At 42.4% G+C, this 144,179-nt stretch overlaps 8 protein-coding genes and 1 long non-coding RNA gene across 16 annotated transcripts in view; 4 read left to right on the forward strand and 5 right to left on the reverse strand.

Annotated features, from left to right (window-relative positions):
* The window catches only part of zc3h15 (zinc finger CCCH-type containing 15), a 5,126-nt gene extending 2,534 nt beyond the window's left edge, over nt 1–2,592 (forward strand). The window contains exons 7-11 of the mRNA XM_058061202.2: nt 70–150; nt 225–290; nt 354–467; nt 533–668; nt 2,028–2,592. Of these exons, the coding sequence (XP_057917185.2) occupies nt 70–150; nt 225–290; nt 354–467; nt 533–668; nt 2,028–2,218 (588 nt within the window). The 3' untranslated portion in view covers nt 2,219–2,592. The remainder of the gene's footprint in view (nt 1–69; nt 151–224; nt 291–353; nt 468–532; nt 669–2,027) is intronic.
* A 550-nt stretch (nt 2,593–3,142) lies between these two features.
* Nucleotides 3,143–10,623, reverse strand: rbm45 (RNA binding motif protein 45). Of its 2 annotated transcripts, none has more exons than XM_078793856.1 (11): nt 10,293–10,623; nt 9,028–9,150; nt 8,784–8,910; nt 8,598–8,717; nt 8,330–8,521; nt 8,114–8,243; nt 7,938–8,031; nt 7,697–7,854; nt 5,780–5,855; nt 5,543–5,693; nt 3,143–3,898 (listed from the first exon to the last, which is right to left on the reverse strand). In XM_078793856.1, exons 1-10 carry the CDS (start codon nt 10,572–10,574, stop codon nt 5,577–5,579), a joined length of 1,419 nt encoding a protein of 472 aa, XP_078649982.1. In that variant the 5' UTR covers nt 10,575–10,623; the 3' UTR covers nt 3,143–3,898; nt 5,543–5,576. The 2 variants fall into 2 exon arrangements, with proteins under 2 accessions (XP_078649982.1, XP_057917173.2); XM_058061190.2 differs by having other exon boundaries at nt 3,144–3,898; nt 5,559–5,693.
* Nucleotides 10,624–11,951: 1,328 nt separating this feature from the next.
* On the forward strand, nt 11,952–14,886 carry cycsb (cytochrome c, somatic b). The gene is made up of 3 exons (XM_058061225.2): nt 11,952–12,084; nt 12,875–13,049; nt 14,372–14,886. Exons 2-3 carry the CDS (start codon nt 12,881–12,883, stop codon nt 14,515–14,517), a joined length of 315 nt encoding a protein of 104 aa, XP_057917208.2. The 5' UTR covers nt 11,952–12,084; nt 12,875–12,880; the 3' UTR covers nt 14,518–14,886.
* Nucleotides 14,887–16,600: 1,714 nt separating this feature from the next.
* On the forward strand, nt 16,601–23,706 carry LOC131109331 (uncharacterized). Of its 3 annotated transcripts, none has more exons than XM_058061238.2 (7): nt 16,601–16,742; nt 18,986–19,187; nt 20,897–20,938; nt 21,010–21,137; nt 21,280–21,306; nt 23,230–23,283; nt 23,378–23,706. In XM_058061238.2, the coding sequence occupies exons 2-6, from the start codon at nt 19,067–19,069 to the stop codon at nt 23,281–23,283; spliced, it is 372 nt and encodes a 123-aa protein (XP_057917221.2). In that variant the 5' UTR covers nt 16,601–16,742; nt 18,986–19,066; the 3' UTR covers nt 23,378–23,706. The 3 variants fall into 3 exon arrangements, with proteins under 3 accessions (XP_057917221.2, XP_057917238.2, XP_057917230.2); XM_058061247.2 differs by having other exon boundaries at nt 16,724–16,742; nt 18,989–19,187; XM_058061255.2 differs by lacking the exon at nt 21,280–21,306 and having other exon boundaries at nt 16,613–16,742; nt 23,378–23,705.
* Nucleotides 23,707–27,171: 3,465 nt separating this feature from the next.
* On the reverse strand, nt 27,172–38,502 carry LOC131115877 (high-affinity choline transporter 1-like). Its single transcript, XM_058064431.2, has 8 exons — nt 38,148–38,502; nt 34,082–34,195; nt 31,428–31,583; nt 30,780–30,928; nt 30,550–30,693; nt 28,665–28,818; nt 28,381–28,598; nt 27,172–28,311 (listed from the first exon to the last, which is right to left on the reverse strand). Exons 1-8 carry the CDS (start codon nt 38,329–38,331, stop codon nt 27,760–27,762), a joined length of 1,671 nt encoding a protein of 556 aa, XP_057920414.2. The 5' UTR covers nt 38,332–38,502; the 3' UTR covers nt 27,172–27,759.
* A 7,043-nt stretch (nt 38,503–45,545) lies between these two features.
* LOC131104280 (solute carrier family 22 member 7-like) lies at nt 45,546–54,089 on the reverse strand. The gene is made up of 10 exons (XM_078793857.1): nt 53,709–54,089; nt 51,736–51,839; nt 51,513–51,667; nt 50,144–50,312; nt 49,935–50,055; nt 49,725–49,831; nt 47,909–48,123; nt 47,697–47,805; nt 45,725–45,931; nt 45,546–45,650 (listed from the first exon to the last, which is right to left on the reverse strand). Exons 1-10 carry the CDS (start codon nt 54,087–54,089, stop codon nt 45,596–45,598), a joined length of 1,623 nt encoding a protein of 540 aa, XP_078649983.1. The 3' UTR covers nt 45,546–45,595.
* Nucleotides 49,321–52,260, forward strand: LOC144901045 (uncharacterized). The gene is made up of 3 exons (XR_013629225.1): nt 49,321–49,341; nt 49,461–50,149; nt 51,494–52,260. It is a non-coding gene; the product is annotated as an uncharacterized LOC144901045 (long non-coding RNA).
* Nucleotides 54,090–62,254: 8,165 nt separating the features above from the next.
* Nucleotides 62,255–88,790, reverse strand: epas1b (endothelial PAS domain protein 1b). Of its 4 annotated transcripts, none has more exons than XM_058064568.2 (16): nt 88,566–88,790; nt 75,057–75,250; nt 72,240–72,376; nt 72,068–72,155; nt 68,759–68,877; nt 68,320–68,513; nt 67,694–67,800; nt 65,784–65,931; nt 65,511–65,713; nt 65,189–65,406; nt 64,954–65,064; nt 64,252–64,796; nt 64,078–64,174; nt 63,823–63,877; nt 63,649–63,744; nt 62,255–62,481 (listed from the first exon to the last, which is right to left on the reverse strand). In XM_058064568.2, exons 1-16 carry the CDS (start codon nt 88,589–88,591, stop codon nt 62,330–62,332), a joined length of 2,490 nt encoding a protein of 829 aa, XP_057920551.2. In that variant the 5' UTR covers nt 88,592–88,790; the 3' UTR covers nt 62,255–62,329. The 4 variants fall into 4 exon arrangements, with proteins under 4 accessions (XP_057920551.2, XP_057920549.2, XP_057920550.2 ...); XM_058064566.2 differs by having other exon boundaries at nt 64,252–64,823; XM_058064567.2 differs by having other exon boundaries at nt 75,051–75,250.
* Nucleotides 88,791–90,618: 1,828 nt separating this feature from the next.
* LOC131117625 (protein kinase C epsilon type-like) lies at nt 90,619–116,483 on the reverse strand. Of its 2 annotated transcripts, XM_058064572.2 has the most exons (16): nt 116,398–116,483; nt 115,594–116,016; nt 112,748–112,811; nt 110,750–110,915; nt 110,590–110,624; nt 110,425–110,513; nt 108,718–108,850; nt 108,496–108,653; nt 108,322–108,415; nt 108,006–108,244; nt 107,761–107,934; nt 99,777–99,931; nt 93,140–93,278; nt 92,891–93,079; nt 91,571–91,717; nt 90,619–91,475 (listed from the first exon to the last, which is right to left on the reverse strand). In XM_058064572.2, the coding sequence occupies exons 2-16, from the start codon at nt 115,942–115,944 to the stop codon at nt 91,329–91,331; spliced, it is 2,280 nt and encodes a 759-aa protein (XP_057920555.2). In that variant the 5' UTR covers nt 115,945–116,016; nt 116,398–116,483; the 3' UTR covers nt 90,619–91,328. The 2 variants fall into 2 exon arrangements, with proteins under 2 accessions (XP_057920555.2, XP_078649984.1); XM_078793858.1 differs by lacking the exon at nt 116,398–116,483 and having other exon boundaries at nt 108,322–108,370; nt 115,594–116,221.
* Nucleotides 116,484–144,179: the final 27,696 nt, after the last annotated feature.

The raw sequence follows: 144,179 nt of genomic DNA on the forward strand, positions 1-144,179 counted from the left end.
AGCTGTGAGCGTGTGTGGAAGTGACCTTGGTCATGACGCGAGGTCCTGATGTTGTCGTCTTCTCCTCAGCGTGCAGCACTCGGTCCCAGTGTGACGCGCATCACTCTGGAGACCTTCCTGGCGTGGAAGAAGAGGAAAAGGCAGGAGAAGGTGAGGTGAAGGTCCGGACCCGCTTTGGGATGTGTCCTCCGTCGTCATGACGATATGTGCCGTCTGCTCCTCAGATAGCCAGAGCGAGGGAGGAGATGGAGAAGAAGAAGGCCGACTTCAAGGCCGGGAAGTCGCTGGTGGTGAGTTTGTGATGCCGTCACGTGTCCCAAGTTGATGTGCTCATGCTTAACTCGGACCCGCAGGTCAGCGGTCGTGAGGTGTTCGAGTTCCGACCCGAACTGGTCGACGATGACGACGACGAGGCAGACGACACACAATACGCTAACGAGGATGATGAAGCCGACTATCAGGAGGAGGTGATTTAATCTATGCTCCTTTGTGGTCCGTGCTTGTTGCTCACGGTGTTCCCTCTCATCTCCAGACCGACACCACGCAGGTCCAGGACATAGACCTATCCCGTTTCATTCCTCAAGAAGTGGACGACACGGGAATAACAGTCGCAGCCGTGGATCGCTTCACCTCCAGGAGTAAAACTCAGCAGGGGACCGAGGACAACGGTAAGCAAGCACCACATTGTACCTAAATAGTAATACTGGCTACGACTAAGCAAAATGGACTGCTGCACATTGCACCAAACATACCAAAATAAGAGCATAAAGCAGGAAATGCGATCCGAGTGTATGACGAAATATATAGGTATATATAGATATGTTTTCTTGTCCATAAATGCTTCCAGCATCATGAGATCTGGCTAGCTTCATCATGGTTCTGTCGCCTGGCAGAGGACAGTGAAACTAGGAAGAGGGCACTGAAGATGCATGCCTGTGTAACTTGCACAGTGATCTCCAGAACAGGAAGTTTTCCTGATTTTTATTCCAAAATAAGTTTTTAATAGTAATTTTTTGGTTTCGAAAGGTGATCTGTGACTGTTGTTTACTGACCACAATACTCAATGGAACTTGTCTAATATTATGGTAATGGTTTTTATTTCATTTGAACATGCATCAGATTACAATTGAATGCATCCCATAATCAGTTCACAGTTCCAAAAGGAGTAGGAAGAAGCAAAGCTTATTAAATCCTACCCCTCCATCTGGTACTTTTACAATCAGTAACTGTCACATTTGTTCACTTCCTGCTTTCTAATATAATTTAAGGTTTTTATTTTTTCTTGATTTTTTTGATTGTTAATCTTAAGTTTTTTAAATGTTTTATTTTTTTTTATGTTTAATTTTTTTTGTCACGTACCAAAGTATGAGGTGATATGAGCATCCAATGCCATAATGGGTACCATAGTAAGTGTCAATATAGTGATATATATAGCACATCATGACTGGTTCAAGACTCTTCATCCTTGTATTTAGCAAACATCAACTGCTTGTATTGTTTCTTGAATTGGCTCATCATTGTGCATTGTTTGATTTCCTTACTCAATCCATTCCATAGTTTGATTCCACATACTGAAATGCTATGGCTTTTTAACGTAGTCCTAGCATAGAAGTGTTTCAAATGTACTTCTTCCCTGAGATCATATTTCTCCTCTCCTGTAGAGAAGTATTGGATGACATTTTTAGCTAATTGGTTATTTTTAGCCTTATGCATTATTTTAGCTGTTTGAAGATGAACTATATCAGCAAGTTGAAGTATTGGACTAGTACCAGGCCATAGTCAACCCCCAAACAGCCATCATTTTATTATTTCCTGTAGCAAGGGATGAATGTACGTATATATCACATGTATGCTTGCATATTGTAGTATAGTCTTTAGTTTATGAAATGTATCCAGTAGAAGCAGCGTCATCAGGTGATATCAGTACCGTTATGAAGTACTAGACGATACAGATCACCAAGCCAATATGTAAAGTATGATTTGCATTCACCTGAGTCTTCCGGTGATCTCCTGGTTTTTCTTCACAGGGCAGTTGAATGGCGCTTGTGGCGGCGCCGAAGCCAACGGATCGTCGGGGGCTGAGGGTGGCGGTGAGGCTGGAGGAGGCGAGGAGGACGACGACGACGACGACGAGGTGCCGGTGGATGAGAACTTATTCACCGGAGAAGATCTAGAGGATCTGGACGAGGAGCTGAATACACTGGCACTGAAGGACTGATGGATGCATGGACACTTCAAGAGACTCTGTAATAAAGCCCGCTCATATCGTGTCATGATTGCCCGACTCCGTGTTCCATGTATTCCTGCCGTGTTGACTGAGGAGCATGTCGTGCGGCTGGGTGGACTCGCCACCACCAACCCGGTAAAGAAGTTCTTCTGGACGCTTGGACCGCAAATGTACAGTGCTGATTCTGTTCTAAGAAACTCGGCCTGTTCTTAGCAAAAAATGAAAAAGTTCCCAAAATCTTGTATTTAACCTCAACTTTCCAAACCATGGAATTGTTGACTTGGATCACGTGTGCCTGTGGACAGGTCGTGTGATTGGAAATGTTGTTCATGTCATTCAACAGGAATAAAATACTGTGCATCCGACTCTCATTTTGATCCGCACACAAATTCCCTAGCATTTAGGGTGTGATTTGGGGGTTGTATATAAATCGTACCAATCCTATGTTTACGGCGCTTCTTTGGCCCAACTTGCACCTACACCCAGGGCTTTGTCATTGGCCTCAAAACAGGCCTATTCTAACAATAAGCCATACTCCACCTAAATAACAAGTACACCATGACAGTGGAAGCCTGGTGTTCAGTGTAGCATAGGGGTCTCAAACACGCGGCAGGACGCTAGCTTAGGCCCCCACCTTGATATCAATAGCGGCCCGCACAAGTTTGATATGCATGCTGTATGGTATGTACCCAGAAAAAATTATTACGTTTGATTAATGTTCATGTTAAAGGTTAAATAACTTATAAGTTATCCTCCCTATCCGTGTGGAAGTGGTAAGTTTTTGGCTATTTAAGTTAAAGGAAATAACTTGAAGGCTACCGTTTAGGTCGCTAGCTCTCTAGTTTGCGAGTTAGCATGTGTCTCAAGACCCTGCAGTTGCGCAATATGTTATAAAAATAAATAAATAAAAAGTATAAATGTGACTATAGTCGTGTTTTGTCATGTCTACAGGGCTCTAATAATGCTTTGTTCATTTTAATCTGAAAAAAATATTTGTCTACCCACCATCTATATGTTGTTTCTTGAGTTTTTATTATTTGCCGTTTTATTATTATATTTATTTATTGCTCTGATTGATTTTCTTTCTTCTTGATTTATTTATTTTCCATCTTATTTTGTGTAGAAAAATAACAACTAAGATAATTGAGAACAGTGGAATGTTTTATCAGAGCTTTTATTGTAGAAAATCGGAACCAAGGCAAAGTTTATTCATTTTTCTGTTTTTAATAAATGCGTTTTTTTTTTTTTTTTGTGGAAAACCTGATGCGGCCCATTCTCACCCAGACCCTAGCTCCAGTGCCCCCCAAGTAAATTGACTTTGAGACCCCTGGTGTAGCACAAAGACACACAAGATGAAAGAACATCGCTTCAACTTTTATTTCTACTTATATGCCTGTGTGCACACTTGGGTTAAAAAACAAAAACAAGCCTGAACTTCTGGAATTTCTTTTGAATGATGGGGGGGGGGGGGGGGGGGGGGTCATAAAAAATTAAATGTTGCTTCTGTTCTACAGAGACAGGAGCTGCACACGTTACAAGCAAGGTCAGACAGGTGTCAAGGTCATGTCAACAGGTGGGTCCGAGAGCGGGTCTCCGTGTTTGTCTGTCGGTCGGTAGGTCGGTTGGTTGGTTGGTCAGGTCAACGTGTCGTTTTGTCATGACAACAGTCGCCTGGGAAACGAGAAGCTGCAGTGTTACACACACACACACACACACGGGTCCATGTGCCAAGGGGGGGTCAGTCATTCAGTGGGGATGCCGCCTACAGTGATCATGCATGGGTGAGATGGGGTGGATGAAGTACGTGCATATTTCCATGGTGACTGTTATTGTATTTTTTTAAAGGAGAGTAAAAATATGTGAAATAGAAATGTGTGATGCTGAAGTTCAAAGAGGAAAAAAACGGTATTGTTGAATATTTATCACTGCGCGCCCATTGTGCGTGTGTTCCACGGTGTTGACATGCATGATGTTAGCATGGCGGCGGTCCATCTGCTGTGGAACACACACACACACGCCAATGTACACGCAGTGATGTCACGGGAAAGAAAGTCAAGCAGATTCATTCCTAAGGTTGGATTTTTTTCCAGCTCTTTTTATGGCGCAAATGTATTACTCTTTTGAACGCATATTGTTAGGGAAATGACTACTCACAGCTCACAAGATCTCAGCGTCATTTTACTTTCTATTAGTGCTACATATCCTTCTAAAAAAGCGCTTGGGGAAATACCGTACAGGAAGTGGTAAACTCCGCTAATGGAGCAGCAGATCTAATAGAGTGGTGATGATGCTGCTGCTGCTTTGTAGATGAGGAAGAGTGTATTGATGAGCCTATTGGGTATGGCGGATACTGGTCATGGCTGCTCATGACAAATGTACATGATAGCGCTTTCCTTCAAGCCACAGCCTTAGGAACAGTAAAATCCACCCAGCCTATCCCAGCCCGCCCCAGGTTCCCCGGGGGAAGACATTCAGAGTGACGCTGTTCCAGCAGGAGTTTTATAGAAGTCTTATTCATTCTTATTCTGTCTTCTATATAGCCTAATACGACAAAGAACTGCTAAAGCGTGACTATAGGGGTGTTATTTAATGTCTTGAGGGCTCTAATCATTCATTCAATTTCTACCGCGTTTCCTCACCAGGGTCGCGAGGGGTGCTGGAGCCTATCCCAGCTGTCTTCGGGCGAGAGGCGGGGTACACCCCGGACTGGTGGCTAGCCAGCCAATCACATGGCACATATGGACAAACAACCATTCACACTCGCATTCGTACATATGGACAATTTGGAGTCTCCAATTAAGCTAGCATGTTTTTGGAATGTGGGAGGAAAGCGGAGAAAAGCCACACGCAAACGGGGATGCTCAAGCCGAGATTCCAACATAGTGTGTAGCCTATATGCTAACCACTAATCCACCGTGCGGCCGATGAAAAATTAATTATTTTCATGAAAGCGCTTACAGGGTTAACATAGCATCACGCAGCGACAGCGTTACACCCCTACCCCCAACAAACCTCACTCAGGCCCAAAAACCGGGAGCACACATCCCACTAGAGCAGCGCTAGCCATTGAGCAAAAAGCTAAGCTGTCAAGCCACCGACCCGCATGCCTCATCTACTGTCATGGCTTCATGTCTTCTTGTTCAATGTCCAGCATGTTAGCTTCTATGCTATCTAGATGATACGCTGTATAAACACGCGGTGGCTGTACGGCAAGCATGTGCTGAGTCAACAATAGCAATGCTAAGTCATATTTTACTATAATAAAGGCTGAATGGAATGGCGGATGCTTTTGGCTCTACACATGACCTTTCTTACCGCGGCAAACACCTACCCATCGTGTCCTCACGTCCTAGTAGGTGCGAAGCCTTTTGTGCGACTCCTCTCTGGGAGGATCGGCGAGCATCACCTTCATCTTCACGCCGTTGATGAACTGACCGTGCAGCACCGCCATGGCGTGGTCCGCACACTGTCCAAGAGGAAGACACCCCCCCGATGTACCGAATCAAACCTTCAACACATACCTGGCTATGGTGCTGAAGGCCAGCTTCTCACCTGCTTCTCTGCATACTTGATGTATCCAACCTTCCTCCCCGGGACCAAGTGGATTTCAATCAGAGACCCAAAGCGGCTGAGAAGACAAAACAGCTTAGATGTCATCCATGTACGCCATTATCCCTTTTTACATCAGTCAGAATGTTAGCTAAAGCCGTTGTGTGCGGCAAACCCTCACCATTCACATGTTCACATCCCACCCTCATACGTCCACTCATAGATAGGATTTGGAAATCATAGGTAACCTGTTTACCAACTTCCAAATACATTTTAAAATGATTAGAGCCTGCTAGACTTGAAATAACACCCCTATAGTCACCTTTATACTCCTATTACCCACTGTCATTGAACCTGTAAGATAAAATACGACATAGGAAACCTGTTTACCACCTTCTAAATATGGTGGAACATTATTAGAGCCCTCTAGACTTGAAATAACACCCCTATAGTCACCTTTACACTCCTACTACCCACTGTAGTAGACATGGTAAGATAAAATAAGACATAGGAAACCCGTTTACCACCTTCTAAATACGGTGGAACATTATTAGAGCCTGCTAGACTTGAAATAACACCCCTATAGTCACCTTGATATTCCTATTCTCCACTGTCGTTGACATGGTAAGATAAAATAAGACATGGGAAACCTGTTTACCACCTTCTAAATACACTTGAACATGATTAGAGACCAATAGCCATTAAATAACACCCCTATAGTCACCTTTACACCCCTATTACCCACTGTCATAGACATGGTAAGATAAAATAAGACAAAGGAAACCTGTTTACCACCTAAATACGGTCGAACATTATTAGAGCCTGCTAGACTTGAAATAACACCCCTATAGTCACCTTTACACTCCTATTACCCACTGTCATTGAAACTGTAAGATAAAATAAGACATAGGAAACCTGTTTACCACCTTCTAAATACGGTGGAACATTAATAGAGCCTGCTAGACTTGAAATAACACCCCTATAGTCACCTTGATATTCCTATTCTCCACTGTCGTTGACATGGTAAGATAAAATAAGACATGGGAAACCTGTTTACCACCTTCTAAATACACTTGAACATGATTAGAGACCAATAGGCATTAAATAACACCCCTATAGTCACCTTTACACCCCTATCCCCCACTGTCGTAGACATGGTAAGATAAAATAAGACAAAGGAAACCTGTTTACCACCTTCTAAATACGGTCGAACATTATTAGAGCCTGCTAGACTTGAAATAACACCCCTATAGTCACATTTACACTCCTATTACCCACTGTCATGGAAACTGTAAGCTAAAATAAGACATAGGAAACCTGTTTACCACCTTCTAAATACGGTCGAACATTATTAGAGCCTGCTAGACTTGAAATAACACCCCTATAGTCACCTTTACACTCCTATTACCCACTGTCATTGAAACTGTAAGATAAAATAAGACATAGGAAACCTGTTTACCACCTTCTAAATACGGTGGAACATTATTAGAGCCCTCTAGACTTGAAATAACACCCCTATAGTCACCTTTACACTCCTATTACCCAATATAAATAGTAGCGTGTTGATGGAACAGGAAGTAAAAAAAATCAAAAAGGGACTCAAAATGCTCATGTGTGAGTCTATATATGTCTTATTTTCTCTAATATGTCTACTATATTGGGTAATAGCACTGTAAAGGCGACTATAGGGGTGTTATTTCATGTCTAGAGGGCTCTAACCATGTTTAAAAGCATATTAAAAGACGTAAAGAGGTTTTCTTAGCTCCAACTACAAATATATAGAATATAAATAAGGGATTCTATGTTGTGGAAATTCACTTATCACAGTCGGGTGTGGAACCAATGAATGGGGATTAAGGATGGATTAGGGTTAGGGTTAGTAATCTCTGTCTAAAACAAGAAATTAAGAAGAGAATGTACCAGAAAACGTCCTCCAGCACGTCCAGTGGCAAGGGGGAGGGGTTGAAGACGACAAACAAGCGCTCCTTGGATTTGCTGTCGGGCGGTGCGAGCTTCTTCGGGGCCGGCAGACTGACATCGGTCTGAATCCGGGACACCGCCGGGGGCGCAGGGAACCCCTGGTGGAAAAAAACATCATCAAAGTAAGGCTTTTGAAGATCGGAATCGGACGCACACAACAACAACAACAACAAGAACTCACAGGAGGTTTCATTGCTTGACTGCTGGAGGGTCCGTTCCACACTGCTGACATCACCTGGGTGGAGACAAACTGCATGGCCATGCGACCTACTGGGCTACACAGAAATACACACCAGTTTTACACTGTGTGTGTGTGTGTGTGTGTGTGTGTGTGTGTGTGTGTGTGTGTACGCCTACCTGCTTCGATCTTCTCCATCATCCACAAAAGTGACCAATAGTCTGTTGCCTGGTGGGTACTCAAATCCACTGAGTTTTTCTTTGGCGTACACGGCTGAGCCGAGGTTGCTGTAGCGAATCAGAGCCTGACCTGCAGTTTGGCCAACAAGACGGCGCCATTAAAAGCATGAAGTCCTCATCAAGCACGCCACACCCCCATGCCACGTCGCCACTGGCCTTTCGTCATCCCGTAAGCGTCACGCTGCAGCTCGCAGTATTCCATCCCGGGAATGATATCAAACAGTGCAAAAATCTGCTCCTGCGTCAGCGCGGCTCGTGTGGACATCATGAGGCAGTGGGAGATGTCGCCGATGCGGCCATGACCGGTAGATCGGTCCATCACCGCGTAGCTCGGTGGTTCTGCTGAGCCTGGATAACGAAGACAGCAGTGAAGGCAAAAAGCAGTCACCAGAGGTGATGACGTGGATCCAAATGAAATCCGCACCCATGGGGAAGGAGTAAGGATTAGTGGAGTCGGCACAGTAGTCGCTCCTGGCCATCATGCTGATGTTGTCTTCTGTGGCAGAGGCTTTGTTGCGAGGTTCCGCCAGGATGGCTCTGTAAGCTAAGAGGACCACGGTGAGGACATGAAGACAGGCCTGCTAAGAATCTAACCGTCTTCCAGCCTTACCTTTGTCACAGTTCTCTATGGCCAGGGCCGCTTGGGAGGGTTTGTGGTATCTCACATAGCCCAAACCTTTACTCTCTCCTGTCACCTTGTTCTTGATGATGACGCAATATTCAATGTCTCCATACTCCTGAAGAGTCGCAAGAAATAGAAACTTATTCTGTTTGGATTCTGCACATACTGGAAGGTTCCATTTTGTAGATTCAACACCGAGGACAAGCCAGTCAAAGGGGATGAACCGGTGTACCTTAAATGTCTTTTTCAGGTCTTCCTCGGAGAACGTTTTGGGGATCATGACAAAGATCCTGGTCAGCTCCTCATCCTCCACGTCCCTGTGGCTGGTGGACGACCGTGACTGGGCGATAAACACCTACAAGGAGCATCCGGGTGAGCAAATGTCACTTCACAATAGGTGAAAATATGAGCTGGAAATCACATATTACAATCAAACAACATAAAGTGGCCAGAAATATTTCAATATTGAACAATGCAAAATTTGTTCTCAATCATAAATCACTCCACACTCTTTATTGCTCTCTGGTTTTACCATATCTTACTTATTGTGTGGAAATATGGGCTAATAACTATAAAAGCAATCTTGACTCGCTAAATGCACTGCAAAAAAGGTCAGTAAGGATAATTCATAATGCCGCCTACAGAGAACATACTAACTCCTTATTTCTAAAATCACAAATACTTAAACTTGTTGATATAGTTAATCTTCAAGACTAAAAATAACCAATTACCTAAAAAATAGTTACAATGAAAAAAAAATATTAATAAAATAAATTAACAAATTAATAAATAAAATACATTTGCTAAATACAAGGATGAAGAGTCTTGAACCAGTCATGATGTGCTATATATATCACTATATTGACACTTACTATGGTACCCATTATGTCATTGGATGGTCATATCACCTTGTAGTCCGGTATGTGACAAAAATTAAAAAAAAAATTAAAAATTTAAAATAACTAAATAAAATTTATACAAATCAAATTAATAAAATAAATTAATAAATAAAATAAATTTGCTAAATACAATACTTGAACCAGTCATGATGTGCTATATATATCACTATATTGATTGTTACTATAGTACCCATTATGTCATCGTATGGTCATATGACCTTGTACTTCAGTTTGTGACAAAAAAAAAACCTTAAACCATATTAGGAAAGCAGGAAGTGAACAAATGTAACAGTTACTGATTGTAAAAGTACCATGCAATTGTAATCTGATTAATCTGATTAATTACCATAACCAAATACAGCTTATACAACACAATGATGCAGAGCCAACAGAAAATGACTGCAACAAGACAAGCTAATACAGCTAGCATACCAGCTAATCAATACTAAAAGCATCCTAACGTTATTATAGGTTGACTGCCACTCGTGTCTGCCTGGCTAGCATGTTAGCATAGTAGCTAACCGCCATGTAAGGTACACATTCATGTAAATAAGTCCAGCCAAAAACAACCGGTTCCGGTACATGCCCGGACCTTCACCTTGATAGGTTTGGTTCCGTCCACCAGGACTTTGCCGTGCATTTCTTCCATGGCCAGACAGGCCTGAGACGATTTGGCAAACTTCACATAGCAAATGCCTTTGGACTCTTTTGTCTGTTTATCTTTCACGACCCACACTCCCTGGATGTCCCCGAACACGCAGAAACTCTCCCTGAGCTCATCTTCGGTGACGGCGCGGCTGGTGACCAGAAACAGGCGGCTGTTGGGAGGGTCGTCGAGGTTTTCCGTGGCTTGTTTCGGTGTGGCGTTGGACTCCTCCATCTTGTCTCGCCCAACCACCCGTGGTGTTGCGTTCGTGAGCCCTGGGATTTCTCCCACTCTTCTTCCGCTCCTTTCCAGATGTGAGTGATCGCTCTGTCGACTACATATACAAAGATAGAACAAAAGTTGGGTTAATTTGTAAAGCTAAAATAATTGTACCATGCTTTAGAATTTTAATTTAATTTAATTTATTTTAAATTTAATTTGTTTGTTTGGTTTAAATATGGGTATTTCACACTTATTTCCATGGTTAATTTCTAGTTAAAATGAATTAAAATTAGTTTGAATTATTTGATGTTGATTGTTTGATTATGGTTTCTTGGATTATGTTTCTAAATTTATATTTTTGTGTTTAAAGGGGTTTTTTTTACCTGTTTGGCCTAAAAAAAAATCAAAATAAAAGACGTTAAGTGGATTCCTGGTCATTGAGTAAATCCCAAACTGCAGGGGGAAAAAAACTTCACAAAAGTGAGAAGCACTCGACACTTATATTACATTTCCACCACATTTATTATCAACTCCTATACTGACAAAATTTAAAAGTGAGCTTCGGCAGCTGTACGGAAGTCCTTGGGAGCGCTTAGGAGTGTGACCAATCACAGTGCAGCGACCTGAATTGGCCTGAATTGTCAGGCCTTCAAAATAATAGATGCACGCCAGTAAAGTGACACTATTGTATGTGACATGGAATGTCCTCTGTATTAAAAGCTGGTGGTACGGTCCAGTATAAAAGCAATGGTCTTCATGGATGTCATCTTGTATGATACATGCTTAAAATCACACTTAGAAACAAAGCACATACTGTAACAGATTATGCTGCACATGACCCTGGCCTGAGGACACAACCTTCAGGCAACCTTGCTGTCACCCACACTAGGTATTGCATCACAATTATAGCTGGCAAAAAATGGTTAGTTCTCATATTAATAAATAGTGCTGGTTTAAATGTGAAATCTGCTGAAAACAGTCTGTTTTTGAATGGCAATTTACTTCTAAAACATTACTGAAAAAGATGTTATATATTAAATCAAAACATAAGATCAGTCAAGCATCAGACAACAAATGATTTATATCTTTACTATTTGTGAAAAAATGTTTTTGTATACAAAAACGTTTAAGTAACGTATGAATGTGTTCAGACAATTCCAGGGAGAGGAGGGGGACATGGCATAGTCCAACACTTTCTTTCGCTTCCTCATATTAATCCTTGACGACAACCAAAGACTCCTACGATAATGTGTTTTGTAATAACATTATTATCACAAGTGAATGATTTTATGAGGTTTCTAAATCAATCATTTCCATTTTACAATAAGAGATTACAAACGGAAACACTTACATAAGGAAGCACGTATATCGAATTGAAACGTGGCCTGAGTGTGACGTCAAAAGCCGGCGCCTACAACTGCAGTGACCTTCTGTGCGACCGCCACTCACTCAACGTTGGTGTCCCGTAGCGGCGAGAGGCATTCACCTGGGCGATTTTATTCCCGAAGACTGAAAAGTACAGGTAACTGTATTGAGATTTTTCCAAATGACGGCTAGTTAGCGCAATACAGACACGACAATGCTCTTGAGAGATATCATGTATTTTATACCGTTTGATAAATGAAATGAAAGTGCCCTGTGTTAAAGATGTCTGCCAAACGACGCCGGCATCCTTCAAGCATCCTTCAACTCGTGTATTGGTAATAGCCGCCTATTTTGAGGAATAAAAAGCCTTTTTAGAACAGCCCCTTACTCGAAAGCTTTTTCGTGTTTATTCCAAAACAAACCAAACTGTCCATGCCGCTAATGAAATGCATTTGGGTTAGTAATTGCTCGGTTAAGGGGGCGACTCGGCCGCCATGTTGGATGTTAACGGTCACACCGAAGCTAGCTGGCGGGCTACATCCGCTAACACTTAGACCTTTACCGATTGTCAAAACGGCATTATTTGTACCACAATGGCTGCAACGTTCGTACATTAATTGTCACTTAAAGGTAGCCACCATTCACGGTGGAAAAACCTGGCGCCTAGCGGTTAATTCTAGCTAGGGTGAGTAGTAGCTGATGACGTAATGTGTACGGTAAGGGAAGTAACATGAGCCTCCACAGTACACACTTAAAATGACCTTCACCCAGAACACTACGGGGGACAGGCGGGGGGCTTGGGGGCCTTTTTTAATCCATTCACAAGAAGGATTTTACTCCCCCAAATATTATTTTTACCGTTTCAGTTTACGCCATTTGCACGATGAGTGTTTTTACTAGAATGATTTGTCAATTCATTTAAAAGCATGAACAATGTCTCGTTCCAGCTGACTATGGGAGACGTCGAAAAGGGAAAGAAGGTGTTTGTGCAGAAGTGTGCCCAGTGCCACACTGTGGAAAATGGGGGCAAGCACAAGGTGGGGCCCAACCTCTGGGGTCTGTTTGGACGCAAGACGGGCCAGGCTCCGGGCTACTCCTACACTGATGCCAACAAGAGTAAAGGTCAGTGGACATGATGGTAGTTGGGCAGCAGCTATGGAATATTTTAGTAACCAAGTATTCGATTTAAATTTTTGTCGATTTAATAAAGTAATCGGAAAAAACAGACTTTTGCATGCTTAAAGCGCAATAATAAATTTACATGAAAAGGGGTGACAAGTTGGACAAAATATATCTATTAAACAGCCAGTGAAAAAAAACAATCAATACATAAACTACAGTTTTTACTTAACATGATGGGTATGATCGATATTGCAAAAAAGGTCATTATATGATTCGTTCATATTTTTGTTCATTGATTCAATATTGTTTCAACCAGATGATGTAGCATCCATTATTATACACAGTACATGTTCTACTACTAGTTGGCATCAAGTTTAGCAACCATTAAAGTTACAATAAACAATTATGTAAAACTAATAACAACCGAAATCAGGGTAACACAATAAAAACTTAAGCCAATGACGCCACTAGTCATTTAGTCACATGTCAAATTAACAAACTAATTAAAGGCCCACCATCTCCCCTGGGTATGTGCCACACAAATATGAATGTATCATACATAGCCTGGCATACTACATCCCGTACACACATGTACTACACATACACTCGCATAACATGACCAACATGAGATTATAAGTGTGTCTCATACATTTTGCTAGTCTTGAGTTTGGGCTAAATGAACCCCTCTGTCTACACTTCTGTATTTTCTTTTTACTCAAAGCTTTTTTTTTTGGTTTATTTTTCCAGTTTTTAGATTCTATTTTCTATAATGTGCCACTCACGGGCCCATAAAACATGCGGTCTACAAATGGCCCACACGCCGCATTTTGGCCACCCCTGGTTTACATATTTCACGTGTGTATTAGTGAGTGTCCATGCTGTGTTGTGGTGGCACACTTGGGCAGAGGCTGGATGCAGGCTTCCACAGTGGTGCACACGCACCGGGTTTGTGGAGGTGCGCTCCACAAACCAAGCTGCTCGTGACCGCTTGTTGATGAGTAAAAGCGTGATGGGAGTTTTAATGCACGGCCAGTGGGAATTGGGAGCAAGGTTACAAAGAAGTAACCACTGTACACGGCGGCCATGTCTGCATGCTGCTGTTGCCATTCGTGCTGTTGGTGTGTGGCTCTTTTTTTGTTACAAACGTGATACGGCCGCCGATTGTGGAGAACAAGACAAGAACATATGAGGAGAAGCTGGGTTGGATCTGGTCCGGTTACAGTGGGTCAGCGTTGTCATCGATCAATTTGTCATTTCCTGTATGAAGAATTGCTTCTGGCAACAAAGTGCATGTGTCAAACTTTGTTTTGTTGTCTCGTCAGGTATCATGTGGGGTGAAGACACCCTGATGGTGTACCTGGAGAACCCCAAGAAGTATATTCCTGGAACCAAAATGATCTTTGCCGGCATCAAGAAGAAGGGAGAACGCCAGGACCTGATCGCTTATCTCAAATCAGCCACATCATGAAGTCCACGTGCACGTCCATGTCATTTGGAAAGATGCTTGATGAAGGAGATCCAAGTGTCTTAACTTATCATCTATGTTCATATTGATGGGTTTTCAACATGAAACTGTAAGGTTCCTCGTTTGTTTAGATAGATTTACCACTAAAGCAGCCCTTCTGACGTCCGCCATTGTTTAATATGATTGACAGTAAACACCAGACGGGTTTGATGGATGAAGCTTTTACTTACCTGGTTTCACAGGCTGGAAAGAGTCTTTTAACTTATTTTACTGTCGTGTAATATTATAATACAATGAATACTGTATACACTTTGGAAGTCAACTTCTACTGTATTGACTGAAGGATTATTAAACACAAGAATGTTTGCTCCAGTCGGGATTTCTCTGAATTATTAATTACTCAGGTGATCCTTAAAAACAGTCGTCTCAATGACCTAAGCTCATCATCCTCTTGGTCTATCTTTAGGCCTTTTCGTCCTCTTATCTGCTGCTTCTTGTGGACGTGTAGTGCCCTCTTGTGGTCGCTCTACCTCGTTGCAGCTTAAGCATGAAAACATCAACCTACTTCCTCTCGGATCAATGCCAATTTCATCACTCATCAAGGCAAGGCAATCACCAGGGGCCGCTGGTGGGCAAGAACTAGTTGCCCAGGGCCTTCATGAGGTGGGATGTTAGAGCCACCGGCCTATAGTAGTTAGGGTCCTTGGGCTGTGGGGTCTTTAGTACAGGTACCACACAGGCATCCCCCCCCCATGTTGAACAAAAGTCCAATGATCCCACTCAGCTAGTCTGAGCAGGACCTGAGTAGTCTGCTGCACCAAGGCCATGACGTCCTTCAGCAGTCTCCCTGGTCTTTATCCTCATCTGAAGGGCGGGGGGGTGTCTTGCAGAGTCAATGTGGGGTGTTAGGCGGATTATAGACGGATGAAGGTAGTGATGAGCTGTGCAATGGATGGTTGGGGGGGTGGTTTTTTGTCTGCAGCCTGTTTACCATCGAGGTGATGACATCACAGGCCGCTTCGGCGTTTGCTGAATGCAGATAGGATGGCCTCATCTAACCGAGACTCGCTGCACTTCCACGTTGCCCCACAAGAGAGCAGTGTTGAAACATAGCAGTGATTGACATCAACCTCCTTACACACATAGAAGCTATACTGTACATTAGGTGTGCTCTGATTGATTGGCAACCAATCAGTATTGACTGATATCAGTGAAAAAGCACAGTATGGATATCGGCCGATACTTGCTTTATAACGCAAAACATGCCTCAAAAATGAGTCTTGTACAAGAAGCTCAAGAGCTTAAGCCATATCATGAATTAGACTTGTGCCAAATTGTACAGCACGTGTATTTATTGGTAACAATCTGGCTAACTAAATTCTTAAAATCTTCAACCAACTGTACTGCCTGTGTTTGCCATTAAGGAAGATGTAGTCACCCATGCTATACCAATTGCATATGGAACATAGTTTTAGCACACTTATTTACACAGTTAGACTACAAACCGTGCTTTTATTGTGAAGGCTGTTAGTATATCCTGTGTGTGTTGAGAATGTCTTCTTCACTCAGAACCTGCACGTTATGATCAGGCATTGTAAAACGCTCCTCACATTAAAGTGGTGAAGATGCTCATCCACGCACGCAACCACGCTAGCATGCTAATCTAAGCTAACCCCGCTAGCTTCCATTCACACTCCAAGGTTCCGCCAACCTTCGCCGGTATCGCCATTAAACCTGTTTAATTCGGGAGGAGGGGGTTTAGTGTTTAAAGTGATTTTTGTGCTCCAATTAAGCGTTCCGGCGAGTAAATACTTCCCCATATGAACGGTCCTTCTCGTCGCCATGACGGCATTTCATTCATCTTATGTATGAATAAAGTCCACCTCAGCACGTAGTCATCAATTCGGCTTTTTTACGTTTATCATTTATATATATACATATATATAAGTCATTTTCTTATTATTGGATGACTATATGAAAAACATCGCCCCCTTTAACATTTGTGACTGCCCCCCCCCCCTCCAATATGGGCAGGCCTAGAAGTCATCAACATTTTTACTAACATTTAGTCTTGGCTTGCATTTAGCGTCCAAAATAGTGTTAGCTTTGTTTACGCCGCCATCTTGGATGACTGTATATGCTTTTTTTTTAATCCAGGAAGGAAAATTAAGGAAGGGGTGCAGGAAAATACGTGAAATGTCCCAAAGGCGTGCGAAGCCAATTAGCAGGTAGGAGCTGGATTCCTCCTGAAGCTGATTTACTACACACAGACACACACAGACACACACAGACACACACAGACACACACAGACACACACAGACACTGAAAAAGAAGGCGTGTAACATAGTTGTTACCCGCTTGATGTTAAAAAACCATCTCAAATCATATCAACATAAAAGCAGTTCTTGTTTTTGCTTCCATCTTTCGTTCAACTCAAAGATGCAAACGTTTTTCTATGTCAACAAAAGTTACTTAAATATTATTCACGTTGCCATTTTACAGTTGTGGCATATTGGGCAGCATGATGATGTGTTGCATAAGCGTGCCTTTGGCTGGCTACAATAAAAGGCCACTCCACAATGTGCACTTCTACTGTTTTGGGAGGGAGATTTGGAAGGTATTATGTTTTGGATGTACAGTAATCCCTTGTTTATGTGTCGGATGTACAGTAATCCTTTGGTTATGTCGGATGTACAGTAATCCCTTGTTTATGTGTCGGATGTACAGTAATCCCTTGTTTATGTGTTGGATGTACAGTAATCCCTTGGTTATGTCAGATGTACAGTAATCCCTTGGTTATGTCAGATGTACAGTAATCCCTTGGTTATGTATAATCCTTGTTTATCTGCCGGATGTACAGTAATCCCTTTTTTATGTATTGGATGTACAGTAATCCCTTGTTTATGTGTCAGATGTACAGTAATCCCTTCTTTATGTGTAATCCCTTGTTTGTGTCGGATGTACAGTAATCCCTTTTTATGTATTGGATGTACAGTAATCCCTTGTTTATGTGCAATCCCTCGTTTATCTGCCGGATGTACAGTAATCCCTTTTTTATGTGTCGGATGTACAGTAATCCCTTGTTTTTGTGTTGGATGTACAGTAATCCCTTGTTTATGTGTAATCCCTCGTTTGTGTCAGATGTACAGTAATCCCTTGTTCATGTATTGGATGTACAGTAATCCCTCATTCATGTGTAATCCCTCATTTATGTGTCGGATACACAGTAATCCCTTGTTTATGTGTAATCCCTCACTCGTGTAATCCTTGTTTATGTGTTGGATGTACAGTATTCCCCCGTTTATGTGTAATTTTTCATTCATGTGTAATCCCTTGTTGTGTACATCTTGTGTTGGATGTACTGTAATCCCTTTTATGGGTAATCCCTTGTTTATGTGTTGGATGTACAGTAATCCCTCGTATATGTGTTGGATGTGCACTAATACCTCGTAAATGTGTAATCTCTCATTTATGTGTCGGATGTACAGTAATCCCTCGTGCATGTGTTGGATGATGGTTAATCCTTTGTTTATGTGTTGTACAGTAATCCCGGTTCCTGTGTTGAATGAAGCATCATCCACACATGAATGAAGTATGAACCAGGGATTACCGTACATTTATGCCACTTTGGGGCCGGCTAATTCCACCGTGACAGAGCAGTGATGTGTGAAGCCGTGAAGTGGTGAGGGAGGTCATGTGATCATGCCTATTACACGCATCCTCAACACTTCACACGGATGTGTCAGAAAAGTTCTGCAAGATGGCGTTGACCAGTGGATGGATTATCACGGCTGAGGAATACTACCTTTAATACTTACTTTGACTTGATGTACATAAAAGTATTGTTGCATAGTATACTGTAGTATATGTACACAGTGATGTCATCAATGTGCGTATTTAACTATCAACTGTACAAGTGAAGTCAGGATGATGCCCCATATGGATGCCTGCGGCAGTCATCGCCATGGTAACCTCCAGGCGGCCATAATGTCGCCGCCGAAGGGGGGAGGAGGCTAAATATAGTGCGGCGCCGTCTGTCGGCCAATCAGAGAAGTGCTGAGTTTGCTGAGTCACGCTCAAGTTCCTGTCCGGAGGATGACTACGCCCAGTCAGCCATTTTAGTAGTTCTTGTTCAAGCTCAAGCCACTTAATAGGCCCCTGACGTGTCCACTAAGAAATTAAACTATTCCACAGCAGTGCAGGCTTTGTCACAAGGCAGCAGAGGTGAAAGTTCACCTAAAGGGGCGTGGCCACCTTTCCCAGCAGTGTGTGTGTGGCGTTTGTGTTTTATGGGACGTTTGACCTTTACATCGGAACAAAGTGAAAGCATGAATGAAAAGAATCCTTTCTCTTCTTTTTGGCACAAATGTTCCTTTCTCGTCTCCTCCTCTGCACCACTTCTCTCTTCCACATTGGCATCTCTCTCTCTCTCTCTCTTCCCCTGCCTCCTCCCCTCCCTCCGTCCATTAGCAGGAAGTGCACACCAGACGAGGACGGACAGTCCAAGCAGACGCAGCAGTAGCAGCAGAAGAAGCCGTTAGCAAAAGCATCATGGATGTTCTGAAGAAAGGGTTCTCCATGGCCAAGGACGGAGTGGTGGCAGCCGCCGAGAAGACCAAAGCCGGCGTGGAGGAGGCCGCCGCCAAGACCAAGGAGGGGGTGATGTTTGTCGGTGAGAGATGGTTGATGGTGATGGTGATGGTGAAAGTGCACTTTGTTTGAGTCACTTCCTGTTTGGAGGGGCGGGACGGGGGGGGGGGAAAGCGGAATGTTTAATATCCGTTATGAAGCATCACCTTCTTGATGAGACGCGGCAAAGCGCTGGAAGGTTGGGGAAGGAAGGACGCTGGAGGAAGACATTGTGGGTGTGGCCTGTGCAAAGCAGCGCTCGGAGGACGGACGGGCTGTAAAAAGTTGTCCCTCGCAATATCGCCCTTCGCAGTTTTTCCAACCTGCATTCATTAAAAAAAGGATGACCGTTTCGTGGGAAAATATGGCCTATGAGTAAAAAAATACATATTTAAGCAAATTGTACTTATTCTTGGCCTACATTAAATCCAAACACACGGCAGAAGAAGCATTGTAATTGTGAATGTAGTATTTTACATTGGCCACTATGTGTCGGTGTATGGTGAGACAGGTACTAGACTCTGCACTCAGGTTCCCAGGGGAAGACATTCAGAGTGACACCGCTCCAGCAGGAGTCTTATTCACTCTTATATGTCTTCTATATAGCCTAATACGCAAAAAAAAACTGCTAACGTGTGACTATAGGGGTGTTATTTAATGTCTTGAGGGCTCTAATCATTACAGAAACTCATTCATTCATTTTCTACCGCTTTTCCTCACGAGGGTTGTGGGGGGTGCTGGAGCCTATCCCAGCTGTCTTCGGGCGAGAGGCGGGGTACACCCTGGACTGGTGGCCAGCCATTCACAGGGCACATATAGACAAACAACCATTCACACTCACATTCATACCTATGGACAATTTGGAGTCGCTAATTAACCTAGCATGTTTTTGGAATGTGGGAGGAAACCGGAGTACCCGGAGAAAACGGGGAGAACATGCAAACTCCACACAGAGATGGTCGAGGGTGGAATTGAACCCTGGTCTCCTAGCTGTGAGGTCTGCGCGATAACCACTAGACCGCCGTGCCGCCCATTCCAGAAACTGTATTTAGAAAATTGTGAACAAGTTTTTTTATGGGCGGCACGGCAGTCGAGTGGTAAGCGCGCAGACCTCACAGTTAGGAGGTTCAATTCCACCCTCGGGCATCTATGTGTGGAGTCTCCCCGTGCATGCGTGGGTTTTCTCCGGGTACTCTGGTTTCCTCCCACATTCCAAAAACATGCTAGGTTAATTAGCGACTCCAAATTGTCCATAGGTATGACTGTGAGTGTGAATGGTTGTTTGTCTATATGTGCCCTGTGATTGGCTGGCCACCAGTCCACAGTGGACCCCGCCTCTCGCCTGAAGTCAGCTGGGATGCTGACAAAGTATGTCCTGGGTTTTCCTGCCATATTGCACTTAACAAAGTAGTACTGTATCGTTAGGTTAAATCCAGGGTTTTTTTTTTCATTGAGTGTGACTGCTAAATAAGCCGCCACGGGGCCAAAATGAATTCATCCTCACCAGGATGGACAGGAAGTCTGCATCAACAAATACTTCCATCCATTCTTCATTTAGAAATATTTTGCATTGTTTTCTGCCTGTAAAACTAGAATTGTGTTCTATGTACTTTTGTTACTTGGGATGGGATATTTTGGACTTCCTGTCTGGGTTTTCCTCCATTTTGCCGTACAAATATACTCGTCTATGCAAACGTGCAGTTGACTAGTTCATCAGGAACTGACGAGTGGGTTTGAATGTTTTATTTCCAGGAAACAAGACGATGGAGGGCGTGGTGACTGGCGTCAACACAGGTACCAAAGTCTTGTCCAATGAGCTTTTTTAGTAAAAAGAAATGTCATGTGTTACATCATGTGACCTCCAGTGGCCCAGAAGACCAGCGAACAAGCTAACATCGTAGCCGACACTGCTGTTTCGGGGGCCAATGAGGTGGCCCAGGCCACAGTGGACGGCGTGGAGAACGCAGCCTTGGCGAGTGGATTCGTGACTGTGGTGAGTGCTGATGTCACATGACACAGCATCGTGACACTTGAAGATTTATTATTTATAGATTTCATTTAGCATTTTTTCCCAAATAATCTCTCTTTCCCTGATGTAAGAATTTGTTTGTCTCATCTTGATTGGATGGAAACAGGAGGAGGCGGTGCCAGTGGCTGAGGAGGTGATTGGTTGGATGATTGACAGACACGCATGGCATCACATTGCTTGACAATGTCGATCCTGCTCTTTCTAATGACGCATGGTGTCAGGAAATAACATTCATAGAATATTCTTATGGATTTTGAAAATATTTGACCACATACTAACCACCATGGAATCTCATTCATCTACATAGATGCTCATATCTAATATGACCACATCATAACATAACATAACATCACCTTTGACAAAGCAACACAGCTTGACACGCAAAGATGCTGACTGAATGCCATCGCAATACGATCAGCGACATGACATGACCTCTCATCCTGGTGTGGATGAGATGACCTCTCATCCTGGTGTTATTGAGAAAATGTCTCATCTTGGTGTGGCTGAGAACATGCCTCATCCTGGTGTGAATGAGATTACCTCTCATCCTGGTGTGAATGAGAACACGCCTCATCTTGATGTGGATGAGAAAATGTCTCATCCTGGTGTGGATGAGATTACCTCTCATCTTGGTGTGGATGAGATTACCTCTCATCCTGGTGTGGATGAGATGACCTCTCATCCTGGTGTGGATGAGATGACCTCTCATCCTGGTGTGGATGAGATGATCTTTCATTCTGGTGTGGATGAGAAAATGTCTCATTTTGGTGTGGATGAAAACACTCGTCATCTTTATGTGGATGAAATGACCTCTCATCCTGGTGTGGATGAGAACATGCCTCATCGTGGTGTGAATGAGATGACCTCTCATCCTGGTGTGGGTGAGAAAATGTCTCATTTTGGTGTGGATGAGAACACTCATCATCTTGATGTGGATGAAATGACCTCTCATCCTGGCGTGCATGAGATGACCTCTGATCCTGGTGTGGATGGAATGACCTCTCATCCTGGTGTGGATGAGACTACCTCTCATCTTGGTGTAGATGAGATGACCTCTCATCCTGGTGTGGCTGAGAACATGCGTCATCTTGGTGTGATGAAATGACCTCTCATCCTGGCGTGGATGAGAAAATGGCTCATTTTGGTGTGGATGAGTACATGCCTCATCCTGGTTTGGATGACAACATGCCTCATCCTGGTGTGGATGACAACATGCCTCATCCTGGTGTGGATGAGTACATGCCTCATCCTGGTGTGGATGAGAACATGCCTCATCCTGGTGTGGATGAGATGACCTCTCACCCTGGTGTGGATGAGAACATGCCTCATCTTGGTGTGGATGAGATTACCTCTCATCTCAGTGTGGATGAGATGACTCCTCATCCTGGTGTGGATGAGATGACTCCTCATCCTGGTGTGGATGAGATGACTCCTCATCCTGGTGTGGATGAGATGACTCCTCATCCTGGTGTGGATGAGATGACCTCTCATCCTGGTGTGGATGAGAAAATGTCTCATCCTGGTGTGAATGAGTACATGCCTCATCCTGGTTTGGATGACAACATGCCTCATCCTGGTGTGGATGAGTACATGCCTCATCCTGGTGTGGATGAGAACATGCCTCATCCTGGTATGGATGAGATGACCTCTCACCCTGGTGTGGATGAGAACATGCCTCATCTTGGTGTGGATGAGATTACCTCTCATCTCAGTGTGGATGAGATGACTCCTCATCCTGGTGTGGATGAGATGACTCCTCATCCTGGTGTGGATGAGATGACTCCTCATCCTGGTGTGGATGAGATGACCTCTCATCCTGGTGTGGATGAGAAAATGTCTCATCCTAGTGTGGATGAAAATGACCTCTCATTCTAGTGTGGATGAGAAAATGTCTCATTTTGGTGTGGATGAGAACATGCCTCATTCTGATGAGGTTAGCTAATTATCTCAGCAAAGAGAAGCAGTTAAGCTAACAGCACAAAAAAAGCTAACGCTGGTGTTTGCAGGTAAAATGTGATGAATTCATCTTGTGAAGGAACTTGTGTTCTCCTTCCAGTCTGACGCTTCAAAAGCAGAAGAAGGAGACGAGACCGAGCAAGCTGCTCAGTAGGTGAGAATAATAATAAAAATAAGAAGAAGAAGAAGAATTGTACTTTTCTTGATCAAATCACATGTCATTGTGTTGTCATTCTCTCATCTCGCAGTCGTGTTGGATCATCCACAGTGGAGAAGACGAGAACGCTAGAACTTTCACTGCATTTGACCTCTGACCTATTACTATCAGCATCAAACACACTTTCCTGCAGAAACGGATCAGTCGAAACGTTAATGCTGTCGACCAACTCGGGCGGTGGGGAATGACATCACTCACAGAGTTGGCCCCGCCCCCATCAGAGATGCCTTTTGCATGCATTCTGCTTTGCTGACAAGTGAAACATCTGCCGTTATCTTAGCTTTAGTGCTAATTTCTTTTATATAACAATAGAAACCAAATAAAGTAAACATTAACATCCAACTGTCCTTATTTGATTGATTATCTTGAGCACTAAATGATAAATAGCCCGGCAAACATGACATGCAGAGCACATTGATATTGATTGATGACATTTATTGATATCACATGACCCATTCCTAATGGAAGCTCTACTATTCAGTTATTGTTTACTCATCTACTGTATAAAGTATAGTGTGGGCGGTGTCAGCGACAACCAATGAGAGCGAACAAAACAAATGACTGACATGTGACGTCACCACCGAGCCCTTCGCAAGCGCCGGACAACGCAAAGCAACGCAACACAAGTCACAAAATAAGTCCCAATCATCCATACATAAGTTGTGAGAGTTACATACAACTTATGAAGAGCAATAAATGCGTTTTTTGTTTAACCGTTAACAAAACGTTCAGACACTCACCTGACAAATGAGACACTGGTATGGCGGATGTTTGTGCCGGCCGGAATCGCCTTCTCTCCTCGTCTTTATGGCAGCTCGGATGTAAAAAAAAAACAAGAAAAAAAATAGAGCAGCCGAAGCGAACACATTGTAGCGATAGACGGGACTTGTACAACAATCAAATGCCCCCCCCCCCCCCCCCCACACACACACACACACATCAAACATTCGCGCCATTTTTACGTGTGCGGAACGTTTGTTCTATAGTTTGTTTCCTTTGGACATATTACACTGTGGGAACATCAAACTGTTACCTTGGCGACCAACCTTAAGAGACGGACTCACTTCCGGTGTTGCTTGCCGGTACAACTGCCAACGATTGACTTTGCAGACAAGCTTCTGAAAGTCTTAACATTCAGTGCTAATTGAAGATAAGAAAGTAATTAATGCTCACAAATGCCAAACGTTGTTATAGCCTAGCTAAGATAGCTTAAGCCTAGTTTAGCCTAGCTAAGCTATGTATTGAATAGCTCAATTAGCATTTTTCTCAGTATTAAATGTACAGAGGGTAAAATTGCCGTACACCTGGCAACTCGTCTTTCTTAGTTTTAAAATATATATTTCATTTGAAATTCAATTGACCAAAACAATATAAACAGAATTACAGGAACATAACAGTGCAATTCTACAGAACAATATCAACATAAATAAGAAAAAGTAAACAACAAAGAAAGGAATGTGCGAGGGATATTGCTTGAAAATAAGAACAACAAAATAAAAACAATAAAAAACATGTCACTTAAGCTTATTCTTTATATGAATTATTTTTAGAACGTTCTCCGATGTATGAAATGTTTTTACTGCTTTTCTGTTTTCGATTATCAGCTTCAGTGATTCCTTTAATAATATCTTCAGTTCAGAAGAATCGTCTTTCTTAGTCTGGCCCCAACTATCAGGTGAACGCTACTGCCCCCTTATGCCCAAACCCAGAATCACAGACATTAAACATAGTACATAGTGCAGTACACAGTACTCCCATCGCTACACTATTTAAACCTGGGCAGTACACAGCTAGCAGTATTTTTCTTTACCCAAGCCGCAGTTGTCCCTAATATTTTGACAGTGTTTTCCTCACGAGGGTCGCGGGGGGTGCTGGAGCCTATCCCAGCTGTCCGTGGACTGGTCGCCAGCCAATCACAGGGCACATATAGACAAACAACCATTCACACTCACATTCATACCTATGGACAATTTGGAGTTGCTAATTAACTTAGCATGTTTTTGGATTGTGGGAGAACCTGAGAACATGCAAACTCCACACAGAGATGGCCGAGGGTGGAATTGAACCCTGGTCTCCTAGCTGTGAGGTCTGCGCGCTAACCACTGGAGCGCCGTGCCACCATATAATTGATATTGTTACAGATATATACCAAAGGGGAGGGGCTGTCATGTGACTTCAAGGATGCCTGTAATGAGCTGCACCTGCTGCTGTCCGCCATCTTGCCACTGATTAAGCAGACTGAATGTCATTGAAGGAGAAAGTTCACGGGGTAAAAAGGTTAGAGCTGATGACTCCGAACGAACAGACACATTCATGTGATCATTTTCAAAATTGACATAATTATTAATTTGTGGCAACAAATTTGAACCAAAGTTAAATTTATTGTTTTACAGTATTTACATTTCGATTCAGTCCAATAGTTTCCCATGGGAACGCTTTCATCGCACCACCTCTCAAACTGTAGCACGACACATAATAGATGAATTGTTCATACTCACACAAGCGTTAACTTTTAGAGGCGTGAGGCCACCGCCATATAGACCCCGTGTACTTTCAATCCGGGATGGTGCTGGTCTCCTTCACGGACCATAAAGTCCAGAACCAAATATATTGCTCTTGTTTCATGCAATTTGGAAACCCTTAAATGCTATTAAATTGCTATTAGTATGCTATTATTACAGTAATAATGTCAAGCAGCGAGATTTTAATTACTGTAATTAATTAATTACTATCATGGTTCATATCTTTATTGCTACTACTGCCACTGGTGAGTTTGACTGTTTTATTTCAGTGATATCGTCTCCATTGTGACCCATAGCCATCATTGTTGTTATGGGAATTGTTGCTGTTTTTGTGTGTCTCTCTCTCTACTGTCCCCTCCCACCCCAGTTTCTCTTCTTCTTGTCTAGAAATCCTCCCCCTGTGGACTCTAAGTGGGTTTCAAATAGAGGATAAGGGAACCAAATCATAGAATGAGAACCAGATTGTTTATTCCTGACAACAATACCTAACTAATACAGACGTCTGGGCTTAGCTGCAGTAGCCTGGAAGCCTACAAGTAAGCGGGTCTTATTACAGCGCAGCTGCAAAAAAAGCCTTTTATACACTCAAGATTGTGTAAGAGGCTGGAGTCCTGGACCAATCAGCTTTCGTCACTGCCCTTCCTTGAACCGCTTTCATGGTGCAAGGCATCTTTTCCTTTTTTCTGGAACATTCTGCTTTTCCTTTGTTGTAAAACAAGATGTCATATGCGTACTCGATGTTTCCGCCTTAGTACAGGGAAGTTGTAGCTTACACCTTTACTGACACAGAGCAAAACTGTTTAGCATGTAAGGGTATTTAGATCAACAATACTATCTGCCCCAATGGCTGGAAAGAAAACCCTTAAATGAGGCCATCATTGACTTGACTTGTCGCGGTCCAAAGATTTTATTGTCCTGGTGGTCGCCATTCCCAGTTTTGCACATCATATATTGCAAAAAAAAAAACCCAAAAAAAACAGTTGTGGCGTCCCAACCAAAGCTCGAGGACCGCAGATTGAGAACCCCGGCATTCAGGGCATCCAAGGAAACAAAAAGGAGCGGCGGATGATGTTCTGTGCCGCTGATGAAAGAGGACACAGGAAGCAGGCGCCGTCCTTCAAACAGCAACACTTGCATGTGAAGTCTTAATATAGAAGCCCTTTATCTCTGGCACTGCTCTTACGTCCGTTCCTGGTTGGGGGGGGTCGTGGGGGGGGGGCATGTTGTCCTATACACCATCATGCCACACTTATGCATCCTAGCCTAAATAGACGCGGGCACCAGGGACAGGGGGTGGGGGGGGGTCCTGTCGCGACATGTGCTGTTGGACTGCCAAGTGAAAATGGAGTTATTTTGGGCTGTTATGACCGAGTGCAAAGACACGCTAACTCAAAAAGGGCTAATGAAGGTTTTAATGACACGTCATTCACACGCACACACACACACTGTAGGTTTGCATAGGCAGGTAGATTTTTACAATAAGTGCTCGTGGAAAATGGCCATCCCAAAGACGTCCTGTTGTCTACAACAAAAAGTGAGCCCTTCTTACTCTTGTCTAGAAGCTAAAAGACAGTAAAAAAAAAAAAAAAAAAAAAAATCACCTTTACTGCTAATTTCTATGACAATCGTATCGATTGTGAAAAAACATTCAAGTCCTTCTGCCGCTTGCGTACGAAAACACTACAGCAGCAGGACGTCGTTTGTCCATCATGACTGGAAGTGTCATTTGCTGCATAAAATTGCAGAGAAAATGCTAAGCTCTTAAAACAGAGAGCCGTTATTCCTTCCCACGTATGCAAATCCGCATACATCCACGTAAAAATGAAGCTAGAACTAACTTGTGTACATTTATTCCTATATATTATTCTGCAGTCGTATTCTTTTTTTTTTCTTAAAAAGCCGATTCCAACATTGGCTCACAAACTTCGTTGCTTTCGTTTTGTTCTTTCAGCTCCTCGTCTTTAATGTCGTATTTTGTAACGTCTTGAGTTTCTTCCGAGTCTTGACCTTTCACTTGGAAAAAGTCCCATTTCTCAGGAATCAGACCTTTGCGGAAAAGCACGGAAGCCAAAAAAGAGAAAGACAAGATGGCCGCCACGGCAGACAGCATGCAGATGGTTCGTATGGGCCAAAGCTGGACGTAGACTCCGTTCACGAGAGTGCAACCCGGGAATCGGATAACAGGCGATATCCCCAGGAGCGGTTCTCCGCAGAGAACTCTCAGCAGCATTCCGGTGACGCAGCCCAGAACGGCGCCGTAACCGTTGGAGACGGCGAAGAAGAGGACGCAGACCAGCTGCGGCAGCATGAGCGTGTACGTGAGGTCCGATCGCAGCATCCAGATCATCAGGACGCTGTTGTCCAGAAAGGTGAGGGACGTTCCGGCCAGGCCCACCACCACCACCGACGCCCGGATCACCCACTGGATCTCCTGCTGGGACGCCTGCAGGGGCAGGGGAACAAGACACAGTCAGCTTCCCCGGCGAGGTCGTCTCCGTCCCCGGGTCCTCACCTGCGTCCTCAGGATGTTCTTGTAGATGTTGGAGGTGAAGATGGAGGCTGCCGAGAGTAAGGCGGAGTCAGTGGATGACATCACTGCGGCGGCGACGGCGCCGATGCCCACGATAGAAATATAGGGCGGGGTGAGATGCTGCAGAACGATGGGAAGAACCAGACCCGTTTGTCCTCGCTCATACGGAGACGGAGAACCGTAAGAGGTCAGGTTCCAGTCTGGGAAAGACAAAGTCCAAATATATTATATATAATACAGAACGCTATTTTTTGACGCCAATTCACCTGTTGAGGCGGCCGCTGCGCCCAGCAGGATGGGAGGAATTCCCAGTGTGGGAACGATGAAGGCTGCGGCGAAGCAAGTGATTTTGGCAGTGGAGGAGGAGGCGGCCGACAGCGTCCTCTGGTGGAAGTTCTGCAGCCCCAAGTTCCCCAAACCCTTGGTGAGAGGGAAGAACATGAAAAGAAGTGAAGGTAGGAGTCATTTTTCCACGCCGTTTTCCAAGGTAGACACCCCCCTGGGCCCCACTTGGGACACCCCTGCTAGACGCGACTTCCCCATCTGTGCGCTAGCACATCTCTCATATGTTGTTTAGCTTGTTAGCTTCCAGTCACTAGCACACAATGGTGATTAACGAGAGAAGGGCAGTGTTTTTTTGTTTTGTTTTTAATATATATTTTTTTTAGATTACATTTTTTTTATTAGTAAACAAAAAAGATTTTAGGTTTAAAGATTACATTTAATATTTTCCTGAAAAGTTTAATAAAGCTCAAATATTTAAAGTTGCAATTGACATTTCTTTTGTTTTTTTTAGATTAAAATTTTTATTGGTAAACAAAGATTTTAGGTTTAAAGATTACATTTAATATTTTCCTGAATATTTTTTTTAGACTAAAATGTTTTATTGGTAAACAAAAATGATTTTAGGTTTAAAGTATACATTTAATATTTTTCTGAAAAGTTTAATAAAGCTCAAATATTTAAGTTGCAATTGACATTTTTGGGTTTTTTTTAAGATTAAAATTTTTTATTTGTAAACAAAAAGATTTTAGGTTTAAAGATTACATTTAAAATTAGGTTTAAAAATTACATTTAATATTTTCCTGAATATTTTTTTTAGATTAAAATGTTTTATTGGTAAACAAAAATGATTTTAGGTTTAAAGATTACATTTAATATTAGGTTTAAAAATTACATTTAATATTTTCCTGAAAAGTTTAAGCTCAAATATTTAAAGTTGCAATTGACATTTTTTGTTGTTTTTTTAAGATTAAAATTTTTTATTGGTAAACAAAATGATTTTAGGTTTAAATATTACATTTAATATTTTCCTGAAAAGTTTAATACAGCTCAAATATTTAAAGTTGAAATTGACATGCATTTTTTTTAGATTAATATTTTTTTATTGGTAAACAAAAGATTTTAGGTTTAAAGATTAAATTTGCAATTGCCATTTTTTTTGTTTTTGTTTGATTAAATTTTTTTATTTGTAAACAAAAAGACTTTAGGTTTAAAGATTACATTTAATATTTTCCTGAAAAGTTTAATAAAGCTCAAATATTTAAAGTTGCAATGGACATACTTTTGAGGTTTTTTTTAGATTATTTTTTTTATTAAACAAAAAAGATTTTAGGTTTAAAGATTACATTTAATAATTTTCCTCAAAAGTTCAATAAAGCTCAAATATTTAAAGTTGAAATTGACATGCATTTATTTATTTTTTGGTTTTTTTAGATTAATATTTTTTATTGGTAAACAAAAGATTTTAGGTTTAAAGATTACATTTAATATTTTCCTGAAAAGTTTAATAAAGCTCAAATATTTAAAGTTGCAATTGACATTTTTTTTTTTTTGTGTGTGTCCCGTCCAGCCCAGAAGGGCAGTGTTAGTAGATCCAAATGAAGGCGAAGGTGTTTGTGGATCTGGCATATCTGAACCAGTGGTACACAGAGAATGGAGTCTACCACAAAGCGACCAATCACAGCCCTAACAGTCATGCTACACGCAGACCGAAGCAGAAACCACAACAAATCCAATCATTTTTTGTGCTTCTCATCCACACTCGGATGGAAGGTATGCTGGAGCCTATCCCAGCTGTCTTCAGGCAAGAGAGGGTTCATGGTGTTGGCAAGAACCACATGGGCCATCTTCAGTCCGGTCCACACTCACCAGTATCAAGAAGTTATCAATCCAGCGCCAGACACGGTCCTCCTCCAAGGAACCCAGCCACGGCGGCTGCGAGGTGTTGTTGTAGGCCGTCTGGGTGATGTCCGACACGGCCGGGCTCGTCAGAGCAAAGGGAACGCACATCCACTGTGGGGGGGGGGGGGGGGGGTTTCGAACCATGTGTTACGCTGGGCTTCAACCCGGCAATGGAAGAGAACCAGCCAAGAACTCACCAGGCTGATGAAGATGAGGACCAGCTGGATGATGTCTGTGTAGGCCACAGAGTAGAGGCCGCCGAGCAGCGTGTACGTGATGGCGACGGCGGCCGAGATCCAGATGCTCACCGTGTACGACAGATCCAGGATCACGCTCATGGTGACGCCTGTTCAATACACGTGCGAGTTAAACGCTGCAGTTGAAACCAGAGTGCTTTTGAGCAACAAACATCTCCATCGGTTTCTTTGCTTTGGACATAAAGTCGGCTCCTCTTCCTTGGGAATGCCTTTGAGAAGAAAAACATCCAACATGGGAAGGAGACAGAAGATACTGTTATCATTTCTGTCACTCAGGGGCTTTCAAAATAAAAGTCTCAAAAAAAGTTACATCTCAAATATCCGGAGTTTACTTGGGAATTTAAGCCAATCAAACACCGGAATGGCCGTGATGCAAGTCAACGCTGCCAACATTTTTGGGATCAAGCCGAAGGGGGTGCCATCGCTCACCCGGCGGGCATGCCGGGCTCACACACAAACACAAAAGGCGTTGCGTTTCACTCAACACTTGCACACGGCGCTGCCTTGCTCGGGCAGCTGCTCTTCTTGCACACGAGTATCAAGTGCATCACACACAGGGGGGGGGGGCTCATATGGAGGCATTCTTACCTAATCCTATCAGTGTTCCCGTCACCCACATAATCTCCGACACCAGGCAGGCCAGCGACAGCGTGGCTGTGGCCACTTTTCCATATTTGACCTGGAAGGGATCCATCATGGTCACGTACTTGTTGTTTCTCATGGGCTCGGCAAAGAACAGGCCGCCTGCACGCGTAAAGAAAGTTTTTGGATTAATTTCACCCCCCGGTTGGCGCCTTTTAGGGGATGTGGGGGGGGGGGGGTACATTTCATAAAAATAAAATCACAGACCGAGGACAGACATTTGACCCTGAAAGGACGGTTGAAGTAAGAAGAAAACAGAACATCTAGAATCACAAATTCTTCAACTTGCTGATATAGTTCATCTTCAAACAGCTAAAAAAAATAGCATAAGGCTAAAAATAACCAATTAGCTAAAAATGTCATCCAATACTTCTCTACAAGAGAGGAGAAATATGATCTCAGGGAAGAAGTACACTTCTATGCTAGGACTACGTTAAAAAGCCATAGCATTTCAGTATGTGGAATCAAACTATGGAATGGATTGAGTAAGGAAATCAAACAATGCACAACGATGAGCCAATTCAAGAAACAATGTTTGCTAAATACAAGGATGAAGAGTCTTGAACCAGTCATGATGTGCTATATATATCACTATATTGACACTTACTATGGTACCCATTATGTCATTGGATGGTCATGTCACCTCGTACTTCGGTACGTGACAAAATAAAAAAAATTAAAAAATGTTTAAAAAATAAAAATAAATTAATAAAAATTAATAAAATAAATTAATGAATAAAATAAAATTGCTAAATCCAAGGATGAAGAGTCTTGAACCAGTCATGATGTGCTATATATATCACTATATTGACACTTACTATGGTACCCATTATGTCATTGGATGCTCATATCACATCATACTTCGGTACATGACAAAATAAAAAAAATTAAAAAATGTTTAAAAACTAAAAATAAATTAATAAAAATTAATAAAATAAATTAATAAATAAAATAAATTTGCTAAATACAAGGATGAAGAGTCTTGAACCAGTCATGATGTGCTATATATATCACTATATTGACACTTACTATGGTACCCATTATGTCATTGGATGCTCATATCACCTCGTACTTCGGTATGTGACAAAAACAAAAAAATAAAAAAAGTAAAAATTAAAAAAAATGTATTTTTTTATTAAAAATAAAACCTTAAAAAAATAAAATAAATATAAAATAAAAACGTAAACTATATTTGGAAAGCAGGAAGTGAACAAATGTAACAGTTTGATAAAAATATATAAATAAAAAAAACAACAAATAAATAATAAAAAAAATACAAAATATGTCTCTCAGCTGGCCTGGACCACCTTGGTGTCCTGATGGCTGTTGGTTCAATCCCCAAGTGGGTGACTAGATCCTACATTCATTCTTTACTTCAGCTGCAACTCCACACACTATTTTATTGTCATTTCAAGTTGAACATTCCGACAGTCCTCGAATGCACCATGTGTCGTCGCAAGAGGTTAGGCAGACGTCGATCAACGGTAATGGACGCCACACACACACACACACACACACACGGGAGGCGCCATTTTCAACCGGACCCTGCAGCCGCCAGCCCATGCTACGTGCACAATTCCTGCGTGTCAGTTTGTGCACACACAGGAAGTTGAAAAAATTAACTTCTGGAGCCGTCACCCGGACCAATCATTAACTACGTTTACATGCAGTAAATCGGGATATCCCGGTAGGCGTATCCATGACCCGATATTCACGTTAAAAAGGAGTAACCTTGGGGTAATATTAGTTTTTTTTATTCATAAAAAAATGTATATATTATATAAAAATATATACATTTTTTTTATTTATTTAAAAAAAACAGAATTGAGCATATTTGGGTTTTTCCAAAAGGGTTATTGGTGTTTACACGGCCATGTGCAACCAGTTATTGCTAATATTCCGGTTATTTGACTGCATGTTACCGTATTAGAATAAAAACAACAGGCACGTTTACATTCATTCACATGGTCATTTATGTACGTTTAGCTTTAATGCTAACAAGGTCCACTACTAGCAAGACAACCCATCAAAACCGTGAGAGACTCATACAAGTCCATCCGGGTGTGACCACGTTAGCTGGTCTCGGCCGCTCCTGGCCTCCCGTGTGCATGGTTCGCCGCGCGTTGGCGACGAGTTTGGCCAATCGGCTACCGTGTGTGGCGGCCATAAGAGGATAATTCTTCATCTTTCCTCATGTGACCGTCATGTGGAAAAGGAAAGTCTGCTAATCTGCACGTGTGTGGATTTTACTGTGCTTATGTCATACTTCATGTAACGGATCACATGACATCTTTCTCTTCCTGTCAGTCACACTATGGACAAAAAGGAGACATGAGCAAAACCTTGATGATTTCTTATGAAAGCTACGTGGATCTTAACCCTATTTGGACTTCAGCACCAGCAGGACTTAAGCGTTGGAAGGACAAATCCTCGTGCTCCGAGTGTGCCAGGACACGCTCCTTGTTTGGAATAACAACAGAAGAAAATCAGCCGTTTGCTTCTTCGACGCGTGTGGCGCTGAATGAAGCCTTGCACCGAGTCACTGACCCGGCGCCACGAGGGGGCCGGATGGGGGCAATGCCCTAAAAAGGAAAACTCACCAAAGATGAAACACATGGTGGCCGTCACTGGCATGACGGCCCAGATGAGTCCCATGGACGGGTTGTAGACGGCCTCCGCCGTGCCCACGATGAACCCTCCTCCGACCCACGTGGCTGTTCACACACACACACACACACACACACACAGGTCACATGTTAGCAGAGTTTAGCATTGTTGGGATGTTGATGAATGTTTGGTACCTCAAGCATCTGTGATACGATGATCAGCCAATCACTGACAGGCAGCTGTCAATGCCCAATGCTAACTTAGCATCAGCCAAAGCTCCCGTTTTCCACAAAACATTGGAGTATTTTGCCTTTTGATATGTTTAGTTTAGTTTATTTCGAACATAAAAAAACAAAACCAAAATCAATATAAAATAAATAAAAATATCACCTCGTACGTTGGGTGACAAAATAAATAAAATAAATGTAAAAAAATTCTAAAATTATATTAGGAAAGCAGGAAGTGAACAAATGTAACAGTTACTGAATTACTGAGGGGTAGGATTTAATAAGCTTTGCTTCTTCCTACTCCTTTTTGGACATGTGGAACTGTGAACTGATTATGGGATGCACTCAATTGTAATCTGATGCATGTTCAAATGAAATAAAACCATCACCAAAAAATGGTACATGACAAAAAATAAAAAATAAAATACATAAAAATTAAAATAAAATAGTTTAAAAAATAATAAATTATTAGGAAAGCAGGGAGTGAACAAATGTAACAGTTACTGATAGTAAAAGTACCAGATGGAGGGGTAGGATTTAATAGGCTTTGCTTCTTCTTACGCCTTTTGGACATGTGGAACTGTGAACTGATTATGGGATGCATTCAATTGTAATCTGATGCATGTTCAAATGAAATAAAACCATTACCAAAAATGGTACGTGACAAAAATAAAAAAAAATAAAATACATAAAAATAAAATAAAGTTTAAAAAAAAATTATATTAGGAAAGCAGGAAGTGAACAAATGTAACAGTTACTGATTGTAAAAAAATACCAGATGGAGGGGTAGGATTTAATAAGCTTTGCTTCTTCCTACTCCTTTTGGACATGTGGAACTGTGAACTGATTCAATTGTAATCTGATGCATGTTCAAATGAAATAAAACCATTCCCATAATTTAAATCCACATACATGGCAACACCCCCACCATGTTTACACATATAAACTCATAGCCTTCAATATCAAACTCCATTTTTTCTATCGTCGTGAATCCAAGTTTCTGATATTAAAATGACATTTTAAATAAATCCTAATGTGATAAAAATTTGCATAAAAGGCTTCTACTGTTGAAATGGATAATTGATCATCTGTTTTATATACAACTCCCAACCGGATGTCATTGTCCCCCACCTCCATGTCAATCTTTGCCAACATTGACGGTCATTTAGCGTGTGGCGTTACCCCAGGATGGAGGGGCGGACATTCCCGGCTGGCGGGATCAATACGAAAGGCAGCAGGAGGACAATGAAGACATTAGCATAACAGAAAGCACACACAAAGCCTGGCCGCACCAGACGGCAACAGCTGAAGAAGGCGGCAATAATCTCGGTTAAGGTCAGCATACACTGACCAACAGGAAACACACTTACAAAATAAAAGCTACAAAACAGGAAATAAGTACGCAACACAAGGAAGTCACAAGTCCAAGCTGTTGTTGTCCATGTGACACATTTTTCTATTTTATTTATTTCATTCTTTATCCCTATAAAAGTGTTTTTCCCCCAATTTATACGTTTGGAACAAATTAATTAGATTTATATGATTACTCCTGGGAAAATTTAATGTTTGGAACAGATGAAAAAAAATGATAAAATGAAAATGAAGACTGTTTGGCAGTGTTGGATCATTAGGAGGTTCTAAGTAGAGCTTCATAATGTAGAAAGACAAAATGGGAATCAGATTTTTTTTTTTTAAGCAATTTATTGCAAAGAAGCATTGAAGTAATTGACGATCGGAGCATTTAAATGTTGGCATGAATGTGATTTAGAGTCAGGTATTCAAACTCCATCTCTTGATGGCAAAGGCAAAAAAAAACTTTCTCTCTTTGAACAAGCTTGGACGCAGTAAGAAAGTCATTTTGATCTTCTCACAAACATCCTAATGCTCATAAAAAAAAGTCAAGAAATGAACCCGAGGACCCCATAGGCTGTCCGTCAAGACACGGGACCATCCTGGGCCCAAATGAAGATCGGTACTGGTGCCGAATGCAGTCCAAAAACCATCAGACCCCATCAGACAGAGAAGAAACATCTTCAAAGGCCTGGTCTTCAAGGTTTGGAATTAGGAGAACACCAAAAATGGGACATTGAAATGTGGAAGGAAGTTTTCTTCTCCCTTGACGGCCATGATGGCTTCCAACGTTACTGGCATGACAAGGAGATGTTTTTCACCATTATAATCCTTCAATGGAACAATGGAGCTTCAGGTCGTGCAGGGGCGTCAAACGGCAGCCGACATCCCGCTTTTTCAACACTTGACAAAAGGACTTCCTCCCCTCATCTACATCCGATGGGGACCGTTTGGGGATGGATTTACAAAGACGGACATGGCTTCCAGACATCTTCAGCACCTGGACCAACATTCCCACTAGCCTCCTGGAAACACCACTCCTGGCATCAAGCACGCCCAAAGCCATTTTTCACCTCATGAAGAAGAATGGCACAGCTACTCATCACTTCTTATTTCTATTTTGGGGGTTTTGTTAGCTCTGATCTTCAACTTTGGATGAAGATCCTATTTCACTCAAATTTATTTTGTTCCTCTGGCTGCCATTTCTTCTTTCTGCATTATGAAGCTCTACTTCCTTAAAAAAGGACCTATGATGCTCATGTTGGAGCTTTGTATGGCATTGTGGACTCCTATAGAGCAGCCACACACCATAACCCCTACACACAGCTTTCTAGATCTTCCACAATCAGCACCTATCCAAGCTAGATTTCCTTGGATTTCCGAAAAGCTAGTTTTCATTTATTGCACCCACGGCACACACACTCATGCTGTGATTGGTCACACTCCCACACCCTCCTGAGGACTGCCGGACTACTACCGAACCCTACATTCTAATTTAGTGGGAATAGGAATTAATCATAAATAAATAAAGCCTTTGGAGAGCTACTTGAAAAGTGGTTAGGAAGTACTGCTAGCCCATGAGCTAAGGCTGGAGACCCCCCCCGGGTTACCGTGTGTGAACTCAAAGAGTGCCAACGTAGGTTTTTGTATAACATCGGTAGTGGTAGCCCACTGATTGTGGTGGAAAAGGCTATTAGTAACTCAATACATAAGGGCATGCAGGTACGACGCTCCCTGTATGCACACTCTATAATGCTACATTTTCTTACACTACATAAATAAACACAGCCAGGACACAGAAATTGTTACAGCTTCTAACAACCAAGCACCGATTGGCTGGAATCAAACGCTTCCTGGGAGCCACTGCTAACACCGTAAACAGAGATGCGGAGCTGGGGGGAGGGGGCATGCCCATATTAGGACGTACGGCTCGTTTTGACGTCACAAAGGAAAAAAAGGAAAAAAAAACTCAGAGCTATACCAAACTTACTTCTGGGCTAACTTCCAAAGTGAAACGTTAGCATGTTGTACCACCACAATCCAACATTCTAACTACATGTATAGGTAGAAAAGCATCATAAGTCCACTTAAAGATAAAAACATACATCTTTAGTGTTTTGGCCACGAGTGTATAAAGCTAAACAATTATGAGTTTGAGGTAAAAGGTTAAAAAAAGACAACTTACTGCGTGTAGCTTAGCATGTCCGGCAATGTGTATTCTATCGTATTTGATGCGCATGCGCGTGTATGTGTCTGTCTGACCACGCACACGGGTGCACGTGTACCGTCATACATCACCGCACTTACTTGCTATTTTAACAGCTCAGATGACGTTTAGGCGCAAATGTGACCTTGCTATTTGTTCCTCGTATTTGCGAGGAGGTGTTGAAAAGGAGAAGAGCGATGGAGGTGAAAGGAGAAAGAATGGTAGAAAGAAGCACACATGATTGACGACGGTCGGTCGTGCCGCGGTTCCACTCGCCTGTCATGGTGAAGATGCCCACCGCCAGGTTGATGCCGCGGTTCCCCAGCAGAGCCATCTCCGTCTGGTCCCCGCGGCCCTTCTTGGCTTCCCGCTTGGACTTGATGGAGGCCCATACGCCGATGGCGAGGACCAGCAGGTAGAAGAGCATCATGACGCTCACGCCGGGGATGTTGAGGGCCATGATGGAGGCGCGCGCACACTGGAAGGACAACGCACATCCCTCGCCGCCTCACACCAGGCTGGCGGAGGGCGCTCCTCCCTCCTGGCACGGCTCAGCCAATTAGAGCCAAGCCCCGCCCCCTCCTCGTCAGGATTAGGACGAATTCTCCAATCTGTTCCTGAGAGGTGAGCGAAGATAAACCGCCGTACTGCAGCACTGTTCCTAATATTTAGACCTCACAGGGCAATCACACTAATGGACTGCAGCTGCTCTTCATCATCACCATCACCAACTCTTCTTCTACTTTCCTTTCTCGCACCTGCGTACATCTCCTACACATCCGCCATACTCCTATATGATACTCTTTAATACACACACTTACTTATATACTCGTACTTTTGTAGTACTTGTTAATGAAATGAGATCCAACACAAAATGGTAGGTGTTCCTAATGAAGTGGTGGTACCCCCCCCCCTTTTGCGTCACGGCAGCACAGACCTGGACACGTGACCAACAGGGCGGGAGGAGGGCCCGCCGATTAAACCTCAAGATGATCTCATGGGCAAGCTGTCACCCTGACCCGCCCCTTCCTATCTATTATTCTACCTCCACCGCCCCCCCCCCTTCTCTTCCCATTCCGAAATTCCGAACAACGTCACTGGGAATCAGGAATCATGTCAGTCTCATTCATCCCTTCCATATTTTATAAACAATAATTATTGCTGGAGCTAATGTGTTTATTTTCTTCCTAAACGAAATGTAGAATTGTTCCTGTCATGTCGCCTGAGATACACAAGCACCAGACTTGATGGGCGGAAAACAGCAGGCTTTGATTGCAGCTCTGCAGTCATCTCACAACGCACACAATCGTCCCTAACACGCTGTGCTTTACTCAACTCTTAGCCCCCCTCCTCCCACACACACACATTACTTCCTGTCTGTCCCCCACTCCGCTCCCCCAGCACGGAACACATGTACAGCAACACACACAAGCACCAGTCTGGTTTATCTCTTATATGGCTTATTTTCTCTTATTTTGAGTAACATGAGTGTAAATGTGACTATAGGGCTGCTATTTCATGTCTAGAGGGCTCTAATGGCATTAAAAGGAAGGTGGTAAGCAGGTTTTCTATAGATAATATGTTTTATTTTCCATGTCTACTATATTGGGTAGTAGGAGTGTAAAGGAGACTGTAGGGGTGCTATTTCTTGTCTCGAAGGCTCTAGTGATGTTAAAAAGTACATTTCGAAGGTAGTACGCATATTTTCTATATATAATATGTTTTATTTTCTCTTATTATTTGTACAATATTGGTAATAGGAGTGTAAAGGTCACTGTAGGGGTGTTATTTCTTGTCTGGAAGGCTCTAATGGCATGAAAAGGAAGGTGGTAAGCAGGTTTTCTATATAGAATATGTTTTATTTTCTCTTATTATATTGGGTAGTAGGAGTGTAAAGGAGACTGTAGGGGTGCTATTTCTTGTCTCGAAGGCTCTAGTGATGTTAACAGGCATATTTCAAAGGTAGTAAGCGGGTTTTCTATATATAACATGTTTTATTTTCTCTTATTAATTGTACTATGTTGGGTAGTAGGAGTGTAAAGTTGACTGTAGGGGTGTTATTTCATGTCTGGAAGGCTCTAATGGCGTTAAAAGGTAGGTGGTCAGCAGGTTTTCTATATATAATATGTTTTATTTTCTCCTATTATATGCTCTATATTGGGTAGTAGGAGTGTAAAGGAGACTGTAGGGGTGTTATTTCTTGTCTGGAAGGCTCTAGTGGTGTTTAAAAGCATATTTTAAAGGTAGTAAGCAGGTTTTCTATAAATAATATGTTTTATTTTCTCTTATTATTTGCGCTGTATTGGTAATAGGAGTGTAAATGTCACTGTAGGGGTGTTATTTCTTGTCTGAAAGGCTCTAGTGATGTTAAAAAGCATATTTAGAAGGTAGTAAGCGTGTTTTCTATAAATAATATGTTTTATTTCCTCTTATTATTTGCACTGTATTGGTAATATGAGTGTAAAGGTCACTGTAGGGGTGTTATTTCTTGTCTGGAAGGCTCTAGTGATGTTAAAAAGAATATTTAGAAGGTAGTAAGCAGGTTTTCTATATATAATATGTTTTATTTTCTATATTCTTATTTTCTATGTCTACTATATTGGGTAGTAGGAGAGCAAAGGTGACTGTAGGGGTGTTATTTCATGTCAAGAGGGCTTTAATGAGGTTAAAAAGGAAGGTGGTAAGCAGATTTTCTGTGCCATAAGTCTGATCATATTGCTTTGATAAAGAAGGAACGCTATTGACTTATCACAGAGGTGAGTGTATGATAGTATGAACATAGTATGATGGTGTGTACTGTATACTGTGAGATATTGTGAGGTACTGTAAACTGTACTATACTTTCATGCATGGTGATGTCATCCGCTCCACTGAGTCACCGTCTTTCTCTTGATTGAGACTATTTTTGGAAGTGAGCATTTACAGGAAAGAAGAAGGAGTGCTATTTCATCAGTTAATGCAGTAAGTGCTGGCCAGCATGGGGTGACCAGACGTCCTTTTTTCCCAGGACAGGACATATATTATCTGGCAATTGTTTTTTTTTGCTTTTCATTGCTTCGTATACAGAAAGTAATATCTTCATGATATTGAAATTATGAAGTATCATACAATGTACTATACAGTATAGCAGTACCATTTCTACACCCTGTGTGAAGAAAGGAACACCTTCAAGAGGCAAAATGATCATAATCACTAGGGTGTTTGTGGCTTTTGTCCGAACGTTGGTGGATCAATGATAACTTTATTGAAAATACCCACTGCCGTCTCCCCCTCCCTTTTCCTGCCTCATCCAATCAGCTGTCAGCACTCAACAAAATTATGCATCCACACGAGTGAAGTTATTCATTCATTCCGCTTATCCTCATGGGGGTCATGGGTTTGCTGGAGCCTATCCCAGCTGTCTTTGGGCGAGAGGCGGGGTACACCCTGGACTGGTGGCCAGCCAATCACAGGGCACATATAGACAAACAACCATTCACACTCACATTCATACCTATGGACAATTTGGAGTCGCTAATTAACCTATGTCCCACATCATAAGATGAGCTTACGTTCACCTCCCTACTAGTGTGGAAGTGGTGTTTGAAACACCTGTATCGTCTCCACATCCACACACATTCCTTGGATTCCTTTTGGAATTTACATATGGAATATGTTGCCACAACATCGGAAACCTCTTTACCACCTTCAATCACCTACAAGTTTTAACATGATTAGAGCCTTCTAGGCATGAAATAACACCCCTATAGTCACGTTTACACTCTTATTAGCCAATATAGTAGACAACTAAAGAGAGGATAAGCAGGGGCCTGCTTATCCTCACAAGGGCTGCAGGGGGTGCTGGAGCCTATCCCAGCTGTCTTCGGGCGGGCTAGAGGCGGGGTACACCCTGGACTGGTGGCCAGCCAATCACAGGGCACATATAGACAAACAACCATTCACGCTCACATTCATACCTATGGACAATTTGGAGTCGCTAATTAACCTAGCATGTTTTTGGAATGTGGGAGGAAACTGGAGTACCCGGAGAAATCATGCAAACTCCACACAGAAATGGCCGAGGGTGGAATTGAACCCTGGTCTCCAAGCTGTGAGGTCTGCGCGCTAACCACTCAACCATCGTGCAGCCTACATTAGTATTCATTCATTCATTTTCTACCGCTTTTCCTCACAAAGGCCGTGGGGGTGCTGGAGCCTATCCCAGTTGTCTTCGGGCGAGAGGCGGGGTACACCCTGGACTGGTGGCCAGCCAATCACAGGGCACATATAGACAAACAACCATTCACACTCACATTCATACCTATGGACAATTTGGAGTCGCTAATTAACCTAGCATGTTTTTGGAATGTGGGAGGAAACCGGAGTACCCGGAGAAAACCCACGCATGCACGGAGAACATGCAAACTCCATACAGAGGGTGGAATTGAACTCGGGTTTCCTAGCTGTGAGGCATGCGTGCTAACCACTCAACCACCGTGCAGCTCAAATAATGACGTTTATATGACTAATTAATTCGAACATGCAAACTCCACACAGAGATTGCCGAGGGTGGAATTGAACCCTGGTCTCCTAGCTGTGAGGTCTGCGCGCTAACCACTCCTCCACCGTGCAGTGAAGTTATGAAATATAAAAACGCTTACCATGTGTAGCTGGCCCATCTTTGTGGTGGGTTCCAATTCCTACTGGGATCACTGGGATACGTGTCTGCTCGCCACTGCCAATGGGACACATTTTCCAAACGTCAGCATAACAAACTGTGCTTTTTCGGCCTGGGGAATTGGACCATGTGTTCCCATGTTGGGAACATGACACCAGCATGTGTGTGTTAGAGAGATAAAAAACTGGGAGCTACAGGCCGGGCTCACACTGAATCGAAAATCCCTGTTGTAGGTTCACACCAGCTGCGCCGTAGACGCTCATGTCATCAAATCACAATATTGATACTTTTCATGCTTCAGTCATTTGAGGTCAAATTTGTATGAAGTTTCTTTTCTTTTTTTTTTTTTTCGTTTAAAATTTGACACTTGACAGGGTTCAATTCCACCCTCGGCCATCTCATCTCTGTGTGGAGTTTGCATGTTCTCCCTGCGCATGTGTGGGTTTTCAACGGGTACTCCGGTTTCCTCCCACATTCCAAAAACATGCTAGGTTAATTAGCGACTCCAAGCAAGGAGACACGAGTTCAATCCCACCCTCGGCCAACTCTGTGTGGAGGTTGTTTATGCTTGTGTTTATCTGGTTGTTTGTGTTCAAAATACGTTGAAAAGACATGGATGGACTTGGATGAAAATTTCAGGAATTGTGGGAAATGTGATATGGAAGAACTGATTACATTTTTTTTTGGGGGGGGGGGGGGGTTGGATCACCGTCTGGATCCAGGGAATTTTTAACATTGAGAAACAGGACCTTTTTCAGCATTTGTGCACAAAAAAAACTTACAAAAATTGGAAAAAAATGCAGGCTGCACGGTGGTTGAGTGGTTAGCGCAGCAAGGAGACACAAGTTCAATCCCACCCTCGCCGATCTCTGTGTGGAGGTTATGTTTATGCCTGTGTTTATCTGGTTGTTTGTGTTCAAAATACGTTGAAAAGACATGGATGGAATTGTGGGAAATGGGATATGGAAGAACTGATTACATTTTTTGGGGGGGGGGGGAATCTGGATCACCGTCTGGATCCAGGGAATTTTTAACATTGAGAAACAGGACCTTTTTCAGTATTTGGAAAAAAATTGGAAAAAAAAATGCAGGCTGCACGGTGGTTGAGTGGTTAGCGCAGTAAGGAGACACGAGTTCAATCCCACAATCTCTGGGTTTTCTCCGGGTACTCCGATTTCCTCCCACATTCCAAAAACATGCTAGGTTAATTAGCGACTCCAAATTGTCCATAGGTATGAATGTGAGTGTGAATGGTTGTTTGTCTATATGTGCCCTGTGATTGGCTGGCCACCAGTCCAGGGTGTACCCCGCCTCACGCCCGCCCAAAGACAGCTGGGATAGGCTCCAGCCCCCCCTGCAGCCCTTGTGAGGATAAGCAGTAGAAAATTAATGAATGAATTTTCTCTTTAGTTGTCTACTATATTGGCTTTGTGACTATAGGGGTGTTATTTCATGCCTAGAAGGCTCTAATCATGTTAAAACTTGATTGAAGGTGGTAAAGAGGTTTCCGATGTTGTGGCAACATATTCCATATGTAAATTCCAAAAGGAATCCATGGAATGTGTGTGGATGTGGGGACGATACAGGTGTTTCAAACGCCACTTCCACACTAGTAGGGAGGTGAACATAAGCTCATCTTATGATGTGGGACATAGGTTAATTAGCGACTCCAAATTGTCCATAGGTATGAATGTGAGTGTGAATGGTTGTTTGTCTATATGTGGTGATACAGGTGTTTCAAACGCCACTTCCACACTAGTAGGGAGGTGAACGTAAGCTCATCCTATGATGTCGGACATAGGTTAATTAGCGACTCCAAATTGTCCATAGGTATGAATGTGAGTGTGAATGGTTGTTTGTCTATATGTGGTGATACAGGTGTTTCAAACGCCACTTCCACACTAGTAGGGAGGTGAATGTAAGCTAATTTTATGATGTGGGACATAGGTTAATTAGCGACTCCAAATTGTCCATAGGTATGAATGTGAGTGTGAATGGTTGTTTGTCTATATGTGCCCTGTGATTGGCTGGCGACCAGTCCAGAATGTACCCTGCCTCTCGCCTGAAGACAGCTGGGATAGGCTCCAGCACCCCCCCATGACCCTCGACCCTCGTGAGGAAAAGCGGTACAAAATGAATGAATGAATACCACTTTGACATATACTATATATGACTTTGTCCTTTTTTGTTGTTGTGTATTACCTTGCCGATATTACCTTTACTCTTGATGCTATGATATGAAACATGCTAGTTCAAATTGAATTGAACAAGACCAGTGCCGTTGCATATCGCCAATATTTTTTAGGCATATGAGATGGAGGTTTTAACCACTGAACATGTGATCCAAGCAGGAAACAAGGATGACATTCAACACCTTCCTAGAGGACTGCTAATACATTTTGTCCTTGGATATGAAGGACAAAATGACCTTCGGATGAGTGCTGAGAATATTTCATCAAAATTGTTCCACTGACGCAGAAAATTAAGCCACAAATTAAAGGCAGACGTCCAGCTTGCAGCAGTATATAAGATACCTACTGTATACATATGTATAGTACATGTCCCAATGGACCGGGGCGTCGGGGGACAGGGGGTCAGGGGGGCGTCTTTACACATTGGTTTCCGTCATGGAAGCTTCAAAGCTTGGTCCACCTTTCACGTCAAGCCGATGCTCATGTCAACAGCTGAGCACGGAAATAGACCGACGGTCAAAGTTTACGAGCGTCAACAACAGCCGTCACCACAAACACTTCCACCTCCGCCCAGGTGGGTCACGTGACGACTCGTTCGACTTTGACATCGGACGCCACTCCAAGGAAGGTCGTTTCAGATGATGTCCAGATGACTGCAGAACCTTTGGACATCAACAAGCGCCGGTGTGGAATTTGTTGCTTAAAACAGCTTGGGGTCTTCTGGGAAGACTTGGTGCCAAAGGACGGTGTCCTTGAATCAGGCACATCTCTACCGGGGGTGGGAGGTGGGGGCGCTATGGATAAATATGGACCCCGTTTATAAAACAGTGTTATTTTTTATTGATACCGATAAAGTCTGAAGATCTTTCTCATCTTCAAGTTCCATTCCTCGTCTCCAGGAGGACACCCGTGGGGGCGGGGCTTTGGGAACTAAGCAAAAGGCAGAAAATACACGAGTCAGCAAGTTTGCGGTTCAAGAGGAACATCTCAGTCACGCGACCGACTTGGGCTTCTCCACGTCGTCGATGGTCTCGGGCAACCTGGTGTTGAGCGTCTCGGGCAGCATCAGGGCCACCAGGCCGAAACCGATGGCCCCGACGGCGAGGATCACCTGAGGTAGAAGAGTCCACGCGTCCTCCAGCAGCAGTATGAGTGGCGCCACCGACACGCCCAAGCGAGATGTGAAGCTTGTGTAGCCCAAACCGTTTTGTCTGTCACATGACAGAAACACTTTCTGTTGACAAATGAAGACTTTTGTCTTACAAGCGACACAGAAACACAAACAACACTTCTTCTTATACGACCCCCCCAACCCATGCCCCCACCCTTGTCCCGTCCAGCTATTGTTGACCTAGATGCCTTACATGCCAACACATTTGCTCTGACTTTTCCCCACCTGAACAGGGTGGGGTAAATTACCTGGGGGAGGTAAAGTACCTGACCAGGGTGAGGTAAAGTACCTGACCAGAGTGAGGTAAAGTACCTGACCAGGGTGAGGTAAAGTACCTGACCAGGGTGAGGTAAAGTACCTGACCAGGGTGGGGCAAAGTACAAGGGTGAGGTAAAGTACCTGACCGGGGTGGAGTAAAGTACTAGGGTGGGGTAAAGTAGCTGACCAGGGTGGGCTAAAGTCCTAGGGTGAGTTAAAGTACCTGACAAGGGTGGGGTATAGTACTAGGGTGAGGTAAAGTACCTGACCAGGGTGGGGTAAAGTACCTGACCAGGGTGGGGTAAAGTACCTGACCAGGGTAGGGTAAAGTACCTGACCAGGGTGGGGTAAAGTACCTGACCAGGGTAGGGTAAAGTACTAGTGTGAGGTAAAGTACCTGACCAGGGTGGGGTAAAGTACTAGGGGGGGTTAAGTACCTGATCACGGTAGGGTAAAGTACCAGGGTGGGGTAAAGGGCTGGGTAAAGTACTAGGGTGGGGTAAAGTACCTGACCAAGGTGGGGTAAAGTACTAGGGTGAGGTAAAGTACCTGGCCAGGGTGGGGTAAAGTACCAGGGTGGGGTAAAGTACCTGATCACGGTAGGGTAAAGTACTTGGGTGGGGTAAAGTACTTGACCAAGGTGGGGTAAAGTACTCGAGTGGGGTAAAATACCTGACCTGGGTGGGGTAAAGTACCTGATCACGGTAGGGGTAAAGTACTAGGGTGGGCTAAAGTACCTGACCAGGGTGGGGTAAAGTAGCAGGGTGGGGTAAAGTACTAGGGTGGGGTAAAGTACCTGACCAGGGTGGGGTAAAGTAGCAGGGTGGGGTAAAGTACTAGGGTGGGGTAAAATACCAGGGTGGAGTAAAGTACTAGGGTGGGGTAAAGTACCAGGGTGGGGTAAAGTACCTGACCAGGGTGGGGTAAAGTACCTGACCATGGTGGGGTAAAGTACCTGACCAGAGTGAGGTAAAGTACCTGACCAGGGTGGGGCAAAGTAGCAGGGTGGGGTAAAGTACTAGGGTGGGGTAAAGTACCTGACCAGGGTGGGGTAAAGTAGCAGAGTGGGGTAAAGTACTAGGGTGGGGTAAAGTACTAGGGTGGGGTAAAGTACCTGACCAGGGTGGGGTAAAGTACCTGACCAGGGTGGGGTAAAGTACTAGGGTGGGGTAAAGTACCAGGGTGAGGTAAAGTACCAGGGTGGGGTAAAGTACCTGGCCAGGGTGGGGTAAAGTACCAGGGCTGGGTAAAGTACTAGGATGGGGTAAAGTACCTGATCACGGTAGGGTAAAGTACTAGGGTGGAGTAAAGTACCTGACCAGGGTGGGGTAAAGTAGCAGACCAGGGTGGGGTAAAGTACCTGGCCAGGGTGGGGTAAAGTACCAGGGCTGGGTAAAGTACTAGGATGGGGTAAAGTACCTGATCACGGTAGGGTAAAGTACTAGGGTGGGGTAAAGTACCAGACCAGGGTGAGGTAAAGTACCTGACCAAGGTGGGGTAAAGTACCTGGCCAGGGTGGGGTAAAGTACCAGGTTGGGGTAAAGTACCTGATCACGGTGGGGTAAAGTTCTGTGGTGTAGAGGTAGACGGTGGTGAAGGAAGCTTCAGACAAGCCTTTCCCCAGAATGGCCACAGCAGAACGCAGATGCCACAAACCTACGATGGACAGAAAGTTCATCATGACTTCATCACGATTGGTCTATGAAACATGGAAAAGTTCACTGATGGATCTTGAAGGAGAACAGAGAGCAAAAGTCACCTTTTGGAACAAAGATGTTGATAACGATGCAGGTTCCTGTCAGTATGAGCGTGCCAGCCAGGCACTTCCTGCGTCCGATCTTGTTGATCAAAACGTAGATTAGAAGCTTAGCGGGGACTTCGATGGCGGCGTAGATGAAGTGAGTGAGATACATGCTCAGGCCGAAGCCCACGATATTTAAGCTGATTCCGTAGTAAGTCACCGCCACACCGTACCTGCACACAAATACAAACGCGTAGCATTAGCATAGCTTAGCATTAGCATGCATCCCAACATGGATGATTTTGTTGGGATGCAAGCGTGTTAGAAGGGTAAAATACGCTAGGTTGACACAGGTATGGACGTAGCGTTGTGTAGGTTACCCACCAAACAACCCCCATTGCTAGCGTTAGCCGTCTTAGCTTTGGTGTCTTAAAAAGGTGCAGGTAGGTGTTTCCAAAGTTTCCACCGTAAACTCTGATTCAATTTGATTGTAATTGTTTTGCTAATTTGGAGCGGCCGGTCCGGAGCAGGAGGGGATAGAGAAGAAGAGAAAAGAAGATAGAGTCGGTGGACAATACAGAGACAACACCACCGGCAACAACAACAACAATGGCGGCAACAATAACAAGACAACAGAAACAAACAGCAAGACTACATCAGCAAATCAGCCGGGACAGGCCCCCACCACCAGAGAGCCACCGGCCCCACGGGGGCCCCACAGCCCCCGGTTGACACAGGTATGGACGTAGCGTCGTGTAGGTTACCCACCAAACAACTAGCGTTAGCCGTCTTAGCTTTGGTGTCTTAAAAAGGTGCAAGTAGGTGTAACTTTTCTTCTTTTCCAAAGTTTCCACCGTAAACTCTGATTCAATTTGATTGTAATTGTTTTGCTAATTTGGAGCGGCCGGTCCGGAGCAGGAGGGGATAGAGAAGAAGAAAAAAGAAGATAGAGTCGGTGGACAATAGAGAGACAACACCACCGGCAACAACAACAACAATGGCGGCAACAATAACAATCAGCCAGGACAGGCCCCCACCACCGGGGAGCCACCGGCCCCACGGGGACAGGCAGCATCGAAACAGCCCCCAGTTGACACAGGTATGGACGTAGCGTCGTGTTGGTTACCCACCAAACAACCCCCATCACTAGCGTTAGCCGTCTTAGCTTTGGTGTCTTAAAAAGGTGTAGGTAGGTGTAACTTTTCTTCTTTTCCAAAGTTTCCACCGTTTTCCATCGTTTTGCTAATTTGGAGCGGCCGGTCCGGAGCAGGAGGGGATAGAGAAGAAGACAAAAGAAGATAGAGTCGGTGGACAATACAGAGACAACACCACCGGCAACAACAACAGCAATGGCGGCAACAATAACAATCAGCCAGGACAGGCCCCCACCACCGGGGAGCCACCGGCCCCACAGGGACAGGCAGCATCGAAACAGCCCCCAGTTGACACAGGTATGGATGTAGCGTCATGTAGGTTACCCACCAAACAACCCCCATCACTAGCGTTAGCCGTCTTAGCTTTGGTGTCTTAAAAAGGTGTAGGTAGGTGTAACTTTTCTTCTTTTCCAAAGTTTCCACCGTTTTCCATCGTTTTGCTAATTTGGAGCGGCCGGTCCGGAGCAGGAGGGGATAGAGAAGAAGAAAAAAGAAGATAGAGTCGGTGGACAATACAGAGACAACACCACCGGCAACAACAACAACAATGGCGGCAACAATAACAATCAGCCAGGACAGGCCCCCACCACCGGGGAGCCACCGGCCCCACGGGGACAGGCAGCATCGAAACAGCCCCCGGTTGACACAGGTATGGATGTAGCGTCATGTAGGTTACCCACCAAACAACCCCCATCACTAGCGTTAGCCGTCGTAGCTTTGGTGTCTTAAAAAGGTGTAGGTAGGTGTAACTTTTCTTCTTTTCCAAAGTTTCCACCCGAAATTCTGCCTGTGCGGAGAAAGAGAGAGAAAATAAGAAGACATCTTGTCAACTTTAAAACAGGTCTGATGCCACAATGTGGCACAAAATTAGCAAAATTAGCCACATTTACCTCCAGTTTGAATTTGGATATCTTGGCTTTCTTGTTCATCTCAGCACATTTATTCAGGTAAAACTGCGCTTCCTCCGCTTTACCGTGAGCTAGAAGCCATCTCGCCGATTCAGGCACCCACCTACACGTCAATGACAGAAGACACACACCAACCAAGTTGACAACAGAGGATGACATCATCATCAAGGAGAGACAAGCTAACGACTGACCACCAGGTGAGGATAGCCAAGCCCAGTGGGGCCGTAACCGTCATGATGAGGGGCCTCCAGTCGTTGACCAGGTAGGCGTAGGCGGCCAGCAGCATGTTGCCTGCAGACCAGGCCAGACTCCCCATCACGCAGACAGACGACCTGTGAGCCGCGTTCACCCACTCGATATCTGTGAGGATGTCACACATCCACACGTCCATATCTTGTAGCTACTGTATATGTGTCATCTACACCAGGGGTCTCAAACACGCGGCCCGCGGGCCAAATGTGGCCCGCAGGACACTAGTTTGAGACCCCCGCCTTGATATGAAAGTTTAATGTTAGTGCGGCCCCGCGCAAGTTTGATATGGATTCTGTATGGTATCATGTACCCAGAAAAAATTATTACATTTGATTAATGTTCATGTTAAAGGTTAAATAACTGTTAATAGTTATCCTCCCTATCCGTGTGGAAGTGGTAAGTTTTTGGCTATTTAAGTTTAAAGGAAATAACTTGAAGCCTACCGTTTAGGTTGCTAGCTCTCTAGTTTGCGAGTTAGCATGTGTCTCAAGACCCTGCAGTTGCGCAATATGTTGTAAATAAAACATAATCAGTTCACAGTTTCACATGTAGGAAGAAGCATTTATTCATTTTCTACCGCTTTTCCTCACGAGGGTCGCGGGGGGTGCTGGAGCCTATCCCAGCTGTCTTCAGGCGAGAGACTGGTCGCCAGCCAATCACAGGGCACATATAGACAAACAACCATTCACACTCACATTCATACCTATGGACAATTTGGAGTCGCCAATTAACCTAGCATGTTTTTTGGAATGTGGGAGAACGTGAGAACATGCAAACATGGAATTGAACCCTGGTCTCCTAGCTGTGAGGTCTGCGCGCTAACCACTCGAACGCCGTGGCGCCCTAAATCCTACCCCTCCATCTGGTACTTTTACAATCAGTAACTGTTACATTTGTTCACTTCCTGCTTTCAAATTAAATTAAATTAAATTAAATTAAATTAAATTAAATTAAATTAAATTAAATTAAATTAAATTAAATTAAATTAAATTAAATTAAATTAAATTAAATTAAATTTTTGGTCTTAGCATTAGGTGAGCATCATTAAGGGTAAAGATTCTATGTGTTCCATCTACCATCATTTAACTCAAAATGGTTCTGGTTCTGTCTACATGTGCCCTGTGATTGGCTGGCGACCAGTCCAGGGTGTACCTCGCCTCTCGCCCAAAGACAGCTGGGATAGGCTCCAGCACCCCCCGCGACTCTTGTGAGGATAAACGGTAGAAAATGAATAAATGGTTCTGGTTCTTACGGGTTAACCCGGGCGGCCATGACACCTGCATACACAGCATGCTGGCGCTGACTCACTGAGTGTGAAGGAGGTGATGCCGATGCCCGTCAGTCCAAATCCGGTGGCAAACCTCAGCACGGCAAACGTGGTGTAGGAGTTTGCGAAGGCGCTGGAGAAGCCGAACACCATGGCGATGATGTACGAGGCCAAGAGACAACGTCTCCTCCCGTAACTGCACACAGGAGTCGTCAATCAAGAAAGTAAGACGAGTGCGTTGTCGGTTTGACGGATGTCGTTTACTTATCACACAGCACTCCGAACACGATGGCGCCGATCATGACGCCCATGAAGAAGATGGTGCTGGTGGTGTTGGGAAGGTGTTTCCAGTCACATACAAGATCCCACTGAAAGACACAAACCGAGGGCTGGCAATCCATTAAAATATTTGATTGCGATTAATTGCATTTTTTTGGCCATAGTTAACTCACAATTAATCGCAGATGGAAATAAGTTTTTTTTATCTATAATAAGTAGGGGAAATCTCTTTGTGATAAACTATTTGATGTGCAACTACAATAATAAATAAATGTTATGTAAAGGAATATCAATTTGGGTACTTTGGGCCATTATTAAAAAAAATACAGTCAGCAAACACATTTTTTATGACTATTGTTCTTTATTATTAACATATTAGCTCTTAAACTCGCCCACAAATATTCAGAAAATACAAAATGTGAGTGAGACCTCTCATGCAAACATGTTTTTGTTTATTTGTGTCATTTCTGTATTTATGAGATTGGTTTTAAATTCAAAATGTTTGTGAGTAAAAAGCCTATTTAGTGTTATTATTATTATTATTAAAGATTTGCCTCAATGCATCTTTCCTTCATGAAATGTACAATTGAAAATACCTCAGACATCGAACAATAGTCATGAAACATTTCATCCAAATTGAAATTGAAACTCAATGTCATTTCATTTCTCTTTTAAAACACATTGAAATACATAGAAATTAACCATTTTATTACAGTAAATGTTATTTTATTACAATACTTATACAATACTATTTCCACAGTTTTTGAATCTTTAATGCGATTTACTATTTGTCCAACTTTTTCGACGGCCATTGAACGCACCGACGCACCGTTCTCCGATGCTAAGAGAGCTGTATGGATGTATTTCGATGTATTTTGATGTATTTTACTCCTTTTTCTTTCACCTCATACTTGCTCCCGAATGCTGATACTACGTGGGAATGCGTAAAGGTAAGATATGATGACTTTTGAGTGTTAATGTACATCATTGTGGTAGTTCGATGCTAAATGGCTAACGCTAGCAAAAACCGGACTTTAGCCATAGTCTTCACATTTAACAGCCCGTCAATAGCAGCTGGAAGTCCAATTTAGCTAGCAGTTCAATGTAAAAATCAATTAATAGATATAAAAATGTGAAAACAATTGGTTAGTTGAGTCATTCTTATGCCGAGGTAGCATTGTATATGACAATAAAAACAATACCTGCACTGCTCCAGTCTGGCAGGCCATGTAAGGCCACGTAAGTCAATAAATGATGAGTCAAACACAGCGAAAGTAGATACAAATAACTTCTGTTTTGCTACAAGAGCCATCTGCCAGGGCTTTGAAGCTAACTTTACCAATCTAAATATTAATTTCTTTCTCCATTTCTAATTAATATTTGTTTCCAGCTTGTGGCTACAGTTAGTAGTTACCGTGCTTCAACCAAACTACGGCGGCAACCGAGGGTCAAACAGGAAGAGTGCGAGTTAATCGCGCATCAAAAATTAATTAAATTAGGGTTGTTAACTTTGACAGCCCTACACAAAACACACACAAAAAAACAAGCACAGCATTTCTTCTGTAATGTGTGCAGCATTGGACGCAAGGTGGTTCACGTGCCATGCCCGAGGACACTGGCATGTACCAAACAGGCATCAAACCACCAACTGTCTGGTTTCTGGACACCCGCTACCTCCTGAATGATGTTCGTCTTGTTTATTTGGGACAAATTGATCATTGAAAGGTAAAATGCATGTTGTTGGTCATCCACAGTCCTTATGTGAGACATGAACACATGTCTTTCTTGTTTCTGTGCCTTTCTAAAGATATCCAAACAGATAAAAAAAAGGTAGCGAAGAATGCACATAAAGGCTTCTGAAAATAGCACGGATAACCGGGAAATATATTTGACAAAAGCTGCGGTCGGAATGTACATACTGTACGTATGTCGGAGATAAACGTGAGTCCATGATGTACCTCAGTGGCCAGCGTGGAGGAGAAGGTGTCATTCAGGTAGATCCATCCATGCCGGCAGTGGGTGCTGGGAAGTCCGGTGCCGTCAGAGCGATTTTCCAACATTTGGAATTGAGGCTGAACAAACATCCTGCAGGCCTGCGTCTCTCCGTTATCTTTTAGCGGAATACTGACCGCCACCCGCTGGGCCTCGCTAAGGTTCCCTAAGAGTCCTCCGTGGTCCAGTGGGTTGACGTTACAGCGGTGGGGGGGCACAGCGGCGATGAAGTTATTTAACAGGAAGTGACACGGCATCACGATTCGCGGGCTCACGAGCAGCATGGCGAGGACCATTTGGTAAAGACCGAAGCTGCCGACATCGTCTAAGATGTTGTCAAACGCCATGGCGGCTGGTTCCTCCTAGCTTCCTGTTGACAACTCTCACCTTTTCTAGCCTAGCATGCTTCCATCCATCATTAACTGCTGCTGCACCTTTGGACGCCGCATTGTGTGAATGCTTACTTATAAAATTTGACATGTATATTTCATCTCGTTAGCCATTACCAAACAGCGTTCAATGGCTGACTAATTAATCGACAATGTTAAGAATGCATGTCATCATTTTGTACAGCGTACATGCAATACTTAAAGAAGTTTAGCAGTAGCACTAGGACACAAGTTAGCAATAGTAGTAGTAGTAGTAGTACATTGTTTATTAGCATCCACGTGTCTCTCTTGTTATGTGTTTGTTTTTAAATCCGTGTAATGTTTGACTTTCTCGATGCACCGCAAAAGCCAAACATTGGCAAAGCAACTGTGCTGCCTCAAAAATATTTACTGCTTTGCAGCAAACCATGAAATAACTTGGCATCCATATTGAATATTTCTAAATGTACTGTCAGTCATGAAAGAACCAAGTGGTTTTATGGGACTTAATGGGGTGTCACCGCATTGCAGTAAAAAGCATACAGTACTAGCTTTTACTTTCAGTAATTCCACCATGACGGCAACAAAACACACAGACTGCAAGGTTTGAGTTCCCCGAGTGATCCGAGGGTCCATGTTGTCTGGGGCTATATGCCCCAGGTAGGGTCTCCCAAGGCAAACAGGTCCGAGGTTAACAGGACAGACCAAGAGTGAGTCAGAAGATCCATATGAATAAAAACAAGAGGAGGAACCGTACCTCGCCCGGATGTGGGATACCGGGGCGTCACCCTGGAGCCAGGCCCAGGGGAGGGTCTCGCAGGCCCAGCCCGAAGAAGCCACACGGGATCTCCCCCTTGTAGACCCACCACCTACGGGGGCAAGCATAAGGATCCGGTGCATTGTGTGTTGGGTAGCGGTCAAGGGCGGGTGCATTGGCGAAATCTGGTTCTTCTCGGACGCCTCCCTGGTGATGTGTTCCGGGCATGCCCAGCCGGGAAAAGGCCCCAGGGCATGCCTCCCTGGTGATGTGTTCCGGGCATGCCCAGCCGGGAAAAGGCCCCGGGGAAGACCTAGGACACACTGTAAGGATTATGTCTCACAGCTGGCCTGGGAACGCCTTGGTGTCCTCCCGGTGGAGCTGGAGGAGGTGGCCGGGGTCCAGGAAGTCTGGGCTTCCCTACTAAGACTGCTGCCCCCGCAACCCGGACCCAGATAAGCGGAGAAAAATGGAAACTAATGGAAAATGGAATTATTGCTGAAGTGCTGAAGTCACAAGACATGAACCTAAACCTGATATGCTGCCTAGTTCACAGAGCATGACAGTACCCCCCCTATGACGGATCCTCGATGTCCTAAAAGGTCCAAATTTAAAAAAGAGGGATGGGTACTGGGAGGACCGGTTGTCGCTTCCGGGATGAGGAGCCAGTGAACTGGGAGCAAAAAGATCCGAATAGAAAGTACCTCTACGGGTGCGCCGCTAGCGCCTCCCAGTGGGACTCCGTGGCTGGGAAAAAAATACAATACAGCAGCTGGTACCTCAGCTGCTTCATGCTGGGTGAATTCTTCAAGACCATTCCTGACCGCTTCTTCTTCCATGTTGGACATTTGCAAGTGGTTAGCACGCAGGCCTCACAGCTAGGAAACCCGAGTTCAATTCCACCCTCTATATGGAGTTTGCAGGTTCTTCCCGTGCATGCGTGGGTTTTCTCCGGGTGCTCTGGTTTCCTCCCACATTCCAAAAACATGCTAGGTTAATTAGCGACTCCAAATTGTCCATAGGTATGAATGTGAGTGTGAATGGTTGTTTGTCTATATGTGCCCTGTGATTGGCTGGCCACCAGTCCAGGGTGTACCCCGCCTCTCACCCGAAGACAGCTGGGATAGGCTCCAGCACCCCCCCCTCGTGACTCCCGTGAGGATAAGCAATAGAAAATGAATGAATGAATAAAAACTGCCTTTTGTGTATAGTTCCGTTGCAGTGAGGCTGCAGCAGCAGTGACACTTTTTGTCCTTTAGATGGCGACAAAGTCAAATGAGAATGTAATAATGAGTATGTTTTTACTGCAATGAACCACTAAAACGTTTATCTCCATGTTCCATGAATGTACTAATAACTATAAAGATGACATCAATATATCTCTTTTCATGTAGCAAACGTGTTGTTGCTAATTAATATTTCATGAATAATATTATTGTAACAACAAAGTCACCAGTTGGCTAAAACTAACCTGTCTATCATCACAACATACGTATACACAAACACAGTACAATAGAGTACTTTAAATTCAGTCGAGTGGATTGGAGGATTGAATGACCTTATGTAAGATGGCTACAAGCTTGTTAGCTTGAAGATCATGGCTGTAGACCTGCTCCATCATTAAACTACACAAGGATCTTGGTTGTAGACCCGCTCCGAAATTAATGTACACGAGGATCACGGCTGTAGACCTGCTCCATCATTAAAGTACACGAGGATCACGGCTTTAGACCTGCTTCATCATTAAAATACACGAGAATCATGGCTGTAGACCTGCTCCATCATTAAAATACATGAGGATCATGGCTGTAGACCTGCTCCATCATTAAAATACATGAGGATCATGGCTGTAGACCTGCTCCATCATTAAAATACATGAGGATCATGGCTGTAGACCTGCTCCATCATTTAAGTACATGAGGATCACGGCTGTAGACCTGCTTCATCATTAAAATACACGAGAATCATGGCTGTAGACCTGCTCCACCATTTAAGTACATGAGGATCACGGCTGTAGACCTGCTTCATCATTAAAATACACGAGAATCATGGTTGTAGACCTGCTCCATCATTAAAGTACATGAGGATCATGGCTGTAGACCTGCTCCATCATTAAAGTACATGAGGATCATGGCTGTAGACCTGCTCCATCATTAAAGTACAGGAGGATCATGGCTGTAGAACTGCTCCATCATTAAAGTATATGAGGATCATGGCTTTAGACCTGCTCCATCATTAAAGTATATGAGGATCATGGCTTTAGACCTGCTCCATCATTAAAATACATGAGTACAAAATACCTGATGCGGTCTTTGCGTGTCCTTCAATCGTATTTGAGACTCTGAGCCCCAACGACGAGTCCATAAGTCACGAAGATGTCCACGAGTCAAGTGTTGACAAAGCCATGGTCTGCTTTGTGCAGGATGTGACAAGAAAGGCCGTATATGGCCTAAGGAATTGAGTTGGGAGCGACTGTTGGGTCTGGAAGCACAAAGACAAAGACTCTTACGCAAGTTCTTACCGTGGACACAGAAAGTCCTAAATATGGACGGGAAACGACTTCCTCTTCACATGGTAAACTTTCCTGATGAGGATCCTTGGACAGGAAGTGAGGCCACACATTTATCTTCTCTTACATAACGCATGGACACCCTTGGCCTGCCTTGTGATTGGACCGTTATTCCTACACAAAACACCAAATATTTCTACAATCTTTTCATTCTCTTTCAGCATTCTGACCATTTCACCTTCTTTCTGACCTTGAGAGCACTTCCTGTGTGGAACGACACGCATGGCAAACATCTGCTTTCTCGTGAGAAAGCATCTTCCTTCCTCCGCGATGTGCGTAATGTCCCAGTTGCAGTATCTTTGGATCGGAACACAACATAAACACAGCGGGTTAATGTGTTGGACAAATCTTCTAATCGGGGCTCCCAAAGGACCGATGTGATGGAGACGCGTCCTCGGATGTCCTGCAAATGAATGATAAGCTGTCCATATGTAACATATATGTATGATGGAACATCAAATGACATATTGGTGCCGACAAAGACGACAAGGCAGTGAAGGAGGCTAAGATCAATTTGCTTTAATAAGAAGATATCAGTGCAGAGAAACAAACTTCTTACATTGTAGTAACAAAGCTAATATATATATATGTATATATATATATACATATACATATATAATAGCAATTTATAGCATGTACAAAAGCACAATCAGCAAAGGCGTCTAAATATGTGCAAATAATACGCTCAGAGTGAAAAACTACAAACCCTGTTTGGATATGAGACAAAATGCTGATATCATCTTCGGAAGCGGGAAAGAAATCCATTCTTATATCAGTTTAAGCAAAAGTTGTCCATAATTCAACGCTTTTCTTCTGCTAAATGACCTTGACAACATTAGCATTGCTAACTGGCACGTCCACGTGAGCTGCAAAAACGACACGTTACGTCGAAAATACAGCGCTATCTCGGTTTTCATATGGCCAAACTTATGGCAAATAACAAACTAATCTACTGACAAGCTAGTCTGCTAACAGGCTGGTCTGCCAACAAGCTAGTCTGCTAACAAGCTGGTCTGCCAACAAGCTAGTCTGCTAACAGGCTGGTCTGCCAACAAGCTAGTCTGCTAACAAGCTGGTCTGCCAACAAGCTAGTCTGCTAACAGGCTGGTCTGCCAACAAGCTAGTCTGCTAACAAGCTGGTCTGCCAACAAGCTAGTCTGCTAACAAGCTGGTCTGCCAACAAGCTAGTCTGCTAGCAAGCTCGTCTATTAACAAACTAGTCTGCTAACAATCGAGTCGCCATAATCTAATTTGCTAACAAGCTAGTCTACTAACAAACGAGTCTGCCAACAGCGTAGTTTGCTAACAAGTGAGTCTGTTAATAAGCTAGTCTGCTAACAAGCTAGTCCGCTACCAAACCAAATCTACTAACAAACGAGTCTGCTGACAAGCTGGTCTGCTAACATGTCTAGTTAACTAACTAACAAGTCTATTAATTAATTAATAAGCTAGTCTCTTAACAAGGTAGTCTATTAATAAGCTAGTCTGCTAACAAGCTAGTCCGCTACCAAACTAGTCTACTAACAAACTCGTCTATTAACAAGCTAGTGTGCTAATGAACTAATCTGCTAACAAAGTAATCTACTAACAAGCTAGTCTGCTAACAAGCCAGTCTGCTAACAAGCTAGTCTGCTAACAAACTAGTTTGCGAACAAGCTAGTCTGCTAACAGTCTAGTCTATTAACAAACTAGTTTGCTAACAATTTAGTCTATTAACAAACTAGTTTGCTAACAATTTAGTCTATTAACAAACTAGTTTGCTAACAAGCTAGTCTGCTGACAATCTAGTCTACCAAACTAATCTACTATCTAGTCTATGAACAAGCTAGTGTGCTAACAAACAAGTATGCTAACAAGCTATTAATAAGCTAGTCAGCTAACATGCTAGTCTGCTACCAAGCGCATGTAACAATGTAGTCCGCCACCCAACTAATCCACTAACAAACTAGTCTATTGACAAAGTAATCTGCTAACAAGCTAGTCTGCTAACAATCTAGTCTATTAACAAACTAATTTGCTAACAAGGTAGCCAGCTAACAAGGTAGTCTGATCACAATCTAGCCCGCTACCAAACTACTCTATTATCTAGTCTATTAACAAGCTAGTGTGCTAACAAACTTGTCTGCTAACAAGCTATAAATAAGCTAGTCTGCTACCAAGCTCATCTGACAGGCTAGTCCGCCACCCAACTAATCCACTAACAAGCCAGTCTATCATCAAGCTAGTCTGCTAACAAGCCAGTCTATTAACAAGCTAGTCTGCTAACAAGCCAGTCTATTAACAAGCTAGTCTGCTAATATGCTAGTCTGCTAACAAGCCAGCCTATTAACAAGCTAGTCTGCTAACAAGCTAGTCTGCCAACCAAGTAATCTGCGGAAGGGAGTGTCCAAAGCAAGCATTTGACGTTTGTTTTAGAGCTGAGACACTATAGACAGATTCCTGCCATGTAAAACTTGTTTGTTGTTCCGATTGTTGTTGCTTTTTGATGTTTTCTGATGATATTTGGGATATAAAACATAAGAATACATAAGAATCTTATGGTTTGTTGTACGATTTGGGATGAATGAATCATGAAAAAGCGAGGTCGTGCTGAAGTCGATTTCCTTTTTAGGCTACAATACTTGTGTCACGTTTACTGCTACCTGCGTTCCTCCCAACGTATGCGTACACGCTTCATCGCTTCAACGCTTTCTAGCGGACACATCATCAAGTCCGTTCTTCATCCTGGCTGAATCCCATCACTTTTTACAGCACAATAATCCCTCCTTTATGGCACTTTGTTGATTTCACACCCTGAAAAGTCCAATTCCACAAAGTAGGATTCCTTATTTAGGAATGGAATATTTTACCACCTTCTAAATATGTCTTTTAACATGACTAGAGCTCTTTAGACATGAAATAACACCCCTAGAGTCACATTGACACTCCTATTAACCAATATAGTGTTGAACAGGAAGTGATGTTGAGAGTTTGAAGTTGAATTTTGAGTAGCAACAGTAGCTTGTTAGGAATTATTCTATATATTGAAAACTGCAATCAAATCTTTATTGTGGCAATCAAGTCTGGTTAGAGCTCTTTAGACATGAAATAACACCCCTATAGTCACAATGACACTCCTATTAGCCAATATAGTGTTGAACAGGAAGTGATGTTGAGGGTTTGAAGTTGAATTTTAAAGTAGCAACATTAGCTTGTTAGGAATTATTCTATATATTGAAAACTGCAATCAAATCTTTATTGTGGCAATCAAGTCTGGTGCTTGTGTGTCTCAGCCAACATTACTAGCCTACAGTGCTACATTGATAACAGTAATAATAATAATTGAATACGACACATTCCAAAATCGAGGCTTCTTAAAAGTCAGACCATCGCTTCCCTTCCCGGAAAATAAATATCAGCATGATGTGAAAGCAAAAGCGCTTACAAAGAGTATACAGTGTTTACGTGAACAGCTACCTCCTTTTTAACCACTACGCAAAATGCTACATCGTATCTGGCAACGTTTTTTTTTTTTTTTAAAGCACAAACATCAACAAGAGGGGTTCAAACGTCTCCAAAAGTGTCAGTGATTGCCACAAATTCTACACTATAATCACCGTTTACGTGACGGTAAAACAAACGGAAAATTTACGGATTATTTATTACGGCTTCAGCCAAAATATGTAAGCGTTAGTAACGCGATGAAGGAACACTGGGACCACAATCATTATTTCCATAACTTTTAAATTGTAATTGTACAAGAATAAAGAAATAATAATAATAATATAGCCATAGAATTATTAGAATATGCTTGTAAATTTCACTTTATTCATCATTTTAACACAATTAATGTTGATATTTAGTCAGATATTAACAAGAATAAAGTCAAATAATATTACAAAAATAAAGTCAGTAAAATAGTTTGCATTTGAAAATATTTATTTTTGTAATATTACATAGTCTTTTAATGAAACTATGAAACTATTTTTTCTTCTTAATGCGCATGTACAACTTTATTCTTATAATTCTAGGACTTCATTGAGGAAATAAGATTATTATTATGAATGTGGCCCTTTTGCATGAAGCAGCAAACACTACTATTGCAGTGAGTGTGTGCATGTACACACACGTGTGTGTGTGTGCGTGTGTGTGTGTGTGTGCCATAAAGTGAACCGTGGCACCGATGAAGCTTCACCTTGACGAGAACAACAAGGAGAAGAAGAAAAGCAGCTTGCTAGTGATGCTAGTAGAAGACAATGGAGTCTTCTTACAGCGTGCTCGCAGTCTAACGCAGTACATGCAGGCGCTGCGTTTGAGTACGTGCGCGTACTGTGTTAGTACTGCACGATGCGTTCACGAGTGTGGGTTAAACGACAACGCGTTAGCTAACAACGAAAAGCTATTTCCCAGCACTTGATGCTAACAAGGGGAAGTTCCGCTCTAGTCATTGTTAGTTATCGAGGAAAGCTTTTTTTTTTTTCCCGCGTCTCGATTTGACTTGAAGACGGACTTCATCGGTATTCTGAGGCGAGGACCCGACAAATCAAAACCGATGGCACGCAGTCAAATATCAAAACTATCTTTGGGAATCGGAAACACTTTGATTTGAAAATAGTCCAAATACGGTGCCGGTTCTTCAGACCCAAAAGCGTTAGCGTTAGCCTCTTAGCTAAAGGAGTCAGCTGATGTAAAGCGTGCAAACAGACTCCACATAGAAGTGTGTGGTGTGTCACATGACACAGCCGAGGGACAAAGAGGAAGCAGCACCTTGTGGAGGTGGACAACGTCATCGCAGCTAAAGAAGGCTAGTGAGTGCTATTTGAGTCCGACATGGAGTCTTGGACTGTGGTGTTGAAGATCTGTGTGGCTGCAATACAAAATCTGGGTCCATCGTGGCATTCGGATGCGGATCTTCTAGGTGGCCTGGTCCAGGGCTCGCAGCAGGTCACAGCCCTGGAGGAGGTGCAGGTTGCCCTGCAGCGGCACGTTAACCTCGCAGTCGTAGCGGGTCAACTCAGGCAGACCGGAGGACTCGAATGACGGACCCAGTAAGCGACTGGCAAGACCTGGAAAGAAGAAGCAGATGTTTGTTGGATTAGTCAGGTCCAGGTTCCAGCAAGATAATCTGCACGTAAAACTATAAGTTCACGTAAATCTGCATCCACGTAGTGGTGACTCAATGGATAGCCGGGACACTATAGACAGATTCCAGCCAGTGAATCCGCACGTAAAACTATGAGTTCACGTAAATCTGCATCTACGTATTGGTGACTCAATGGATAGCCGGGACACTATAAACAGATTCCAGCAAGAGAATCTGCACGTAAAACTATAAGTTCACGTAAATCTGCATCCACGTAGTGGTGACTCAATGGATAGTCGGAACACTATAGACAGATTCCAGCCATGGAATCTGCACGGAAAACTATAAGTTCACGTAAATCTGCATCTATGTATTGGTGACTCAATGGATAGCTGGGACACTATAGACAGATTCCAGCAAGAGAATCTGCACGTAAAACTATATGTTCACGTAAATCTGCATCTATGTATTGGTGACTCAATGGATAGCCGGGACACTACAGACAGATTCCAGCCAGGGAATCTGCACTTAAAACTATAATTTCCCGTAAATCTGCATCCACATATTGGTGACTCAATGGATAGCCGGGACACTATAGACAGATTCCAGCCAGTGAATCCGCACGTAAAACTGAGTTCACGTAAATCTGCATCTATGTATTGGTGACTCAATGGATAGACGGGACACTATAGACAGATTCCAGTCATGGAATCTGCACGTAAAACTACCCGTTCGTGTAAGTCTGCATCCACGTAGTGGTGACTCAATGGATAGCCAGGACACTATAGACAGATTCCAGCCTGGGAATCTGCACGTAAAACTATAAGTTCACGTAAATCTGCATCTACGTATTGGTGACTCAATGGATAGCCGGGACACTATAGACAGATTCCAGCAAGAGAATCTGCACGTAAAACTATAAGTTCACGTAAATCTGCATCTACGCATTGGTGACTCAATGGGTAGCCGGGACACTATAGACAGATTCCAGCAAGAGAATCTGCATGTAAAACTATAATTATTCTCTCTATAATGTCTTTTGGGTGTCAGGTTTTTGTATGCTCTGGTTTTTGTCGGGAAGGTGGAACAGACTATTGACAAAAACTGATACACCCCAGGAGGTCCACACACAAAAAGACTTCATCTTCACCTGACATACTTCCTGGATACTGAGACTTCCTGTGTTGTTGCAGAGTTCCCAAACACGGAGTCCTGTTGTCCCCTCTCATTCCGCCTGGACCAGAACCTAAAAAGACCAAAAGACAAAATCCAGCTGAGAACTGATGGTGGACTTCCTCCTGCCCCATAAGAGGTGAGCTCATACCAGGCATGCTGCTCCTCATCTTCTTCCATATGCTTTCTGACGTCTTACATTCACCCTGAAGAACACACATACACGTCAGAACCATGACCACGAACCACTGCACTAGGTGAGGTATCGGGACAACTCCAGGAAGTGAACCGTGAGGACTACATCTTTCCCCAAAGTGTTCCCAGAATGTCGGAAGCATCCGATCGATCACAGTGCAGTCGTACTTTGTGTCGTTGTGCTTGATGGCGAGCATCAAGAGGAACTCACCGCCATCTGAGTGAAGGAGCGTTTCATGGCGTTGTCCATTCGCGGAGGAGGACTCATGTCTTTGTAAGCTCGTCCAAAGTCCTCCATGACGTCGGACCTGCGTACACACACATTAAGAACGGCGATCGCTCCTGGATTCTTAGGAATTGTTGCAAAGTTCTTGCGTTCCATCACCTCTCCTTGTGCAGGATGTGCTGAAGGTTCTGCTGGCAGGACGCTTGAAGGTCTCCAGATAAACGGTCCAAGCGGTAACCTTTGTTGGTGTGTTGGTGATACGTTAACAGAGGATCAGGGGGCCATTGCAGGTTCTGAATGCCCCCCATTGAAGACAGAGGGGTGCTGGCAGGTGCCCGGTACGGCGGGTTCTGCATCTGCCCCATAATGTAAGACCACACCCTTGGGTCCAGCGTCGCCTGGCTGGAGCCGCTCTCCTTCCCTGAAGCCCAGGAGGAGGTGGCGGTGGGTTGGGACCCGTAGCGGCTTTGCTGCTGAGGGGGCGAGGAAAGCGGCTGGAAGAGACTGGCGATGTTGCTGAAGCTCTGCTTGGGGGTCTGCTGGGAATGAGGGAGGCCACTGGCGCCGCCACCCATGGAGCCCCCCATGGACATGCCCACTTCCAGAGGTTCAGAGTCTGGAATGATGGGATTGAGCTGGAAGTCTTCACCGTCCATCGGGATGTAAGGAGCCAAAGTCTCCAGGTCAAAGTCACTCAGGTCCCTCTGAAAGAACACAAGATGCTCTGATACCTCCACCAAGGAGTGTCGGTGTAGCAAAAATCTATTTGGTCCGAAGAACTTCTTGAAGGATCAACAAAGACTGAACAGATAATGTAGGTCTAGGTCTAAGGTCTAAGTAGAAGAAGAGACACGCACATACCTCGGTGCTAACGGGACTGTTGGCCTCTGTGTCCAGAGCAAAGAGCCTTTCTGTGAGCTCCACCTTCATGTCGCTGTCAGCCGGGCTGTAGTAGTCACCCGGGCTGCTGGGCTTTGGTGAGACCAAAGAACCAAAGAAGAAAATCAGGATTTGGGTAACGAGCACAGATGACATCAATCCGGTATCCAGACCAGCAAAACAGGCCACGAAAACCCCATGTCGGTCCCATCCTCACCGTGGAGCAGCTGCTCAGGCTCGGAGTTGCGCTGCACGGCGACGGGTTCTGCTGGGCGGTGAAGGTGCCCGCCATGTTAACCGTGTCCCCTGCGGCCGGTGGCGAGACAACGTTGTGGGCCTCACTGGTCCAGCACGGTGGTCCTGGCAGGTGCCTGGCAGCAGTGGACTGAGACCTGTATGCTAACTGCTTTGCGGAATCCTTGAAATGAGGACCACCTGCCAGAAGGAATCAGGATTTAGGCTCCAGTCTTAATCCCCGCCTGGTAAAACCCGTTTACAACTTTTCACTCAAAATACAGTAAAGGATGTTGAAGTCAGACCGAAGTCCAGGCTAATGATGGTGTCTCCGGGCGTGGGCGCCAGCTGGGCGAGGTCCTCCGGTTCCTCTTTGAGTTTGGTGAAGTCTCCGGCCTCCCCGCACACTCCTGATACTGCGTCGGTGAAGAAGTTGCCGGCGAGACGAGGCTTGAACAGAGACTCGGTTTGCTCCAGGGAGAAGATGGTGGACTTCTCCTCGATGTCACTGCGGGACGAATGAGATGTCTTTCATGGCTTGGTCGGGGGGGGCTTCTTGGTGTCTTAGCGTCTCTTACCTGAGGACGTAATTTACGCAGACGATGCACTGAGGCTGAGAGTTCCGGTTGTTGTAGATGACGGTGCCCTGGGTTTCTACCCACACGTAACCTCCGCTCTTTGCCAGCATGCGATACTGACCACACACTGCCTGGCCTTTGGTGCACACTGCAAGGCAAACATGCTTTAAGATGCTTTAATACTTGACATCGGTACAGTGGATGGGTGGCTAGAAATGCTGCTAATCTAATAGAACGTTGGGGGTTTGAGTACTTTGAGGGTTTGCGTGGGTCCAAAAAATAAAAAGACTAGTAAAAAAGAAAAAAAAGCAGGAAAAAAAAACTGAGACCATGACCCATTAACCTGGCCCCCCTCTCAGCTGGAGCCTATCCGCCCTGAGAAGACCTGCATGATGATACTGTGTGTGTATTGTATCGTTTCCATAGTAACTAAGGCTCGACTGATACATCAGCCGGCCGATATTTGCGTTCTTTACTTGAATCGGTATCGGCCGATACGCGCGTGGGTTCGCCGATGTATTTTTTCCGCCGCATGATTTACAGACAGGCATCCACCGGGCAGCTTTGTGTTGCCGGAAGACCCTGCAACACACGCAGTCGCGGTACCCCATCCCGCACTGCAAGAGTAGTGAATCACAACAAGCGTACTTTTTCAACTTTTATTCATTCATTCATTTTCTACCGCTTTTTCCTCACGAGGGTCGTGGGGGGTGCTGGAGCCTATCCCAGCTGTCGTCAGGCGAGAGGGGGGTACACCCTGGACTGGTCGCCAGCCAATCACTGGGCACATATAGACAAACAACCATTCACACTCACATTCATACTTATGGACAATTTGGAGTGGCTAATTAACCTAGCATGTTTTTTTGGAACGTGGGAGGAAACCGGAGTACAGGGAGAAAACCCACGCATACTTATTATATACTATATACTATATACTAGTACATACGGTCCTCATTCATCGCCATGGTATGTCCCACATCATAAGATGAGCTTACGTTCACCTCCCTACTAGTGTGGAAGTGGCGTTTGAAACACCTGTATCGTCCCCACATCCACACACATTCCATGGATTCCTTTTGGAATTTACATATGGAATATGTTGCCACAACATCGGAAACCTCTTTACCACCTTCAATCACCTACAAGTTTTAACATGATTAGAGCCTTCTATGCATGAAATAACACCCCTATAGTCACGTTTACACTCTTACTAGCCAATATAGTAGACAACTAAAGAGAAAATTCATTCATTAATTTTCTTCTGCTTATCCTCACAAGGGTTGCAGGGGGTGCTGGAGCCTATCCCAGCGGTCTTCGGGCGGGCGAGAGGCGGGGTACACCCTGTACTGGTGGCCAGCCAATCACAGGGCACATATAGACAAACAACCATTCACACTCACATTCATACCTATGGACAATTTGGAGTCGCTAATTAACCTAGCATGTTTTTGGAATGTGGGAGGAAACCGGAGTACCCGGAGAAAACCCACGCATGCACGGGGAGAACATGCAGACTCCACACAGAGATGGCCGAGGGTGGAATTGAACCGTGGTCTCCTAGCTGTGATGTCTGCACGCTAACCACTCGACCGCCGTGCAGCCCATAAAAAGACTAGTTAAAAAAAAAATAGATTTCTATACCTAGAAAAAAATGATGATAATGTGTATGTATTGTATCGTTTCCATAGTAACCTACACAAACAGGTCAAGACAAAGTCCATTTAAATACGGACTGTACAATTTAATGGTTTTTGCCTGTAGTGTCTCCTTAGACCTTCAGTCCTTAGCTATGTACTTTTATGTACGTGGGGTGACAAGCAGTGCTGAGGAGTCCATGATGAGGAAGAAGAGGTACACACAATAATGTGTGTGTGTGTGTGTGTGTGTGTGTGTGTGTGAGCCCTTACGGTTGTGGTGGCTCTTGGTGACGCTGTCAGAGTCCAGGGCATGATAGAAGTCGTAGACGGAGCGGCCCAGCAGATCATCAGGGGTGTAACCCATCAACTCAGTCACTCTGCAACACACACAAGAACAAAACAAGACAAGAACATTGTCAGGAACTTTGGAGGTTGCCTAGAATGTGAAAAGCCTAACCGAGACTGAGATCTGACGCCCTTCGGTGGACGTTCTCCTGCTACAAAATTCCAAACAAGGAGGATTTTTCCGCCTCCCGTTGGTCCACTGTGCCAGTGTGTCCCCTAACGAGCCCGAGCACCTTCACTGACCTCATTCACTTCACCGGAACAGCCATTAAACCAAAAAAGGCAGAAAAGAAAATGGGCCCTTGTTTGTCGACCAGTCACGCACAGATGTGCACACGCAACACACACATCCACCCACAACACACAATACACCCCCCCCCCCAAAAAAGAAACCTTTGTCCTACACGAGCAGCTTGAAAAGATTATCAGTGTGCGTGCACAAGCTTGTGTAACTCCAACTAATGTGTGTGTGTTTATGTGTGTCACTGCAGCGTTGTGGCCTCTTTGGAAATGTGCAACCAAGAAGAAGAAGAGGAGGAACGAAGGCTCACCTGTCGTCGCAGTAAGTGAACTTCATGTCCATGCTGTGTCTGCTCAGGAAAGTCCGGCTGTCGAGGGGCGCCTCGATGTTGGAAGGGTGGGGGATGGGCTCGCACATCAGCACCGTGCAGGTGAGCGGTGGTTCGCATAGCAGCTGCGAGGGGGCGCTGTTGTACATCTTCAGGTGGCCCGTGCAGTGCAGCACCTGCATAAACAAGATTTAGTTTGTACACAATCTCGGACTTTAATAAAAGACACCTAAATAAAGATAATAATAAAGTATAATAATAATAATAATAAAGACACCTAAAAACACGCTAGAGCCCCCGTGACATTTTAAACGCCCCTGAAACGAGCAACCCTTCATGCCTCTGAGATGGCGACACATGCAAACACTTCAGCACCCTCTAGTGGATGTCACGTGCTACATACGTGTTGTGTCTTTCTCACCTTCCAGCTGGCAGACTTGAGGTTAACGGTGCGCCCCCTATTGGTCACGGTGCATTTCATCCGCATGAAGAAATCCCGCTCGGTGCTTTGCTCTTTGTTCTTTTTTTTGAAGCCGCTGCCTGAAAAAAATGTTCACGATTTGAAAATGAATTTTAGATATTTAGCTATATAGATAGACTTCCTTTATTCTTATTGCGCAATAACACAGCAGTGAAATTGCCAACAAAATGTCGTTGCCTATAATAATAAATATATAAATAATAAATAATAATAATAATAAATAGATGACATCAAATATGAACAACAATGTACAGCGTAAACAGTAAATTGCACAAATAATTTAAATAAATTTGAATAAATAATAATTTAGTTTTGCGTGTATATTTAATATTTATATATATTTATTATATATTATAATAATAATACATTATATTATATTATTATATATTATAGTTATATATATATATATATAATATTTAATATATATAATATTAAAAAAATATTGCTTGACTGGTGTCAGAGGATGTCTTCCTATTGGAAACAGTAAATTGAACAAATAATTTCAATAATTTTGAGTAAATAATAGTAATTTAGTTTTGCGTGTATATTTAATATTTATATTTATTTATTATATATTATTATAATGATAATTTATCTTACATTATTACATATTATATATAATATATATTAGAATTATTATATATATAATATTTAATCTATATAATATTAAAAAAAATATTGCTTGACTGGTGTCAGAGAATGTCTTCCTATTGGAAACAGTAAATTGCACAAATAATTTAAATAATTTTGAATAAATAATAATAATTTAGTTTTGTGTATTTAATATTTATATTTATTTATTATATATTATAATAATAATAAATTATATTATATTATTATGTATAATATATATTATAATTATTATATAATATTTAATATATATAATATTTAAAAAAATATTGCTTGACTGGTGTCAGAGGATGTCTTCCTATTGGTACAGTAAATTGCACAAATAATTCAAATAATTTTGAATAAATAATAATAATTTAGTTTTGTGTGTATATTTAACATTTATATTATTATATATTATAATAATAATAATAAATTATATTATTATATATTATATATAATATATATTATAATTATTATATATAATATTTAATATATATAATATCAAAACAAATATTGCTTGACTGTCTTCCTATTGGCTGACAGCAATCACATGACACCATCTGTGCCGCTCCTTTATTTCCATCCGTACAACATGCAGTCTTTCACTTTTCTTTTAGGGTTTTAGGTTCACGATGTGACACGCACATGCACGTGCACACACGCACGCACGCATGCATGCACGCGGGCACATACATGACGAGGGTCAGGGTTTACGCTTAAGTGCGTCTCTTTGGCAAAAACGTAATTAGGACACTCAGTGTTTGTGCGCGCGTGTGAGACAACAACAATAAAGCAAACCAGATTGCTCTGCTTGTGCAACTGATAAGTCTTATCAAAAGGTATGTGTGCCATGACACACACACACACACACACACACACACACACACACACGTCTCGCTAGGCTTCTGTCATGCTGCCATGATGCTGTCATGAGATAAAGGATGTTATGTAACATGTGAGGCCTTACGTTTGACCCACCAGCACATTGACTGAACGCCAGCTGCAACACAGCAAGTACACTGACACATTTATTTTACCTCACATATTATTTTTGTATTCATTCTTCTTCATTCATGATAATGATTGTAATTTTTTTAATTAAAAAAAAAATGTTTTTTAATTATTTTGTGAGTTACCACATTTTTTTTGCAGGATCTGGCAAAAGGACAGGGGGGGCGTAGCCCCCTGGAAATGAAAAATAAAATAAAATAAAAAAAAATCAAAAAAACAAATAAGGAACAAGAACCGGGATATAACTTCAGATATTACTTAAAATCAGCAGGCCAGCAACCCCCCCCCCCAAAAAATGCTAAGAATTGAACCAGTTATGTCATTGTTTTGTGCTACGTTTGTGCTATTTTGTGCATTTAAATGAACATTTTTTCAACCTTTTTGATGTTGAGTTATTACAGAGTTGTTCCATTTTATTACATAGGTCAACAAAAGGTCGGCCAGCCCCCTCCCCCCAATGCTAAGAATTGAATCACTTGTGTCATTGATTTGTGTTACGTTTGTGCTATTTTGTGCATTTATATGAACTTTTTTTTAAACTTTTTGGATTTTGAGTTTTTACAGAGTTGTTCCATTTTATTACATAGGTCAACAAAAGGTGAGTCCCCCCCCCCACAATGCTAAGAATTGAATCACGTGTGTAATTGATTTGTGCTACGTTTGTGCTATTTTGTGCATTTAAATGAACTTTTTTTTTTCAACTTTTTTGATTTTGAGTTTTTACAGAGTTGTTCCATTTTGTTACATAGGTCAACAAAAGGTGAGTCCCCCCCCCCCCACAATGCTAAGAATTGAATCACGTGTGTAATTGATTTGTGCTACGTTTGTGCTATTTTGTGCATTTAAATGAACTTTTTTTTTTCAACTTTTTTGATTTTGAGTTTTTACAGAGTTGTTCCATTTTATTACATAGGTCAACAAAAGGTCACCCCCCCCCATGCTAAGAATTGAATCACTTGTGTCATTGATATGTGTTGCGTTTGTGCTATTTTGTGCAGTTAAAATAAACTTTTGTGCAGCTTTCGTTCTTTTTTTTTGCGGTTTTAAAGTGTCATTTTTTTCCTTCCTTTGTTTGTGCTGTTTTGTGCATTTAAATATCTTTTATTTGTGTCATACTTTTGGAGGGATCAAAGATTTAATTTTCCACTGATTACATAATCAGGGGGATGACATCATCTCTGATCTATGTAATAAACTGTAATAACTCTGTAATAACGCGGTATTAACTGAAAAAGACAAAAAAAAACATTCATTTGAACTGCACAAACACGGCACGAAAATGACGAAAATGGTTGAATTCAGAACATGTTGGGGGGGGGGCTGGTTGACCTTTGACCAGACTATTTGACCAGAGGTTTGAGTGAGGTGGGGGGGGCAAACGTCACACAAGTGTAAACGGTCAATTTGTATTAAGTTTGACAGCATAACAGAAAACGTTTGAGTCTTGAATTATGTCGCAAAAAATGTGTTCATAATTGTGATTTCTCCATATATGGAAAAAATGGTGAAAAATATCCAATTTTTTCTTCCTATATTGGAATATTTCTTTGTGTTTATATATTGAAATGATATAACTTCCATTCATACGCATTGACCCAAATTAGAGGTCCAAAGAAAAACACTGACTGTTGGATTTGAGGCTGAGGTTCTCTCTGATCTCCTCGTGGTCACACGGGTGCGTGAAGTCAAAGATGCTGTGACCCGTCAGCTCCACCTGCACACGGAAACAACCGCGATAGCACGCTAATGTGGCCATGCACACGCACGTGTGTGTGTGTGTGTGTGTGTGTGTGCGCACCTGTGTGAGCCCCATGAATTTGTTGATGTTTTCCGACAGGAAGATCATGTCGCCGTCAGACGTTACCACGGTGATGAAGCCCTCCAGAGATTTCAGGTACAAGCTGCTCATCTGCTCGTCCTCATTGCCTTCGCAGCCTGAGGGCGCACGCACACACGCACACACGCACACACACACACACACACACAAGGGTGATTATAAAGGGTGCAGCTGGTATGTTTGTGTGTACATGATACACTTCTGTGACCTTTTTCTTCTCACAACAAAACAAACCAGCACACATGTCCTCCATGTTGGTGTGCATGTGTGTGTGTGTGTGTGTGTCCAGAGCTTTCTCACAGGCCCCACGGGACTTGGGGACTCTGTAGTCGGGTCCAAAAGGCTGCCTGGCGGGCGGCACCTTTGGCCCACATATTTAGCCGTGATTAGCAGCCATTTCGGAGCCAGTTGCACTTTTTCCTCTGTGTGTTGTTCTTGTGTTGCGTAATCGTACTGCTTGATCACATGATCCTTTGCACTTTGACGGAACACTGCGGCGTTTACATGAAGTTCTTTTTGCAGGGGATCAGAACTCAGTAAACTTCATTCTGAAGGCGGACACTTCAGTGGAAAAAACACGACACAGTCAATCCACCAGCCAATGACAAAATATGCAATAAAAATGTCTGTTTTGTCCTCCACCACCTTTTCTCAGATTTCCTAATGCATTCTCCTCTGATTTTGGATCAACATTTGCAAAAAAAAAATGATTAGATTCAGATCCAGAATCCTACCTTTCTCTCTTCAATTACCATTGTTCACTTGCAACACTGGGCTGCACGGCGATCTAGTGGTTAGCGTGCAGACCTCGCAGCTAGGAGACCCGGGTTCAATTCCACCCTTGGCCATCTCTGTGTGGAGTTTGCATGTTCTCCCCGTGCATGCGTGGGTTTTATCCCACATTCCAAAAACATGCTAGGTTAATTAGCGACTCCAAATTGCCCATAGGTATGAAGACAACTTGCCCGAAGACAGCTGGGATAGGCTCCAGCACCCTTGCGACCCTCGTGAGTATAAGCGGTGGAAAATGGATGAATTTAGAATTTCATCATAAATAAACACATCTGATTTTGAGCTGACACAAAATAAACATAGAAACATGTTTATGTCAGCTGCCCGAAGACAGCTGGGATAGGCTCCAGCACCCCCGCGACCCTCGTGAGGATAAGCGGTAGAAAATGAATAAATGAATTTAGAATTTCATCATAAATAAACACATCTTATTTTGAGCAGACACAAATAAACATAAAAACATGTTTATGTCAGCTGCTCGAAGACTGCTGGCATAGGCTCCAGCACCCCCGCGACCCTCGTGAGGAAAAAGCGGTAGATTTCGAATTTCATCATAAATAACACATCTTATTTTGAGCCGACACAAAATAAACATAAAAACATGTTTATGTCAGCTGCTCGAAGACTGCTGGGATAGGCTCCAGCACCCTTGCGACCCTCGTGAGGATAGGCGGTAGAAAATGAATGAATGAATTTAGAATTTCATCATAAATAAACACATCTTATTTTGAGCAGACACAAATAAACATAAAAACATGTTTATGTCAGCTGCTCGAAGACTGCTGGGATAGGCTCCAGCACCTTCTGCGACCCTCGTGAGGATAAGCGGTAGAAAATGAATGAATTTAGAATTTCATCATAAATAAGCACATCTGATTTTGAGCTGACACAAAATAAACATAGAAACATGTTTATGTCAGCTGCCCGAAGACAGCTGGGATAGGCTCCAGCACCCCCCGCGACCCTTGTGAGGATAAGCGGTAGAAAATGAATGAATGAATTTAGAATTTCATGATAAATAAACACATCTTATTTTGAGCGGACACAAATAAATATAAAAACATGTTCATGTCAGCTGCCCGAAGACAGCTGGGATAGGCTCCAGCACCCCCGCGACCCTCGTGAGGAAAAAGCGGTAGATTTCGAATTTCATCATAAATAACACATCTTATTTTGAGCCGACACAAATAAACTTAAAAACATGTTTATGTCAGCTGCTCGAAGACTGCTGGGATAGGCTCCAGCACCTTCTGCGACCCTCGTGAGGATAAGCGGTGGAAAATGAATGAATTAATTTAGAATTTCATCATAAATAAACAATCTTATTTTGAGCCAACACAAATAAACATAAAAACATGTTTATGTCAGCTGCCTGAAGACTGCTGGGATAGGCTCCAGCACCCTTGCGACCCTCGTGAGGATAAGCGGTAGAAAATGAATGAATTAATTTAGAATTTCATCATGAATGAATGAATTAAAGGTCATTCATGTGAAAAAGTAACAACTCTGAAAAATGATTTTTGACACAAAGTGTACTTCCACCATTGTAACAACTTGTCAAACTGTGTGTGTGTGCATGTGTGTGTGCGTGCATGTGTGTGTGTGTGTGCGTGCACGGCAGCGTGTCGGCGCCACGGTTCGGGGCTGTTATGTCTAGCTGCAGTAATGCTAGCAGCCGTCCCAACGATGGACAGAGTTGTTTACTTCCTCTCCAATCTTTTTCTGCCATCTGTCTTTTCATCTGAACTCTCATCTAAACATCTAAACATCTAAACATCTCAGACTGTCCTCAGCCAACCTCACTGGCACTTCTGTCCTACGGCTTGTCCTTCTGTGTGTCCTCCAGTGTCCCAAAAAAAGTTCCTCTAACTTCTAACAAGCCACAAAGAGGTCACTAAACCAGTTCTTAGTCACATGTATCAGATATGAACATGCCATGAACGGTATCTCCATATTGTCCTTCTAAAGATCAACACCTACCTGTACCTGCGGCGGTGAAGAGCGTGCGCGTCCGCAGGAAGCTGATGGCCAGCCTCATGATGGACGCCTTGTCCAGGTGAGCGCTGACGCTGTGAGGTAGAGGAAGTTGGCGAGACAGCTCGTAGAAAACTTCCGTTTCTTTACTGCGTCGACAGCGAGCCGCGTCACGTGACTTCTCCTTGCGACGCTCCGAGCTGCTCCTGCAGAAACAAAACCGTGAGAACCTTTGGTCACATGGTAATAATACTCATTCATGTTACTGTTCTCATGAGCATTATTGATACTCATGCTAACTCGCAAACTAGAGAGCTAGTGACCTAAACGGTAGCCTTCAAGTTGTTTCCTTTAAACTTAAATCGCCAAAAACTTACCACTTCCACACGGATAGGGAGGATAACTATTAACAGTTATTTAACCTTTAACATGAACATTAATCAAACGTAATATTTTTTTCTGGGTACATGATACCATACGGCATCCATGTCAAACTTGCGCCGGCCGCACTAACATTAAACTTTCATATCAAGGCGGGGGCCTCAAACTAGTGTCCTGCGGGCCACATTTGGCACACGGGCCGCGTGTTTGAGACCCCTGGTTTGTGGTGTATGGATAAAGCACAACAGTTAGAAGACCGCACGTCCACTCATTCATTCATTCATCAATTTTCTACCGCTTTTCCTCATGAGGGTCGCGGGGGTGCTGGAGCCTATCCCAGCTGTCTTCAGGCGAGAGGCGGGGTACACCCTGGACTGGTGGCCAGCCAATCACAGGCCACATATAGACAAACAACCATTCACACTCACATTCATACCTATGGACAATTTGGAGTCGCTAATTAACCTAGCATGTTTTTAAAATGTGAGAGAAAACCCACGCATGCACAGGGAGAACATGCAAACTCAACACAGAGATGGGTGGAATTGAACCCAGGTCTCCTAGCTGTGAGGTCTGCACGCTAACCACTAGACCGCCATGCAGCCCAGTGTTGCAAGTGAGCAATGGTAATTGAAGAGAGAAGGGTAGGATTCTGGATCTGAATCTAATCATTACAACACTCTTTTTTTTTTTTGCAAATGTTGATCCAAAATCAGAGGAGAATGCATTATGTGGCCCCGAGGCCACAGAGGAAAAGACTTAGCTGACAGATAACGAATATCTTATCTTAAATGCCACATGAGTACATGTGCCTGTACTTTCAACTCATTAACCTACAATGATGCTAACACGCTAACACATGTGTGTGTGTTTGTACGCTACTCTTTGATGGTGTGTGTCCATTGTTGGTGCAGACAGTTGCAGGATGCCAAACAATGGCGGTGACCAGTCTTGTGATGTCGCAGCCACCCGTACGTGGCGTGCATGCGAGGTGAATGTCAATAGGCGGCCGACGCACTTTTGAAGGCCTTGTGCTAAAAATATTTCATGTTCAGAAGACGCAGCCTTAAAATGTAGTGCATCTGACGTACTTCCTGTTGGCAAGTCGGAAATATTTGTGTCGTTTTGCCTTTGTTGGAGCCTCCTACTCAGATACGCAGATACCTCAAATAGGCCTCCGACGCAGATGTAGTTCAAATATGAAAGACACAGTTAAAATATGCTGCTTATGTTACAATACTATTATTTACATGAATTATTAGTAACCATTGAATTGATTACAAATCTGATTGATGAATATCAAAAGTAGTATCAATAGTCAATAATTTTTTAAAACAATTTTATTATTTTTATTTTTATTTTAAAATTAATAATTAATTTAATTTTAATTTTAAAAAATTAATTTAATTTTAAAAAAATAATTTTAATTTTAAAAAATTAATTTTAATTTTAAAAAATTAATTTTAATTTTAAAAAATTAATTTTAATTTAAAAAAAATAATTTTAATTTTAATTTTAATTTTAATTTTAATTTTAATTTTAATTTTAATTTTAATTTTAATTTTAATTTTAATTTTGGGGCAGGATGGCAGCAATATGGGCTCCACTAATGATGCTCCTGATGTACTTGCCCCCCCCCCCCCGAAAAAAAACACCCTCACCTCTCGGCCTCGTGACCACGTGAGTGTCACGATTGCCAAAACGACGCCTGGCCGAACACAAAAAATTAACCCCTACCTTCCCCTTCGCCCGCAAGGCATGCTGGGTAACGCCACACCAGACTATATCATGAATGAGAACCGTTTAGGTCGTCTTTCTCAACAAGAATAGCGACAAAGCTAGCTAGCTAGTTACCACCACACATGTGGGAAACTCACCTTCCTTGCCCTCAATGACCTTTGACCTACCAGTCTTCTCTTCTTCCTGCATGTTTGCTGATTATGAACACACACACACACACACACACACACACAAACACACACAGGACCATGTTGTGATAACAAGCTGAGAGGCGATTATAGGAAACAGATCCCTGCAAACACAGCAGGTGTCTGTGTGAGCGTGCATGTGAGCGTGCATGTGAGCGTGCATGTGTGTGTGTGAGACACCCCACCGCATCTGCACATGATTGGCACACATTTTTTTCCATCTTAACACCACTTGGTTTGCTGCATTGCATTATAAATGTCATACTACCCCCCCCCCCCCCCACACACACACCTTTCCTTGCTTACAGTAAGTCTTCCTGTAGTTGTGGCGCCTGGCCGACACACAAACACAGAACAACAATACAACACTGGCTAATCTGTGATCCCCGGGAACACGGAGTTCTGGAAACACAGCCAAGCACACACACACACACACACACACATGTACGCACACGCACACCCAGCCAAACAAACCGCTATCCCGCTCAGGGGCCCCCAGCTTCAGCTCAATCAGGGGAAGAACGATGCAGGAGATTGCTGATCATTGTGATAGGCCATGAAAGACACACACACACACACACACACACACACACACACACACACATAAACAAACCGGCCGATTCAGAGGGGCACAGAGACCAAGGCCATGGCCGACACAGGTGGCCTTCGCAGACCAGACCACGAGTCAGAATACCAAACACCGTGATCAACGTGCTCCAAGACTCCAAGGCTTTCGTACGCTTTCTTCCTTCCACAACTACACAAATACAACATGTAGTATTACTACATAGAATACTTCATGTAAATAGCACTTATTAAATACAACATGTAGTATTACGACATAGAACACTTCATGTAAATAGCACTTATTAAATACAACATGTAGTATTACCACAGAGAATACTTCATGTAAATAGCACTTACTAAATACAGCATGTAGTATTACTACATAGAATACGTCATGTAAATAGCACTTATTAAATTTGACTTTCTTCCTTCCACAGCCAAATACAACAGGTAGTATTACTACATAGAATACTTCATGTAAATATCGCTTATTAAATACAACATGTAGTATCACTACATAGAATACGTCATGTAAATATCGCTTATTAAATACAACATGTAGTATCACTACATAGAATACTTCATGTAAATAGCACTTGTTAAATACAACATGTAGTATTACTAATAGCACTTATTGAATACAACATGTAGTATCACTACAGAGAATACTTCATGTAAATATCACTAATTAAATACAACATGTAGTATTACTACATAGAATACTTGTAAATATCAGTTATTAAATACAACATGTAGTATTAGTACATAGAACACTTCATGTAAATATCACTTGTTAAATACAACATGTAGTATCACTACAGAGAATACTTCATGTAAATATCACTAATTAAATACAACATGTAGTATTACTACATAGAATACTTGTAAATATCAGTTATTAAATACAACATGTAGTATTAGTACATAGAACACTTCATGTAAATATCACTTGTTAAATACAACATGTAGTATCACTACAGAGAATACTTCATGTAAATATCACTAATTAAATACAACATGTAGTATTACTACATATAATACTTGTAAATATCACTTGTTAAATACAACATGTAGTATTACTACATAGAATACTTCATGTAAATAGCACTTATTAAATACAACATGTAGTATTACTACATAGAATACTTCATGTAAATAGCACTTATTAAATACAACATGTAGTATTACTACATAGAATACCTCATGTAAATAGCACTTATTAAATACAACATGTAGTATTACTACATAGAATACTTCATGTAAATAGCACTTATTAAATACAACATGTAGTATTACTACATAGAATACCTCATGTAAATAGCACTTATTAAATACAACATGTAGTCAATATCTCTTTGCAAACATTTTATTAAAAAGAAATGTAATTTATTCAAAATATAATTGAGAAAAGTATATAGTTTATTTAAAAATATGTAGTAAAAAAGTAAAGTAAAAATATATAGTATAAATAATTATTTTTTAAATATTATTTATTTTTCATTTGAAAGATATTATAATATAAAATGTTATTTCTTCTAAAAGTATGAAACTCATTCATTAAAAGTACATGATTGAAGTTATATGATATTTGCACATATGATATTTATATCCACTATTTATTGATTCATGACATTGCTTATAAAAATATTGTTGTAATATAATGTATAACCAGGATGTATAAAACATGTTTTCAAAAATATCAATATCATGGTCTTTCTCCACATGCGTCAGCGTGTCACTCACACCGAGGAGACAAGGAGTCGGACTACCAACCAAACAGGAAGTCACACGATGATGACATCAATGGTGAGAAGCCACCAGACCCACCAGAGCAGACCAGATGACAAGCAGTCCTGGGAATCACTTTGTTCACTTCAAAGAACCGTTGATACGACTCCGCTACTTCATCAACGTCACATTGGACCAGCAAGATGGATGTACTTTATGTAGTATGTGTCACGTGTACTTTACGTACATCACATGTACCTTATGTACGTGTCACGAGTACTTTATGTATGTGTCACATGTACTTTCTGTATGTGTCATGTCTACTTCATCTACATGTCTGGTGAACTTCATGTATGTGTCACGTGTACTTTATCCACACATAATGTGTACTTTATGTACATGTCATGAGTACTTTCTGTACGTGACATGTACCTTATGTACATGTCACGAGTACTTCGTGTCACATGTACTTTATCTACACATGACGTTTACTTTATGTACGTCACATGTACCTTATGTACATGTCACGAGTACTTCGTGCCACCTGTACTTTATCTACACATCACGTTTACTTTATGTACATCACATGTACCTTATGTACATGTCACATGTACTTTGTATCACGCCTACTTTATCTACACATGACGTGTACTTTATGTACGTGTCATGAGTACTTTCTGTATGTCATGTACTTTCTGTACGTGTCACGTCTACTTCATGTACACGTCCGGTGTACTTTATCCACACATGACGTGTACTTTATGTACGTCACATGTACCTTATATACATGTCACGTGTACTTCATGGCATGTCTACTTTATCTACACATGATGTGTACTTTATGTACGTGTCATGTGTACTTTATGTATGTACTTCATGTTACATGTATTTTCTGTACATGTCACGTCTACTTCATCTACACGTCAGGTGTACTTTGTGTGTGTGTCAAGTGTACTTTATCCACACATGATGTGTACTTTCTGTACATCACATGTACCTTATGTACATGTACATTGTGTACATTGTGTCACATGTACTTTATCTACACATGACGTGTACTTTATGTACGTGTCATGAGTACTTTCTGTATGTCACGTGTACCTTATGTACATGTCACGTGTATTTTTTTATGTGTCATGTGTACTTTATGTACGTGTGAAGTCTACTTCAACTACACGTCAGGTGTACTTTGTGTATGGGTCACGTGTACTTTATCCACACATGACGTGTACTTTATGTACGTCACATGTACCTTATATACATGGCACGTGTACTCCATGTCATGTTTACTTTATCTACACATGACGTGTACTTTATGTACGTGTCATGAGTACTTTCTGTATGTCACATGTACCTTATGTACATGTCTAGTGTACTTCCTGTATGTGTCACGTCTACTTCATTTACACGTCAGGTGTACTTTGTGTATGTGTCCTGTGTACTTTATCCACACATGTACTTTATGTATGTGTCATTAGTACCTTCTGTACGTCACATGTACCTTATGTACATGTCACGTGTGTCATGTCTACTTTGTGTACCTAGCACATGTACTTCATGTACATGTCAAGTCTACTTCATCTACACGTCAGGTGAACTTTGTGTATGTGTCACGTGTACTTTATCCACACATGATGTGTACTTTCTGTACATCACATGTACTTTGTGTCACATGTACTTTATCTACACATGATGCGTACTTTATGTACGTGTCACATGTACTTTCTGTATATGTCTAGTGTACTTCCTGTATGTGTCACGTCTACTTCATTTACACGTCAGTTGTACTTTGTGTATGTGTCACGTGTACACACATGATGTGTACTTTCTGTACATCACATGTACTTTGTGTCACATGTACTTTATCTACACATGACGCGTACTTTATGTACGTGTCACATGTACTTTCTGTACATGTCTAGTGTACTTCCTGTATGTGTCACGTCTACTTCATTTACACATTAGGTGTACTTTGTGTATGTGTCACATGTACTTTATCTACACATGACGCGTACTTTATGTACGTGTCACATGTACTTTCTGTACATATCACATGTACTTCCTGTATGTGTCAAGTCTACTTCATCTACACGTCAAGTGAACTTTGTGTACTTTATCCACACGTGACGTGTACTTTATGTACATGCCAATCGTAGACACCCCAAAAGGCCGCAGCAATCTGGCATGACGACGTAATCTGTGCCAAGGATTAGAGCGACTTAACGGGATAGGAATGCCGCTCCTTTTCCACTTTGTCTGCGTCGGAGCGTCTCACGCCGCATGTTTGAAACCGAGCTGAAGAAAAGAAGAATCTGGTGCGTCTTTTAGCGTAACGCAGCGTTAGCTGGAAAAGTATTTCCTGTTGTTGAATCATTCTGACAGGAAGAGTTTGACGTCAACTGAGGCAACAAGCTAAGTCAGCTAGCCAAAACATGACGTCTTCGAGAACCCTCTTTAAGGTCACGTGACTTCAGGCAGCACACATGTGCAGGAGTGCACAAGAAGGCGATGTTCCGATGTCGTGAACGCCATCATTAGCAAGAAATGCCAACAATCCCGCCGCCATTGCAGGAAAGCTCCAAGATCCTCCCAGAAGACCAGAAGCGCCTGGACCTCAGCCAAGGCGATCCTGGCCCAGCTTCCATTCTGGTAGCGGAAAAGTGGGAGTCGATGGCGGTCAGGAAACAGGAAATGGCAAGGAGACAGAGTTCTGACGGAGGGGACCGGGACACACAGGGGGCCAAATGGGGACTCAGATGGGCGGCAAAGGCAAAGAATCTGCCAGAACCGCAAATGAAAAGCAAATGAGGCTCAGTAGAGGCCAAAGCTAAAATGTAGTCATGAATAAGTCAAGTCTAGCATTCTTGTGTCCAGCTTTTTCACGCAACCCGGCCAACTTTTTATATGATTTGATCCCAACGCTTCACCACCGAAGTAAAAGTAGCGCCTTTGTGCTTAGCCACATCACTACGATACTATGTACTACTGTAGTAGTAGTACTTGTAGTCATGGCAGCTCAGAGAAGACAAAGTTCTGGTACAAAGCAGAGTGGTGCTTTGGAATGTTTTCCTAATCATAGTGTCCTAAGCATCGCTTCCTAACCATAGTGTCCTAAGCATCGCTTCCTAACCATAGTGTCCTAAGCATCGCTTCCTAATCATAGTGTCCTAAGCATTGCTTCCTAACCATGGTGTCCTAAGCATCGCTTCCTAACCAGAGTGTCCTAACCATCGCTTCCTAATCATAGTGTCCTAAGCATCGCTTCCTAACCATAGTGTCCTAAGCATCGCTTCCTAATCATAGTGTCCTAAGCATCGCTTCCTAACCATAGTGTCCTAAGCATCGCTTCCTAACCATAGTGTCCTAAGCATCGCTTCCTAACCAGAGTGTCCTAACCATCGCTTCCTAACCATAGTGTCCTAAGCATCGCTTCCTAACCATGGTGTCCTAAGCATCGCTTCCTAACCAGAGTGTCCTAACCATCGCTTCCTAACCATAGTGTCCTAAGCATCGCTTCCTAACCATGGTGTCGTAAGCATCGCTTCCTAACCATAGCGTCCTAAGCATCGCTTCCTAACCATAGCGTCCTAAGCATCGCTTCCTAATCATAGTGTCCTAAGCATCGCTTCCTAACCATAGTGTCCTAAGCATCGCTTCCTAACCATAGTGTCCTAAGCATCGCTTCCTAACCATGGTGTCCTAAGCATCGCTTCCTAACCAGAGTGTCCTAAGCATCGCTTCCTAACCATAGTGTCCTAAGCATCGCTTCCTAACCAGAGTGTCCTAACCATCGCTTCCTAACCATGGTGTCCTAAGCATCGCTTCCTAACCATGGTGTCCTAAGCATCGCTTCCTAACCAGAGTGTCCTAACCATCGCTTCCTAACCAGAGTGTCCTAAGCATCGCTTCCTAATCATAGTGTCCTAAGCATCGCTTCCTAAGCATAGTGTCCTCAGCACTGCATCCTAAGCGTAGTGTCCTAAGCACTGCATCCTAAGCATAGTGTCCTAAGCACTGCATCCTAAGCGTAGTGTCCTAAGCGTAGTGTCCTAAGCGTAGTGTCCTAAGCGTAGTGTCCTAAGCACTGCATCCTAAGCATAGTGTCCTAAGCACTGCATCCTAAGCGTAGTGTCCTAAGCATAGTGTCCTAAGCATAGTGTCCTAAGCATAGTGTCCTAAGCATAGTGTCCTAAGCATAGTGTCCTAAGCATCACTTCTTAAGCATAGTCAGGGCTCTACATTAAAAACCAAAATGACTTGCCCACAGGGAATCCTTAAGGTGAGAACTACTTGCCCGAACTTGCCCCATGTAAAATGAAAAGACTGCCATAATGATATCATGTAATTTTTTTGTGGCATCACATGACAATCTCAAATAAATAAAATAATAAAATAAATAATACCTTACACATCGTAGTCGTAGTACGCAGTGATATTTATAAGTTGTGCACCACAATGAAACATTATTGAATAGACACATTTGTGTACTAGTAAATTGTTTTTAATCCAGAAAAAAAGCTCAATGGTCAAACAATAATTTGTGAAGCAAAGGTGAGAAAAATCCACAGAGAAATGGAAGCGCTAGATTTTGTAGCTTGTGCAAAATCAGCACTTGGTATTGGATCTAATGGGCGGTGTTTCATTGTGACCACTTCAAATTGTCACAGCAATGTGATTCACTCACCTGTGCCATCATTTGATTTGCTGCCGCTAATAAAATACTTGTTTAGGAGGCACTGGTTCATCACTTTTTGCTGTTTCCTTCAGAATTAGACCATGTTGGCAGCGACGCCATGATGGATGTTAAAACGCGGACTGTGGATTACGGACCGCGGTCTAAATAAACGATTCTGATTGGTCCATTGCAAGGATTGCTTTGCAAATTACCACCGGAATTACGCAGTCCGTGTTTTACCAACACCCAGCAAGAACCGCTTTAAAAAAACTCTTGGCAGTATGGCATGCTAAAGTACACTTGCCCCACGGGAATATCACTGATTAGATTTACTTGCCCCAATTTTGTTTTAACTTGCCCCGGGCCATCGGTACATCGTTATTGTCGAGCCCTGATAGTGTCCTAAGCATCGCTTCTTAAGCATAGTGTCCTAAGCGTAGTGTCCTAAGCGTAGTGTCCTAAGCGTAGTGTCCTCAGCACTGCATCCTAAGCGTAGTGTCCCAAGCATAGTGTCCCAAGCATAGTGTCCTAAGCATCGCTTCTTAAGCATAGTGTCCTAAGCGTAGTGTCCTCAGGACTGCATCCTAAGCATAGTGTCCTAAGCATAGTGTCCTAAGCACTGCATCCTAAGCATAGTGTCCTAAGCGTAGTGTCCTAAGTGTAGTGTCCTAAGCATTGCTTCTTAAGCGTAGTGTCCTAAGCACTGCATCCTAAGCATCGTGTCCTAAGCATAGTGTCCTAAGTGTAGTGTCCTAAGCACTGCATCCTAAGCATAGTGTCCTAAGCGTAGTGTCCTAAGCGTAGTGTCCTAAGCGTAGTGTCTTAAGCATTGCTTCTTAAGCATGGTGTCTTAAGCGTAGTGTCCTAAGCGTAGTGTCCTAAGCGTAGTGTCCTAAGCGTAGTGTCCTAAGCGTAGTGTCTTAAGCATTGCTTCTTAAGCATGGTGTCTTAAGCGTAGTGTCCTAAGCGCAGTGTCCTAAGCGCAGTGTCCTAAGCGCAGTGTCCTCAGCGTAGTGTCCTAAGCATAGTGTCCTAAGCAATGCATCCTAAGCATAGTGTCCTAAGCATAGTGTCCTAAGCCCTGCAGTGTAAAGTTTGCATTGGACTATTGGACTATTGGACTATTGGACTATTGGACTATTGGACTATTGGACTATTGGACTATTGGACTATTGGACTATTGGACTATTGGACTATTGGACTATCAGTCCATCAGTTAAGAAGACAAACACGCTGATGCTGCATCCATGACGTGATCATGTGACGTGTGCTTCTCTATGAGCACGCATGCTAGATATCATCACAACATCTATCAGTCTCTCTGCCACCAACCTGGACTCTGACCTCTGAATGAGGTCCAGTCGGGATCACGTGTGGGTCCTGGACGTATCGGACTTCCCACTCGGCTCCTTGCTGGTATCACATCATTGTGATACCATTATCACATGGAAGTGGGAATTGGGAAAAAAATTGGACTTCCATGATTCCTTGGGAAAACTACCTTGGTTTTTGTACGTTTTGGTTTTGGTCTGACCTTCTGGAACAAATGAATCATGTGTGTTGGCTCAATCAGGCGAGGTTTCTTTATTGATCCTTGACCAGATCGCCATCTTCCTGCCAAGTCATCATCAATCAAGCAACTTATCACAACCACGAGTACTTCAAGATGGCAGCCGTGACCGTCCAACACACACACAGTTTCCTTTGCAACCACAGACTGGGTTTCCCTAAAATGGCAGAAGTCTGTGCCGTGGCGTTATCCCAGTTTGTCAACTTGGCTTTTAGGGTGGGTGACAGAGGCCTCAGTGTGCTGGTCTTCTTAATACCTGCTCTGTGCAGGGTTTGGACCGCTCTCTTGGCGCCGAAGCCCGAAGTGACACCATAATTGCGCGTCTTTGAACATTGAAAACACAAAGCAGACTCGGCAAACACGTTCAACATGAGCTCATGCGGAGATCAGAACCACGGCCAGAAAGAAGAGAGCGAGCGGCTTGGACGCCCTCGAGCAGTCCAGGACCGTGTGAGCCGGCGTCACTGGATGAGAATCACAGCGAGCACACGTCAGTTCTACGCGCTTCCTGCTGGACCACCATCTTCTCTCTCACAAGGTCAAACAATTCACCTCAAACATCATTTCATTTGACGATGACCACTACATTCATGTATTACTGCACTCAATCATATACACCATATTTACCATACTCTACCACTATACTATACCACATATCCTTATACAATGTATCAATCTACTGTATATCTTATATATCCCTCCTTCATGGCACATTATTGCATAGAAAACCCGTTTACCACCTTCTAAATACACTTTTTAAACATCATTAGAGCTCTTTAGACATGACATAACAGCCCTACAGTCACCTTTACACTCCTACCACCCAAAATAGTAGACATAATAAGACATATAAGACATAGAAAAACTGTTTACCACCTTCTAAATACACTTTTTAAACATTATTAGAGCCCTCTACACATGATATAACAGCCCTATAGTCACCTTTACACTCCTACCACCCAAATAGTAGACATAATAAGACATATAATACATAGAAAAACTGTTTGCCACCTTCTAAATACACTTTTTAAACATTATTAGAGCCCTCTACACATGATATAACAGCCCTATAGTCACCTTTACACTCCTAACAATCAATATAGTAGACATAATAAGACATAGAAAACTCATTTACTACCTTCTAATTACACTTTAACATTATTAGAGCCCTCTAGACATGACATAGCAGCCCTATAGTCACCTTTACACTCCTAACACTCAATACAGTAGACATAATAAGACATAGAAAAACTGTTTATCACCTTCTAAATACACTTTTTAAACATTATTAGAGCCCTCGAGACATGAAATAGCAGCCCTATAGTCACCTTTACACTCCTAACACTCAATATCGTAGACATATAAAGCCACAGAAAACCCATTTACTACCTTCTAATTACACTTTAACATTATTAGAGCCCTCCAGATGTGAAATAGCAGCCCTATAGTCACCTTTGCACTCCTAACACTCAATATAGTAGACATATAAAGCCATAGAAAACCCATTTACTGCCTTCTAATTACACTTTAACATAATTAGAGCCCTCTAGACACGGAGTAACATCCCTATAGTCACCTTTACACTCCTAACACTCAACATAGTAGACACAATAAGACATAGAAGACATAGAAAACCCATTTACTACCTTCTAATTACACTCTAACATTATTAGAGCCCCCTAGACATGAAATAACATCCCTCTAGTCATCTTTACACTCAATATAGTAGACACAATAAGACATATAAGACAGAGAAAAAACATTTACTACCTTCTAAATATGCTTTAACATTATTAGAGCCCTCTAGACATGAAGTAACAACCCTATAGTCACCTTTACATTCCTAACGCTCATTATAGTAGACACAATAAGACATATAAGACGTAGAAAACTTGTTAACCACCTTCTATATACATGTTTTAACATGATTAGAGCCCTCCAAGCATGAAATAACACCCCTATAGTGACATTTACACTCATATTACACAATACAGCAGACATAACAAAAGAAAATAAGACACGAATAAGATTCATGCTCTAAATATATTGCTATAAATATATTCCAGTGCAAGGGGAGCTGGGGGGGGGTGACAGGAAGTGACATCAGGGACAGAGGAAAAAAACAAAGCATTTTTCCCATAAAAATCTTTCTCACTTGATTTGCTGCCAATGCCAACTGTCTTTGGCCCCATGGCGTGTTATTTAGAGTCAGTAAGCGTGTAAGGTGCTTTGCCGGCGGAAGGATACACCACACGCAAAGGGACTAGATTGTTAAGTGTAATATTCTTCCACAACTTAAACCAAACATAAAGTGGAACGAAATGTCCACGGAAATTAAATGTCTAAGCTAGCAGAATGTCACAGTAGCATTTAGTTAGGGTTCTTCTTAAATCCCAATTAATCTAATCGATATTACAATATTTATTATACAATATTTATTCGAATGTTGTTCGAACCACAACTACCTTTAATGATACATAATCAATAGCCGAAGAGTGAGCACATTAACGGTGATTGACTCCCGTTTGACAGTTTAGCAGCACTTTGGATCAATTTTAAAAACGTTCCTTCAAGTCAAATAATATGAAATGAAAAGAAAGTATTCAACAAGTATTTAGTATGTCGAACAATTAAGTAAAGAGTATGTGCTGTCAAGTGAAAGTAGTTCCTACCTCTTTTTGTCCTTGTTGGCCGTCATGTCGTCCTCAGTGGAGTCTAACAGTCCAAATCAAAGTTAGTGTTCGCCGTGAGGAGTCCAAATGGACCGGAGGAGGTACGTACAGTCTCAGAACACTGCCGAGGATTGTACAGCCTCTCCCGAACAGTGACACCTCCGCTGCTGCTCTTCTTCGGAACTTTGTCCTGCGGTACTAAACGTCCAAAAGCTGTAAAGACGTGAGGGAACCCGGACAGCAGAGTCCCGCCGGTGGCTGCTGATTGGCTGGAAGTCACAAGGGGAGGGGGAAGCGCGCTCAATCAGTGACCCCGCCCCCTCCGGCTCGAAGCCCTCCTCTTTACCTGTCCTTCACGTGGGTGGGAGGATTGTTGACGCTTGATTGACTATTTTCAAGTTGATTGGATAATGACGTCACACTAAAAGCTAAATAATATATTACATGTCTGTTTACATAGACGTATCTTTAATGTAGATGATTTGTTTAGTTCAAGTGACAGAAGAACCCCTAACCCAAATGCGTTGTGCTATTAGCCACACTTTAAACAGCCTAGCTTTAACTACTCTTTGCCATAACTTGATTGTATGGCTCTTTAGCTTTATACCTCTGGAGATGCCACAGCTCTGCACATCACCCTTGTTGAAAGAGGAGTACCCAGAGAACACGCACAGGGAGAACATGCAAACTCCACACCATTCCCTACACCATAATACTATATACCATACCACAGACCATACCATTCCCTACACCATAATATATACCATACCACACACCATACCATTCCCTACACCATAATATATACCATACCACACACCGTACCATTCCCTACACCATACCAAACCATACACCATATCATACACCAAACCATACACCATACCAAACCATACACCGTATCATACACCATACCAAACCATACCATTCCCTACACCATAATATATACCATACCACACACCGTACCATTCCCTACACCATACCAAACCATACACCATATCATACACCATACCATACACCATACCAAACCATACACCATACCAAACCATACACCGTATCATACATCATACCAAACCATACACCATATCATACACCATACCAAACCATACACCGTACCATACCATACACCATACCAAACCATACACCATATCATACACCATACCAAACCATACACCATACCAAACCATACACCATATCATACACCATACCAAACCATACACCATACCAAACCATACACCATATCATACACCATACCATACACCATACCAAACCATACACCATACCAAACCATACACCGTATCATACACCATACCAAACCATACACCGTATCATACACCATACCAAACCATACACCATATCATACACCATACCAAACCATACACCGTACCATACCATACACCATACCAAACCATACACCATATCATACACCATACCAAACCATACACCGTATCATACACCATACCAAACCATACACCATATCATACACCATACCAAACCATACACCGTACCATACCATACACCATACCAAACCATACACCATATCATACACCATACCAAACCATACACCATACCAAACCATACACCATATCATACACCATACCATACACCATACCAAACCATACACCATACCATACACCATACCAAACCATACACCGTATCATACACCATACCAAACCATACACCAAACCATACACCGTATCATACACCATACCAAACCATACACCAAACCACACACCAAACCAAACCATACACCATATCATACACCATACCAAACCATACACCATACCACACACCATATCATACACAATACAATATACCATACCAAACCATACACCATATAATACACCATACCATACCCCATACCAAACCATACACCATATAATACACCATACCATACACCATACCAAATCATACACCATACAATACACCATACCATACACCATACAAAATCATACACCATATCATACACCATACCATGTCATAAACAAATCGAGGGCTGCGAATGGCCCCTGGACCATACTTTGAACACCCAAGCTTTTGTAGGCATCATCAACGCTTGTCGATTATTTAGCTTGTCGTCTTCCTTGGTAGCGATCCAACCATGGTAATTAAAGAGAGGCGCGTGAGAGGGTGATTTATTGCAGCTGGAACGAGACTTTATTGCAAATGTTGATGTGAAATTGGAGGATTTCATTCATTGATTCGGCACAAATAAGGGAGCGAGTTGGTGATGAATGGTTGGTGAGTACATACAGTTGAAATATGAGTAGACGTAATTCATTTCAAGCATTGTCGTTGTTTCCCAAGGTCATGTTGTTGTTGCACAACAACGTGTAAATTCTAAATGAGCAGCTATCTTCCAAGGCTTTTGAATGGGTGACGGACATGATGCTACAAAGTTCATTAAAACAACCGCAAAGTGGTGTAAACACAGGAAGTCATGTCCTACATTCTGACCAATCACAGCCTTTATGGTCCGCCACATGACAGCGTGAGGTAACATTATTTTGGAAGTGCACGCCACGGGGAGGAGCAACCCGGTGTAGCGTACGCCGGTGCGAAATTCGACAACAAGCGTACCCGATGAGTGTGCAAAAAGCATGTTGGCGATCCTATATGAGCTTCAAATGCGACCTGTTTGGACTTCACATGACCTCTGAGTCAAGGTCAACCACACATGTGGCAATGCAAATGGTCTAGTATACTTCCTGGAGTGGTCCTAAGAAAAGATGGCGTCACGGTTTGGATATAGTGTGCACGTACGTACATCTATGCCACAGTTTGCTCTCCAAAGTAGGAGAAACCTTTGAACTCATCCTGGTTGATCTGCTTCACCACGCTGTCCTCCACCGGCGTCAACACGGGTTCCTCTCGCGTGAAGTCCTGGTCGAAATTGTTCACGTCTCTTTTGGTTTTCTGCAAGCGAGAAGACACTTGGTGATCATTCAGGATCTTGGTTTTCACATCAGTGATGTTCTCGCAAGATCCAGTATGTGTGTGTGTGGACTCACGATGCGAGGCTTGAATGGCGGCGTGATCCGCCTCGCCTCCAGCAGCGTCCAGTCGAGCTCTCGGAAGAATGGGTGGAGCTTGATGGCCTCGTCCAGGCCGTTAGCGAGCACGCAGCCCAGACGCTTGCTGGGACTTTTGGTCATGAACTGAGGAGAAGAAACGTGAAGGAGATCTCATCATGTCTACGCCGTCCATAAACGATAAACATCGTAACATATGAGCACATCAACGCCGATATCAACTTTTGTTGTTGTTACGATTATTTATTTCCGATATTTTGGATTTATTTTCGTGATAATTATAACACCGATACTTATTGGGCTGGGACCCATCGGCTGCATGGTGAGTGTGCCCGAATACAGTGCACCTTGCTGGGGCACAGCAGGCGGCTCCTCCCCCTCTATCCCATGGTTCTCCTGTCATGGTAGTCCATTAAGACTAATACACAAGTACTGGTGTATTACAGTCCTTCTTACCTCTAGGTGTGAAAAAACTACACTTACATCTCTCATATGAAAAAATTCTTGGTTATCAGTACCATATCGTTATAAGTATTGTGCGTCTGTCATTTATTTTTCTCTGCTAAAAGTGGCTAATAATAATAATAATAATAATAAATAAATACTATCGATGATACTTTGGCTCAAATATAGAGCATAAATGTACCACTGTTAAAAAATACCACCATGTGTATATAGTTATGCTTCACTATTATGTTTTTCCTCAAGCATTGATATTTTGCACTTTCTTTGGCAGCACTTGAATGCACCACAGTTTGCACCATTGATGGATCATCTTTCATTATCATTAGCCACGTTTACATGAGGAGTTTTTCTCTTTCCGAATGGAATCTTTCCGAATGACCTTTCCGAAAACAATGGTATACATGGAAAGGAATATTCCAATCGCATGTCTACATGCGCCGCTATAATCAACCAGAATAGTCAATGGGGCATGCCCAGTAAAACGTGATACCGGCTTCTTCGAGTTTTTCTTTCACTTGTTGGAATAACTCCGTATTGCCAGTTTTTCCTTCGTCCAGTCTTGAAAATCTGACAATTTTTCCGATTGGGCGGGTACAAGATACCTCAATCGGATTGGGGAAAGGAATATTCCGATTATATATTCATTCGGATCGGCACTTTTCTTTGGGAATGAGGTGTATACAAAAGTTAAATTTTTTCCGTTTGAGTAAATAATCCGAATGGAATTGGAATATTTGGGTCCATGTAAACGTGTGTTATAGTTTGATATTGTATATACTGTATTATATCTTACGTATCCTAATAGTCACACCCCCCATGTCTACCCCCCCTGACCGCTTTGAGGACGGACACGGCCTCCGCGCTGAGCCAGACGGGATAAAGGACGTCATCGTGGAGGATGGACTCAAACAGGTCGTCTTCATTGTCGGCCTCGAATGGCGGCTGTCCCGCCATCATCTCGTACATCAACACCCCCAACGCCCACCAGTCCACCGAAGGCCCGTAATGCAGCTCCTGTAGGATCTAAACACACCAATCATCTCAGCTGAAGCCTCAAATGTGGGACAATCAGATGATTCTGACCTCGGGTGCGATGTAGTCTGGCGTCCCGCAGAAGGTGTTGGTGGTGACGCCGTCCAGGATCCCCTCCTTGCACATTCCAAAGTCTGCTAGCTTACAGTGGCCCTCTGCGTCCAACAGGATGTTGTCCAGCTTCAAGTCCCTGCAGGTCAGAGGAGAAGATGATCATGTGAGTATCATGCATCATGTGCTCCTCCTCGCTTTTAATGCTGGAATCTGGAAGCTCGGCTCGTCGGGAACACGGTGTGCCTCAGCCGGCATCAGAGGAGATAAGAGCGGAGCGTTGAGAGACGGCGGAGTTGTTGCTGTGAATGGAGCCTTGATGGTTGATTGCAAGAAGAATGTCAACATCTCTGCGGCCTGAGCGGCCTGTTTGGCTCTCAGGCCAAGTGTGTTCAATCGCAAGTTGATTTGTGAAAGCTGGAGTGATTTGCTGTTGAGAGATGGCCTCTTTTGGCTTTCGTTACCATGGCAACGCTGGAACGCAGTCAGGGCTTTGGCTCCGGCTTGTTGACTTTCCAACATACGAAGAAATGTATTTTTTTACATAAAGCTCAGCCGGGAATCAGTTAGTTGTACTGTTCATTCAGTCATGGTTGCTCACCAGCAGAGCTGTCCTATCTAGTCTTTTAGCATGAAGTGATGATGCCTCCTCAGATGAGAGCTGAACCATCCATTCCCAATTCTAAAACATGTGCCATCATCTTTTTGCTGTCGTTTTGCAGCAAAATTATCAATAAATATCTTGGATTCTGCACCGTCCCCTCAGAACAGAGCTGTCCTATCTAGTCTTTTAGCATGAAGTGATGAACCCTGCTCAGATGAGAGCTGAACCATCCATTCCCAATTCTAAAGCACGTGCCATCATCTTATTGCAGCAAAATTATTAAATAAATATCTTGGATTCTGCACCATCCCCTCAGACTAGAGCTGTCCTATCTAGTCTTTTAGCATGAAGTGATGATGCCTGCTCAGATGAGAGCTGAACCATCCATTCCCAATTCTAAAGCATGTGCCATCATCTTATTGCTGTCCCTTTGCAGCAAAATTATAACTAAATACCTTGGATGCTGCACCGTCCCCTCAGACCAGAGCTGTCCTATCTAGTCTTTCAGCATGAAGAGAGCTGAACCATCCATTCCCAATTCTAAAGCACGTGCCATCATATTATTTCTGTCGTTTTGCAGCAAAATTATAAATAAATACTTTGGATTCTGCACCGTCCCCTCAGACCAGAGCCGTCCTATCTAGTCGTTTAGCATGAAGTGATGATGCCTGTTCAAATGAGAGCTGAACCATGCATTCCCAATTCTAAAGCACGTGCCATCATCTTATTGCAGCAAAATTATAAATAAATACCTTGGATTCTGCACCGTCCCCTCAGACCAGAACTGTCCTATCTAGTCTTTTAGCATGAAGTGATGAACCCTGCTCAGATGAGAGCTGAACCATCCATTCCCAATTCTAAAGCATGTGCCATCATCTTATTGCTGTCCCTTTGCAGCAAAATTATAACTAAATACCTTGGATGCTGCACCGTCCCCTCAGACCAGAGCTGTCCTATCTAGTCTTTTAGCATGAAGAGAGCTGAACCATCCATTCCCAATTCTAAAGCATGTGCCATCATCTTATTGCTGTCCCTTTGCAGCAAAATTATAACTAAATACCTTGGATGCTGCACCGTCCCCTCAGACCAGAGCTGTCCTATCTAGTCTTTTAGCATGAAGAGAGCTGAACCATCCATTCCCAATTCTAAAGCACGTGCCATCATATTATTTCTGTCGTTTTGCAGCAAAATTATAAATAAATACTTTGGATTCTGCACCGTCCCCTCAGACCAGAGCCGTCCTATCTAGTCTTTTAGCATGAAGTGATGATGCCTGTTCAAATGAGAGCTGAACCATTCATTCCCAATTCTAAAGCACGTGCCATCATCTTATTGCAGCAAAATTATAAATAAATACCTTGGATTCTGCACCGTCCCCTCAGACCAGAACTGTCCTATCTAGTCTTTTAGCATGAAGTGATGATGCCTGCTCAGATGAGAGCTGAACCATCCATTCCCAATTCTAAAGCATGTGCCATCATCTTATTGCTGTCCCTTTGCAGCAAAATTATAACTAAATACCTTGGATGCTGCACCGTCCTCTCAGACCAGAGCTGTCCTATCTAGTCTTTTAGCATGAAGAGAGCTGAACCATCCATTCCCAATTCTAAAGCATGTGTCATCATCTTATTGCTGTCCCTTTGCAGCAAAATTATAACTAAATACCTTGGATACTGCACCGTCCCCTCAGACCAGAGCTGTCCTATCTAGTCTTTCAGCATGAAGAGAGCTGAACCATCCATTCCCAATTCTAAAGCACGTGCCATCATATTATTTCTGTCGTTTTGCAGCAAAATTATAAATAAATACTTTGGATTCTGCACCGTCCCCTCAGACCAGAGCCGTCCTATCTAGTCTTTTAGCATGAAGTGATGATGCCTGTTCAAATGAGAGCTGAACCATTCATTCCCAATTCTAAAGCATGTGCCATCATCTTATTGCAGCAAAATTATAAATAAATACCTTGGATTCTGCACCGTCCCCTCAGACCAGAGCTGTCCTATCTAGTCTTTTAGCATGAAGAGAGCTGAACCATCCATTCCCAATTCTAAAGCATGTGCCATCATCTTATTGCTGTCCCTTTGCAGCAAAATTATAACTAAATACCTTGGATGCTGCACCGTCCCCTCAGACCAGAGCTGTCCTATCTAGTCTTTTAGCATGAAGAGAGCTGAACCATCCATTCCCAATTCTAAAGCATGTGCCATCATCTTATTGCTGTCCCTTTGCAGCAAAATTATAACTAAATACCTTGGATGCTGCACCGTCCCCTCAGACCAGAGCTGTCCTATCTAGTCTTTTAGCATGAAGAGAGCTGAACCATCCATTCCCAATTCTAAAGCATGTGCCATCATCTTATTGCTGTCACAATAAAATTATAAATAAATACCTTGGATTCTGCACCATGCCCTTAGACCGGAGCTGTCCTATCTAGTCTTTTAGCATCACAAAGTGATGATGCCTGCTCAGATGAGAGCTGAACCATTCATTCCCAATTTTAAAGCACGTGCCATCATCTTTTTGCTGTCGTTTTGCAGCAAAATTATAACTAAATACCTTGGATGCTGCACTGTCCCCTCAGACCAGAGCTGTCCTATCTAGTCATTCAGCATGAACCATTGCAAGTCTTCTTGCAACTCCTCAGCTTTCTTCTACATGGTCAATGCAAGGCATCTACTGAAGAAAAGTAGGACTTATCCTACAAAGCCTCCCCGGCAGACCGGTCCAATCTTTGCAGAGTCCAACCCCCCCCCAGGCCACACAGCCAGACACTTTCATTGGATGAATTCTTCATTTTGAATGTCCAATGATGTTACTGATGCTATTAAACACAGGATCAGCTGTTCACCAGGAATACAATCACGTAGAGCACACATTCATAAGATGCAAATACGGGTAGGGCTAATTGCTCTTTGTCTCACGGCGTGGCTATTATTAGCATTTCAATCCCAAACTGGCTGAGACAGACACACCATGGCCGAGAAGTACGTACATGCTATGGCCGAGACAGGTACGCCACTGCTGAGACGAATGCGCCATGGCCGAGATGGACGTACCATGGCCAAGATGTATGTGCCATGGCAGAGACGTACATAGGCTCCATGGCCGAGACTTACACGCCATGGCCAAGACATACGCACCATGGCTGAGACGTACGCGCCATGGCCGAGACTTACGAGACAGGCACACCATCGCTGAGACAGACATGCCATAGCTGACGCAAATGCACCATAGCTAAGACGGACACGCCATGGCCGAGATGTACGTGCCATGGCCGAGACGTAGATGCCATGGCTTAGACGTACATGCCATGGCCGAGATGTACGCACCATGGCCGAGACGTATGTGCTTTGGCTGAGACATAGATGCCGTGGCTGAGACGTACATGCATGACCGAGACGTACATGCCATGGCCGAGACGTATGTGCCATGGCCGAGACATACATGCCATGGCCAAGACGTACATGCCATAGCCGAGATGTAGATGCCATGACCGAGACGTACATGCCATGGCCGAGACATACATGCCATGGCCGAGACGTATGTGCCATGGCCGAGACGTACATGCCATGGCTGAGACGTACATGCCATGGCCGAGACGTACATGCCATGGCCGAGACATACATGCCATGGCCGAGACGTATGTGCTTTGGCCAAGACAAAAATGCCATGGCTGAGACGTACATGCATGACCGAGACGTACATGCCATGGCCGAGATGTATGTGCCATGGCCGAGACATACATGCCATGGCCAAGACGTACATGCCATAGCCGAGATGTAGATGCCATGGCTGAGACGTACATGCATGACTGAGGCGTAGATGCCATGGCCGAGACGGACATGCCATGACCGAGACGTACATGCCATGGCCGATACGTACATGCCATGGCCGAGACATACATGCCATGGCCGAGACGTATGTGCTTTGGCCAAGACAAAAATGCCATGGCTGAGACGTACATGCATGACCGAGACGTCGATGCCATGGCCGAGACGTACATGCCATGGCCGAGACATACATGCCATGGCCGAGACGTATGTGCTTTGGCCAAGACAAAAATGCCATGGCTGAGACGTACATGCATGACCGAGACGTACATGCCATGGCCGAGATGTATGTGCCATGGCCGAGACATACATGCCATGGCCAAGACGTACATGCCATAGCCGAGATGTAGATGCCATGGCTGAGACGTACATGCATGACTGAGGCGTAGATGCCATGGCCGAGACGGACATGCCATGACCGAGACGTACATGCCATGGCCGATACGTACATGCCATGGCCGAGACATACATGCCATGGCCGAGACGTATGTGCTTTGGCCAAGACAAAAATGCCATGGCTGAGACGTACATGCATGACCGAGACGTCGATGCCATGGCCGAGATGGACACGCCATGGCCGAGACGTACATGCCATGGCCGAGACATACATGCCATGGCCAAGACACTGGCTGAGAAGGACATGGCGGTGGAATTTGTTCAGTGCCTATAAAAGTACCATTTTTGATACCCATTCCACATACTATATGCTAATGCGCTACGTTCCGGTCCAGTGATGGCTCTGCGTGTGGCCTCTGCGACCGTGAAGCGGATCAAAAGGCTTTAACCTCCAAGAGGCAGCTGACATCAGCAAAGAACAAGCAGAAGATGCTGCTGGCACACGGAACAAAACGCTTTTCAACCACTCAAACAGCAGCTTCCATTCTGTCGTTATCCCCACCAGAACCGAGTTGCATTTGTGGCCGCCCGATAGAAACCGTCATTTATCAGCCGTTTATTCACACCAGCGAGCAGCTGACTTGATTTTCCTTCAGGCGTGTGTACATGGCCCCCGTCTATCTGCTGCTTCCGTCTGGGAAATCACCTTTGACACTGTGTGGGAAAACACACACACACATACACACACGCATACACACACACACACACACACCAATCAGGCTTAATTGAGGGCATTTCCTGTGTTTGTTGTTGCTCTTGAACAGATTTTTCCATGACATCCCAGCCACACTTTGACAAGCAGATTCACACACAAACACACACAAACACACACACACACACAGTACTGTACTCCTGGGAAAATTCCACGCATGTGTCCCTAAATGTTCTCTCCTTTGCTGAAGATGGTTTGAACTTCCAAGTTTTTTTTTTTTTTGCATGAGATCCAAACTGTAGCACGTTTGTGACGTTCCGTTGGGGGAAGCTTCAGGTGTTTGCTTAAACCGGTCTGAACCCGCTGAGTCCGCATTTGAACCTGTTACATTCTAACGTTGAGAGGATGTTACATGATTGGGTGATTTTGGGAGTGATGATGCGGGGGCGAGGGGTGGGGGTTGAGGGGGGCCTTGGATGGAAAGAAGTGGTTGTCAGGTGAGGAAGGGGTGCGAGGAGGTGGCGAACAGCGGCGAGTCAGAACATCAACATCATGTCGTAAAAAAATTGAGTGTTTATGTTCAGGTGTACAACACAGACGGGGCGGGGGGGGGGCACCGCTGGCGGAGGATCGGGTAGCGGCGTTCCGTCCGTGAATCAACACGCCAAGGTGTGTGTGCCAAAACACACTCCATCGGGGAAAACAACTTCAAAGCTGAAAACTCAAACTCCCCTGGGGGCGGAGCCTGGAGTCCGGAGGCGGAGTCTGGATGAGGCTAGTACATCCGCAACACTTCTTCGCGGCGTAGGCTCCTCTTGGCCACTTGTTGGAGTACTTCCTCTTGCACAGCGTCGCTGGGAGTGCTCAAGGCTTCACAGCATACCTTGCGGCACTCTGTGTGGAGTTTGCATGTTCTCCCCGTGCATGCGTGGGTTTTCTCCGGGAACTCCGGTTTCCTCCCACATTCCAAAAACATGCTAGGTTAATTAGCCACTCCAAATTGTCCATAGGTATGAATGTGAGTGTGAATGGTTGTTTGTCTATATGTGCCCTGTGATTGGCTGGCCACCAGTCCAGGGTGTACTCCGCCTAAGCAGTAAAAAATGTAATGTTTTTTCTGTGTTTTGGTGATGGTAGCATGGTTTCCATGGTTACCTGTATATGACTCCATGCCGGTGCAGGAACATCAGAGCGGACGTGACCTCGGCGGCGTAAAAACGGGATCGCGTCTCATCAAACTTCCTGGAGCGCTGAATCTGAAACATGAGGTCGCCTCCGTTGACGTATTCCATCACAAAGAAGAGGCGGTCCTGGAAGCAGGAAGTCGACACAACATCAACAAAACACTCATATGACTGCAACCAGTAAATCACTTTTCGATGAAAACGTCTCTCATTGCGTGATGCAATGTCACTGGTACGCATCATAGGCGTACTTGTCAGACATAAACGTTTAGTGAACATTTTCAACAAAAAACGAATCAAACTGGCTGACACACCATGGCCGAGACAGGTACGCCATTGCTGAGACAAATGCGCCATGGCCGAGACGTACGCGTCATGGCCGAGACGTATGCGCCATGGCCGAGACGTACGCGTCATGGCCGAGACGTACGCGACATGGCCGAGGCATATGCTTCATGGCTGAGACATACGCGCCATGGCCGAGACGTATGCTCCATGGCTGAGACATACGCGCCATAGCCGAGACGTATGCTCCATGGCTGAGAAGTACGTGCCATGGCCCAGACGTACACGCCATGGCCGAGACGTACGCACCAGGGCCGAGACGCATACTCAATGGCCGAGACGTACACGCCATGGCCGAGACGTACGCACCATGGCCGGGACGTATGCTCCATGGCCGAGACGTACCCGCCATGGCCGAGACTTCCGCACCATGGCCGAGACGTACGCATCATGGCTGAGACATACCCGCCATGGCCGAGACGTACGTGCCATGGCCGAGACGTACGCACCATGTCTGAGACATACCCGCCATGGCCGAGACGTACGTGCCATGGCCGAGACGTACGCGCCATGGCCGAGACATATGCTCCATGGCCGAGACGTACGCGCCATGGCCGAGACTTACGCACCACGGTCGAGATGTATGCTCCATGGTCGAGACATACACGCCATGGCCGAGACGTACATGCCATGGCTGAGACGTACGCGCCATGGCAGAGACTTACCGCCATGGCCAAGACGTATATGTCATGGCCGAGACGTATGCTCCATGGCCGAGACGTACGCATCATGGCCAAGACGTATGCTCCATGGCCGAGACGTACATGCCATGGCAGAGACGTATGCTCCATGGCCAAGACGTATGTGCCATGGCCGAGACGTACGTGCCATGGCCGAGACTTACCGCCATGGCCAAGACGTATGTGCCATGGCCGAGACGTATGCTCCATGGCCGAGACATAAACGTCATGGCCAAGACGTATGTGCCATGGCCGAGACGTACGCGCCATGGCCGAGACTTACTGCCATGGCCAAGACGTATGTGCCATGGCCGAGACGTATGCTCCATGGCCGAGACGTACGCGTCATGGCCAAGACGTATGCTCCATGGCCGAGACGTACGCGTCATGGCCAAGACATACGCACCATGGCCGAGGCATACGTATCATGGTCGAGACGGGTATGTGTTACATCAATGTCACAGGTACGTCTCAGTGATAAATATAGGAGGCGTTACAATTACATGTAACGTGTCATAGCTATGTGTGCACCATGTGTGTGTATGCAAGAAGGAGGCTGCTGAGACAATGATGATCTCCGCATCCATGTGACCTCTCCCTACCACACACACACACACACACACACACACACACACACACACAGCACCCTACCAGTTGTGTTTTCTCAGTACTGAAAATGGAGTTTCCTGAATTCCAGGGGTGGGGGGGTTGTGATATAAACAGCAGTGTATATAAAGAGGCAGAAGGAGAGCCTGCAGGTCATTGTGTGAGTGCACAGCATGATCTCTTACAGTGTGTGTGTGTGTGTGTGTGTGTGTGCATGATCTCAGTGAATAATAAATCAATAAGTAACCATATTCCAGAAAATGACTCTGGATCCGTGCGTGAAAAATGTCACTTTGTGTCACTTTAGTTGAACGGTTGCCACGGTAACCATGCCAGTTTAAAGCCCGGTTCTTACGTAAGCGGGCCGGCGGTCCACATCTGCTGCAAGGATTTCTCTCTGCGCTGCGACTTTAAACAGGATGTCCAAAATAGTTTGTTTAAATGTGTTCCCGTTCCTACTGGAGCCGCCCAATCAAACGTGAAGAAACATTTCCTGATGTCATTCCAATCAGGAACACACGCTGCTGATTGACTTTTACACGATTCCAGTGGTTCCCGACCTTTTAGTATCTGTCCAAAGGTTTCTTTAACATTGATGTCTATTAGAAGTACACAAATTTCTATCATTGTCTTATTGTTGTATGAGTAACGACTGCATACTTTGGACTGCATGTGCACCTGAATGCACCATTTTAGACAAAGCTTGAGCAGCATTGACAGCAGTTTGCTAGTTTTGATATTGCTTGTTGAGTATGAAGCGTCCATTATCTGACTGGAATCTATCCATGGTGTCCCAACTCTAAAAGAACCACTATTCACTTCTTAGTAGTATCTAAAATACAACAAAAAAATACAGCCATCAATATATTGGAACATGTTATTTGTTGACATGATGCACACAGAGCAAAGAACAACTTGCCATCTCCTTGCACTGTGAGGCGTTCAGGCACACTCGTAATTTTGAGTGTTAGGCGCTAATTGTTATTCACGTACCCCGTATGGCAATTGACGAATCGATTCAATGATGGACCTTCAACTACAAATGTGATGATGGTGAGAGTTCATGAATAAAAAGGTGAGCACATGGAGTGCGTTTGGCAACAATAACAACCCAAAATCTGCTCCGTGGAGAAAAAAAGACACAAAAAAAAGAAGGAATTTACTGGCCTATTTTCCTTGGAACATTACGAGTCATTAGTGCTCAGACGCGGCTCCTCCCGCTGAAATTCATGACCTCACTGATTGGAACGCTCACCTTTCCTTCTCTTTCTCATCAGCGTCTACAACTGGTCTTGATCAGAACTACCTCACAGTCCATACTTGATTCAGCTCCAAGATCCCTCGTTTATAGCGCCCCCCTCCCCCTTTCCAGACCGGACTGCCATGAATCAGATTCAATGCTCAGAAATTGAATATTTAGGTAGTCAGAGCATAGATATGACTTTTAATATTGTTAGAGACCTGCAGACATGAAATAACACCCCCATAGTCACCTTTACACTCCTAACACACAATATAATAGACACAATAAGACATATAAGACACAGAAAACCTGTTTACCACCTTCTATATACATGTTAGAGCCCTCTAAGCATGAAATAACACCCCTATAGTCAAATTTACACTCATATTACACATAGGGGTGTTATTTAAAGTCTTGAGGCCTCTAATCATTCATTCATTCATTAATTTTCATTTTCATTTTCACCGCTTTTTCTTCACGAGGGTCGCGGGGGTGCTGGAGCCTATCCCAGCTGTCTTGGGGCGAGAGGCGGGGTACACCCTGGACTGGTGGCCAGCCAATCACAGGGCACATATAGACAAGCAACCATTCACACTCACATTCATACCTATGGACAATTTGGAGTCGCTAATTAACCTAGCATGTTTTTGGAATGTGGGAGGAAACCGGAGTACCCGGAGAAAACCCACGCATGCACGGGGAGAACATGCAAACTCCACACAGAGATGGCTGAGGGTGGACTCAAACTCGGGTCTCCTAGCTGTGTGGCCTGCGTGCTAACCACTGCTAACACTTCTCTATGTCTTATTTTCTCAAATTATGTTTACTGTATTGGGTAATATGAGTGTAAAGGTGACTATAGGGGTGATATGTCATGCCTACAGGGCTCTAATCATGTTCAAAAGTATATTTAGAAAGTGGTAAACAGGTTTTCTATGTCTTATTTTCTCTTATGATGTCTTCTGTATTGGGTAATATGAGCATAAAGGTGACTATAGGGGTGTTATGTCATGCCTAGAGGGCTCTAATCATGTTCAAAAGTATATTTAGAAAGTGGTAAACAGGTTTTCTATGTCTTATATTCTCTTATGATGTCTTCTGTATTGGGTAATATGAGCATAAAGATGACTATAGGGGTGTTATGTCATGCCTAGAGGGCTCTAATCATGTTCAAAAGTATATTTAGAAAGTGGTAAACAGGTTTTCTATGTCTTATTTTCTCTTATGATGTCTTCTGTATTGGGTAATATGAGCATAAAGGTGACTATAGGGGTGTTATGTCATGCCTAGAGGGCTCTAATCATGTTCAAAAGTATATTTAGAAAGTGGTAAACAGGTTTTCTATGTCTTATTTTCTCTTATGATGTCTTCTGTATTGGGTAATATGAGCATAAAGATGACTATAGGGGTGTTATGTCATGCCTAGAGGGCTCTAATCATGTTCAAAAGTATATTTAGAAAGTGGTAAACAGGTTTTCTATGTCTTATTTTCTCTTATGATGTCTTCTGTATTGGGTAATATGAGCATAAAGGTGACTATAGGGGTGTTATGTCATGCCTAGAGGGCTCTAATCATGTTCAAAAGTATATTTAGAAAGTGGTAAACAGGTTTTCTATGTCTTATTTTCTCTTATGATGTCTTCTGTATTGGGTAATATGAGCATAAAGATGACTATAGGGGTGTTATGTCATGCCTAGAGGGCTCTAATCATGTTCAAAAGTATATTTAGAAAGTGGTAAACAGGTTTTCTATGTCTTATTTTCTCTTATGATGTCTTCTGTATTGGGTAATATGAGCATAAAGGTGAATATAGGGGTGTTATGTCATGCCTAGAGGGCTCTAATCATGTTCAAAAGTATATTTAGAAGGTGGTCAACAGGTTTTTTATGTCTTATTTTCTCTTAGTCTTCTATATTGGGTAATAGGAGCATAAAGGTGACTATAGGGGTATTATGCCATGCCTAGAGGGCTCTAATTAGCGTATTCATAGGAGGTTAATAGGTTTTGTATGCAAATACAACCCCCAACCTCACAGTCATCTGGGTCACGGTAGCGATGTAACCGTGGTGACCTGTGCAATCCAGCCACAAGAGAGGGGCAGCGCTAGCCATTGATCTAAAAGGACAACAAAGGTCGATGGATGTTGCTTGGCGGAGGTCTCCTGGCTGTGATCTTCTCATGAGGTTCCTTCCACGTTTCTACTTCCACATTTTGTGTCTTGGCGAGAGGAATGCAGGCCTTGTGTAACAATATTTACATTTCTCTGCTGTAATTAGTACGATAAGGAGAGACGTTGAGATGCCACGCTTGATTAGGAAGCGGAGAGGTGGGGGGGGGGGATGGGGGGGACGTGGTGTAGGTCACATGATGTCACCGTGAGGATGCCTGCCAGCATGTATGCTGAACAGTCAAATACAGTGCATACTCATATAAATGGCGTGTAGAAAGTGAAGAATTGCTGAAAAGTGAAACTACGGAGTTTGTGTTCCCTTCCTGCCCCCCCCCCCCACAAGTTTCCCCAAAGCAACCAAAGTAGGATGACGCCACCGCGGTCCAACGGGTCACCTCGTTAGCTCACTGAGCCGACGTGCTCGGGCAGTGGAGCCGACATTACGTAAGACGTGAAACCCAGGAATTGTGTGTGTGAAGGTATAGTGTGTGTGTGTGTGTGTGTGTGTGTGTGTGTGTGGGCTCTGGTAGCAAGAAGGAGGTGGGGGCATCGGCTAGACGAGGGCGGGGTCACACACATCCTGATTATGATCAAAGATGTTACACAAGAGCCACAATCCCTTTGTTTGCAGCAAGAACACACTCCCTGCCAATGTGTGTGTGTGTGTGTGTGTGTGTGTGTGTGTGTGCAATACAGTCCGATGGAGAACAAACAACAACAAACATGTCATGTGACCTCCTGGTCCCTCCCAGCCCGCCCACCCAGTGTGTGTTGTTTGTTTGAGAGGAAAATAACAGGAATACATCAATTCTACTGTCGACGCCATCATGCAGTCTTCCAGAACCTTTGGAGAAAATAAACAAAGCTCTCATCGCGTCTGACCTCAGCTGAACCTCCGCAGACAACACCAGCGACGTCTTTTACAGTAATCCACCCCACTATTATTACGCAAACTGCTTAAAAATGCAATATTTTCAACGTTAGACCATTGAAAACCTATTTATAAGCTTCTAAATACACTTTTTTAACATCATTAGAGCCCTCTAGACATGAAATAACACCCCTATAGTCACCTTTACAACATAATAAGAGAAAATAAGACATATAAGACATAAACTTATGCTTGTGTATGCTATAAATGTATTCTGGTGCTCGGGGAGCGTGGACAGGAAGTGACGTCAGGGTTCAGAGTTGAGTTTTAGCTAGGCATGGATTATGCCGCCGCAAATCCAAATATGTCAAATGTGCTTAGATATGCATATTTCAAGCACAAAACAGCCTGATTTATGAATTTTGAAAGGACGTGTGGAGGGATGACTGTGAGTAGGAACTATGGTGCCTTCAAGGACGGCGTGTAATCTCAGCATTTGATGAAAAAGCATGAAGAGTGGTACGTGGAGTATATTTGATTCATACACAATCGGCAAGTTAGTGTGAGTGAGATGTGTGTTGTGTGCATAAAAGAGGCTGTCATGAATCATGAATACACATTGTACATATACACACTGTATACTTATATACTATATGTATACTGTATGTATGCTATACTTATCTACGTATTACTGTACATTTACTATACAAAGGGTTACATTTACAGTAAAAATACATTCCACTCGTACTGCTTGGCGGTGACAAGTCACACACCCGTCTCAACGGCGTCAGGCTCAAGTGGAAATGAAAGCACACACGCACACGCACGCACACGCATACTGCATGTATACATTCCACGCCGGGAACACTTATGCAACACGTGTTAGACAAAACATAACACGACCACAGGAAGCTGCTGGCATTGGCGGCGTCACGCCCGTCAGCAGTCTGTCATGCTTACTGCATGCATGCACTGCATCGTCATGGCGACATGCGGCAAAGACATTGTATAAAATGTTGTTATTACTGCATGCATGCATCGTCATAGCAACAGTACAAAATGTGTACAGTATCATTATTCGTGAAGAACCCAGACAGGAAGCTCCTCCCACCCAAAGCCGAGTTGACACGGCTTCATTTCGCTTCAAGCTCTCATGGTGGCCATGTTTGACCCGGGAACAGACTATTTCTCTTGTGTCGTATTTCATTTTGACTTGTGTCTCTGTTTCATGCGCGATTGAAAACATCTCAAAGGCAAAAGGTTAGAGTCCTGCTGAGGTGCCCTTGAGCAAAGTGGATTTAAATATAAAGATTGGACTTGTGTTCTGGAAAATACTTCTAATCATACAAACAGAAAACTATATAGATTTAATTAAAATATAATGTATAAATAATATAAATATAATAATAATAATATAATAATAAATATAAAATATAATAAATCTATAATATAATAAATATAATAAAATACATATAATACTAATCTAAATTTACATGAATACAATAAATGGAATATATTTAATATATTTATTTATTAAAATATAATATATAAATAATGTAATAATAATAATAACAAAAATATATAATAAATCAATAATATATAATAAATAATATTATAACAAATATAATAAAATACATATAATACTAATCTAAATTTACATGAATACAATAAATGGAATATATTTAATATATTTATTTATTAAAATATAATATATAAATAATAATAATAATAACAATAATATATAATAAATATAATAAATATAAGAAAACTATAATATATAATAAATATAATAAATACATGTAATACTAATCTAAATTAACATGAATACAATAAATGGAATATATTTACTTCTGTTTATTCTTATATTGATTGTATTTATGATATCATTATTATATTGGTATAAAATACATTTGACATATGTGTCAATCATCATTGTATCATGCAGTACATGCATTGCTGGTTCTGCTTCCAGGCTTGAGGGCAGGACGGTGGCTGGATGCCGCCCCCTGCAGGCGGCCTCCAGGGTTGCGTGTTCTTACTTTGTTCTGGAAGCAGCAGAAGAGTTGGGTCAGGTACGGATGTTTCCGGGCCAGTGCCAGGATGCGCTTCTCCGTCAGCGTGCAGTCCACGTCGTCGTCCTGCAGGATGACGTCCTTCTTCAGCACCTTGACGGCGTACACCTCCTCGCTTCCTTTCAGCTCCGCCAGCATCACCTGGCGCCACCGACAGGAAGTGAGAGCCGACGGAAAAGAAACGATGAAGAATTGAGTCGGTTGGGGCTCACCTTCCCGAAGCTTCCTTTTCCCAGAACTTTGATGAAGACAAAGTCATGGAGGTTCATCCTCTGGAGCTCTGGAGCAGCAGGACTTTTCACCTCGCCGTTTTTTTGTTGACTTTCTTTCACGCCCCCCTCGCCGCCGCCCCTCGTGTCTGTCACTACGGCAACCGAGGGGCTAGGAGATAGCTCCTCGCCTCCTCGGTCAAAGGATAGAGCTTTCCGAATGTTCTCCAGCTCCTTCGCGTCTGGACACCAAAATTTATTTTTTTTGTCAGATGCTTAAACACTCGGCAGCAGCGTTTGCTTTGCGAGGGGTCAGTACCCGGGTCACATGGGGACGTGGGGGCGGATCTTGAGCGGTCTTCTTGGGTCTGAGGTAAATCAGGCAGCTGTTGTGGGTGGTGAACCTGAGGGAGCTAATCAAACACAACCTGCAGGAAGCTGATAGGTTGAGACGCAGAATGGGCGGGGCTGGGACCGCACAGGTGAAACCGACCTGCGGATGTGACGCCTTCCTCCGTCTCTGCGCGCTGTTGGAGATCTTGTCCGGCGTGACTCCGAGGTCCGAGAGGACTTTAGCGATGCCCCGCGCGTCCACGCCGCAGTTTGGTGCCACGTTGCTCTGGCAGCGCTTGTGCACGCTGACTTTACACACTGACACACACACACACACATGTGTCACGCGTGCAGCACACGTGTGTAAAGGTACGGCTGCTACCTTTGCACTGCAGGCCTTGTCGCAGGAGACCCCACAGCAGGGAGCCACAGTGGTCGCAGAAGGTGAGAACTTTGAAGTTGTGAATTCTGAACTTGTGCGGAATGTTCACGCTGAACCTCTGCGAGCCCAGCGGCTGGAATACACAAAACAACACGTTTCGGTCCGTAACATGCTAAAGGAGTTTGATCATACGACAATAATCCCTCCTTCATCACACCCCAGTTTCATTATTCCTTATTTAAACATGCAATATATTGGTAGTTCCAGCATAAACAAACCCTCTTTACCACCTTCTAAATAATCTTTTTAACATGACTAGAGCACCCCAGACATGAAATAACAACCCTATAGTCACCTTTACATTCCTTTTATCCAAAATAGTGACATAACATAACAAGAGAAAATAAGACATAGAAAACTTGTTTACCACCCTCAAAATACACTTTTTAACATAATTAGAGCCCTCAAGACATGAAATAACACCCCTACAGTCAACTTTACACTCCTATTACCCAATAGAGTAGACATCATAAGAAAAAATAAGACATAGAAACCTCTTTTCCACTTTTTCAATACACTTTTTTTAGGCTCCATCATACCCCTGCAACCATGGTTAGGACAAGATGGATAGATGCATGGATGGATGGACGGATAGGTGGACAGTTGGATGGGTGAATGGATGGGGGATGGATGGACAGATGGGTGGATGGGTGGACAGATGGGCTGATGGATGGATGGACGAGTGGATGGATGGATGGATGGACAGACGAGTGGATGGATGGACGGATGGCCAGATGGATGGACAGTTGGATGGATGGATGGACGGGTGGATGGATGGATGGATGGACGGATGGACAGACGAGTGGATGGATGGACGCATGGATGGATGGACAAATGGGTGGACAGTTGGATGGATGGATGGATGGGTGGATGGATGGATGGGTGGACGGGTGGGTTGACGAATGGATGGACGGATGGGTGGACGGACGGACAGAGGGGTGGAGAGATGGATGGATGAATGGATGGACGGATGGGTGGACGGATGGACAGAGGGGTGGAGAGATGGATGGATGAATGGATGGACGGATGGGTGGACAGGTGGATGGATGGACGGGTGGGTGGACGGATGGGTGGACGGACGGACAGAGGGGTGGACAGATGGATGGATGGATGGATGGGTGGCTGGGTGGATGGATGGATGGATGGATGGATGAATGGATGGATGGATGGATGGATGGATGGATGGGTGGATGGACGGATGGCTGGATGGATGGGTGGATGGACGGACAGAGGGGTGGATGGATGGACGCATAGATGGACGGACAAATGGATGGACAGTTAGATGGATGAATGGATGGATCGATGGGTGGGTGGATGGATGGACAGTTGGATGGATGGACGGATGGGTGGACGGACGGACAGAGGGGTGGACAGATGGATGGATGGGTGGATGGACAGATGGGTTGGATGGATGGACGGCTGGATGGACGTATGGGTGGACGTATGGGTGGATGGACGGACAGACAGAGGGGTGGACAGATGGATGAATCAGTAGAACATTAAATAATAAAAGCCACACGACCAAAGTGCAGAAGAAGATGCAAATTCCCACCAAACCTCAAAGCCTGGATCTCCTGTGAGGCTACCACGCCAGCCACGCTTGCCAAAAGTCCACCACCATCACTCAAGCGATAAAAGGTCTCTCACCTCCTGGACCTTGTCCTCCTGCTTCTTCATGCCGGCACACTTGGTGATGATGAGCTCGTGGCAGCGCTTGTGGACCACACACGTGCACACTGGGGGAGCACAAGAAGACTCCTTAAGTGACACAAACATCCAGACCAGGAGAAACCTTTGGAGGAACCCTCCTACCTTGGCACTGGTATCCCTGCTTCCCCAAAACGCCCCTGAAGGCCACACACAACAGAAGCAAGGAGAAGAAGACGTGTGCTTGGTATCTTCATCATTTAGATTCATCATAGAAGAAGACTATGGACCAAAGTCCTCCTTCATGTTCTTCTGGGTGACTCACCAGATGAAGTCCCTGCAGTGGGAGCAGTAGGTGGGCTGTCTCAGGTAGGTGGCCATGAACTTGTGTCCGTTCACCTGGTGGACCCTGCGGCGTACGGCGCCCTGACGTTTTCTGGGCTGCAACCGCTGGCGAAAAACCCGCTCCTCGTTGCCGCTGGAGACCGGAGCTGCCACACAAACAGATGCCGGGTCATGCAGTGCGCTTCTGGTCTCGGGTCTCATCCGGAGATGCACTTACAGTGCAGCAACGCTAGGTGGCAGGGACGCTGCATGGAACAGTGAAGACCGGTTCACGCCACCCATGGGACGTACGGCACATATTTTTACTGCTTTCTTTCCACTGAAGGCACATCTCATTCACCCTCAATCCGTAAGAATATTTTTATTACTCTATTGCTATGAATTTACTTTTATTTACACATTGGAAATGCAAGATAATCAGTAATTCATCATAATGAAAATGTAAAAACAAATAATAGTATGACTGAATGAATGTGATATATAAGTGTACTGTAATAAGAAGCAAATAAGAAATGCTTGGACATTATACAACCTGGGACCTACTGAAAAAAGCCCCCCCACCCCACCACCCCACCACCACCACTCACAAATTCCACAAATACAACTTGAGGATCCACTGGGTTCAGTATATTTTCCATTCAAATAGCAGCCATGCCAAAATGTTGTGTTGCTGCTGGATGTTCACACTATCCCAATCATACCGGAAGTCTTTCCCTAAGAGGAAGCTTAACGACAACAATGGAGGAAGCAAGTGCAGTGAAGGAGAGTGTGTGTCTCGTACACCAGGGATGTCCAAAGTATGGCCCGTGTTTTTTTAAGTAACTTGTAAAAGAGTCGATACTAAAAATGACAGATCACATACACACATACGCAGTACACATGCAGCTGATTAATAATACATATAGCAACTTCTAATCAATCCATGTTTGTGTCTGACTTAAAGTAATGTATTTAAAATAATGATTTAGACTAGAATGAATACAATATTGCACAAAGTCAGCTGGGATAGGCTCCATCATACTGCTGCAACCATGGTTAAGACAAGATAGATGGATGGATGCATGGATGGATGGACGGATAGGTGGACGGTTGGATGGATGGGGGATGGATGGGAGGATGGACGGATGGATGTGTGGATGGATGGACGGATGGGTGGATGGATGGACGGATGGGCTGATGGATGGATGGACGGATGGCCAGATAGATGGACGAATGGGTGGACAGTTGGATGGATGGATGATGGATGGATGGGTGGCTGGATGGACGGATGGATGTGTGGACGGGTGGATGGATGGACGGACAGATGGACAGACGAGTGGATGGATGGACGCATGGATGGACGGCCAAATGGGTAGACAGTTGGATGGATGGAAGGACGGATGGATGGACGGATGGATGGGTGGATGGATGGACAGACGAGTAGATGGATGGACACATGGATGGACGAACAAATGGGTGGACAGTTGGATGGATGGAAGGACGGATGGATGGGTGGACGGATGGACAGACGAGTGGATGGATGGACGCATGGATGGCCAAATGGGTGGACAGTTGGATGGATGGAAGGACAGATGGATGGACGGATGGGTGGATGGATGGACGGATGGACAGACGAGTAGATGGATGGACACATGGATGGACGAACAAATGGGTGGACAGTTGGATGGATGGGTGGATGGATGGACGAATGGACAGACGAGTAGATGGATGGACGCATGGATGGACGGACAAATGGGTGGACAGTTGGATGGATGGATGGAAGGACGGATGGATGGGTGGATGGACGGACGGATGGACAGATGAGTGGATGAATGGATGCATAGATGGACGGACAAATGGGTGGACAGTTGGATGGATGGATGGAAGGATGGATGGACGGATGGGTGACGCTCCATGTGTCATGTGACTGTCCACGTGTGTGCTATTCATGAGTTGGCTGATCTCCCCCCTCAGTAAAAAAAAAAAAACTATCCTGTACCTTCAGAGGACGATCCTGACAAGTCAATCACCACGTAGACCCGCCCAGCCGGCTCCAGGTCCACCTGAGGAGGAAGAGGAGGAGGAATATGAGGGATTGTGCTACTAGAGTGCAGGAATAGCATCAAGGTACCGATGCACGCAACGCTTGGACCTAAGGTCCACTTCCTGTGTGCTCTAATCTTAAACACACCACCTCACTGCAGGCACCAAGATGCCTTCAGCACCAGGATGAAGGTGATAGAAGATGCTTCTTCATCAGGCAGCATCAACTTCATGGGAATGTTTACGTTCTTATTTGTTAGCAGACGCAGGCTTCATGAAGTTCTGCTGATGTTCCTCCATGGTGCCTTCGTCCAAAGACAAGCCGACAGGACACGTCAGGACATGACGTTCATTCATTCATTTTCTACCGCTTTTCCTCACGAGGGTCGCGGGGGTGCTGGAGCCTATCCCAGCTGTCTTCGGGCGAGAGGCGGGGTACACCCTGCACTGGTCGCCAGCCAATCACAGGGCACATATAGACAAACAACCATTCACACTCACATTCATACCTATGGACAATTTGGAGTCGCTAATTAACCTAGCATGTTTTTGGAATGTGGGAGGAAACCGGAGAACCCGGAGAAAACCCACGCATGCACGGGAACGAGAACATGCAAACCCGAGGGTGGAATTGAGCCCTGGTTTCCTAGCTGTGAGGTCTGCGCGCTAACCACTCGACCACCGTGCCGCCCAGGACATGACGCGTCATCTCCAAATATAGAGCAGTACGGACAAGGAAACGAACACCCCCATTGGGTGCGTGTGTGTCTGACACCACCACTTGTGTGTTGCTCACAAACACACACACACTGGGGTCAAAGTTCACAGGAAAGGCATGCAGAGGTGACTTTTTTCTCCAAACAGCAATCTAATAACAAAACAATAACATAACAATAACACAAGATTTCAGGTAAACGTGTGAGAGGCATGTTGGCGTGGCTGACGTGTTGCAACATGACGTGTCAGGCGAGGGCACGTTCGATTCCTCGTCTTTTGCAGTCAGAGCACAAGCGTCCTCTTGGAGAAGCCGTGGAATAAATGCTGATGACATTGTTACTGCTCCAGTGTTTGGATTAAGAACTACTGGTCTTTGTCATCTTCTCTACTCCTGTCACTGCTTTCCCTCAGTAACAACATGTTCCTCATGCCATCGAGGCACCCACACGGCACCGAAAAGCAGTGGAAGGAGTGGAACCTGCATGCCGGGCCACACATGTACACATGTACTGTTACACACTTGCACAGTTGTACACATCACACCTGCAAAACAAATGCGACCACAACATGGCTCCAATAAATACTACACTAAAACCTACTACTTACATTACATTATATTACATGAACTCCTCATTCCTCTCTGTCATCAGCATGACAACATGATATCATATACCATGATCAGGATAACATCATTTCACGTGACATCATTATGATAGCATGATATCACATACCATGATTATACATGCTATCACATACCATTATCATGACAACATGATATCATACACCATGATCGTGATAACATGATATCATAGCATGATTAGGATAAACTGATATCACAGAACATGATTATACATGATATCATATTCCATTATCATAATAACCCGTATATCATGATTATTATAACATGCTATTATAGAATGATGGAAGGTTATGATAGAATGATGGGATGATATTGAATGATTATATGATAGAATGATAAGGTAGAATTATGTTAGCATGATATGATAATATATGGAATGATATGATACAATGATATGAAAGGATGATGATATGATAGAATGGTGGAATGATATGATAAAAGGATGGAATGACATGATAGAATGATGATGATATGATAGAATGATATGATAGAAGGATGGAAGGATATGATAGAATGATGATGATATGATAAAATTATGGAATGATATGATAGAATGATATGATAGAAGGATGGAAGGATATGATAGAATGATGGGATGATATGATAGAATGATATGATAGAAGGATGGAATGATACAATGATGATGATATGATAGAATGATGGAATGATATGATACAATGATATGAAAGGATGATGATATGATAGAATGGTGGAATGATATGATAAAAGGATGGAATGACATGATAGAATGATGATGATATGATAGAATGATATGATAGAAGGATGGAATCATATGATAGAATGATGATGATATGATAAAATGATGGAATGATATGATAGAATGATGATGATATGATAGAATGATGGAATGATATGATAGAATTATATGATAGAAGGATGGAATGCTATGATAGAATATGATAGAATGATGGAATGATATAATAGAATGATATGATAGAATGATATGATAGAATATGATAGAATGATGATATATGATAGTATGATGATGATATGATAGAATGATGGGATTATATGATAAAAGGATGGAATGACATGATAGAATGATGGTGATATGACAACATGATGATGATATGATAGAATGGCGATTTTATGAATGAGGATGATATGAAAGAATGGTGATATGATGATAAGATGATAGAATGTTATGATGGAATGATGATGATATGATAGCAAGATGATGATACGATAGAATGATGATGATATGATAAATGATGATATGATAGAATGGTGATGATATAAATGATGATGATATGATAGAATGATGATTATGATGATGAAGTCAATAGAATGAGACAGCATGGCGATGAGAGTCTGCTAGGATGATGTTGATGTTAACAAAAGGTCAGAGTCATAAAGTGACGTGACTGTGGAGGAGCATGCCGTGGAAGAGGAAGAGGGTCCGCGGAGGAGGATGAGGGTCTTACCCAGTCCTCCATGTGTTTGCTGTGGTTGTGCACGACGTCGTCAAACTGGATGACGCAGTTGGCCACGAAGTCGTCGTACCCGATGGGCGCGTCGTGGAAGACGGACAGCTCGATGGTGCGGCCGTCTCGCACCTCCGTGGTGAACTCATCGTTCCACGTCGGGCTGTTGGTCCTCTGCCGGGTGCCAGTCTGGCCCACCCGAGAGTCGTCCACGTTCAGGGCGATGTACGTGTCCAGGAGGAAGGTCGACTGACTCTTGCCCCCCACGGCGTGACGCAGGGACCAGGCCGTGGGTTTCAGGTCCAGCGCCTCGCAAATCCTGATCTTCAGCTGCCCGTTGAAGACCACCATGACGCCGGGGGGGTCCGGACAGACTCCGGAATCAAAGCTCCAACCCCCCGCGGACACTGCAGCGACTCCTTCCTGGTGAGAGAAATGCGAGGACTCGCAGTCAACCTGGGAGGGGCGGGATTCAGGCCGTCCGCGGAAGTTCCTCAGCAGACACCCTCAAACCCCCAGACCCCATCAAAGTGAAGAACATGCTCACAAGTCGACTACTACTTAAATACTATGATAGCGTCAATAAATCCTGTGCAAAGATACTACAAACCACAAGTACTATCAACAAGTGGAAATAAAATAAAAGTGACTTAATAGCATCTTAGTAGCATCAACACGGAGTTAAAGAAAGGTGAGTTCAAGTAAGGCTTTGCAATACAAACATATAAAAACGTAAATATTTGTATTTTCCCAAGAATAAACGACACGCATGTGTACAAATGCCAACATTGGTGCGTTTTCTACCACAGGCTGCAAGGATGTACGTGACGTCACTGAACGGACACAGGAAGACGACACTGCTGCCACCTGCTGGCCAACTCTCTTTATTTACCTGAAAGCCAATCTTTTCAATCAAATGAAACGCAGACACAAAAATAAGAATATATATTCATTCATATAAAGTGTGAAGTATACATTTTTATATAAATATATGACTCGCTGACGTCACGTTTATGGCCATTTGCGCAACTTGTACTTCCAACTGCTCAACAGCAGGGGTCGTCTTTTCCGAGCAGGCAAACCAAGAGAGGTACTACAGTAAATGTAGTAAAGGGGTTTAATTGGGAGTAGTACTGGTCAGCAATTACTGCATAAACACGTATGAGTGACTATAAAGTGACTACAATGAAACTAAACATAAGCACAAAGCCTACTAGAATACACATCAGCGAGCAACATAAACACAATTGAACAGCAACACAGTGGCGATGCTAACAAGGCTAACTAGCCAGGCAGTTAGCAACCAGCTTAGTGGTTGGATGTAAAGGCACATGACACTATATAACAAAATAATATGAACCAAATTGTGTCTAACATTAATAACAAGTGAGAATATGAGAGTTACTCACATTTATAGACCGCACATAGCTATTTATAGCATCAAATCAAAGTACATTTGGATACAATGACTCCGGAAGCTAAGTAACTGCCGTGATACATTCAGGTACCCGACCAGCGTAGTAATTCATACACGTCAACTTGAAAGAACCAATACACAACAGGTATCACCAAAGAGTCAGTGTAAATGGTTGTTTGTTATATGTGCCCTGTGATTGGCTGGCCACCAGTCCAAGGTGTACCGAAGACAGCTGGGATAGGCTCCAGCACGCCTGCAACCCTTGTGAGGATAAGCGGAAGAAAATGAATGAATATTGGTCTTGTCTAAGAAAATGGCGCCATCATGAGGTCATTGGCTGACAGTGACTCAACAACGTAGCTCATAATTAAGCATAGATGCAACACATCATCCTGCCACATACTATATGTTGATGTTTCACAGACAGTGGTTTCTGAGTCGATTTAAAATGTGTAACCGGGTTCATAATCAGTAAATAAATATGCTAAAATACAAAAAATGTTAAAAAGCTATTGCTAAAAAGATAAAAGTGAGACATCTTGTGCAAAAAATATATTTTCATTACCAGCAAGAGTGAGTTCTCTTCGCCATATTAGACAATCTTTGACGGGTTCTTCGCTTCTTTGTGAACCGGAAGCTAGCAACGGCAGAAATGAAAGTCGAAAGCTAATAAACATGCTATGTTTGTTTATAACGCTGTGGTCTATTTACGTACATACATGCACGATATAACTTGACTAAAGCAATAAAAGTAAACCTTGTGTACGGAGTTTTCTTTATTGGTTGGCTGGCTGATGCTTTTTATTCGTAGTTGAGTTAAATTAGCTATTTTTATTTTGAAAATACAGCCACAAAAACCATTGAAATTAGCTTAAATAAGCCTATTTTTGTGACTAATTCAGGCCAGGGATTACTATATTCAAAAACATTTCGTGGGGCTTTTTTTTGTGAAAGCGTGACGAGTATTAATAGACAAATAGAAAAGAATATATGTACCAAATGTATTGCCAAGTGTGTGTATCTTTGTGGCCACTAGAGGGCAGTGTTGGCCTGTGTGACACATACACACACATACACACACATACACAGGTACTGTAGATGGAGTGGTCATTAAAAAACAGTGAGCCAACAAAGATGAAAAGATGAATGAGTCGCCCTTCTTGTCATCTTTTTTTTTTAAGTCATGTGGTTGAGACACAAGCCCCCCACCCCCCTCCCAACCCCCTCCGCCATGCATCCTAAGGAGGTCTTAACAAGGCGTCAATTAGTCTCTCCAGTCCAGATCAGCCTTGACCTTCTTTTTCTTCTTCCCTGTCGCCTCCTCGCCTTCCTAAGCTGAGTCATCACTTTTTCTTTTTGATTTTCACTTTTCTTGCTCACGCCTGCCGGCTTCCTCCGTCAACTAGTTGGCGTGATGACTCCTGGTCCTAATGGACACTCCTTGGGTTGATGTCCAAGCCAGGAACCTTTCTCTTTCTTCTTTATCAACCTTCTTTCTCTTTCAACGATGGAACGTCTCATCGGTGCTTTCAGAGGAGGAAAACGAGACGAGCTGAGTTCTGGGAACAAATAAAACCACACAAATGATACCCATGCAGTTATACAGTAGGTCTGCCACAAGGTATACTCTTTATTGTTCATAATTCATAGAAATATCACGTTCTTCTTCTGCATGCATTGCAAATGGATCATTTAACATCAACGATATGAGTCTTTATCAAGCCTCATGTAAATACAAACCATACTTTTTACAAAAGCTTTCTAATAATAAGGCTTGACACCTCACTGACCTGTCCAACATGGCTCACTCTCACACCAACACACGCACACACACACACACACACACACACACACACACACACACACACACACACACACACACACACACACACGCTAATGAGTCAAGTGTCAGTCAAGATGAGTGAATGTCATCTTCATTCCACCAGCGAGGATGTACTCATTACTAATCACTCTCTATCAATACATAGAACATTGATCCATATATACATTAATATATATATAATGATAAATAAAAAAACAAGAATGACTACTAATGATAAATGAATACATGAAACATTATTAAATCAAATAAAAATAAATTAAATAATAATTTATAATAATAATAATTATTATTTATTTTATAATAAATAAGAATAATAATTATTATTTATTTTAATAAATTTAATAATTTTTTAATAAATTTATTTTAATAATAAGTATTATTATTATTTATTTTATACTAAATAATAATAAAATAATAATATAAAATAATAATTATTATTAAAATAATAATATAATAAACCATGAGAAAAATAACAATTGCTGATAACTGTGTCAAATAATTACAGTAATAATTATAAGCCAATACAAATAATAATTCCCAACAATACAAATAATTACTTATAATTCTAAACTCAAACCAAACAAATAAAAAAGAGTAATGATTCTAATAAACAAAAATAGCAATATTTGCTTTTATTACTATATCTTTATCTATAAAGAAAAATAATCATTAAAAAAACCAGACTGTCAATTATACATAAATGCAAATAAATGATTAATGCTTGTAAATAAATACGAATCATAGTAAATCAATCCAAAATAATAATTACTTCAAAATAAATCCTTACATCCAAATAATAACAATTATAGAAATCATTCCAAATAATAATGACTGCTAATTTTAGCAAGGTTAATCATCGATCAATCAATAGAATAGAAATGTAATTGAGTCGTACGAATGATCGCTGATAGGAATTGATTGACATACATGTGTACTCAAGTCATGAAGAGGACTCAGATGTGACACCATGCGACCTTTCACCCCCAGCAGGTCACATAGCAGGCTGAGACCTCCAAGCATGTTATACGTGTGTTTATCGTGTGTGTGTGTGTGTGTGTGTGTGCTGCCCAGGAACAGCTGTTGTGGAGGCCATTAGTAACACGGCACCATGCACACGCATGCTGACATATCAACTCTCTCTTGTGCGTGTGTGTGCGTGTGTGTGTGTGAGGGCTGATCATGCGTGAGAGCGGCAGGGCGAGGTATCATTCACTCTGCGGTGCTGCTGGGTGGCACGGTGCTGGTTTGGGGGGAAACACGCACAATGACACGACCCTAAGCAAATGTTTCTCTGCTGACTTCCTGGCCGACAACATCGGTAACCTCCAGCTCACACACACACACACACACACACACACATGCTGAGAAACATGAGCTATGCGACTGATGCTATGCATTCTTATGACTGCATCAAGCACGGATAATCAATCATAGATCAATCCTGCATCGACCACGGATAACCAATCATACTGAAGATCAATCCTGCATCAACGATGGATAATAAATCATAGATCAACTCTGCATCAACCACAGATAATCAATCATAGATCCATCCTGCATCAACCATGGATAATCAATAATACTGTAGATAAACCCTGCATCAACCATGGATAATCAATCATAGATCCATTCTGCATCAACCATGGATAATCAATAATACTGTAGATAAACCCTGCATCAACCATGGATAATCAATCATAGATCAATCCTGCATTAACCATGGATAATCAATCAAAGATCAATCCTGCATTAACCATGGATAATCAATCATAGATCCATCCTGCATCAACCATGGATAATCAATCATACTGTACATCAACCCTGTATCAACCACGGATAATCAATCATAGATCAATCCTGCATCAACCATGGATAATCAATCATAGATCAACCCTGCATCAACCACGGATAATCAATCATACTGTAGATCAATCCTGCATCAACCATGGATAATCAATCAAAGATCCATCCTGCATCAACCACGGATAATCAATCATAGTGTAGATCAATCCTGCATCAACCGCGGATAATCAATCATAGATCAATCCTGCATCAACCAAGAATAATCAATCATAGATCAATCCTGCATCAACCATGGATAGTCAATCATATTGTAGATTAATCCTGCATCAACTGCGGATAATCAATCGTACTGTAGATCAAACCTGCATCAACCATGGATAATCAATCATAGATTAATTTTGCATCAACCACGGATAATTAATCATGGATCAATCCTGCATCAACCACGGATAATTAATCATGGATCAATCCTGCATCAACCACGGATAATTAATCATGGATCAATCCTGCATCAACCATGGATAATTAATCATGGATCAATCCTGCATCAACCACGGATAATCAATCATACTGTAGATCAATCCTGCATCAACCACAGATAATCAATCAAAGATCAATCCTGCATCAATCATAGCTAATCAATCATAGATCAATCCTGCATCAACCATGATTAATCAATCATAGATCAAACCTGCATCAACCATGGATAATCAATCGTTCCAAAATGAACACCTTTATCCACAATTCATTCTTTCATTGATTATCCATGATTGATTCATGATTGATCTACGATTGATGCATGGTTGAATTTTGATTGATTCATGATTGATCTGTGATTGGTGTCTGATGCATGTTTAATTATCCATGATTGATCTGTGATTGGTGTCTGATGCATGTTTAATTATCTATGATTGATTTATGATTGGTGTCTGATGCATGTTTAATTATCCATGATTGATTTATGATTGGTGTCTGATGCATGTTTAATTATCCATGATTGATCTGTGATTGGTGTCTGATGCATGTTTAATTATCTATGATTGATCTGTGATCGAGCCTCAATTGATGTGTTTTGAAGCACTTTTGACCCATGCTTGATGGATCTACGATTGATATCTGATTGATCACCCATGACGAACTCTTGGTACGAAGGCCAAAGGAGGACGTTGGTTGGAACGAAGAAGGAGGCGTGGAGGAAGGGAGCAGCCAGGAGATGAAGAGCAGATGAAGAAGGGATTTAGGGAGAGAGAGAGAGAGAGAAAGACCTAAAGACAATAAAGGTTTGCACAATCAAGCTAGCGACTGAAAGGTAAAAAGAAAAAGCAATAAACAAAAACAATTTCCTTAATGAAGTTGCGGGCGAGCAACTTGCTTTTTTCCTTTTCGCCCCGTCAACACTCGCCATAAACGCGTGGCTTTATGCGCCCCTCAGCTCAGGCGCTTTATGAATATGATCATTTATTCATTAGCGCCTGTATCCGCACATCTCGCCACCCTACCCCCCCACCCCCCCCCCCCCCATGGGACGGATACTATGAACCTGAAGAGCAATAAGAGATGATGAAAGTGACACCAGAGTGGAACCTCAATCGCTGCTTGACTTCCTGACCCCGCCCTCCTCCGCACAGCCTCCATGGATCCATTGATGCTCAAAGGGGGCGCATTCTCGGCAAATGCGCATTCTGCATAGAAAACCTTCTAAATACACTATTTGACATCATTAGAGCTCTCTGGATATAAAATAACACCCCTATAGTCATCACTCCTATTAAACAATATAGTAGACATAATAAGAGAAAACAAGACGTAGAAAACCTGTTTACTGCCTTCTAAATATGCTTTTTAACATAATCAGAGCCCTCCATACATTAAATAACACCCCTATAGTCACCTTTACACTCTTATTTAACAATATAGTAGACATAATAAGAGAAAACAAGACATAGAAAACCTGTTTACTACCTTCTAAATACACTATTTGACATCATTAGAGTTCTCTGGATATAAAATAACACCCCTATAGTCATCTTTACACTCTTATTACGCAATATAGTATACATAATAAGAGAAAACAAGACATAGCAAACCTGTTTACTACCTTCTAAATACACTTTTTGACATCATTAGAGCGCTCTGGATATAAAATAATACCCCTATAGTCATCTTTACACTCTTATTACACAATATAGTAGACAAAATAAGAGAAAACAGGACATAGAAAACCTGTTTACTGCCTTCTAAATATGCTTTTTAACATAATCAGAGCCCTCCATGCATTGTATAACACCCCTATAGTCACCTTTACACTCTTATTACACAATATAGTAGACATAATAAGAGAAAACAAGACATAGAAAACCTGTTTACTGCCTTCTAAATATGCTTTTTAACATAATCAGAGCCCTCCATACATTAAATAACACCCCTATAGTCACCTTTACACTCTTATTTAACAATATAGTAGACATAATAAGAGAAAACAAGACATTGAAAACTTGTTTACTACCTTCTAAATACACTTTTTGACATCATTAGAGCTCTCTGGATATAAAATAACACCCCTATAGTCATCTTTACACTCTTATTACACAATATAGTAGACAAAATAAGAGAAAACAGGACATAGAAAACCTGTTTACTGCCTTCTAAATATGCTTTTTAACATAATCAGAGCCCTCCATGCATTGTATAACACCCCTATAGTCACCTTTACACTCTTATTACACAATATAGTAGACATAATAAGAGAAAACAAGACATTGAAAACTTGTTAACCGCCTTCTAAATACACTATTTGACATCGTTAGAGCTTTCAAGATATAAAATAACATCCCTATAGTCATCTTTACACTCTTATTACACAATATAGTAGTAAACAAAATAAGAGAAAACAAGACATAGAAAACCTGCTTACTACCTTCTAAATACACTTTTTGACATCATTAGAGCTCCCTGGATAGAAAATAACACCCCTATAATCATCTTTAAACTCTTATTACACAATATAGTATACATAATAAGAGACAACAGGACATCATTAGAGTTCTCTGGATATAAAATAACACCCCTATAGTCATCTTTACACTCTTATTACACAATATAGTATACATAATAAGAGAAAACAAGACATAGAAAACCTGTTTACTACCTTCTAAATACACTATTTGACATCATTAGAGTTCTCTGGATATAAAATAACACCCCTATAGTCATCTTTACACTCTTATTACACAATATAGTATACATAATAAGAGAAAACAAGACATAGAAAACCTGTTTACTGCCTTCTAAACACACTTTTTGACATCATTAGAGCTCTCTGGGTATACAATAACACCCCTATAGTCATCTTTACACTCTTATTACACAATATAGTGGACATAATAAGAGAAAACAAGACATAGAAAACCTGTTTACTACCTTCTAAATACACTTTTTGACATCATTAGAGCTCTCTAGCTATAAAATAATACCCCTATAGTCATCTTTACACTCTTATTAGACAATATAGGAGACATAATAAGAGAAAACAAGACATAGAAAACCTGTTTACTACCTTCTAAATACACTATTTGACATCATTAGAGTTTTCTAGATATAAAATAACACCCCTATAGTCATCTTTACACTCTTATTATACAATATAGTAGACAGAGTAATACTCCTATTATCCAATATAGTACTTATAATAAGAGAAAATAAGACATAGAAAGCCTTCTCAATATGTTTTTCAACATTATTAGAGCCCTCCAGACATTAAATAGCACCCCTATAGTCACCTTTACATTGGTATTGCCCAATATAGTAGACATAGTAATGGAAATGTGCTGTTGTGAATCGTAACGAGTAACAGTGAGATGACAATAAAAACCTGTTGATGAAGTCTGGTGCTTGTGTGTCTCAGCCAACATTACAGTAACATTACCGCCACCTAGTGGCTTTTTCGATGCCTTATATTTGTGTTTGCATTCAGACGTTTTTATTTGCTTGTATGACAGCCAGGCGCCATAGCGCCACCTGCAGGAGGAACCACAAGCACGTTTTGCCCTTTGAGTTCCTTCAAGTGTGGCCGCAGGTCTCACATGAAGACACAAACACAGAGATTTTCATTTCCTGTCATGTGTTCATAAAAAGTGTGTTAATAAAGCACGGTTGAGACGGCGAGAGAAATCAAGATAGAAGCAGGCTGGCTGGCGTTGGCGGCTGATTGGCGGTTTGATCTGATGAGCACAAATAGAGGCTTTTTTTGGGTAGGGGAGGGGGGGTAGTTTTGGCTTGTCTGAGGAGAAGGAGGAGGAGGAGGAGGATGAAGATGAGGAAGGCTGCCTGCCAGAACCTTCCTGCCATCTTCCAGGCGAGCGTTCGGTCACCTCTAGTGGAGGGGGGGTCGCGTTTTTAATCAAGCCACCAAATCTAATTACAAGCGTAGGCATGGCTGGCCGCTGAATGGGGGGGGGGGGGGTATAAGATCCAAATGCAACGAGGCTCATTGATGGCCTCATAAGAGTGCAAAGGTGACTATAGGGGTGTTATTTCATGTATGGAGGGCTCTGATTATGCTAAAAAGCATATTATAGATGGCAGTAAACAGGTTTTCTATGTCCTGTTTTCTCTTATTATGTCGACTATATTAAGTAATAAGAGTGTAAAGGTGACTATAGGGGTGTTATTTAATGTCTTGAGGGCTCTAGTGATGTTAATTTCTATACCATAGATGAAGGATTACTTCATAAGCAAACCTAAGGGAAAAAAGTTGTGTTTTTTTCCTCCTTCCTCCATTGATGGCCTCATAAGAGTGCAAAGGTGACTATAGGGGTGTTATTTCATATATGGAGGGCTCTGATTATGCTAAAAAGCATATTATAGATGGCAGTAAACAGGTTTTCTATGTCCTTTTTTCTCTTATTATGTCGACTATATTAAGTAATAAGAGTGTAAAGGTGACTATAGGGGTGTTATTTAATGACTTGAGGGCTCTAGTGATGTTAATTTCTATACCATAGATGAAGGATTACTTCATAAGCAAACCTAAGGGAAAAAAGTTGTGTTTTTTTTCCTCCATTGATGGCCTCATAAGAGTGCAAAGGTGACTATAGGGGTGTTATTTCATATATGGAGGGCTCTGATTATGCTAAAAAGCATATTATAGATGGCAGTAAACAGGTTTTCTATGTCCTGTTTTCTCTTATTATGTCGACTATATTAAGTAATAAGAGTGTAAAGGTGACTATAGGGGTGTTATTTAATGTCTTGAGGGCTCTAGTGATGTTAATTTCTATACCATAGATGAAGGATTACTTCATAAGCAAACCTAAGGGAAAAAAGTTGTGTTTTTTTTCCTCCATTGATGGCCTCATAAGAGTGCAAAGGTGACTATAGGGGTGTTATTTCATGTATGGAGGGCTCTGATTATGCTAAAAAGCATATTATAGATGGCAGTAAACAGGTTTTCTATGTCCTGTTTTCTCTTATTATGTCGACTATATTAAGTAATAAGAGTGTAAAGGTGACTATAGGGGTGTTATTTAATGTCTTGAGGGCTCTAGTGATGTTAATTTCTATACCATAGATGAAGGATTACTTCATAAGCAAACCTAAGGGAAAAAAGTTGTGTTTTTTTCCTCCTTCCTCCATTGATGGCCTCATAAGAGTGCAAAGGTGACTATAGGGGTGTTATTTCATATATGGAGGGCTCTGATTATGCTAAAAAGCATATTATACATGGCAGTAAACAGGTTTTCTATGTCCTGTTTTCTCTTATTATGTCGACTATATTAAGTAATAAGAGTGTAGAGGTGACTATAGGGGTGTTATTTAATGACTTGAGGGCTCTAGTGATGTTAATTTCTATACCATAGATGAAGGATTACTTCATGAGCAAACCTAAGGGAAAAAAGTTGTGTTTTTTTCCTCCTTCCTCCATTGATGGCCTCATAAGAGTGCAAAGGTGACTATAGGGGTGTTATTTCATATATGGAGGGCTCTGATTATGCTAAAAAGCATATTATAGATGGCAGTAAACAGGTTTTCTATGTCCTGTTTTCTCTTATTATGTCGACTATATTAAGTAATAAGAGTGTAAAGGTGACTATAGGGGTGTTATTTAATATCTTGAGGGCTCTAGTGATGTTAATTTCTATACCATAGATGAAGGATTACTTCATAAGCAAACCTAAGGGAAAAAAGTTGTTTTTTTTTTCAGTGTATTGAATGTCCTTCTGAGTGTCAGCAGCACTTAGAAATGTTGTGAGATAAAAAATCAGCTTTATAGGTTTGAAAAGAGCCTACAGCAATGCTTCCTTCTATTCCAGATGGTTGAATGACAGCTTTAGATTTCCTTGTTAGACAAAACATTCCAGAATGCTAACCTCAACCTTAGTGTTTTCATCCTGAAGCCGCGGGTGACTGACCTTTTTTCCTCCTCTTCAGCTCCATGTTGGTCTTGGTCCTGAACAACGTGCTGGTCTACACCTCACCGGCTTGCTGCGTCTTCTCTAATCCGGTCTCTTGTGCCGGCCCAGTCCCATGGGAGCCAATTCCGCCTGACCAGGTTCTTCCGACCGAGTTCTGCCCCGGGCGGACGGGTGCGTCACTCTGCAGCATCAAATAACAAAGCAATAATCAACAGCGTTTGGCTTTGTTTGCATAGCATGACCCGCACAGCAGGAGGTCGCTGACTTCCTTCATTCGTGGGCTGACAGCACGTACCCACGCCCTCATCTTCATGCAAGACTTTCACCTTTCACTTTGTACCTCCTACACCTAGTGTACTACATCTTTAGCCCTCACTGGAGGGTAGGTACACAGTAGTACACAGGAAGTCATGAGTAGTTCCTCATTGTTACTTTGTGTTACTCCTATTTGTTTACCTGCAAGCTCCCATTTCTTTATTTGGAAACAAAAACATTCCATTTATCATTTTAGATGTATTTCCAATTTGGAATGTTTATTTTGAATTTGTTATATTCTTTTAGATAATGTCAGTCACTTGCAGACAAAACTAAAATCAGGTATTCAGGTATTAAAATAATTTATTTACAAACAAAGAAGTTTAAATTTTCATTTGAAAACAAAAACATCTCCATTAATTAACTTTTAAAAATTAGTTGACATTTTATTGATATACAAATATATTTAATTTAATTTATTTAAACAAAAAATATTTACTCATAAATAAAAGTAAATGAATGTATGAACTTGCAGAGAAAAATGTTTGGTTTGTAAACAAAAACATCGACATTAACTTACGTTGTCAAATTAATTTAATTTTATTAATTTTTTAAAATCTAATTTCTTTCATTTACTTGGAAAGTAAAAAAAATATTTTAAAAATTAGTTCACTTTTTATTGATATACAAGTATTTTAATTTAATTTAATTTAATTTAATTTTATTTAATTTTATTTAATTTTATTTAATTTTATTTAATTTTATTTAATTTTATTTTATTTTATTTTATTTTATTATTCATTTTTAAAATCAAATTTTAATTTAATTTAATTTAATTTAATTTAATTTAATTTAATTTAATTTAATTTAATTTAATTTAATTTAATTTAATTTAATTTAATTTAATTAAAACACAACTAAACAAAACTTTTTTTTTCACGTGTAAACTGAAGCTTGACATTCATTAAGTTTGCATTTCCAGCGGAACCTCTGTTAGCGTAGGCCTTGGTGAGCATGTTTTGGGGTTGTCACGTTGCCCATGTTGAGCCTGGGTGTGCGTGTTTTGTGGTGTTATGGCTACGCTGCGGGGGTGCAGCTGATGGTATGAGCAGCAAGAAAGAATACTCCCGATACTTCCCGATACTCCAGCTGCACCGCCAACACTCGCGGCTGCCAGCAGTGCGAGGACAGGAAGTGCATCTCCGCCTCCAGCGAGTGCATCCTGGTAAGATGAGCTTGTGGAAGCATGGGAGGTGTCAGACAGGCACATGTGTGTGTACGCTTTGTCATCTGTCGGGTTGACCGCAAGGCTGAACTCTCACCATTTGAAAAAGAAAACACACCTCAAACCGTTTGTGAGAAAGGCAACACCTCACTTCATGAAACCAGCATGCCACTTTATACAACATGAAGACAAAAAGGATATTGTACCGTGTTCCCTCATTTATGCCACTTCCACACCCCACTGTGATAAGTCACTTTCTGCCAAGTTCAATTCCTAATTTATAAATGGAATATCTTGGTAGAGAGAGCACAGAAAACCTGTTTACCACCTTCTAAATACACGGTTTAACATGATTAGAGCCTTCCAGACATCAAATAACAACCCTATAGTCACCTTTAGACTCATATTACCCCATATAGTAGACACAATCAGAGAAAGTAATACATTACTTCCTTTTAAATATTCATGTTAACATTAATAGAGCCCTGTAGACATCAAATAACAACCCTATAGTCACCTTTACACTCCTATTACCCAATAAAGTAGACACAATAAGAGAAAATAAGACATTGAAAACCCATTTACTACCTTCTAAATACATGGTTTGACATGATTAGAGCCCTCTGGACATAAAATAACAACCCTATAGTCAAATTTGGACTCGTATTACACAATATAGTAGACACAATCAGAAAAAGTAATACATTGAAAAGCAGTTTACCTCCTTTTAAATACTCATGTTAACATTATTAGAGCCCTGTAGACATCAAATAACACCCCTATAGTCACCTTACACTCCTATTACCCAATAAAATAAACACGATAAGAGAAAATAAGACATTGAAAACCTGTTTACAAACTTCTAAGTACATGTTTTAACATGATTAGAGCCGTCCAAACATCAAATAACAACCCTATAGTCACCTTTAGACTCATATTACCCGATATAGTAGACATAATCAGAGAAAGTAAGACATTAAGAACCTGTTTACCTCCTTTTAAATCCTCATGGTAACATTTTTAGAGCCCTGTAGACATCAAATAACACCCCTATAGTCACCTTTACACTCCTATTACCCAAGCAAATAAGACATTGAAAACCTGTTTACCGCCTTCTAAATACACTTTATAACAATATTAGAGCCCTCTGAATGATGAGTGAGTTTTTTTTCTAATGCTGGCTCTCTGTGATGTCACAGTGACTTCCATATATGGGCGTGCCAGGATACGCCTGCTCTCCTCCCCGCTCGGCTGAACTTTTGTGGCAGATTTCATCATGTTGGCAGCATGTTTATGTTGGAAGGAAGCGCTTGTCTGTGTAGCAACAACAACAACCTTCAGAACATCTACAAGAACCTGGGAGGAAACATGGCCTCCTTGCACTTGGACAAGAGGAACAAATATCATCTCTAAGATGAGGTCAGACGCCATGACGTCTACTCGGGTTTACTTAGGTCAGACGCAAGGAAGGAGAATGCTCATCTCCTGCCTCCATGGGTGGGCCTGAGGAAGATCAATGTGTCCTACTGGAGCTGGGAGGACATGACCCAGTGACTCAGTTGTCTGCACCTACCTTGCGCAAGAACAGGCAGTGGGGCTGAAGGCTACCGCAGATTGATGACCAACCATTGATACACCGATTAAACTAACCAATGGACTAATGATCGACTGACAGACTGATGGACAATCAATCAACGACCGATGGACAATGCACTGGCCGACAGACTCATGAACGATGGACAACCAACCGATGGACTGACGGACTGACCCACCAATGGACGACCGAATGACCCACCGACTGACCAACGGACTGACAATGGACCAATAGATCCATCAACCGACCGATGGACCGATGGTCCACTGACCTATTGACAGTCTGACCGACCAACAGACTGATGGACGACCGAATGACCCACCCAATATGTTGGGTGATTTTAGGTGACTTTCGGGTTGTTAGTTCATGTTTAGAGGGCTCTAATATTGGTTTTATATGTCTTATATGTATGTCTTATATGTCTTATTTTGTTTTATTGCTTAATATGTTGGGTGATTTTAGGTGACTTTTGGGTTGTTAGTTCATGTTTAGAGGGCTCTAATATTGGTTTTATATGTCTTATATGTATGTCTTATGTCTTATTTTGTTTTATTGGATAATATGTTGGGTGATAAGAGTGTAAAGCTGACTTCCGGGTTGTTAGTTCATGTTTAGAGGGCTCTAATATTGGTTTTATATGTCTTATATGTATGTCTTATATGTCTTATTTTGTTTTATTGGATAATATGTTGGGTGATAAGAGTTTAAAGCTGACTTCCGGGTTGTTAGTTCATGTTTACAGGGCTCTAATATTGGTTTTATATGTCTTATATGTATGTCTTATATGTCTTATTTTGTTTTATTGGGTAATATGTTGGGTAATAGGAGTTTAAAGCTGACTTTCGGGTTGTTAGTTCATGTTTAGAGGCATCTAATATTGGTTTTATATGTCTTATATGTATGTCTTATATGTCTTATTTTGTTTTATTGGATAATATGTTGGGTTATAGAAGTTTAAAGCTGACTTCTGGGTTGTTAGTTCATGTTTAGAGGGCTCTAATATCGGTTTTATATGTCTTATATGTATGTCTTATATGTCTTATTTTGTTTTATTGGATAATATGTTGGGTGATAAGAGTGTAAAGCTGACTTCCGGGTTGTTAGTTCATGTTTAGAGGGCTCTAATATTGGTTTTATATGTCTTGTATGTATGTCTTATATGTCTTATTTTGTTTTATTGGATAATATGTTGGGTGATAGGAGTTTAAAGCTGACTTTCGGGTTGTTAGTTCATGTTTAGAGGGCTCTAATATTGGTTTTATATGTCTTATATGTATGTCTTATATGTCTTATTTTGTTTTATTGGATAATATGTTGGGTGATAAGAGTGTAAAGCTGACTTCCGGGTTGTTTGTTCATGTTTAGAGGGCTCTAATATTGGTTTTATATGTCTTATATGTATGTTTTATATGTCTTATTTTGTTTTATTGGATAATATGTTGGGTGATTTTAGGTGACTTTCGTGTTGTTAGTTCATGTTTAGAGGGCTCTAATATTGGTTTTATATGTCTTATATGTATGTCTTATATGTCTTATTTTGTTTTATTGGATAATATGTTGGGTGATAAGAGTGTAAAGCTGACTTCCGGGTTGTTAGTTCATGTTTAGAGGGCTCTAATATTGGTTTTATATGTCTTATATGTATGTCTTATATGTCTTATTTTGTTTTATCGGATAATATGTTGGGTGATAAGAGTGTAAAGCTGACTTCCGGGTTGTTAGTTCATGTTTAGAGAGCTCTAATATTGGTTTTATATGTCTTATATGTATGTCTTATATGTCTTATTTTGTTTTATTGGATAATATGTTGTGTGATAAGAGTGTAAAGCTGACTTCCGGGTTGTTAGTTCATGTTTAGAGGGCTCTAATATTGGTTTTATATGTCTTATATGTATGTCTTATATGTCTTATTTTGTTTTATTGGATAATATGTTGGGTGATGAGAGTGTAAAGCTGACTTCCGGGTTGTTAGTTCATGTTTAGAGGGCTCTAATATTGGTTTTATATGTCTTATATGTATGTCTTATATGTCTTATTTTGTTTTATTGGATAATATGTTGGGTGATAAGAGTGTAAAGCTGACTTCCGGGTTGTTAGTTCATGTTTAGAGGGCTCTAATATTGGTTTTAATGTTTTTTTTATTAATGTCAAAAGGTGTATTTGGAAGGTGGTAAACAGGTTTTATATGTCTTATATGTCTTATTTTGTTTTATCGGGTAATATGTTGGGTGATTTTAGGCGACTTTCAGGTTGTTAGTTCATGTTTAGAGGGCTCTAATATTGGTTTTATATGTCTTATATGTATGTCTTATATGTCTTATTTTGTTTTATTGGGTAATATGTTGGGTAATAGGAGTGTAAAGCTGACTTTTGGGTTGTTAGTTCATGTTTAGAGGGCTCTAATATTGTTACAAGGCGTATTTAGAAGGTGGTAAACAGGTTTTTTTGTCTTATATGTCTTATTTTGTTTTATTGGGTAATATGTTGGGTAATATGAGTGTAAAGGTGACTTGTCAGGTCATGTTTAGAGGGCTTTAATATTGTTAGAAGGTGTATTTAGAAGGTGGTAAACAGGTTTTATATGTCTTATATGTCTTATTTTGTTTTATTGGATAATATGTTGGGTAATAGGAGTGTAAAGTTGACTAAAGGTGGGAAGCATGTGTATGGCTGCCGTGTAATTGACGCTGTTGAAGAGCCATTCCTTTCACCGTGACACTTTTCATCGAGGATTAGCGCGAGGCGGATGGCGCTTTCCCAGGTGTACCTAATGAAGTGAAATTTATCATCCAGGCGGCCATGTTGTTCTCTCGCTAACAACAGAAGGCGTGTAGGAGGTGTTTGCTCTTCTTCTCATCACCTGGCTGCTCCATCTCCATCTCACAATGCAAAATATGCAAAGCATATGTCACATTGTTTTGGACCCACTGATGCAAGACGTGGAAATATGCAAACCAAAGCACGCTTGCTTCGCTTGTGTCGCACACGGGAGGCGAAATACGATGTCCACTCATCCCCGGGAGGCTGCTTCGACGGCCATCGGGCACTCGGAGCTCTCTAGAACCTATAGAATAGAAGTGTAAAGGTGACTATAGGGTTGTTAGTTCATGTTTAGAGGGCTCTAATATTGTCAAAAGGTGTATTTAGAAGGCGGTAAACAGGTTTTATATGTCATATATGTCTTGTTTTGTTTTATTAGGTAATATGTTGGGTAATAGGAGTGGAAAGGTGACTATAGGGTTGTTAGTTCATGTCTAGAGGGCTCTAATAAGGCCAAAAAGGTGTATTTAGAAGGTGCTAAACAGGTTTTATATGTCTTTTCTGTCGTATTTTCTTTTATTAGGTAATATGTTGGGTAATAGGAGTGTAAATGTGACTATAGGGTTGTTAGTTTATGTTTAGAGGGCTCTAATATTTTTTTACAACGCGTATTTAGAAGGTGGTAAACAGGTTTTATATGTCTTATTTTATTTTATTAGGTAATATGTTGTGTAATAGGAGTGTAATGGTGAATATAGGGGTGTTAGTTCATGTTTAGAGGGCTCTAATAATGTCAAAAGGCTTATTTAGAAGGTGTTAAACAGTTTTTATATGTCTTATATGTCTTATTTTCTTTTATTAGGTAATATGTTGGATAATAGGAGTGTAAAGGTGACTTTTGGGTTGTTAGTTTATGTTTAGAGGGCTCTAATATTGTTACAAGGCGTATTTAGAGGCTGGTAAACAGGTTTTATATGTCTTATTTTCTTTTATTAGGTAATATGTTGTGTAATAGGAGTGTAATGGTGAATATAGGGGTGTTAGTTCATGTTTAGAGGGCTCTAATAATGTCAAAAGGTGTATTTAGAAGGTGGTAAACAGGTTTTATATGTCTTATTTTCTTCTATTAGGTAATATGTTGGGGTGTAAAGGTGAATATAGGGGTGTTAGTTCATGTTTAGAGGGCTCTGATAATGTCAAAAGGTGTATTTAGAAGGTGCTAAACAGGTTTTATATGTCTTTTCTGTCTTATTTTCTTTTATTAGGTAATACGTTGGGTAATAGGAGTGTAAAGGCGACTATAGGGTTGTTAGTTCATGTTTAGAGGGCTCTAATAATGTCAAAAGGCTTATTTAGAAGGTGTTAAACAGTTTTTATATGCCTTATATGTCTTATTTTCTTTTATTAGGTAATGTGTTGGATAATAGGAGTGTAAAGGTGACTTTTGGGTTGTTAGTTTATGTTTAGAGGGCTCTAATATTGTTACAAGGCGTGTTTAGAGGCTGGTAAACAGGTTTTATATGTCTTATTTTCTTTTATTAGGTAATATGTTGTGTAATAGGAGTGTAATGGTGAATATAGGGGTGTTAGTTCATGTTTAGAGGGCTCTAATAATGTCAAAAGGTGTATTTAGAAGGTGGTAAACAGGTTTTATATGTCTTATTTTCTTCTATTAGGTAATATGTTGGGGTGTAAAGGCGAATATAGGGGTGTTAGTTCATGTTTAGAGGGCTCTAATAATGTCAAAAAGTGTATTTAGAAGGTGCTAAACAGGTTTTATATGTCTTTTCTGTCTTATTTTCTTTTATTAGGTAATACGTTGGGTAATAGGAGTGTAAAGGTGACTATAGGGTTGTTAGTTCATGTTTAGAGGGCTCTAATAATGTCAAAAGGCTTATTTAGAAGGTGTTAAACAGTTTTTATATGCCTTATATGTCTTATTTTCTTTTATTAGGTAATGTGTTGGATAGTAGGAGTGTAAAGGTGACTTTTGGGTTGTTAGTTTATGTTTAGAGGGCTCTAATATTGTTACAAGGCGTATTTAGAGGCTGGTAAACAGGTTTTATATGTCTTATTTTCTTTTATTAGGTAATATGTTGTGTAATAGGAGTGTAATGGTGAATATAGGGGTGTTAGTTCATGTTTAGAGGGCTCTAATAATGTCAAAAGGTGTATTTAGAAGGTGGTAAACAGGTTTTATATGTCTTATTTTCTTCTATTAGGTAATATGTTGGGGTGTAAAGGCGAATATAGGGGTGTTAGTTCATGTTTAGAGGGCTCTAATAATGTCAAAAGGTGTATTTAGAAGGTGCTAAACAGGTTTTATATGTCTTTTCTGTCTTATTTTCTTTTATTAGGTAATACGTTGGGTAACAGGAGTGTAAAGGTGACTATAGGGTTGTTAGTTCATGTTTAGAGGCCTCTAATAATGTCAAAAGGCTTATTTAGAAGGTGTTAAACAGTTTTTATATGTCTTATATGTCTTATTTTCTTTTATTAGGTAATATGTTGGATAATAGGAGTGTAAAGGTGACTTTTGGGTTGTTAGTTTATGTTTAGAGGGCTCTAATATTGTTACAAGGCGTATTTAGAGGCTGGTAAACAGATTTTATATGTCTTATTTTTTTTATTAGGTAATATGTTGGGTAATAGGAGTGTAATGGTGAATATAGGGGTGTTAGTTCATGTTTAGAGGGCTCTAATAATGTCAAAAGGTGTATTTAGAAGGTGCTAAACAGGTTTTATATGTCTTATTTTGTTTTATTGGGTAATATGTTGGGTAACAGGAGTGTAAAGGTGACTTTGGGGTTGTTAGTTCATGTTTAGAGGGCTCTATTATTGTTCCAAGGCATATTTAGATAGCTGAGATGGGAATGCTTGACACAACTTTGATCTGCTGCACTCACTTAGCGGTTTTTACTTCGATACCAGCCAATCACGATGCAGCTTTCTCACGTAACGTGCGTGTGTGTTGACGTGTGAAGTTGCAAGGCTGACAGATGTGCTCAGCGGCGGGCCGTCAGGCTGGGGAGGAGCAAAGGATCCGCCATCCTGGGACGACAAACATGAAGCTGGGTGTGATCAACACAAGACCAGACAGACTGAAAGAATTTTTCATGAGATGAAAATCCCCAGCGCGGGAAAACGAGCCTCATCACCGCGTCGGCCCCAAAGTCCTCGCAGCGCTCGTCACTTGCCGCCTTTGGCGTCCTCCTGATGATTTGCGGGATTGAAGAGACAGGTTTGGATGCTGGTATCAGAAGGACGACAGGCAGGTATCACAGGCGACATCTCAGTTTCCCGACACGACTTCCTGTTGACGACGACTCATCAAAGTTTGCAAACTCACTCACTGATTGTATTTGACCTAGTTAGCACGCCAAATAAGCCAAGGAAGCTGATTGGTCAACAGAAGCTGAGGTCCGCAGGGCACCTTTCTAGGCGACCTTTCAAACGACCATCCAGCCAATCCCGTTAAAGCCATCAACCATCAGAGCTGAAATTAAAAAATAAGAGAAATTCTTACAGTACATCAAAATCAAAATACAGCTGTTTGTCATTTCTGATGCTATTTTTCAAATATTGAAACAATATAAAAAATATTTATTCTAATTTTTTACATATAATAACATGTAATAAAAAATGTGAATTTATTCCTGGAATATTTGTAGTTTATTTTTGTAGTTTATTTTGTAGTTTTTAATTTCCAAATATGACTCTGATGTTTTTTATATTTCAACTTCATGCTGCAAAAACTTTTACTTTCATAATATTAAACATTATTCTCATTAAATGACATTTTTGACAACTGGTGACTTTTTTTTTTTTACATTTTGACTCTTGTATTACTGCTGATTTGTACATTTTTGCTGCTGTTTTTTTCCCCAAAAAATTGTTTTGTTTTTTTGTCAAATTAAAAAAAATAAATTAAAAAAATAAATAAATGAAAAATACAAAAAAATAAAAAATAAAAATAAAAAATAAAAAATAAAAAATAAAAAATAAAAAATAAAAAATAAAAAATAAAAAATAAAAAATAAAAAATAAAAAATAAAAAATAAAAAATAAAAAATAAAAAATAAAAAATACAATTATTTTAGGAAAGCAGGACGTGAACAAATGTAACAGTTACTGATTGTAAAAAAAGATGTTTTGTTTTTTTGTCAAATTAAAAAAAATACATAAAAAAAATAAAATAAAAATAAAAAATAAATAAATAAATTATATTAGGAAAGCAGGAAGTGAACAAATGTAACAGTTACTGATTGTAAAAGTACCAGATGAAGGGGTAGGATTTAATAAGCTTTGCTTCTTCCTACTCCTTTTGGACATGCGGAACTGGGAACTGATTATGGGATGCACTCAATTGTAATCTGATACATATTCATAATATAAATAAAAACCATTACCATTACCATTATTGAATGATATTTTTAGAACAAGCCATAAATGCCCTCGAGGCTGCACCTTGGGCACCCCCATTGCAAATGTAAACTAATATTTCAGCTTTCCTAGGTTAAGCTAAGTTGCCGCCGATGCCAAGGCTGCAGGCGCTCTCTGCTTGCGTGTAGTTCTTAATCTCACGTTGATCACAAGCGAGTAACTCCACTCAGGGCGGAACACAGATCAAGTCAGATAATTGGATGTGCTATTAAAAATAGAAGAGACTCGGGGTAGAGAGCGTGGTGAACAAATGATATTAAAGGATAATATCTACATGGAGAACATCTGAGAATATGTGGAGTCTTTGCTGTCGTCGTGCGGTGCCCTGGGGGAGGCTTTAAGGATATTTGCGGCGTGCAGGTTGATGGCGGAACTACACTTGATCTCATTCATTTGCTGCGCTTTGATACGCTTCCCAAGCGGGCTGCTGTCAAACGGCCCTCACAGATTTTATTTTAGGGATTGCTGCAGCTGTCAACGCATGTGGGAAGAATGGTAAAAAAACACATCATGATATATTTATTGACTTGGCATTTCATGATCTTCTCGCTGCAGTTGGAACTTCCTTGTTTGAAGGTTGAAAAGGACCGCTTGACCTCTTCCGGTTGAATGTGGTGGGAAAAGGAAGGGTCTGTTCCGTCACCAAGGCTTTCGGTCGCATTCCTACGTCACCCTGAATTTCATTAAAAGGGACCTGTGATGCTTTTTTCACTTTTCTGACCTATAAATGGAGTTACAATATTGGATTCTGGTGATAAACCGAGACAACTTTTCAGATAATGAGGTTTTCCTAGGCTCCTACGAGGCAAGCTCAGGCAGAAGTGGTTGAAGTTGGATGATTCCCAGTAAGAGAAAAATAAATAAAAAATAAAAAAAATAAATAAAAAAAAATAATAATAAAAAAATAAAAAATAAAAAATAAAAAATAAAAAATAAAAAATAAAAAATAAAAAATAAAAAATAAAAAATAAAAAATAAAAAATAAAAATCAATATTAACTTATTTATCATATCACATACTAATATATAGATGGCATTTATTTTACCATTTGTTATAATTATTTTTTTATTTTTTTTATTATTTTTTATTATTAGTATTTATAAATAAATAAATAAATAAATAAATAAATAAATAAATAAATAAATAAATAAATAAATAAATAAATAAATAAATAAATAAATAAATAAATAAATAAATAAATAAATAAATAAATAAATATTAACTGACTTATCATATCACATATTAATATATAGATGGCATTCATTTTACCATTTGTTATAGTTATTTTTTTTTATTTTCCAATTGTATATTTTAATTTTGTGATTTCAATTTTTATGATGATTTTTTTAAAAGGATTTTTCATTATTTCATGAATAAATACAGAGCGTTTTGGAAGTCCAGCTGGAATAGGTGCAGATTGTAGAAGATCTCAAAAGCTTTGTGTGTGGTTTATGGTGTGTAGCTGCTCTGTAAGAACCCACAACTCAATTATTATATTATTATACAACTTATTTATCATATCACATATTAATATATAGATTGCATTTATTTTACTATTTTTTTTAAATAATTAAAAAATATATTTTTATTTTCTAATTGTGTTTTTTAATTTTGTGATTTAATTTTTTATAATGATTTTTTAAAGGATTTTTCGTTTCGTTTGTGCTAACATAGAAAGGCTTGGGCAGTGTCAATCAAAGGTGGGTGTTGTTTTGAGCGTTAGGGCTGATTGGACGCGCGCTAACTAGCATGAAAGGCGTCTTTTGCATGCCTGATGAATGCTTCTCTTCATGTTTGGTCAGAAGAAGGCCTGCCTTGGGGGAGGTAGCCCTCTGAGAGCGAGTAGCAGGGCTGATATGAAAGTTGATGAGCAATAAAGTGCATGTATTTATGATGAAGTGAGTAAATATGTGCTTTAGCTTTGCGGAAGATCAACATCTTCTGGTCTTTCAACTGAAGGCGCTCTTGGAGAAGGCGTCATGAGATGAGAGAAAATAAACACCAACTTCCTTCCCGTGTGATTTCATTTCATCGGACGGCAGGGAATGAAATAGCGCGAGACAAGACGGACTGTCATGCTGCCCAAACACAAGAAGAAGAAGGAGATGGAGGAAGAAATGCTTTGAAAGGATCCACGAGTCCGTCTGGTCCTCAACTCATTTCAACTAGTTTCATTGACCTACGGGTTCTCAACAAAGACTCAGGTTGACCGACTCGGGTACTTGACCAAGACTCAAGTTTCGCTGACCCATGGGTACTCGACATAGACTCAAGTTTGACTGACCTACGGGTACTCGACAACGACTCAAGTTTCCCTGACCCATGAGTACTCGACGAAGAATCAAGTTTCATTGACCCACGGGTACTCAACAAAGACAACATTTTCACTGACCCATGGGTACTCAACAAAGACTCAAGTTTCACTCACTCATGGGTACTCGACAAAGACTCAAGTTTCATTGACCTACGGGTACTCAACAAAGACAACATTTTCACTGACCCATGGGTACTCAACAAAGACTCAAGTTTCACTCACTCATGGGTACTCGACAAAGACTCAAGTTTGACTGACTTAGGTACTCGACCAAGACTCAGGTTTCCCTGACCCATGGGTACTCGACGAAGACTCAAGTTTGACTGACCGACGGGTACTCGACGAAGAATCAAGTTTCACTGACTCAAAGGTACTCGACCAAGACTCAAGTTTCACTCACTCACGGGTACTTGACAAAGACTCAAGTTTCACTGACCCACGGGTACTCAACAAAGACAACATTTTCACTGACCCATGGGTACTCAACAAAGACTCAAGTTTGACTGACTCAGGTACTCGACCAAGACTCAAGTTTCCCTGACCCAGGCGTACTCGACATAGACTCAAGTTTCACTGACCCACGGGTACTCGACAAAGACTCAAGTTTGACTGACCCACGGGTACTCGACGAAGAATCAAGTTTCACTCACTCACGGGTACTCGACCAAGACTCAAGTTTCACTGACCCACGGGTACTCGACATAGACTCAGTTTTCACTGATCCATGGGTACTCAACAAAGACTCAAATTTGACTGACCCATGGGTACTCGACCAAGACTCAAGTTTCACTGACCCATGGGTACCCAACAAAGACTACATTTTCACTGACCCATGGGTACTCGACAAAGACTCAAGTTTCACTGACCCATGGGTACTCGACAAAGACTCAAGTTTGACTGACCTACGGGTACTCGACAACGACTCAAGTTTGACTGACCGACGGGTACTCGACGAAGAATCAAGTTTCACTGACTCAAAGGTACTCGATCAAGACTCAAGTTTCCCTGACCCATGGGTACTCGACATAGACTCAGTTTTCACTGATCCATGAGTACTCAACAAAGACTCAAATTTGATTGACCCATGGGTACTCGACAAAGACTCAAGTTTCACTGACCCACGGGTACTCGACAAAGACTCAAGTTTCACTGACCCACGGGTACTCGACAAAGACTCAAGTTTCACTGACCCACGGGTACTTGACAAAGACTCAAGTTTCACTGACCCACGGGTACTCGACAAAGACTCAAGTTTCACTGACCCACGGGTACTCGACAAAGACTCAAGTTTCACTGACGCACGGGTACTCGACAAAGACTCAAGTTTCACTGACCCACGGGTACTTGTCAAAGACTCAAGTTTCACTGACCCACGGGTACTCGACAAAGACTCAAGTTTCACTGACCCATGGGTACTCGACAAAGACTCAAGTTTCACTGACCCACGGGTACTCGACAAAGACACAAGTTTGACTGTCCTCGGGTACTCAACAAAGACTACATTTTCACTGACCCACGGGTACTCAACAAAGACTGAAGTTTGACTGACTCAAAGGTACTCGACCAAGACTCGAGTTTCCCTGACCCACGGGTACTTGAAAAATACTCAAGTTTCACTCACTCATGGGTACTTGACAAAGACTCAAGTTTGACGGACTCAGGTACTCGACCAAGGCTCAAGTTTCCCTGACCCATGGGTACTCGACATAGACTCAATTTTCACTGATGCATGGGTACTTGACAAAGACTCAAATTTGACTGACCCACGGGTATTTGACCAAGACTCAAGTTTCACTGACTCACGGGTACCCAACAAAGACTACATTTTCACTGACTCAAGTGACAAGAGTACCCAATTCAGGTCAGTGAACGACTCATAAAAACTTGAGCCAGTAAAAGGAATCAAGTTTCTCATTGTGTGTGTGTACTTTTCTAGAACTGATAAGGACCATGTTGGTCTTCTTTTACTGCTCTCGATGCCTCGCTGTTGCCCCCTGCAGAGTGGAGGATACAGTACAGGATGGATGAAGACATGTAGTTTTACTGCATACTGTACATGTACACATGTGGCATGATATACGGTAGAATATGATATAATATTAGGAAGTGTAGTAGTTGGTCTATATTGTAATTTGCCGTTTGGCCATGTTGTTCGAGTGGAGGTGAGCATGAAACCTTTTGTTTCCTTTTTCCCTGTTTCCCTTGAATGCCACACCGCTGATTTTGAATGTGCTCACAAGTGTTTTTAATGTCACATCCATTTTGGAGAGTACGAAGGTGTATACGGTATCGTGTAAATGTCTCCACTTGGAGCGAGTGCTCGGGAAAAAGGAACAGTCCATTTCTTGGTAAAAGCTGAGGGTCAGGGAAAAGGTGAGAACACACGAGTGCCAGGATATTAATGGCGTCTCCCGAGGCTTTGATTGTGTTAATGCTTGGCTGCAGCGTTTCACGCTGAATTTGATGGACAAGATGTGCTGACCTCATGCGTCCGTGACGACCACTTCCTGCCTAAAAGTCAGCAGCGATCTCACTATTTGTCTTCCAGAAAAAATATGTTCAAGCGTGCGCTGATGACTCCTCCCAAACCCCTCATCCTAACCCTAAACCCTAACCCCCTAACCCTAATGTACAATGTCCCTGATCTGGTAGTAGTACTAGTATACTAGTTTAATAGTGGGCCACTAAAAAACAACTGCAGCTGCAAATGGCCCCATGCCACACTTTGAACACCAAATGTATGGATGTTTTCTTGGGTGATTTTCCGTTGCATTTTAGCCAAACAAGGACCAATCAGGGCTGCACGGTGTATGAGTGGTTAGTGCAGAGGCCACACAGCTGGGAGACCCGAGTTCAATTCCATCTCTGTGCGGAGTTTACATGTTCTCCCATGCGTGGGTTTTCCTCCCACGTTCCAAAAACATGCTAGGTTAATTAGCGACTCCAAATTGTCCATAGGTATGAATTTGAGTGTGAATGGTTGTTTGTCTATATGTGCCCTGTGATTGGCTGGCCACCACCAGCCAATCACCTTCAGTCACCTTCAGTGTGTAGCGCCCTTAAAACTTGTTTTGGCTTTGGCACGTTCCCCAAGGGACAATGGGCGTTGCTACAGGCTGGGTGGGGGTGGGGGGTACCTTTGTGGTATATGTCTATCTGAGGGTGGGTGGGGGTGTATTATAGGGGTATAGGTCCATGTGGGGAGGTACCATAGTGGTATAGGTCCATGTGGGGGGGGTGTACCATAATGGTATAGGTCCATAGGGGTGTGGGGGTGTATGATAGTGGTATAGGTCCATCTGGGGGGAGGGGGTATGATAGTGGTATGGGTCCATCTGGGGGGGTGTATGATAGTGGTATGGGTCCATCTGGGGGGTATGATAGTGGTATGGGTCCATCTGGGGGGGGGGGTATTATGGTGATATTAGTCCATCTAAAGGGGGGGCTGTATGATAGTGGTATGGGTCCATCTGGGGGGGTGTACCATAGTGGTGTAAGTCCATTGGGGGGGGGGGGGTGTATGATAGTGGTATCAGTCCATCTGGGGGGCGGTGTATGATAGGGGTACGGGTCCATCTGGGGGGGGGGTGTATGATAGTGGTACGGGTCCATCTGGGGGGGTGTATGATAGTGGTATGGGTCCATCTGGGTGGGTGTATTATAGTGGTATGGGTCCATCTGGGTGGGTGTATTATAGTGGTATGGGTCCATCTGGGGGGGTGTATTATAGTGGCATGGGTCCATCTGGGGGGGTGTATTATAGTGGTATGGGTCCATCTGGGGGGGTGTATTATAGTGGTATGGGTCCATCTGGTGGGTGTATTATAGTGGTATGGGTCCATCTGGGTGGGTGTATTATAGTGGTATGGGTCCATCTGAAGGGGGGGGGTGTATGATAGTGGTATGGGTCCATCTGGGGGGGTGTATTATAGTGGTATGGGTCCATCTGGGGGGTGTATTATAGTGGTATGGGTCCATCTGGGGGGGTGTATTATAGTGGTATGGGTCCATCTGAAGGGGGGGGTGTATGATAGTGGTATGGGTCCATCTGGTGGGGTGTATTATAGTGGTATGGATCCATCTGGGGGGGTGTATTATAGTGGTATGGGTCCATCTGGTGGGGTGTATTATAGTGGTATGGATCCATCTGGGGGGGTGTATTATAGTGGTATGGGTCCATCTGGTGGGTGTATTATAGTGATATAGGTCCATCTGAAGGGGTTGGAGGTGTATTGTAGTGATCTGGGTCCACTTGAGGGGGGGTGGGTGTGTATACCATAGTGGTATGTCCATCTGGGGTTGGGGGTATGGGCTATGGGGGGGGCGTATTGACAAATGAGGGTTTTGTCGGCAGTGTGAGGTGAAATCGCTCTTCATCTTTTTCTTATTTCCTGACTTGACTGGCGTCTGCGATGATGGATGGGCATGCCTCACGTGCACTTTCCTTGACTTCCCTCCCTCGTCCTCCTCATCCCCCCCCCCCCCCCCCCCCCCGCACCCAACCCCCACGCCCCGTTCT

Source organism: Doryrhamphus excisus, linkage group LG10, assembly GCF_037039965.1.
Source record: "Doryrhamphus excisus strain RoL-2023G ecotype Guam linkage group LG10, RoL_Dexc_Guam_v1.1, whole genome shotgun sequence".
Lineage (NCBI taxonomy): Eukaryota > Metazoa > Chordata > Actinopteri > Syngnathiformes > Syngnathidae > Doryrhamphus > Doryrhamphus excisus.

What these genes read in the sequence shown, in the direction of transcription:
- rbm45 (XM_078793856.1), bottom strand. Translation starts at nt 10,574, where the DNA reads ATGGAGGAGTCCAACGCCACACCGAAACAAGCCACGGAAAACCTCGAC. An exon ending in TCCTTACTCCTTCCCCATGG is followed by an intron (nt 8,522 to 8,597) that starts GTGCGGATTTCA and finishes TTCGTTATCCAG; the next exon opens with GCTCAGCAGAACCACCGAGC. An exon ending in GTGCTGGAGGACGTTTTCTG is followed by an intron (nt 5,856 to 7,696) that starts GTACATTCTCTT and finishes TTGTCTTCTCAG; the next exon opens with CCGCTTTGGGTCTCTGATTG.
- cycsb (XM_058061225.2), top strand. Translation starts at nt 12,881, where the DNA reads ATGGGAGACGTCGAAAAGGGAAAGAAGGTGTTTGTGCAGAAGTGTGCC. An exon ending in TGATGCCAACAAGAGTAAAG is followed by an intron (nt 13,050 to 14,371) that starts GTCAGTGGACAT and finishes TTGTCTCGTCAG; the next exon opens with GTATCATGTGGGGTGAAGAC.
- LOC131109331 (XM_058061238.2), top strand. Translation starts at nt 19,067, where the DNA reads ATGGATGTTCTGAAGAAAGGGTTCTCCATGGCCAAGGACGGAGTGGTG. An exon ending in GGAGGGGGTGATGTTTGTCG is followed by an intron (nt 19,188 to 20,896) that starts GTGAGAGATGGT and finishes TTTTATTTCCAG; the next exon opens with GAAACAAGACGATGGAGGGC. An exon ending in CGAGTGGATTCGTGACTGTG is followed by an intron (nt 21,138 to 21,279) that starts GTGAGTGCTGAT and finishes GGATGGAAACAG; the next exon opens with GAGGAGGCGGTGCCAGTGGC.
- LOC131115877 (XM_058064431.2), bottom strand. Translation starts at nt 38,331, where the DNA reads ATGGCCCTCAACATCCCCGGCGTGAGCGTCATGATGCTCTTCTACCTG. An exon ending in GGGAACACTGATAGGATTAG is followed by an intron (nt 30,929 to 31,427) that starts GTAAGAATGCCT and finishes TGTATTGAACAG; the next exon opens with GCGTCACCATGAGCGTGATC. An exon ending in TCCTCATCTTCATCAGCCTG is followed by an intron (nt 30,694 to 30,779) that starts GTGAGTTCTTGG and finishes CCCCCCCCACAG; the next exon opens with TGGATGTGCGTTCCCTTTGC.
- LOC131104280 (XM_078793857.1), bottom strand. Translation starts at nt 54,089, where the DNA reads ATGGCGTTTGACAACATCTTAGACGATGTCGGCAGCTTCGGTCTTTAC. An exon ending in CCTCCACGCTGGCCACTGAG is followed by an intron (nt 51,840 to 53,708) that starts GTACATCATGGA and finishes TGTGTCTTTCAG; the next exon opens with TGGGATCTTGTATGTGACTG. An exon ending in GACGACGTGGAGAAGCCCAA is followed by an intron (nt 45,651 to 45,724) that starts GTCGGTCGCGTG and finishes CCTTTTGCTTAG; the next exon opens with TTCCCAAAGCCCCGCCCCCA.
- epas1b (XM_058064565.2), bottom strand. Translation starts at nt 88,591, where the DNA reads ATGACGGCCAACAAGGACAAAAAGAG. An exon ending in TTCACTTACTGCGACGACAG is followed by an intron (nt 67,801 to 68,319) that starts GTGAGCCTTCGT and finishes TGTGTGTTGCAG; the next exon opens with AGTGACTGAGTTGATGGGTT. An exon ending in CATCATTAGCCTGGACTTCG is followed by an intron (nt 65,407 to 65,510) that starts GTCTGACTTCAA and finishes TCCTTCTGGCAG; the next exon opens with GTGGTCCTCATTTCAAGGAT.
- LOC131117625 (XM_058064572.2), bottom strand. Translation starts at nt 115,944, where the DNA reads ATGGTGGTCTTCAACGGGCAGCTGAAGATCAGGATTTGCGAGGCGCTG. An exon ending in GTCAGGATCGTCCTCTGAAG is followed by an intron (nt 110,916 to 112,747) that starts GTACAGGATAGT and finishes TTTGTGTGGCAG; the next exon opens with CTCCGGTCTCCAGCGGCAAC. An exon ending in CCGTGTCCGTCCTCAAAGCG is followed by an intron (nt 91,718 to 92,890) that starts GTCAGGGGGGGT and finishes TCTTCTCCTCAG; the next exon opens with TTCATGACCAAAAGTCCCAG.